Below are 132,522 nucleotides of genomic sequence, written 5' to 3'. Positions count from 1 at the left end.
TCTTTAAGGGATCAATCTGAAAACCTAAAATGTCTTTAAGGGATCATTTTACTAATTAATCAAATTATTATCTATAAATGTGATCATTCAAATTTCAAACGGCACAAGGGACACGAATGTAATCGACCGGTAATGCTGCATTGCTCAAGCCATCGAACAATGCAATGCAATGCAATGCAATGCTCATGGAAAACATGCATGCACTTGGTACGAACAATCTTTGGTTTGTTATTTTTATAAAATAGATTTTTTCTTTCCGTGTTTGCGTAGTCACACATACTAAGTAGAGTTTTTTTTTTTTTTTTTTTTATAAGCCTCGTACTAAGTAGAGTTTGTTCCAACACTTCAGAAGAAATACGCATGCTGGAGAAAATGTAGTCAATTGATTCCCCTCGTATTATATTAATATTTAGAGAAAGTATAAATATTTATTTCTGGAGCCAACGAATTCCTCTCGTAATATATATTTGTGATAAATTAAGAGTGAAAAGATATAAATAAATGTTGAAGTGGCAACCACAATGGATATTTTATTTTTTAAAACATTTTTCTATTAAAAATAAATAAACATAAAAAATTGATCAACATATTCATCATCATTATTATCTTCATCATATTATCTTACACTTGACATCCTACAAACATTCTAACTTATCCTAAAAAAGGAACTCAAACACACAAATCTCATTCCCAAACGAATTGTTTGAGTAGTGAACACTGCATGCCTACAAAGTTTATGGAGATTAGACCAACACATAAAGAAATAAGGTACTCTAAACTATATAGTACCTATGTATATACTTTGAATGTTACAATATATCATAACATTAATTTTGAAAAGGACATGGTGCCCCAAGAGTTACAATCTTCCGTATTATGTAACTTGGTAGTGGAACAACGGTAGGAGATGGAGACATTGAGAAGATAGGAGAGCCGGCATAAAATTTATTTGTCTTCAATTTTGAGTGGGACGCGATAGGCCGCTTGTGAGGAGGACAATACTTTGATCCGGTAGTCTGAATGTGGGGAGGACAATGCTTTGTTGTTGATTTGTTAGTGACCGTACGAACAACAACGCCATTCATCTTGAAGAGCTAGAGCACTTGAATGAAGAAGATAGATACAATATTGAAGGAATGCTTCAAGATTATTTTCAATACTATACTATATATATATATATATATATATATATATACTAGTGTGTGTCTATCCTTGCGATAAATATTTTCAAGATTATAAAAAAGATTCTTTTTCTTCTTTGTATTTAACATATATCTTTATCAACTAACTATTTGCTAGCATATATTATTCAAATCTTTTTCTTAATTAAATAAGAGTTGTTATATGTTTCATATCTTTGAGGTAAAATTATAGAAGATTTGAAATATTATATTAAAATTGACGAGGATAAATCAAGTACTTTAATAACCATCTTTCTATTTATAATCTATATCTTTCCCGACTAACAACTATTTAATAGCACATATATTATTCAAATCATTTTTTTTAAAAAAGAGTTGTTATATGTCATCTTTCATATCTTTATAGAGGTAAAATTATACAAGATTTGAAATATTATATTACAGAGGATAAATTAAGTACTTCAATAATAATTACTTTTAATATAGTGTCATTGTTAGTAGAAATTAGGTACTTTAGTAGTAAAAAGTTGTTATATTACTTTGTGTTCCTACTTTGATGTGTATTTTTCATCGTCATTTTTATTCCTATTTTTTTTTCCTAGTAGTCTAGTGGTTAAAAATTCAACCTTAAAGTTGAATAAGTGAAGTGTCCAGGATTCGAACCCTAACTCCTGCATAATATATGCGATATCCTATTAACTGAGCTAAACTCACGGGGACTATGATCTTATTTTTCAATTCCACATATTATTCCTTTTTTTTTCCCAATTCAACTTATAATTGTTTTTTTTCGTATTAATCTTTTATTGTTGTCATATTATCTTTGATTTTTTTTTTAGTTGTTTTTTTTAACCAAATAACAACTTTGATTAAACAAAAAAAACCAGCAGTACAAGGCGATCGTTAGGATCCAGCCCGAAAAATCAAACACGGACAAAAAAACCAAAACAAAATAAGCCTAGTGCATCATAAGCTGAGCTATAGGTGTGTCCTTAGCTTCCTATTGGTCCAGCCTCTATAAACTATAGTATCAATTATTTTTTCCTCAATATGCTTATTCTGTACAACATTACCAAAACTACAGTCATTCCTATATCTCCAAATTGAAGGAAAATTGATACGATAAAAGCAGCGGAATTTTAAAATTTTCCTTTTGTGATCCTTACGAATGGTCATGAATTGTGTTTAGAGTTTTACCTTTTGGTTCGAAAACTCCCTTTAAATCACGAACGGCTATCGAACACTTCGAATCACGAACAAGGTCACGAACAAGAACCTCGAACCGTCACGAACAAGGTCACCACCAAGTCACCAACGAATTTGATCACAAGCGTTAAAGGTATAACGCCTCTAGCCAGTCCACACGAACAACAACCTTCAATGGAGTGCTAGCTCCAATGGTTTGAAGGGTTAGGAGAAAGGAGGCACAAAATAAGGATTAGGGTTTTTCACAAAAACTCTAGAAAGGTGATTAGGGTTTCTCAAGAGAGGAGAGAACAAAGGCTCATGAGAATGAGTAACAAAAGTGTGTAACTATTTCTCCTTACCACAAGGGTTCTATTTATAGAACCACTTGCCATGGCAAAATTACACTAAAGCCCTTTTAACTAAATGGGCTATAGTGGGCGCCATTCTCATGTAAATATGTCTAGTACATATTTGCACCCCCTTCTTGCTACATCATACCATATGATGTAATGCTCATTTTAATTACCATAATACCCTTATCATATTTCCTTATTTCTCCAAGGTGCACCGTACCTTACGGTGTTCCAATCTCACTAGATTGTTCTTATGTGTGTGACCCTGTAGGTTTCCGTAACATTGACAATTATAATAAATCACTATTTATTATAATAAACAGTGAGCGGTATCTAGCAACACATCACTGCTACTCAAGTTACGAGAAATTAACATGTGATCTAAACATAACCTCTTGTGATAATATCAGTGTGTATAATTACCCCTTTGCCCTTTATGTCTATATTGAACACAAAACATACTTGGTGTCATCTTTGTCCAGTTCAATATTGGGCTCATGACATTTATCCTGTTATGCAGGATTGGCAAATTCCATCTAGGTCACTACTGTCCCTCAGCATGCTTTGTGAAGTACCCATCAACTGCCTTTATGGTTATCCTGTTACGGACAACGTTAGATCAGCAACAAAGTACTTGACTCCACATCTAGGGTACAAAGTGGTTTCAGGTCTAAGGGCGGTTTACACCATTATCACCATGAGAGTAACTTATGACACTTTGCATAACTTTGCATGTAGTACTCTCATAGCGGGTCAATCCAGTATAAATATTACTCCTAATATTTATACCTACGTCAAGACTTGATAACTCCTTATCCCATGATCCATGAGATGTGATCATCAGTCTATCTTCATAATAGTCTTTATGCTTTAAGGTTATCCCCTTTACCTTAAAGCTCGACTACGGATACTTTAAGAATAGTGTCCTTATGTTTAATATTATCTCATGATTAAGTCACACTTAATTATTAAACGGACTTTCTATTCTAGGGACTTCATTATTTTGCAACCTTACAAATATAATAAAGAAATGCCATATTTATATTCAAACTCCTAAAGCAAATACTATGAAAATAGATTGGCTCTTAGGGCTTACTCCAACACAAATATCATAAACACTTTCAAGTAAAAGTCAATTTCAGGATCTTTGCACGACCACCTTTACCATTAGTCTGCTGAAGTATCCACTCCATTTCTTGATGCCAGCCCAAAGGATTGTGATCGACCTGCATCCACTCCAAAACTTTCCTCCAAATACTCTTTGTTTCATTACAGTTAAACATAAGATGTTGTTGCGTTTCATCATCACTACAGAAGCAACATCGAATTGTGTCAATGAACTCATACTTATGTAATCTTTCATATATGTTATCTTTCATATCTTTAGAGGTATAATTATATTTAAGTTAGAAGATTTGAAATATTATTAAAATTGACGAGGACACGTTAGGTACTATAGTAATTACTTTTAATAATGTACAAAAAAAAAGGTAATTACTTTAAATATATTTCTAGTAGATTTTGTCCCTATTTTTATGCTTATTATTCTACTTTGATGTTCTTTTTTTGTAGATTAAATTATTTGATGTTATTAGGGTACCGTTTGGCCTAGCTCTTTTAATGTGTAGAAGTTCTTTTATTCATAAAGCTAGAAATAATAACCTTAAAACTAAAATTAAATTTGTTGTTACCATGATATTGGTACGAAGATTCCACCACCGTTAGCGATGACTAATCTCCGTCAGGGAACCTGTGGGGCACACAAGGTGGATTCTCCCCTCCCAACCGAATTTTCTCCATACGCATGAGCCAGGAATCGAACATTTGACCACATGCTTAAGGGAACCAAGACCCTTACCACTTGGACCAATTCATTGTTGGTAAAAAATAAGAGTAATTTACAAATGGTGTCACCGATAAATCATTTCTTCAAAATACCAAAACGACAATTAAATAGAATGCTAAATCCGAAATCAAAATACACTTAAAAAGGAACAAAAGCAAAGCTTCCTTACAAAAAAAAGGAACAAAGGGAATATTAAAATTAATAAGGGAAAATTTGGTACTTTAGTCAATAGTCTTAATTACTACTTTTTAATATATTGTTAATAGATTAGATTAGTAGATACCCGGTGTTTTCAAAGAAAACAAACAAATATATATTAAAATTGTAGTATTAAAAAACTAGGATCAAATTCTAGTATTCACATAATACCATCAATCGACCAAACATTATTTTTTTATCTTGTTTAGGTTTTTCTTTTTGACAAACTCTCGTTTAAGTTTGAATATATTTTATTTTCATATTAAAAATAAAATTATTAAATATACATGTGGAATGATTAACACCATAGACGAATACTCCCTCCGGTCCTTTTTATAAGAAACAATTTGGGAAAAAAATTTGGTCATTTTTATAAGAAACAATCGTTAAATTTATTGTTACAATTCCATTTATACCCTTATTAAATTGTATCAAATTAATCCATTCCAAAGTTATGCATTAATTAGAGTGACATATTCCCTATATTGTACAGATACAATAGACAAGGATAAATTAATACACCAAGGTTAGTTTTGGAATAGATCGTAAAATTTTAGAATTTTTAATAAGAAAGAGAAGGTTCTTTGGTCCGTGTATTTTTTCCAAATTGTTCTTTATAAAAAGGACCGGAGGGAGTATTTTACAGCATTAAAATATAAGCAAAACCTAATAGAGGAAATATATGTTCATTCTCATAAGAAAAGGGAAAATATATATAAAAAAAATTGACCATTATGAACTTTTAAGAACTAAATTATGATAAAATTCTAAGACCTAAAATATAAAAACAAACACACGCTAATTTATTGATAATCCACGTCAATTAATTCAATTCTAATTTTCCGCAAACACGTACATCAAATTATTATTTATAAATGTGATCATTGAAATTCGAAACGACACAAGGGACACAAATATAATCGACTAGTAATGCCACATTGCTTGAGCCACCGAGCAATGCAATGCTCATGGAAAACATGCATGCACTTAGTACGAACAATCTTTGGTTTTGATTCATTGCAAAATTCCTCTAAACAAATTGCACATTGTTTCGTTGAACAAGTAATATCATCCAATTTAACTTTCTCCAACGAACTTAAAAGACTCGTAATAGACGCGTTTTGGTCATCAATACCATGCCCACCATCATTCGATGTTGTGCTAACGAACACATCCATTTCCAATATTCGATTTCCTTCGGTGTTGACCGTGTTCATATACCTTGCGTAGTCACTCATAAGACGTAGAGTTTGTTCCAACACTTCGGAAGAAATACACACGCAGGAGAAAATTTCACGCAAAAAAGTACTAGTAAAACTATCAGGGTCCATGGATTCAAAATCATGATAATCACATAAGATATTACGAGGAATGAAGCAGAAATAATGTTTTGATGAATTGGAGTGGAAGTGGTGAATTTTAACGTAGAAAGATTCATGTAAACAACTAGTTTGTGAGATGGTATGTTGAGATTCTTCAATATGGATGAAAGAGGATTCATTAGAGGAGGACATGATATTAATGAGATGATGAGTGATTGTTTAGCACGTTAAAGAATTTCAAGAATCAATAGTATCAATAGTGTGTATATATATTTGTCAACAAAGATTTGTTTTTTTTTTTTTATCTTTAAATGATGATTTAGTTTGACATAGATATCTCATCAAATTAATATTTGTTTCTTTTTATCAAAGATATTATTATCTTCTTTTTTTTATAATGTTTTTTTTTTTATTTTTTATTTTATAATGATTATCTTCTTCTTTCTATTTAGCATATATCTCTCTCAACAAAACTATAGATATCACTTTACATTAAATATTTTACTTTATTTTCTGATTAATTAATATATTTTTGCATAATTAATTAAAGTATAATTTAATCTATCATAAAAAATTTAATTTACTTTTTTTTAAACTATTATTATGAATGAAAACGCACTAAGTTTGCTTGTGTAAAAAAAAATTAAAAAATGACTATTATGAACTTTGAAGAACTGATTTTTATTTTTTTGAATGACAAATATATTATATATTAATATAAAAAAAATTAAAGAAGTATAAGAGGAGATTCAGAAAACAAGGAGGTATCAGAAGTACATTCCACTAGAACCCAGTGTACTCTAAGGTAAGACAAGTAAACAAACAGACAAATAAACCTACAAGGAAAACAAGAATGCACACCCCAACAAACTAGATCCCCTCAAATGCACCACCACGAGAAGATATCCCTCAGGATGAGAAAAGCAAGGATCAATCACAGGTAGGACAAAGCAACAAGAAGACCTTCAATCTCCCTGACCCTTCAAGACCCAACACGACACCACGATCTATTGATAAAATATAAATAAAATGAACTAAATTATTATAAATTTCTAAGACTAAATCCACAACAATTCAACTCAAATTTCTGAATTATTGATAGATCCACAACAATTCAACTCAAATTTCTAGAAATACATCAAATTCTTAACTAAAAATGTGATCATTGAATTTGTGAACGACACAAGGGACATGAATATAATTGATTGGTATTGTCACATTTCTTAAACCACTGTGCAATGCAATGCTCATGGAAAACATGCATGCACTTGGTACGAACAATCTCTAGTTTTGATTCCTTGCAAAATTCCTCTAAGCAAATTGCACATTGTTCCGTTGAACTAGTAATATCATCCAATTTGACCTTCTCCAGCAAACTCAAAATGGTCGTCATAGATGCATTTTGATCGACACCATCATTTGACATTGTTCTAACGAACACATCCATCTCCCATATATTATATCTTTCGATGTTGACCGAGTTCAAATACCTAGCGGTATCACTCATAAGAATTAGAGTTTGTTCCAACACTTCAGAAGAAATAGGCACGCCGGAGAAAGTGTTGCGCAAGTAGGTACTAGTAAAACTATTGGGATCCATGAATTCAAAATCGTTGTAAGCACATAAGATGTTACGAGGAATGTAGCAAAAATAATGGTTTGATGAATTGGAGTGAAAATGATGAAGTTTAACGTAGAAAAATTCATGTAAACAAATATTTTGTGGGACGGTGTGTTGGGATTCTTCAACATGGATGGAATAGGATTCACTCATATGGGTGATATGAATGAGATTATGAGTGATTCTTTAGCACAATTAGGTTAAAGGATTTGATGAATTGTGTTTGATTAGTTTGTATATTTTGTTTTCTTATAGTGAAGAATTTCAAGAGAATAGTCAATGAAAACTATCGGATTTTATTTTTCTTTTTTTGACCTAGGAAAATATTGATTTGAGAAATTAGATCCCTTTTTAGATAGGATTTTATTTTGAACTTTAAAGCAAAATTACAATTATAGTTTTTATTTTTTTGATTCAATTACAATTATAGTTAGGATATAGATATGGTGCCGGAGAGTGAAAACATTTTTAACTACACTTTGAATTTTGATGACTTTTATTTTGGGTAGAAAATATTCAACGAAAATTCAATTTCAATTAAATCGGAAAATTCAAGCTGTTCTGTCAACAAAAAAAGAAAAAAATTGAAGCCAAGATTGAGAATTATTTTTTTTTTATAGAGAAAACAATATTTTTTTTATAGAAGTCAAAGATTGAGAACTAAAATATTGGTTAAAATTTAATATTTTGATTCAGTTTGAATAGAAGGTGGTAGGTGTGTTCAAATTTAAGCCCATCTAAATTAAAACAAATGATCGAATTAACCCAAATGTCACATATAATTAAGGCTTAAATGCAGTTTTACCCCCCATGTTTTCAAAAATGCGGAATTTTACTCTCCCTATTTTAAAATGCGGAATTTTACCCCCTATTTTATAATATGTTGGATTTTGCCCCCCACCCCCCACACCAAAATTCTGCACAAAATCTACTTCTGAGTCTCAAGTTCAAAGTTTCACACAGAACTCAATTTGGATCAATAATTCACAAAACTGATACCGAAACGACCGTAATCGAGTTAGCTTTCCACATAATTAAACCTCACTAAATTTGGAGTTACAGAGAGAGATTAATTAATGTTTTAGTGAAGGTCTATCGGACCAGCTCAATAGCCTACATTTTTACACGGTCCGGACTTCATAAAAAGGGGGCCGGACCTTATCGGATCAGGCTTTTTAAGGTCGCCATGGGCCGGCCCACGGGCTTTTGGGTCGGCCCCTTAAAGAATTAAAAAAATTCTATAATATTTTTATTGTTATATTTTAGTCCTATTTTTATGCATAAATTCATATCTAATCTTTTTTATTACTTTTGTCGTTTTATTGTTATTATTTGTGTTTTGTTCCTATTTATAATCTGTTTTATTCCTATTTTTATACATATCATCTTTTTATTGTATTTATCTTATATTCTTTATATTTTTTTTAAATTTTTTTTTTGTGAAATTACAATGAATGATATAAAACTTGGAATATGGTTATTTTAAGCATATCATCTTTTTATTGTATTTATTTTATATTCTTTTTTTGTGAAATTACAATGAAAGATATAAAACTTGGTTTTTTATTTTTTTTCACCACCAGTTTAATCTGGTTCGGAGGTCAGTTCTGACATCAAGTGGTTTCAGCCTCCTCCCGATCGCAGTTACGGTGGATCGAACCGTGGTCCTCCCTACCAAGTTCAATGCCACCACGGAACCAACTAACGATTGGTATAAAACTTAGAATATGGTTAAACCTACTAAGGATAAATTAGTAACTTTGGTAGTAATTAATTTTATTATATTAAAAGTAGATATAAAATACTGAGATACGAGGTGGAAATCTATACCTATATATAAAGAGGGTAAAAAAAATTGGTGTGAACTTTTCATAATAGCAACAATATCTTATTAACAAACTCACCATGATATAAGACATTTTTTAGCTGTAAAAATCTTTTATTAACAAACTCACAATAACATAATAACATAAGACAAAATAGAAAACGCGGATCACACAAACACCTTATTGGATTAGAATGAGAATATTTGTTATAAATTTGTTTGTTTGTTTGATGAGGATAAAGAGGAAGATATTTTTGTTTGGGAGATTATGTGAGAAAATATGGGGATACGAATTACCTTCTTGGAGATTTAGTTGAGAAATATAACATAAATTTAGTATAATTTGTTTTTTTTCAAAAAAAAAAAAATATGAAAATTAGTGGGCCGACCCATCGAACCATGCATGTTTTTGCTTATCGGACCGGCCTAAGTGAGCCGAGTCATGAAGTTAACGGGCCGGGCCGGGCTGGCCCCTTTATATGACCGGGCCCCCGGACCAGGCTAGGGAGGACCGGGCCGGACCCTTTCACAGCTCTACATGTGAGTTAATTGTTGCGTATCATATGAGTGATAAGACTCACTCAATGTTTTAAGGTGTTTTCACTTTATGTATTGCTCTTGGCCCAAAGTGTAGAGGTTTTGGGCAAAAAATGAGAAGGGGAATGTTTGTGAAAATAATTGAGGACAAAATAGTCTTTTTGATATAACAAATCATCAATTTAGTTGAAAATGTTATTTTTTTTCTTCAATTTAATTTTAAACTATGTTTATATCTATATCCTAGTAGTTAGTCTCAGCTGATAGATATTAAGATGTTAAAGACTAAATTAACAAATTTTTACACTATATTTTAAAGACTAAACTGTTGAATTTCATATAATTTAAGAACTATTTAATATATTCTTATATAGTTTTTTTTTTTTTTTTATAAGCATATTCTTATATAGTTAATTAAGAGACTAAATAGATCTATATAAAAAAAAAAAAGACTAAATAGATGAGAGATTATAGTTTACGACAAAATTGAGGTTTTATTATTTTTTTCATGAATATTTGACACCTTGCATGTTGTGAAAAAGTCTATTATGTGAGTCTAAACTTAATGAATTCTTTTTGTGTCTCCTAAGCTTCTCACGCGCCTCAGGAGTTGCCAATTTTACCTTTTTACTGGTTAAGTAATGAGTGTTGAAGGGTGCAAAATCAAGAAAAATACAATTTATATTTTAACAAACGAACTTTATAAAAAAAAAATCATAGGGGTGAAGGAAGAGTGATGGAGACAAAAATATTAGATTTTAGGCTAAATTGCATTTTTGGCCTCCTAAGTTTCACAAACATACAATTTTGACCCTAATTTTGAAAATAGTATTTTTGGCCACCTATGTTTGCCCCTTTTGCAAAAGGTCAATTTTGACCAAGTCAATGCTAATGTGGCAAATCACTTAAGTGATTCAGCTGCCACATCAACTTTTTTTTATGCCACCTAATAAACAACCAAAAAATAAAATTAATGAAAAAGAGTGAAAGAAAGTCATTGCCAAAAGTTTCTCAAAAACTTGATACGGAACAAGAAAACCATAGAACAACAAGAACATCAATAACACTCAAGTTTCTAAAAAGCTTTTGGCAATGACTTCCTTCCTTTCATTCCATTTTATTTTATTTTTGTTGTTTATTAGGTGGCAAAAAAAGCTGACATGCCAAATCACTTAAGTGATTTGTCACATGAGGATTAACTTGGTCAAAATTGACTTTTTGCAAAAGGGGGCAAACATAGGGGCCAAAAATGCTATTTTCAAAATTAGGAAGCCAAAATTACAAATTTGTGAAACTTAGGGAGCCAAAATGCAATTTAGCTTAAACTTTATAAAGTTCGTTACATAAGTAGGAAACTGTATTCTTCAGATTTTGCAACCCTAAGTTTGCTATTTAAGTAAACAACTGTGTTTTTTTCATATTTTCATCCCATTTAACACTTGCTACTTAAGTAGCGAGGAGAGTATTAAAATTTACAGGAATGCGCAAGAAAAGTGGGGGGCGCGAAAAGACTCTAACTTAATAAGGCTTATGATAAAAACGAGCCGATATATTATTGAGTAAAGCCCATAGTTGTAGAAGTCTGAGGAAAACTCCAGACACAAGACAGAGAAATTTGGAACCGAGATTAACAGAGTTATTTTATTGCGTGACAGAGAAACCCAAAGGTTAGTTAATTAACGTTAACGATGTTCTTCTTTTTTGCAGGAGGGTTAGAAAACCAAGTACGACAAGTGGTGAAATCCGGTGTGGGAAGGTGCATCAACTGCAATTCACGCGCTGATCTTGTTGAATACGACAAAGTCTTGAAGCTTTTTTTCGTTCCCGTTTGGCGTTGGCCAGGGAAAGACAATCTCTTGTATTGTCAAGATTGTAAGTTTTTGTTTCCTCAATCTTATTCTCTTCCTCCTCCGCCGTCTAACGGTGGTTCTGTGTTGCCGGAGGCTTTGAGATGTCGGTATTGTGATCGGGATGTGGCGGCTGATTTTGCGTTCTGTCCTTACTGTGGCACACAAATATAAACAGAGAAAGATGGTTTTACTTTGGCTGAGGGTTATGTTATGGAGTTTGGTTAGTGTTTGTTTAATGGGTTTAGGAATTTTAAATGAATAAAATGTATACATTATAAGGGAAGATAATGTGATTAATATAGTGTGTAATGTTATGTTTTGTATTTTATGTTACATTTAGAAACAAATAATCATATGTTGCATGTAGTTAGTTGTTTGCCCTGGATATAGTGAAATAAAATTATGTATGTTTTGAAAGTATTATTATTGAGTATATGTGCATGGCTCCATGTCGGCCGGCCTTAATTTGGCGTTGGTGTAACAACCGGAGCTGGCACCTTTGAGGTCTCGTTGCAGAGCAGACAGACACTCTTGCGTGCACTGTACACGGTTGGCGCGGTTGTGATAACTTAATGGAACTTTTGAGTAGAATTCCGAGGTGTGGAAAAGTGGAGTAATGACTTTGTGATCCCCGATCAGTAAGGGCAAAGTTCGGATTAAGCTTATGGTAACAAGGGTAGTCACAGAAGAGAAGTGAGCTATTGTCAAGCGTGAGCAAACGATTTTCTATTGTTTGTGATTTACGTTTCTTTAGTCTTCTGTTACTAGCCCAACTAAAGCCCTCTAAAAACTAACTCATAATCGGAAGTCTTAATCGTTTGTTACTAGTTGTTGTTCTAACAATTATGCCTTTGATTAAGCCAATTTGGCAGCTTATATTTTCCCTATTGGTACATTATGTCATGAAGATATTGTTATTTAGTTAGATGCTCTTGCGGATGTAATTCTATAACCAATTGTTGCAGATTGTGAACTCCTTATGAGTGATTTTAGGAAGATGTCTGTTAATTATGTGTGTTGAAATTTGAATTTGAATTCGAGTGTTTTAGCTGGTTAATTATGGGTTAGCTTGGTGACTTGTGATTTAAATAGTAATGGCCTATGGAGATTCAGCTTTTCTTCTGAATATGTTAAGACTTAAGTTAAGAGGGCTTTCGGGTAATAGTTCATGTTTGGATTCTCGGGAGATTTCATATGGTGATTTGATTAAGCATATGTTTGGAACAACGTTTACATTCCCTAAAGGTGCGTCTATGATCTTGTAACGTGATTTGGTGGTCAAGTATGATGTTTGGCTTCACAACAAAGATGAATTTATTGTAACCCTATACAAGTGTTTCCGTTCGAAGCTTGAATTCTTAGCTTTTGTGGTGACCAAACTCAATTTTCAATGTTCTTTCTGCTAAAGGATTAGATACTGTCACCGTGAAACCAAACATGCACAATACAGTAATTACACTGATGCATCATGTTGGAATAATTTTAGGTGTATTCATTGTTGGCCCTGTTTCTCTGCTTTGAGCTTGAATGTGGCACTAAAGCTGAGCTCATGAAAGAGTAATACTAGTATGTAACAAGTCTCGACATAAAAGAAAAAACAAATACTCTGATCCAATCAGGAATTCTTAATTAACATTGGACTAAAATATTTTCATACAACAATCCCCATTAATCAAGGGTGTGGTTAAACCACCATCTAAGATGGTGAACCATAAAATGGATTTAACACTGTACACAAATTTAAGAAGGAAAAAAAAAAAAAAAATCGTCAAGACTCAAAAGAGTACTACACAACCTTGTCATTCTACAAAGGAACAGTCTCAGATATCAATACAACATTCCCGGGTAGCCTCACTAGGTTGATGCAAAGCCATGAAGTTTTAATGCAAGGTTGTGCAAGAGTTTTGACTAAAAATAAAAAAGATCCTTATTTGGATCTAAAAAGCATTACTAAGTGAGACAAAAAACATTGTTGGGTTTGTGTATTTAGTTATGTGTGTCGAAGGGTAGTTGCTTATCGCCTTTTTCCAATGCATCCCTCCAAAGTCTATACCTTACTCCAAGCTTGTCATAGGTAACCGGCACATTCCATACATTTGCGCCATTGTTCATTCTCTCTTGTTGCCCTACTACTAGTCGTAGATCCTCATTTAAAACCTTTAGTAAGAAAATATCAACACAACATTAGAAGTTAAATTAAATTTTGAGAATCATTCACATACAAATGCAAACAGAAGCAATGTACCTGTGCTGCAAAATGCCTCCATAGATGTTCCATAAAAGGTATATGCTTAAGAAGGGGAGCGAAATCCAACGACATTCTGTATAGCAATCTTGTTTTATCTTTTGATGAAGGTAAGCAGACATGCAGTTGATGAAGGTGTGTTTCACATTCTTTGGTGCTTTGTCCTTCCAGTTTCCCGGGCTTCGAAATTCCAATGGTTGATAGAACCATACAAGGTGGTCGAAACTCCATGTCAATTGGATAGGGATCCCAGTATCCTTGTAGGCCAGACGCGGGTGTCAAAAAATTCACAAAGCTGCAAGTTCAAATTCATTCAAAGAGATTAAGTGACCAATCTAAGGATGACACTAACGCACTGTTTGGATAAACAAATTAATTAAGCGTTTGCAGCATAAACTCATCATATAAGTACTTATGTGTATAAACTATTTCTATAACAAAAGATAAAATAAACTCATGTTGTTTCATGTACGCTGTAAACTGTTTTCATAAGCTATTCTTAGTGAGCTTGTGGAAACAAGCTGAAAACAACTTATATGTCATTCATAAGTTTTTCCATGTATGCTATGAACTGTTTTCATAAGCCATCTTGGTGAGCTTATGGAAACAAGGTGAAAACAACTTATAGACATGTCATTCATAAGTTGTTTCCATAAGCTCTCCCAAATCATGCCACAAGTACTTATGCCAGTCGATAAGCTCAAATAAGTTAATTTAAACAGTCCCCAAGTTATGATACATGAAATCTGAAAAAACGTAGCAAAACAAAATGGCTATTAACCAAACAATATTGAGTCACTTTTGAAGAACTTAAATTGATTTCACTTTCACATATTGAGTCATCCCACTTTTGAAAGGTATAAACCAAACAAACCTGGGAACACTCCATCCCTTAGCAAAAGTTGAAGTATGAGTAAAAGGTGCATGCGCAAGATCCAAAAGGTTGTCCAAAAGTAAACCATGTTCAACTGGAAGTTCCATGACAATCTGTTATGTGAAAAGTTACCGTGTAAGAAACCACAACTTTTATCTTCTTTTTTCTTTATCAATCATAAAATTGTAATTCGTTGTTCTTGCAAAGCTAATAATAACTATTAGGATAGACTGTATTTATTACATACCTCGGCATGGATTACAAAACCGGAAGGAGGTAGTAACGATGGAATTGTTGCTGCTGGGGGATCATTGCCAGGCCAAATCCAGATCATCCCCTCTTTCTCAAAACATGGAATTGACTTTATCTTTACATTTAGCATTCGAGTAGATGGCATTTTCTCGCATTTTCCGTCCGTCGTATATTCCCAGCCTGATAATATCCAACCATTAAGTAATTTTAGAGTCTGACTCAGAATTAAATCATTACTAGGATATAATAATCATGCTACAAACCAAAATGTCCTGAAGAAAAATATTTTGTTTCGCTGAATACTAACCGTGGTAGGGGCATTGGATACGACCCTCGTTTACAGAACCAAGGTGCAGAGGACATGCTCGGTGTGCACAGGTATTCTGGACACATCCAGGCTTGCCATCTTTACCCCTAAAGATAACCCATGGTTCCTCAAAACATTCCATTGGGACCTGAAATAGAGAACGAGTAACACACTTATGAGAATTCACATTCATATTAGGCTGATTTTATTGGCATGTTAGTCATATATTCATATCGGAATTGGTCCATGTATTAAGTAGAATATTTGATTTTAGTCCCTCAAAGTAAGGACTAAAATGAATATTACATGGACCAATTTCGATATGAACAAATTTTGCAATGACTGATATTGACTTACCATGGTATCATCCTTTAAGTCGTTAGAGAAAGCAACAGGATACCAGAAATTCTTTAAATTAGGATGGTATGACTGAACTGGACCTGATACATTCAAGCTTTTCCTCGGCTTTCTTCGTCGTTCAGTATGTACAGATTTTTCAGAAGTACTTGGAGAAGACAATGGCTCAGCAATTGCAGCCGTGCTTCTGTCTTGTAATAGCTTGTCGTTTACCAATTCTTCCATGTATGCAAGTTTATCTAAAGCGGTGGAAACTCTTGCTTCAGATATATGAACCTGCAGTTATTCATTAACCTATATTACATTAACAAAGAACTCCAAGTTCAAAGCGTTGGTGGCTAGTCTAGTTCTGCTAGTAGTTATTTATTTACCTGTCTGTGTGCTTCTGCTAATTCGTCCTGCAAACCAGCTAGATCCTTTTTCATGGTGCCGATCGACTTGAATTCACGAGCTAGAGGATTAAGAACTTCAACCACCTACACCCATATTTTTTCTGATTTTATTAATAAACATGTGGCGGAGGGTATTGCATATCACATTTAGTGTGTGTTTGGTTCTGCAGTGACAACAATTGATCTTGAATAAATTGATTATGCAAAATTGATTTTCACTAAAAGTGAAATAAATACAAATTGATTTATATTTGTATGAATATGTTAGCGCAAAAGCAAGTTCAATTGTAGAGGCAAAAGCTTCAAAGTTCAAACTGTAGCTTCGAGTTAAAATCAATTCTACTCGAAAACATTCAAACATGTCAGAATTAATTTTAGCCTTGTAGAATCAACTTGAACTCCTCTGAAAGTGGAACCAACATACACTTGTGTGAATAAAACATCATCAACAACAAAACTGAATCCCACTAAATGATAGTCAAACAAAATTTATATAGTACCAGACTCGAATTTGATCCAACAACAAAGTTCATATATGTCCAAATTTACAAAGAATCGTATTCAAATATAAATTATATAACAATAACATAAGTTAGCTGAAACCTTTTCGTGGAGGAGCATGATGGTAAGCACATCTTGCCGAGCTCGCCAATCACAATATTGAATATCCTGTCTAGCCACTTCTAAAGCTTGAAATGCATCCAAAACTTTCCCTTTACTTTGTACCACTCTAGATCTTGGGTCCTCTACATCAAAGATTGCACCCCATGTATTTTTCTTGTCTGCTTCTCCAAACACCGCAAACACTCCAAATTTACCTTTAAAAACCTGAAAAACAACATACAAAAGAAAAGCATAAGCTAAAGATTAAGTGACCATACACTTTCACGTATGGCTGGGACGTAAAATGTAGACCCTGCAAAAGGAGAAGCTTGTTGCTATACTAATAAACGCTCCTAGGTATAACTATAATAAATTTAACCATCTTGCTAACTTGTTCCCTACGGGTCTTGCTAACTTGTTCCCTACGGGTCTTGCTAAGTTGAATTCATGGCTTTTAACAAGAATATTTTTATATTGAGTTCTTTAACATGTGGCCTTAGTAGAGCACAAGTTAGCATTTTCCTAAGTTTAAATTTGGGAGTCATGATGCGGTTTGGTGAAGGAGGAACATAGGGGTTGAAGTGATAAGGAGGTCATAGATTCAACTCTCCCCTTAACAAAAATAACTAACAACTAACATTGACCATTTCTAAAAAAAAAAGGGTTTAAATTTAACAGTTGTATCTTGATCAAAAGGTTCAGATATTAAAATGGTATTTTAATTGTTTCTTTAATATAAAATTTTAAGGTTGAAATTTGAATCGTCTAATGGTTATTCTTAGAATTGAGTATTGGGCCTAACTCAACCCTACCAAACCTGCTTGTAAGGTGAGGGCATCTACTTTATAAACACATATTCGGGCCATTTCGCAACCGATATGAGACTTCTTAACACACCCTCACGCCCAGCACTATCGGGTTTGGGGCGCGGATATAAATGGTGGGCGGCCTGATCAGAAACTTGATAGCAGCAGCCCAGCGGATCGTGGAGGAGGCTCTGATACCATTTTAGAATTGGGAGTTGGGCCTAACTCAACCCTAAGATGGTATTAGTGTCTCCTCCACGATCCACTGGGCCGTCTGCTATTAGGTTTCTGAACCTCCTCAACCCTAAGATGGCTTGCACTTCTTAACGGTTATGAACTCGCAACTCCATGATATCAAATTTTGGAGAGTTGAGTTAGGCTAGAACTCAAATTTTAAAATGATATCAAACTCTATCCTAGATCAACCAAGCCACCTAATGGTTAGACCACTCGAGTCACGCTTCAGATGTGAGCCTAAAGCATGATGTGGCCTTATCCCTTACCTTACAAGTTACAAGTCAGCCCAAATTCAAATTATATTCTATATAACTAAAAAGCTAAGTTTACCTAAAAAGGAAGACTAAAAGCAAAGTTCAACATGCAAAATTTTCATCTTGAGCTCAATCTTTTGCATTAAGGTCATCAACAAATTGAACTAACAAAAAAAAGTATAGAGAGAGCGAGAGAGGTACCCTTTTAGTATCAAGCTTGGAAGTTCTACCAAAGATAGGAAGAGATAGAGCAGAAGCAGTAGCTATGGCATTCATGGCTATGAAAATGAGAAGAAGGAAAGAGAAACGAAAAGAAACATAAACAACTTTGTTTCATTTATTTTCATGGATTTTTCTTTGTTGATAAGAGGTTCTTGTTCCTCGCGATCTCGGTTTTCCTTCTAATGAATGCCACGTGGAAGAGTGTGGAAAATGTTTGTTTACACGTGGCATCTGTTATTTCCACATGATTGTTGTAAATGTGGGACCCATTGTGTTGCCAGCTCGGATTGCGGAGATATATTATCTATCCTCTTTGCGCTGTGTCTCTTGTCGTTTTCTGTGGGATTTTCATTTTGGTTTAGGGTATTAATTGGTTATTGGTTGGTCTGATTTGTGTTTTAGAAATTAAAAGAAGCCTTTGAAAATGAAATTTGTTGATAGCATAATTTGATTTGGAGTTTCAATGGTTGGGTAGAAATTTGACTAAAGATATTTTAGGATAGAATCACCGGTTTGAGTGTCTAATATAAATACTTCATCAAGTCACTATTATAAATAAATAAATAAAAATTAGTGAAATTAATTCAATTAGTAGGGACATCGCATATATTACGCATAAATTGAGTTTCAAACTCTAGATTAATCGTTGGTTGGTTCAGTGGTGATTACTGAACTTGGTATGGAAGACCGTGGTTCGATCCCCGTAACTTCGATCGAGAGGGGGCTGTAACCAGTTAATGTCAGAACTGACCCCACAACTAAATTAAACTAGTGGTAAAAACCAAAAAAAAAAATCTAGTCACCGGGCTGCTAGACCAAAAAAAAATATTATTTTTAAAGTTTATTGAAAAATTGATATATTTGACATGTATTATGAATTAAATACATCAATTTTTCAATAAAACTAAAAAATAATTTTTTGCTTTATAATAGTGAGCGGATAGAGTATTTAAAAAATAATTTAGTGCTGGATCTTAACAATTTTAGTGAAAATAAATCTTATAATATTAAAAAAAAATAGAAAATAAAAATATTTTTTTATCAAACTTTATTAAAACTATTAAAATTCACTTTTGGACTACATCTATATTAGAGTCTAAATTTTTTTTTATAAACAATGTTAATTATTAGTATTACATTGTTATGTTAGTTTTATATTAGACGGTCGATCTTGTGAAATGGATTATGGGCCTTGTGCCATATTTAATTATGAAATGTTTTAGTGGGCTTTGGACCACGTATATGAATAAAATGTTTAAGTTATGGTCCTAGTGATACCAGAGACTACCTGATATAGGAGTTGGATAATCTGGTTGGATTCCCAGAGGGAATTCCACATAACGATAAGACGAGTCAAGGAGTCGTGTCCTAGCCCTCGATAGGGAATTTGACTGACTAGGTAGACCTCCTGAGCCTAACTCACCTCAGGTTGTCTACGTAAAAATGAACCCAGATAATTATTGTGTGATACACTTATTTATATGCTATGTAATGGATGAATGAATATGATGTTACGTATGAAATGATCAACTGTTAGTTTGTTCCTTTTAGTTACTAACTCTATAGGTAAATGGAACCACTGAGACGAAGTGACTGTCTCACCCCCCACATTTTGTTTTAGATAGACAGGTTGATTAAGGTGTCGAGGTCTTGAAGCATGAAGTTCAGATATGTGGAATACACTATTGAGCTGATGTTAAGATTTTCTTATATGTTGTATAAGACTCGGTTAGATTATATATTTAGATGTTAGCTCAAATTTGTATTCACTTATTGGATTTTGTAATCCAATTCATGTGTTTCTAATGTAATTAATGTTTCCCGATTCAGTTGTGTATACTCGTGTCGGTATTCTAGATAAATTTACATGAGGTGTTACAGCTCAATTGGCAGGGACATTGCGAATTATTGCAGGGATTGGGGTTTGAACTATGATATTCTCACTTATTCACATTAAAAAAGGCAAAATTCGAGTCACTAGACTACTTAAAAAAAAATGAAGGAATTATGCATTACAACAAAAAAAAAAATGAAGTAGATGCATTATGTTTTTATTACATATAAACTTATGTATTGAATATAAACGTAAATTTTGTTGACCTTCAATAAATATTTTTGACCCAAAAATAAATAATAATTTTGTTGACCTTAATTGAAAACGTAATGCATTTCTTTGTTGACCAATTAATAAATGATATGTATTTAATTCAAATCAGAGTACAACTATCTCATCAAAACACTACCACCTTCTCCTCTCATACAACTATTTCATCAAAACCCATCAACCTATCAACAAAAAAATGACAACCTGCATCAAAATTCTCATTTTTACCATTGCAATTATTTGTGTTGCTTCGATAACCTTTGCTGATAATTAACAGAATTTTATTGAGTTTATGATAAATGTCTTGCAATTGTAGATTTTTTTTTTTTATAGAAGCAATTATAGAATTTGAGAGTGGTGTTTTATATACTTTATTTTTTGTGTATTTAGAAACCTTTATTTTATGAAATTTTATATAATAAGTTTGAAATGACAATATTTTGTAATTAAATGATATTTCTAATGACATTTAATTAATTGTATCGAAAGCAGATAAGATTGGATTAAATTGCTTTCAAACAAACTATTGCCCGAATAATTCATTTCAATGCAGCAAAGACTGTCAAGCAAAAGGCTATCATTCCGGTGGCGATTGTTTTATGGGCATTCCTTATTGTTGTTGTAACAATAACGTTTAAGAGATTTATGTTTGATAATTGCACTTTTTAAAATGTTCATAGATGTATCTATACAAAATAATCTTTGAGATTTTCAATAAAATAAGTTGAAAAATTCAACATTGTAATTTCAATTAGAAATAATACTTCAATAATTACTTTATATATTTAATGAAATAGTTGTTTTCGGCAACGTTCGAAAACAGTTCCAGTATAATCTTTTACTAGTAAAAGGAAGGTTGAGTTGCTCATAAGCAAGTATTGTGATGATGTGGCACCTCTAAGAAAACTCCACTTATTTGATAAAATAAAAAAAACTCCACTTATAAATATTTAATTTAATTAAATTTTTCATAAGAATGAATTGCACAAAACATGTTTTTATATTATTATTTATAACTTTCCACTATCATAACCGTACCATTAAGTATTTTTCACTATTATACTTCTATAACCTTAGAGCTTCTTGCAAATGTAACCAACATAGAGTAATAAAAGAAATATTGCTTAATTTTCAGTTTCACTCTAACCTTTATTAACCACCATTTATCACTTTTTTTTCCTTCATATTTGTTCTATACATTTGACACTTGCAATGGTACTCATGAGATCATATACATCTTCAAGTTGTACGCTATGTCTACTATTGATAGCAATCTCAGCAAGATATGTAGACATTTTTTCAATATACCTGTGTTCATTTATTTTTTTTATAGTAAACTTAATTATTGTATATTCTTTTGTTCTTTTGTTACTTTTATATTCATTTATTTTTTAATGTCATGAAGGGAAAACATGATTGATTGCTCATGTTCGGAATGTGAGGAAGATTTGAAGGAGAACTTAGGTGAGTTTTGTCAATCCCTTGAATAATTTCATAACTTATCAGCTACACTCAAAACAATGTCAACAAGTAAGTAGATCACCCTTTACCAACTTTTTATCTATTGTATTTTTAAATTTACATATTTGTTGTTTTTATATATGAACACATAGATGAAGACATATGGTTTTATGGAAAACCTCACCATTAACACTAACATTCATTGCAATTTCATGTTTTCAATCGTTACCTGTGTTATGAAGAATGATATGTTGCTGATTGGAAAATGGTGTATGTATTGTTGCAAGTCAAGTATAATTTTTAATTTAGTTTTATATGTATAGTCTCATTCAATTTTTTTTTACATAATTGTTATATATTATTATTGTAATTTTTATTAAATATATGACTGATCTTTACTTTTTTTATTCATTGCTAGCAACATCTCTATTTAATTAAATTTTTCATAAGAATGAATTGCACAAAACATGTTTTTATATTATTATTTATAACTTTCCACTATCATAACCGTACCATTAAGTATTTTTCACTATTATACTTCAATAACCTTAGAGCTTCTTGCAAATGTAACCAACATAGAGTAATAAAAGAAATATTGCTTAATTTTCAGTTTCACTCTAACCTTTATTAACCACCATTTATCACTTTTTTTTTCCTTCATATTTGTTCTATACACTTGACACTTGCAATGGTACTCATGAGATCATATACATCTTCAAGTTGTACGCTATGTCTACTATTGATAGCAATCTCAGCAAGATATGTAGACATTTTTTCAATATATCTGTGTTCATTTATTTTTTTATAGTAAACTTAATTATTGTATATTCTTTTGTTCTTTTGTTACTTTTATATTCATTTATTCTTTAATGTCATGAAGGGAAAACATGATTGATTGCTCATGTTCGGAATGTGAGGAAGATGGACAACCTCACCATTAACACTAACATTCATTGCAATTTCATGTTTTCAATCGTTACCTGTGTTATGAAGAATGATATGTTGCTGATTGGAAAATGGTGTATGTATTGTTGCAAGTCAAGTATAATTTTTAATTTAGTTTTATATGTATAGTCTCATTCAAATTTTTTTTACATAATTGTTATATATTATTACTGTAATTTTTATTAAATATATGACTAATCTTTACTTTTTTTATTCATTGCTAGCAACATCTCTATTTAATTTTAGGTACAAGTAAAATTCAAAACACGGAACTCAAGAGTCGTCCCCAATAATTTTGATTATGTTAAAGCAAGCATAATCAAATTTATCCATCACTCATTCCACAAATTAGTTAATTAACACTCCTTTTTCTATTTAATTTCATTTATAGAATAACAAATTTAGTCCAAAAAAAATTAGTTTTATTTATTTATTTATAAAAATAATAAAAGGTTCAAATTGATGAAAGGTCAATGAAAAGTCGTAAGTTACAAACTATTTTTATTTTATTAAAATATCAATATTTACATTTTTTATTAATAGTATAGGAAAGAAGTAGTTGAAAAATTGCACAAATGAAAAAAAAATGATCAAAAAAAAAAAATTTAGAATAAATTTTAATAATAAATAAAACTCACCTCAACAAATTCAATATATCAGCACAAGGCAAACATGACTACCTCTAACATACAAAAGTAAAAAAACAACGGTAAGAAACAAAAAAAGTAAGAAAGTAAAGCAAGTTGCGACTATACTACCACGATGCATAAAAATAAAATTAAGTTCTCATACTATATTACACTATTAGAATAAAATATAATGCACATATTCAAACTTATGAATATTAACATATATTCACTAAAAATTATATTAATTGTCCTTAATATACACAAATCTACTATGTAGGTTAATATTAAACAAAATCCTTTTTTTTTAAATAACCTTCTTATTTTTAATATAGATTTAAATCGAAAATCCTCTATAAAAAAAGAGTACTGCATTCTAATAAGCACTACTGAATTAAATTGAAAATCCGAATAAAAATTATTAAATAAAAAATTTCAAAGCAAAATGAGCGGAGAAAAACCTCATAGAAAAAAAAAACAAACAATAGACAAAAAAAATCGAGACTAATCAAATCGGGATAAAATTTCACCAAGTGAATAATTGATAAGAAACTTCAAGAGAACGAGAGGGAGGTAAGTAGATAAGTTATTTGACATCTTAAATTGTATAGAAGGGAGTAAGCAGTAACGTTGCTATTTGATAGGTAATTTTCAGAACACGAGATCATGTGATAAAAAATGTCAAAACCACCATACTTCTTAGTTCAACATTACTCATGAGCAATATTTTCACCAAGTATAAGTATGTATGACCTCCAACTCTTATTGAAAATAAATAAACAAGGGATACATTAAAAATAAAAAAGCAAAGTGATTTGTGACTAAAATTGCAACTCATATAATGAAAACTAAGATTTTATACGATGACACAATTAAAATAAAATATGACACATCATTTCAATAAAAATTATTTTAATTGTGAACAACTTTTTTTTGTTTTTACACATATATAATATTGAATATAATCATATTGTAAAAAGTATTTAACAATGTATTTTAATCGAATGTGTGATTATACTTATCACAATTATTATTTTTAATTTATTAAATTATTTTAATTATGTATTTTAATCGAACCCGTGCAACGCACGGGTTTACCCCTAGTTTATATAAGAGAAATGCTAAGCACAAATGCTCAAACACACTCTTTTGGACACCGCCTCACTCATTGATCCACGTTGCAATTTCAAATATTCAATTTGGACAAAAAAAATATGGATGTCTAATTTTTATTGAGTTTATGATAAATGTCTTGCAATTATAGAATTTGAGAGTGGTATTTATATACTTTATTTTTTGTGTTTTAGAAACCTTTATTTTATGAAATTTTATATAATAGGTTTGAAATGACAATATTTTGTAATTAGATGATATTTCTATTGACATTTAATTGATTGTATCGAAAGCAGATAGGATTGGATAAAATTGCTTTCAAGCAAACTATTGTCCAAGTGATTCATTTCAATGCAACAAAGATTGTAAAGCAAAAGGCTTTCATTTCGGTGGCAATTGTTTTTATGACTTGAATTATTGTTGTTGTAATGAAATGTTTAAAATAATAAATTGGAGAATAAAAGAGACAGTAGGTTTGTTAACCCAGTTCAGTGTAAACACACTTACTCTTGGGATACCAATACAGGAAGGAAATCCACTATCAGCAGTATTAATTCAGAGTTAAACTCTCTCGTTTACAACTCCTCACTTAATCACTATCCGTGTTAAACTCTCTCGTTAAATAAGTTGCGGTGGAAGTCACGTTTAGCTTGCTGGATAAGCACGAACATATTTGTAAATCAAATCTTCAAAAGATATAAAAACAGAGTATTAACGCGCGCTGCTTCTGGAGACACATGTTGTACGGACATGCTACGACATCTTGGTCCAACATTTGGATATCGTTGATTTTGCAAAATTGTAGCAAACATTCAAAACCCAACAACATTAACTATTTTGAAGAAAAAAACAATAAAATACACAAAATATTAAAATCAACAAAAAAATAGGAATAATAACCCAAAATAATAATAATAATAATAATAATCTATATCTATACATCTATTCTATACATATAATAAATAGGATACATGACTTTTTCATTATCCCAATTTTACCCTTTAATAATTGTCATTTTTTTATTAAAATAAAAAAGAAAAAGAATGGAAAGTAACTATAATAAGCAGATTTTAAAAGAAATAACTGTAAACTCATGGTAGTTTTCTCGATTTAAAGCCCACATTACAAAAGGCATTAGTTATGCAAAAACTAACAAAAAATGAAACATGAATTTTAGTGGTTTGCCTGCCTATCCAAACAAAAGTGGGGGAGAGGAAAATTGCGTGACTCAAAGAAGTGGCAGTGCATCAGATACAATAAGATTCTTTCATAGTTTCATATGCTGGTTTTTGTGACTTTCACATATCATATTACTTTCATTTGATTTATTATATTTTTTACTTCATTTAGTTTGATAATTCTGTGGTTCGACGTTGAAAAATCACTGCAAAATTTACCTATTCCTATTAGCATAAAAAGGAGAAAAGTTTGTATAGGAAACAAAAAAAAAACTGAGGCAATACACTACAACAATCATGGCTGGCACCAACAATACATTATATTATTCCATATATTTTGTGTAACTCATTTTTATTTCCCTTCCCTATTTCTTCATATGTTTCATTTTTGTTCTTCATTTATGTAAATTCTTTCATGCATTTTGTTTTTTATTGTTCTCGCTTTTAGCCATCTTCCTTTTTTATGGGAGTAATCATAGAAAGGGTGGAGGGAAGAGATCACATTGTTGAGGGTGCCTATGAATAAATTCTTTTCATAATTATTTAATCGCCATCCTGTTAGCCGAGTCCTCAATATTTTTATAATGGAATGATGTATACATCTTTATATTTTTCAGTTTTTCTCTTAACAAAAAACTGATCTCATCGAGAGAAGATAGAAAGTTTAAATAACCGCAATAATCGTAGCGACGCTGTTTTCATCATTATTGTCATTTTCAATAAAAAATATAAGGGTCTTTTCTTTTTCTTCTTATTATTGGCCACTAAATAATTACTTTTTTATGTTTATTTTTCTCAGACTTTACAGGTTCTATATGAAGTGTTTTCAAATGAAATGATATGAATATGATACATATTCATATCGACGGACTTAATTTGTACCTATTCATTTATAAAGATTTTCTTTTGAAAGTATGTGGTTTTTTATTTAAATTACAAGACTAAAATTATTTTTGTTGATGATGTGTAGACATTTGAATTATATATTGCTGCATTCTGACGGAAATTCAAAAAAGGTACACACTTCGTCTGCATTCTACATCCAATACAATAGTGTTGCCCTTAAGATAGAAATGAGGTTTTAATTCTCTCTTTTCTTACATTTTTTTATTCAAAATTCTTTTATTTAATTTCATTTTGCTTAGGTGTCAATCTGTTTGCATTACTAATTCCATAATCTTTTAGTTTGAATTTAGCTAATTGTTTTAGCATATGTTTAACTAAAATAGTTTTTGAACGCATTGATCTTCATTTTTGTATTGAGTTTTTTGTACGCATTTTTACTTAATAGTTTTTTACATTTGATTCAACGTCTCTATGTGACTTTTTTGTTTTGTTTTACGGCATCTCTATGTAACTTAATTTATTTTTATTTCTTTATAAGCTTGACTTTTTTTTTTCCATAAGTCAACTATTCATAAAAAATTTAGAATAATCTTCAACATACATAATAGAAAATATGGATCACACATACAGGCGCGGAACGCGCCCTGTCTGGCCGCTAGAAAATAATTAGGATTGGGTTAATAAACTTTTAAGTAAAAAAAATAAATTTATTAAGGTTAATAAACTTTATTATAAAATTATTTTTTTGTTATTATATAATGATAATTATTTAGTTTATTAACACAATCCTCTTTCACAAATTAGTTTAGATAAAAATCAAACTTATAATAAATTATTGTTTACAATTTATTTACGTTAATAAAATAGAAAACGTGGATCACATAAACAGGCGCGGAACGCGCCTGTTTGGCCGCTAGTAATAATAATAATAATAATAATTACAATTAATATGACACATTAAATGAATGCAAGTGGATGTGGCTAAATGAAAAGTTTTTATTGGTTTGTGGATTAGATTTTAGATAGGCAATAATAACAATGGCGTCAACACACCAGCAACTTAATGTTCACACAAATAATGCTAATAGGATTAACACCGATGTTTTGTAGAAGAAAAATGGTCACTATCAAAACATGACTATGGTGGAAAATACAACACGTGTTCTTACTTTTTCTATGTAAATCAATTTAAAGGTGATCAGTTGATAAAAGCGGTAAGCACAGATATAAGAAAAATAATTCAATAGACTTCTTCAATAATCATAAATCAGTCATATAATGAAAATTGTCATCTAGGTTTACTCATCCCTAACAGTCTTTTTTATAATTATTATTAAAGTTCAACCAATTTTAGTTATTATAATCTCATTATTGCAAAACAAAAAAATAGAACATTTTGTTCAATTAAGTTACAAAAATATATTTGGTTAAAAAAAAAGTTACAAAAATATAATTCAACGGTATAACACATCCTTAAGTTCGACACTCCGTCTTACCGTTTTAATTTTACTACTTGGACCATTAAGTACACTTGCTGAAAATCGCTAACAAGTTTTTGCTATTAATAATAGCTATAGAGGAAACAATATAGAAAATGTGAACAGAATATGATGTACTAAAGTGTGTAAAATATCATTTTTTACATAAGTTAGCATAATAAGAAAAAAATTAGATAAAAAGCGAATGAGAATATTAAAATATTGAGAAAAAACCTTCATTAAAAGTAAACTTGGTATAAATATGAATTAAAAATACTAAGGAATCCTCTCCCGCACCACTTCCACGATTTCGCTGACTGCTGCGTATGGTGAAAGACAAAATGAGAGTAAACACTGCATACTGAGATCAATAATAAATGAATAATAGCCGCTTGAGAAATTTGCTATTAAATCGATAATAAAAAACAAATAATCACAAAACCGTCATTCTCTAACCACTTTGGCTCTCAATTCTCATATCTTTTAAACTTTTCGTTGCCGAATTCTCAGACAAACATGAACAGGTATGAAATGAACCAACCGCTTGATATTTTGCTTCTTATGTCGTTGTAGTTGACTGTATACAATGTTATTCTCTAATTGTCATTAGACTGCGATCGTGGTTATTCTTTAGTTTGTAATTTCCACATTATATTATTGTATTCTTTTATTCTCTCTATGTGTACTTTTTCTAAGAAATTGGTATTTGTGTCGGAGTTTGGGTTGGGGATAATTTTTGAGTTTTAAGTGTGAATGGTTAAATATCACATGAATAAAAAAAAATGTAGGATATCTAAGAGACGTGACACATAAATTTAATATTTTAATTTTTTTATTGAAGACGTGACTTCTTCATCTTTTATAGTCCTAAAACCTTGATATATTTTTGTGGGAGCTCCCAGGAGCGGACCTTAGTGAGGCATGGTGCCAGTCCAACACAAATTTTTTCTTAAAATAATAATAATAATAATTTTATAAATAGTTTTAAGTTATTCTTTATACATATTCATACAAATATATTAATGTAAATATTACTTAGGCTTAAATGCACTTTTGGTCCCCCTATTTTCAAAAAAATGAAGTTTTGGTCCCCCTATTTTAAAAACAAGTTTTTTAGTCCCCCTATTTTCATTTTTTTTGAGTTTTGATCCCCCATCCTATTTTGGGGTTAATTTTGTTGATGTGACCTTGTAAGTAATGATGTGGCAATATTCATGTGGACAAATTTAATATCCATGTCATTATTATATATTTTTAAATTCAATAAAACTTTATTTATAAAATATTTTAATTATTAGAATTATATATTCAACTAAAATAATAATTGTTAAATCTTATAAAATATGAAATTTGAAACCTTAATTATCAAACCTTCAACTACTAGAATTTTATTCACCGTCGGAGAGAATCATTCCTTATGGATTTCACCAATCCTATGGTTTCCGTTCAAAATCAACAATTTCTGAATTTTTAAAAACGAAAAGAAATTAGAGATGATTTTGTGTTTCAATAGAAATTACTCATACTCTTTAAACTATCTATGACTTTGGATGAGTTTGAATAAAAACCCATAAATTGTTTTAAGTTTGAAGATGAATTCTAGATTGATTTTATATAAAGTTGGATGATGATGAAAGTTGGAGGTTCTTGAAACACAAAACATGCTTTCAATATGCAATTGTTTGATTTGAATCAAAGAGGACCATGTCCATGTTGTGATTGTTTGTTTTTTCTTAGGTTTAATAAATTAGAGGTTGTGAATTTTGGGATTTATTATTTTAATGAGTTTACGATGATGATATGATGATGAAACGTGATTATTTTGTTTTTTTGGTTGGTAAGAAGAGTAAGGATAACTAGATAAGTGGATGATGATAATGAGAGTTATGGATTGTTTGGTGTGATTTTTGATGTTTTTGAATTATTTTTTGATTGATTTCTTTTTAAAAAATACTATAATGTTATTAATTAAAATATTTTATAAATAAGTTTTATTGAATTAAAAACAAATAATGACATGGATATTAAATTTGTCACGTGGACGCTGATATGCATTAGTCGCAATGCCACATCAACAAAATTAGCCTTAAAATGGAATGGGGGATCAAAACTCAAAAAAAATTAAAATTGGGGGACTAAAAAGTTGGTTTTTAAAATAGGGGGACCAAAACTTCATTTTTTTGAAAATAGGGGGATCAAAAGTGCATTTAAGCCTATTACTTAAGAGTTTATTATTAAAGATCGTGAGTCTCTCTCAATGCACATTAATTTAAGTATTAGTGTAAATATTAGTTTATAGTTTATTATTGTTGATTTCAAGTCATCGGTTATACATGGTATATTATTTTAAGTTATATATTTTTATGTTTATAATAATCAACTTTGACTTTGTTTGTTAAAAAATTGTGGATAACCGATTGAAGTTGTAGTACCGAGTAAACTTAACGATTGAACTAACATAAAACAATATGTTTAAGTTTTTCAATTGATAGATGATATAGGTAAAATTGGAATAAAAATTAATAAGTTATAAGCTAATTGAATTAGTTTATCAAAATAAACTATAGGCTAGTATAATTTTGGGTTCCATATATTCTCGTCCAAGGTAGAATCTTGTGAAGTATCAAACAATAGTAATATGTATGATTTAACATATATTCAATAAGTTATAGCTTTTTTTTTCGAATAGAAATTTTGTGATTTCATGGATATAGTTTGTTAGTTTATTGATTTCTTTTTTTTTTTTAATAGAAATTTTATGGATTATTGGCGTTCTTTTTTTGGATATACATATTGGATTAGTAGTAATATTATATATTGTTTGTTGTTTAACTGATTATTGGGATGATGGTGATTTTTTTTTAGTAATACTAAAAAAATTTAGCCACACTAATAATTCATAGCTGGGTCCGCCCTAGGAGCTCCTCCCAAACTTTCCAACAATAAGAACTTTCATGTAAAAAAAAGTATTCTTATGTGTAGTCATAAAAATTATTGAGAGTGGCGTGAACTTTAAGATTAGTGAAGGAAATTTTTTTTTTTTTTGAACCAAACAAACTTACTGCATTTCATTAATTATCAAAAGTTCAATACATGAAGGAATAATCTCAAATCTACGGAAACTAGTCCAGGAATTGGCCGCCCTAGCTAAAATGTGAGCAACTGAATTCACTTATCTCCTAATAAACTTAACTTTAAAGTTCACACATGATAACATAACAAGGATAATTTCATTAACGATCGAAAGAAACTCTGAAGGAAAAAAAAACTTTAAGAAGCAAGAAGGTATTAACCCAGGTCGCTGGATTCAAAGTCCAGAGTGCTAACCACTACACCATAGAACCACCATGACCATGTCTCAGAATTAATATAATATAGTTCTAAATCAAGAATAACAAAAACCTTTTACCAATTGTCTAATCATTAAAACTATTTCCTCCGTCCCAAAATATAAGAACTCTTTGACCACTGCACGTATATCAATACATATTTTTTATTACGAATATTTTTAATTTTCTATTAGTAAAAATTATAGAAATTTGATATTTAAAAAAATATACATCGAAACAAATCAAACAGGATCTTATATGATAATATTTACATTTATATACTTTTAGAAAAATACGGTCAAAATAAAATATATGAATAGTGCATTTAGTCAAAAAATGTCTTATAAAATGGGTTATATCTTGGAGTTTAAATGAGTATCAATTTGTAAAATTTATTTATTTTAAAATATAAAATGTAAAATTGAATGATGATAATTTTTTTCAAGTAGTATAATGATTAGAATTTTATTTTTATAAAATGAATAAGTTGAGTGTTTGAAATTCGAACTACAATATTTATATATATATAATGCTCTCTACCAAATGTGTTAAATACTTAAATTCACGAGAACAATTAAATGATGAATTGATAATATTTACCCAACCAAACTTTAAAATACCATTGTGATTACTATACATGCATTTGTATACAAAAAATTAAGGTAAATGTTTAAAATATAGAAAACCTCGTGTTATTAGTATTTAAAAAAGAAAAAGAATTTTAAAAATTGAGATTTTAATAGCCATGCCACCTATACTATCAGCATTTTATCCTCTTCTTTACTACTTTTTTACAACTTTCTAAATTCTCTATTTCTCTTATTTTCACGTTCTCTTTAGCATAATAAAATTATCAAAAGATATATTCAATGAAAAGAATTCAACAACTCCGATCCTTTTGTTCATAATTCTATAGAGATTTACGTTTGTCATTCTATCCATTTTCTCACGTGTCCTACGAATTTATCAAAATATTCTCGTGTTACTTAAAGTAACGGACGAAATTTTTCTAAAAATTCTTATCTCTATAACGTCCACTACTTAAATAGCGGAAGAATAAAACGAGAAACACGTAGGGCGCACAAATAACCAATAGATGGCAAAAAGAAATCTCACTTTTATGTGAGATATGATATGATATTTGTACAAACCCAAAATAGTTGTCAAGTGTACAATCATTTTAATCGGTCAAAATTTTAATCCCACACGTAAATTGAGATGAAGCAAGAAAATAATAAAAATATTAAAATATAGTTGGAGAGTACAAATATAGTTGTTAGATGAATGAAGTGGTGTCAAAATAATTTTTTTTATTCAATATCTGCAATATTAAAACTCTATTCTTTTACTAATCGTTAGTTGGTTTAGTGGTGATTGATGCTGAACTTGGTAGGAAGGACCGCGGTTCGATCCCCCGCAACTGTGATCGGGAGGAGGTTGGAACCACTTAATGCCAAAACTGATCCCCAAACCAGATTAAACTGGTAGTGAAAAAAAAAACTCTATTCTTTGTGGTGGTTTTTTTTTACAACTATTCTTTGTGATGATTAAAAGCCTATAAAGTTAATCTTTGTTTAAACACTCATATATGCAGTGGTCGAGCCCTTTTGTCTGTATGGATATCGATTAGGAGTTGTGTTTTCAGTATTTCTCAGATGACTGTAAACTTTTGAGACTCGTTCTAACACAGCTTGTGCTAGCTCGGACTCTTCGTTGATGTTAATATATTTCATTTTCACTTGTTTAAAAAAAATATATCTGCAATATTATTTTTATAGTTGGCTTGGCTATATAATTTAAAAATGGAGAATGTTAACTTGTGCCCTTAAGGGCACATGTTAAAAAAATAAATATGGAAAAAATTTATTGAACTTGTGGTGTATTTAATTATCTAAACATTAAGTTCTTTGTATCATTAAATGCTATATTTTTATTTTTAGGTAGCTTAACATGTGCCCTTAGTGCACAAGTTAACATGACCCTTTAAAAATAATAGTGCTATGCACAATTATAAGGCAAATGCTAAATAGTGCCCCCGGGGCACTCTTTAAGCCCTTATATAGTAAGTTTTTTTATAGAATTTTTATCGGAATGCGTAAAGTCAACGCATTGGAAATTGTAGTATTTAACTTTTTGAATAAAAAGTTTCTTTAAATGGAATGCTTAAAGAGTGCCCCGGGGGCACTCGTTAGCAAGACCCATATAATAATTGATCACTTTTTTTCTTATCTCTAGCGTATAATCTTATAGTTACGTTGCGACTAATCATCACAAAGGGGTGGTGGCGCAGTTGGCTAGCGCGTAGGTCTCATAGCTTCTGAGTAATCCTGAGGTCGAGAGTTCGAGCCTCTCTCACCCCAAGACACTTTTTTTTTTTCTTCTTTTTCTCAATATTTCTTACCCAGCGTTGACGCCAGACATAAGCAAAAGACAGACACGCTATGCCATGTTACATTTCTTATCCATTATTAATTTATTATGATTAAAAATAAAAAATTTGATTGAATTATGTAGAACATTTTATGAACATTATACAAAGAGGATAACATTTCTTGAACATTTTCAATTATATTTTACCATACAAATAATTTAAATCGAAGGTGTGTCATGTGTCTGACACATTGTGGTGTCTCCAATATTTATGTGGTAACATACAATTACTTCCATTTTCTTGTTGGTATATCACGTTCTTGTGTTGGTGTTTCATAGTTCAAACAGGCACATAGGTGTTATGTGTCTGACACATTATGGTGTCTCCAGGGACGGATCCAGAAATTTTAGTAAGTGGGGTCAAAATTATAACGTAAAAAAATATAAATTGTTATTTATATAATTTTAACATTTTCTTATACAAAATTACTTATTTTGGTTTATTAATCAATACTCTTAAGATACTCATTAGTATTATAAATTAGTCTTATTAATTTTATATTTGTTATAATGTAATAAATTGACTATATAAAAACGATGATACCAGATATATGGGGTCACATACTCACATTGCATAAATAATACTAGTATTAACTAAACATATAATAGGCAAGTGGGGTCGGCTGACCCCACTGCCCCCACACTAAATCCGTCCCTGGGTGTCTCCAATATTTATGTGGTAACATACAATCACTTCCATTTTCTTGTTGGTATATCACGTTCTTGTGTTGGTGTTTCATAGTTCAAACAGACACATTGGTGTTCAATATTTATGTGGTAACATACTATTACTTCCATTTTCTTGTTGGTATCACGTGGCTTTGTGTCGGTGTTTCATAGTTCAAATTTCAAAAGGCATATAATACCCAACACAAGATTTTAAAAAAATAAATTTTATCATAAAAAAAGAAGATAGAATTGATGCAAACTAAGTGAAATTGGGTTTTTTCATTGGATGACAAAATGAACCTGTCTACAACTGGAGTAAAAGAATTACTACTTCCATTTAATCTAAATTTCTAAACGAATACCACTCTTGGTTCGCGAGAAAAATTTTGCGAAACCATTTCGACTCTTCTCAGAACTGGCATGATTCGGCAAGGCTGATGATGAAGTCGAAGAAGACGATGAAAGTGGCGAGCTTTCCTCATTTTGGTTTAGGGATGGACCAGAGCTACCATCAGCCAATCTAGAAGAAGTAGAATCTCTTTTAGGTGAAAATGTGACATTTGAATGCATCTTCCACAACTCTCCACCAGCATGAGCAATGAGTGATGGACTTGGAGGAATTCCAGCAGTGTCAATAAGGAAATCCTCAAGTGTAGCCAGAGACTTTAGCTGATTCCCCAAAGATGCTATTGTTTTCTGGCACTCAGCAAGCTTTCCGGCAGCGAGTGCTAGGTCCTCCTGACATAGAAAAGATCAAATTCATTGCATGAGCTCAATCTTAAATATAAGAAAAATATAACTAATTATACCCTATGTAATGATATCAATCCAAAAATATCTTACATTTCATTTTTCAATAACCTTTTCATTCCTATGAAAATAAATTTCTATGAAGTATGTAGTTTGAGGAATGGAATCATTTTTTGGATTGCATCAAGGCAGTTGAACAAGATTAACCAATTTTCTTATATTATAGACCAGATGGAGTAACTAATTGCAGCACAGACACGGACACCAGACATGACACGTTGACACTGATAATAATTTGAGAAAATGACATGGTTCAACATAATCATAAGTGTCAATGTCATGTTGGTGTTCGACACTGACGCGTGTCCGACAACGGGACACGCCAAATCCGATGAGTGCGTGTGCTTCATCTAATTCTTTTTTTATCAAGTACAACCAGATCAATGATAGACTATATTTAGTATTTTTTGGACCTGCCATGACAAAACTTGATTTTGCAAAATTGACTTGAGTTAAAAAAGTGGGTTAAATGTGAAGTGGTTTATGTTTGGATACATTCACGAAAAGTGAGTTGAACAATAAGTTTGAATATAAAAAACAAGTTTGGTTAATGTGTAGATAGATGTCAATGTGACCAACCTGCTTGATTTTCTTTTCTCCATACAAATTAGTCGTTGGCCTGAGTATCTCTTCCTCCAATTCCCGACACTTCAATGCAATTTCTTCAGACATCACCCTCTCCTTTTCAACCTCGGCTTCTAATAAGACAACCTTTGCAGATTCGCTTTCTAGCTCTTTTTCAAGATCCTTACACTTGGCTGCAATTTCATCTGACACGGCCCTTTCTTTAACAACCTCCGCTTCTAACAAGTTGACCTTAGCAGATTTGCCTTCTAGCTCTTCCTCAAGGTCGTTACACTTGGCTGTAATTTCATGTGACGCAATCCTCTCCTTGACAAGCTCTGCTTCTAACAAGTCAACCTTTGCACATTTTCCTTCTAGCTCTTCCTCAAGGCCCTCGCATTTTATTGCAATTTCATGCAACACGCTCCTCTCCTTATCAACCTCAGCTTCTAATAAGCCAAGCATCGCAGATTTGTTTTCTAACTCTTCTTCAAGGTCCTTACACTTCATTGCAAATTTGTGCGACACAGCCCTTTCCTTATCAACATCTGCTTCTAACGAAACGACCTTGGAAGATAGTGTTTGAGTGTCTGCCTCCATGCTCATTAGGCGATTTTCTAACTTTTGCTTTGATTTGTACGCAATTTCTAGCTCTGTTTGAAGCTCCTCCAGTTTCAGTATTGCCTCACTCAACTGAAGTCGTGACTCCTCGATACACTCTTCGCTTTTCATCAAAGCTATCCCAAGTTCAGCTTTATCTGCTTCCACCTTCTCTAACTTCATTTTTAGTTCATCCATTTGCTGACTCATGATGTCAAACTCGGCTCTAAGTGCGCTTTCTTTGTCAATGCATTGATTGGCAACAACAGACTCCTCAACAACACTTTCATTCTTCGTCTCAGGCAATGCAGCGAGTCGTTCCATTTCAAGAAAGTCGTCCATTAGATCTATTTTAACAGAACCGGATGGATCTTGTCGGCAGCACTTTTCATTCTTGAACTGATCAAGCTCAGCAATCAGTGCAGATGCCCATGAGTCGGAACAACTTGGTTCACACCTGTTTAGCTCTGAACCACTCATCTTATGGATATCACAATCCACCGTAGTAAGCCGGTCTGTACTATCTGATTGACTATCTGTGAGAGATTCAACACAAAATGAGGATGAAGCAATGGATTTATGATCATTAACTAGCGATGCTCTAGAAGCAATGCTCTTTAGTCTCCGACACTCGGCCTCAAGCTTGGCAACTTTCTTGATGCTCTCTAAATGTTGCTTACTAGCTGTCTCAGCAGCTTGAGTGCTTAAATCCCTCTCAATAGTTCTGATTTTCAGCTCTTCTGATTGAACTAGGATCTCATGCCTGAGAGACATTTTCTCTTTCTCCAACCATTCAACCTTTTGACGCATATCACGCTCAATAGAAGATTTGGCATTTGAAGCATCTAATTTGTTCTGGAGCTCAATGAGCTTGCTCTCGAGTTTAATTTTGTCAGATTCCAATTCGTGAGTCTTTTCGGCTACGGCATCTTGAATATTTGCTTCGTGCTCTTCTCTTGTTTGTCTTAACTGCCTAACGCACTCCTTAAGTGCTCCATCTAGATGCGTGACTCTATCTTCAAGAGCTGAATTCCTGAGGGTGACTGTGCCGAGTTGCTTCTTTAAATTTGCTACTTCATTTTCAGCCTTTTCCCAGCCTAAGCAAACAAAACGTCTCAATAAGAATACAAAAAGGGAGAAAGATTATAGGAAAACAAAAAATATATCCAGGAATCAAACAAACAGATAATTGAAGAGTTTAATTTTGATACACCGTTAGTGTAAAAAGTTTTACACTGTCGGCAAATCACAACCAATCATATGTGTGACATTAAAAGTCGCTATGATTAAAGACAAATGTTAGCACTTAGCACCAACACATCCAAAAGGGTTTGAATTCTGAAGCAAGTAGACATAATTCAGAAACAATTTGAATTCTGCTTTAGATACACCCTACCTAAGTCCTAACCTAACCCCCATTTACGAGGAGAAACTTATAGGTAGTTTTCTTATTCAACAATGAGCCGCTGAATAATTCGTAGACACACACACAACATGTCAACACCAACACATATCCAAGAAAGGATACAAAGGTAATCCAGTAATAGAGTATAGTCAGTGTTTCTTTTCGAAAATTACAGAAAACAATAGAGGAATGAACTTTTTTTATTCACAATATGAGTTGTACCTGCTATGGCTTCTTCAGCAACTTTTGCATGCTGCTTAACCAAGTCTTCTTTGGCATTGACATTAACAGGAGCAGCAGATAGCTTCTCAGATATATCCCTCGACCCGTCATTTCGATCACCTTCTTTTCCATTCAATATATTTTCATTTTTATCTACTTCGAGTGAACCTCCATTTACAATGCATGTAGAAAGAGGTGTCAATGCAACTCTATCAGGCAGCTGTTCATTGATAACTGAATTATCGTCTCCATTTTTATCTACCTCTAATGAACCGCCATTTTCTATGCATGTAGAAAGAGGTGTCGATGCAACTCTATCAGGCAGCTGTTCATTGATAACTGAACTATTGTCTCCATTTTTATCTACCTCTAATGAACCACCATTTTCGATGCATGTAGAAAGAGGTGTCGATGCAACTCTATCCGGAAGCAGTTCATTGATAACTGAAATATCGTCTCCATTTTTATCTATCTCTGATGTAATGCCATTTTCGATGCATGTAGAAAGAGGTGTCAGTGCAACTTCATCATGCAGCTGTTCGTTCATAACTGAACTATCGTCTACATCTTCAGCACAGGCTACAGCTTTTGAGGTGACATCAGGTGAATGACTGCTTCCATTAGAAGATTCTTTTGATACTTCCTGCTTTCAAGTTTCGGTGACACAAAAATACTAATCAGGAATGAAAGATAAAAGTTGAAGGCAAAGAAAACTTTGTCGTGTTTGTAAAATATAGCAACATGCCCAATACAAGCTGAAACTACCTGGATCAAAGTTTAATTTCGCCGAAGAAAAATAAACAAAAATACGATATTTATGCTTGACTTAGACTAATGTCTAGCAATGAAGTTGTAAATATGACTTATTCTATTGGGTTTTGACTGCACTCAATAGCCACAACGTATTCATTTTTGGAGCAGCTAATCAATACGAGTTATATAATATGACTACGACCATAATGTCAAGTATATACTACTATCAACTAGGACATCATCAGATTTGAGAAAACAATACTAACTTAGCAGTAAGTGAGTGAATCGGGCATTTGCCATACAAGAAATCAAAATGAAATTCATATCTCGCAACTAGCACTTGTGAAATATCCAAAGAACATAAATACCATTCATACCTGTTCATCAGAATACCTCTCAGAATGAGAGGAAACAGATCCCGAACTCTCAGCTTCGCCCGAACTCTTCTCGGAAGACTTTCGCTTCCATAACCATCTCTTCTTATCCGTCATTGTGTCTACCAAACCAACATTAACATCAACACAGAAGAGCATTCATCTGCACACATTAGCACCCAAAATGTTCACAGAATCAGTCAAAACCCAATGCAAAATCCTAATATTTCAAAATGTCTCAATACTATACAATGAATAGAAAACATGAACAAACCCTAGCCAAGACTTGAGCTTTTTACAGAACAACAAAAACCCAGAAACAAAAAACACTTCCTCTTCAACAATCTCAGTGATTCATACATCAACAAAAAAATTCAAAAATTTCAAAATTTCAAAAAATGTAAAAAAAAAAACTTTACTTAACAATTACAACCAAATATGCTTATAAAAATAAAAGAACAAACTTTAAGAGAAGTTTAAGCTAAAAATCATCAAAAACCCATTTTTCCTTCTCAAAAATTCAAATTTAAAATCCAAAAAGCTAACATAATTTTTTTGCAGCAAATTTACTGACCCATTGCAATAAAACAGTGGATGGTTACTGTCAATTTCTCATTCAACTTAAATGCATTGAACATTCCTAAAAAAATCTAATTTTTACTAAAAAAAAAAAACAGTTCTTTAATAAAGCTTTACTATGAACTGTTAAAGAAAGAAATGAAATCATAAAGAGATGAAAGTAGATGAAAATGAAATACCTTTGACTAGTGATGATGCCAACTCAACTCAACAAAACAATAAATGGCAGCAAAGAAAGGGTGAGAGTACAGATTAGAGATTTAAAGAGTGTGTTAATGTGAAAGAAAAGGAAGCGTATGTATTAAATGATACTCCAATAAATAAATAAATAAATATAGTAGTAGTATTAAAAAATTATAATAAAAAATTAAAATATTTAGTAAGGATAGTTCGTCGATAGAAACGTCGCATTTTGTATTCAGAAGTTGAAGTTTAATCTCAGACACTCCACTTATATACTTAAAAACTAGAATTTTAGTCACTAAATTATTTAACAGACAATATAATTCAAATGTTCGATTTTCACAACTGCAATTAAAGAGATGGAACCACTTGTCATAAGAGTAACAGTGAGTGTTTACATAAGAACTTGTGTATTGTAAAGTGTAAACAACAACAAAGGTAGCAGGTAATAAGATTGGGTTAGGACTTCTTTTTCTTGTTTTATTTACCTGCTGTATATTTTTTAAAAATTTTAATATATTAAAAAAGAGGAGCATGTGATGTTGAATATTTGTGTCAGAGAAGAGTTGTGAAATTGAAGGGTGTGCTTTGTGGTAGTGGGGGGGTGTGACCACAAACACTTTTACAGCTTTTCACGAAAATGTTTTTTTTGTTTATATTTGAACTTCATCACCTGGCTCTTATTCCCGCCCACGGCTAATATACTCTTTCAAGAAATCAAGAAATTTAAATTCTTCACTGAACTATAGTATAAAATTGGTTTTTTTTTTTGCTTATGTGAAAATTTTTCATCCATAGTTATCAAAAACTTTTTTTTTCCCATCCATCATGGAAATGAACTAAAATAATTAGGGTTATTTAGTCACTGAAATATTTTAAAGAAACAATTTTGTCTCTCTAGCTTGTTTTTTATAAATTTGAATTTCTAAAGTAGTCTTTTTTTTCAATATCTCGTAGATTTGAATTTTGTTTCCATGCCTCTCTTCATTTTGAATTTTTTAAATAATGGTTTGACTTGTTGGACATATAAATACTTTTATTTCATTTTTTGTCAATTAGTTTATTGGCTAGACTCAAACATTTTAAGTGTAGAGAAATGACGAATCCCGAATTCGAATACAGTTCTCTATTAATAATGTTTTTGTGGCTATCAACTGAGTTGTACTTATGAGATTTTTTGATTTTATGGTATTGACCGATACATCACTTACTTTCAATCTTTGAATAGTATAGAAATTTTGATCCAAACTATAATTAATCTCGCCCAAATTATGTTCACACACATGTGAGGACCACAACTAACCATCTTTAATTGTTTGCATTGGAAATTGACTCCTTCATAATCCAAACTCAACCTTATGCATGTATTTTAGCTAATTTCAAATATAAGCAAAAAACCACCTTTTTTTTTTGGTAAAAAAACCAAATATAAGAAAAAAAATAACTTTTCAGATTCAATTAATTTGAAAAGTGGGTTTTTTTTTGCTTATATTTGAAACTAAAGAGAGTATCTCTTTTGCATATGGGGCATTTTGTCACCCTCTTACTAAGACCATGTACAATGGTCACAAACTTTCAACACCACTTTTTCACTTCTCAACACTCCACATCATTTTCTCTTTCTTCCACTTAATCATTCAACACACATTCAACTTTTATCCTCTTCAATAGTTTTTTCATTCAACACTCTACCCCACCACTTTCTCTACCCCACCACTTTTTATTTCATATTCTTATTTAAATTTATATTTTTATTTTTATGATTAAATAAAATTACAATTATCGATTAAAATTAAATTATAATAATTAACACTTAACGATTTATATTTTAGTTTTTTTTAATAAAAACAAAATTTATTTAAATAATTCATACGATACAAATCATCTTAACTTAATTTAAAATACAACACACAAGTAACGTAATTAGTACGATACAAATAATTTAAAATGCAATGCAACACACAAGCAATGTAATTAGTACGATACAAATAATTTAAAATGGGGGTGTTTGAGATGAATTTCTCAGCATAGATCCATAATATGGATGAAAGTTTGGAACAAAAGATGATTGGTTGAAATTTGGTGTTAAACCAAAATTAGGTATGTTTTGAGGATGTTGGTTGAAAAATTGATTTGGATTTTGATAATTGTTGGGATGATTAGAAGATTTTTTAGTGTTGTTGAAGTGATTATTGAGATCCATTTCACTAAAAAAGGACTAATACATCAAGATTAACACTAATAGGAAGATAATAATAAGATTATTATAGTGAAAAAATTCGTTTTTTTTCTGTGTCCAAATCAAATGAACCAAGTCTCTATTTATAGACAAAAAAAAATTATGAATTTTGGTGAAAAAATAAAAAAATAAAAAATTAATTTGCTATGAAATAATTAAGTTAAAAGTATTAATGGGATAAAAATTCGGAGAACCAATCAAATGCAGCCATGTGTCACAGTTTTTTTCTCTCTCCACATTTCCTGAACACCACTCCCTCCTTTCTGTGCGTGATATGCACGCGCCCCTCTAGACCAAGAAAAATTCGCCAAGTGTCCCCTCCATCAGTATTCAACAGAGTTGAAAACTTTCAACTCTTCTCTCCTCCATGTCATTTTCAACACCATGTTCAACATCCCATTGGACAATTTTTTGCAGTTGAAACTCATTTCAACACCACCATTGCACTTAGTCTAACATTGAGAATTGATAATAATACTATTAAATACGATGGTTTTTTTTGTCATTTTCTACATTTCTACCATTGAGAATTGACAATATTAACTACAATGGCATATACCATTCATATTCTTTTTCAAGTTCATGTACCTTGAATTCTCTACTCTCTCTCAACCTTTGTATCGTCAATTTGTCTTCTCTCCTGACTTAATACTCAGCTTGGTCACCACTATATTTTGAGATATCCAACTTTTTAAAATCATCCATGTCACAACTTTTTAAATCATTCATATTCTTTTTCAAGTTCATGTACCTTGAATTCTCTACTCTCTCTCAACCTTTGTATCGTCAATTTGTCTTCTCTCCTGACTTAATACTCAGCTTGGTCACCACTATATTTTGAGATATCCAACTTTTTAAATCATCCATGTGGCTCACACACTCCATTTTTGCTATCATATTTTTTAAAATCAACTAGATATATTGGTTTAACTGTTGCTTGTGTTAAGCAGAGCTTAAAACCAACCATATTTCTTATGGATCTTTGATCACAGGAATTTATATGATGATTTTAGTAGAATTCTAAGTTTTTAGTTATTTTAGTAGTCTTTTGATAGTCAAAGCATGAAAAATACCTAAGGAATGGACTTACTTGACCAAGAAGCAAGAGTTGAAGAAATTGCATAAAAAATGGCAAAAAAGAAAGAAATACGCTGAATATACCACATAATAGCAAAAATGCCATAATTGGAGCTATGAGTATCGGATCGAGACCCGTGACCATGCGTTGAAAAGCTAAGACAAAGAGCTACAAGTTTCATGTTTAAGCGAAAATCCAATTCTGACGTCATCATTGTGCCACGATGGATTACATCGTACCACGATGTAACTTGGAGCCCAAGTCCAAAAAAACTATAAATAGAGCTCTCCTCCTTCACAATTATTCATTCAAAAAGTTGAGAGAATTACAAGTCTATAAGGAGCACAGGAGGAGAAGGAAGGAGAGCCAAAAGCTCTCTAGGAAGGCAGTCTCCCATCATCGGGAGTAGTTTTCCTCGCGCTTCAACGAGGTTATTTCGTATGTGTAATTCTTTAACTCTTTTGTTATAATTATGCTTATGAGTAACTAATTTCCTTAGGTTGGGTTTAGTAGATGAACTTCCCTCGAACTAATTGATCATGTAATTGGTTATTGTATTATTGCAATTTTGTCTTTATTAATTATTTAATTATCATCTATGTTTAATTCTTTTCATTAGTATATGTATTAGTGAAATTGATCTAGATATCGATTGTTTTCGGGAGATTCATTTGATATTCGAATTGATGATAATTATGTAACAGAGTTATTGTAGGGATACGTAACTTGCGGGTTATTACAGGGATACATAGTTTTGCGGTTGTGACTTTTGAATTAACGTTCTTTAATGCTTTCATAATTACCCATCTCACCTAAGGGATTATGGAGTTGTTAATAGTGATTAGGGTTATAAGACACAGGAGTGATTATTACTACTTAAGGGTTAATTCGTCATGATGAACGAGACTTAATTTGAATTGTGAAATATAATAACGGATTACCGAGTAGGGAAAGAGAAGGGATTCGAAACAACCTAACTATCCTTCTTATCTTGTAGTGTTTCTTTTATCGTTCTTTTATGCTTTTAATTCCAACAAACTTGAAAAACCCCCCACTTCTATTGTTTTAATCATGGTTTAATAATAATTGAATTGTTGCACACGCAATTCCTGTGGAGACAATCTTATTTACTACTTTATTACTTCGACGATTTTGTACACTTGCAAAAGAGTCATCAATCTTGCAATCTCGTGCGGACATCGTCTAGAATGCAAAGGATGAGGAGTATTGTTTGTCGTTTTGTTTGTGGGTCGAGTTTGAGAGAGTTCCAAAATGGTTTGATTGCACCACAATTTTTTTTAATACTATTAAAGTCTTGCTTTTTGCGTCTAGTAACATAAGTCATTTTTCATGAAAAATATTTTTCCCATTATAAAAATGTTATCCTCATTAATAGGATAAATTAAGAAAATATATGAACAATTAACGAGATATCAGTTGCCAGATTTGCAGAGGCGAACATGAAATTAGGTTAAGAGTTGAATGTCGGCGCTATTAGAATTAGATGTTGGCGTAATTTTGTTGTTTTGCGTAGTCTAGTTACGACTTATGTGGCCATAGTATTCACAAGATGTGCAAATCATGTGATGATCTTTGTATTACACCTTGTACCAATAACAATTGAGTCAGGTTTTACCAAACAGTTAAAAGAGTAAGGTTCACCTCCACACAAACACGGACAAAGTGTCCATGCTCCACCTTTGAAGATTGTTTTCTACTTTTATGGGGTGACTTACACACACGAGGCCATGACAAGTAAGAAATTCTCATCACAGCGAACCAAGTTGAGACTAGGGAATCAAATTGAAACAAATGTATGTTCAATTTTTGCCCCCGACGACGCAAATTTCAACTTCCAATCAGACAACACAAGACAATGGTCAAAACGTATCCACAGATCATCAAAAACAACTTTCATGATCTGCTGCTTGATAAAACTTAGCTATGTTGAATCTATTATCATTATTCATGTTATCAAATCCACCTTGTAGTTGTCAAATTTTTTACAAACAATTCTTCATTGTGTTGTATCCTAGATTTTCTCTCTCAAAAAGTTTAACCATCAGAGCATCATTCCAAAATCTCAAGAGTGCGTATATATATTTAAAACTTTGATGTAAAGAAAAAACTTTTGATAGAAGTCGGTTGTCGTTTTCATGTTCTATTTGAATCAATTTTTGACGATCATGTCTCACTTTTCATGGGAATGAGGGCTTACGTTGGAATCCATAACGCTATCGTATAAAGATGTGATTAATCTTGATAGCTTAGAGATATTCAAAGGTTTCTTAGCATGTTTTATTGATGGTCACATTTAACAGATAAAATGAAGTCAGACTCTAAATTTTTAAAAATTAATTTGACTTTTAAAAACAAAATCTTGCCAACACCTTGAATGCCATAAATTATTATTTTTTGTTTGATATTTTCATCAATTGGCAGGAACATTGTATGATATATGCAAGAAGTCAGAATACGAACATTGGTTATCCCACTTATCCACCTCAATGGCAAAATTTTTAACCACTATGCTATTTTACAAAAATAAAACAAAATATTATAGTATCCGAATGTTTGTATTTCTTAAATGAAAATCATATTTGTTCTCCATCATTTTTTTGAAACATATTCGTTCTCCATCATAGCAAAAGTTGAAATTTCTAACAAAAAATTATATTATTTAGTATTGTAATTTTTATTTTAATTACTATATACTCTAACACACTACCAATTCTTTGTAAACAATGTACATATATAATTTCTTTTGTTTTTTTTTCTTTTTATTAACCTCTAGTTTTTAAGGGAATGAAGCTTAAGTGATTAGAATTCAACGTAAAATAAGTAAAATTTAATTAAGAATTATTTTCACTAAAAATCGAATTCGAATATAATCTTAAAAAAAACTCATTAACTGCTTGATCTTAATGTTTTGATTATTTATTTTTTTCATTTTAATTTGCCTTCGGTCATGGATATAGTCACATACTTTGTACTATTAATACTAATAGACCCTTACCAAAAAAAAAAATGTACCGTTAATAGACACATCCTTCAACTTTAAGGAACTGCACACAGCAGCATTTATTAACGTCTGGTTCTATGTTTTTTTGACAAATGGTTCTATGGTATTATGACGTGAAGGAAACGCATGTTTGTAACAGGATTCCACCCAATAATTGAGTAAATATAAATATAAGTAATTTTTTTGAACAAGGAGTTAATATAAGTAATTAATCAAGATTGATCAGGATTTTCCAATTTAAAATCAACGGTTAAGATTTTAAATTATAAAACATTATACTTCCTCCGGTCCTTATTATAAGAAAACATTTGCTTTTTAGATTCATATAATGTTTGATGTATTTAGACCATATTATGAACTAGATACATCAAACATTCTATGAATCTGAAAAGCAAATTTTTTCTTATAATAAGGACCGGAGGAAGTAGAAATTTATGTTGCAAAGCCGTCAGATTATAAATTTGTAAATCAACAACGGAAATTTAAAATAACAATTATTTTTTTAGGCTTTAATTATAAGCAAATTTTCATTTATTAGATCTATTTAAGGGTAAATAGGGTTTTACTCCTGCAAAATAGCCGAATTTTTCTTTGCCCCCATGCAAAATATTTTTTTGAGATTATCCCCAGTAAAATGAAGATTCCTTGCTTTTGCCCCCTGATTGTAAAACAAACAGATTACAAGGACATAATCTTGACATGACACGCACACGTGGAATTTAGTCATTTATTAGTTATTTTTTTATGCCACATCAGTTTTTTTTTTTTAAAGAAAATTCAGAATTTCAATGATCTATTTATGAATGTCCAATAAAATTATAGAATAATTTGATAGTTTATTAAATAAAAAATGAGACTTGCAGTTGATGCATGATTAATGCAAGGTAAGTGTCTTCTGTCTTGCATAATTATGGAACAAATAAATATTTATTTAAAATAGCCGCAACTATTTTTTTTACACAAAAATAGCCACAACTATACATAATATATTAATAGTAATTTATTTACTAATATAATTGTAGAATAATTTATATTATATTATAATTATGGAACTAAATGTTTTTTTTGATAAAATCGTGTTAAATTTTATTTTTTGTACTGTATGATCTATAAATCAAATTTTATGAATAAAAATAAAGAATTAATTTTTACTCGTGCAAATGCACGAGTTGTACACTAGTTTGTTTAAAAAGGAGACACTCAAGTGTTTTATGGTAATTTAGGCGGCATGTTGTTGTCTTCTTTGGAAAGAAAAAGAATAACAAATATTGAACTTATTTTTGATAAAGTTAAGATTCTTGTTTGATGGTGTGGTTGAAGACTAAGAAAAAAAGCCTTAATATACGCTTTAAATTTATGGTGGTTCGACCCTTTATTTTGTTTAGAGATTAGAACTACTTGATTCATTTAATTTTCTATAAATTTCTTCTCAAAGGAGATGATTGATTATCTTCTTCAAATTTTTGTATATTTATCCGGTTAGCTACATCTTGTACTTGATTGAGATTATTTTAGCTAATACGTAGTACATTACTTGATTTCTTTAAAAAAAATTTATCATTTGAATATTCAAAATCGAATCGAATTAAACCACACTAAATTGGATCGGATCGAATTTTTTAATGGACAAAACTTACATGCATTTCCATACCTGCATTTCTTACTTTTCCTCTCACAAATAACCACCTCTTTGTGAGAGGAAAAGTAAAAAATGCATGTATGAAAATGCATGTAAGTTTTGTCCTTTTTTAATTAATCATAAAAAAATATTACCGTTTTTATTTATTTTTTATATTGGAAGAATTGTTTTTAACACATTTTTTTATATTGGAAGACAGAACCGAAAATTTGTTTATTTATATCTTATAAAAAAAAATTGTTTATTTATATAACCGCACCATTCACATATTGTTTTGACTTTTGACCATGTTTTTTAATATATTTTCTTAAATATACCTTTCTCTCTTTTTTTTTTGGGTCATGCTAACCGGTGCCCCCGGGGCACTGGTTAAGGAAACCAAAAAAGGAAATTTTAAAATTGAAAATAACACTTTTTAGACTTTCGAGGCGTTGACTGCACAAACTTCAATATGATATTACTATATTTGGTTCCTTAAATAGTGCCCCGGGGGCACTGTTTAGCATTTTCCTTTTTTTTTTTTATATTACCTTTCTCTCCCTTCTTAATTCTTCTTATCCCAGCCCACGATTCTGATACCTTTTTTGGTGCGACTCTGAAACTGAAATCCAAACCTTTTTCGCTATAACAAAGTACAGTCACTTGTGAAACGGCGTCGTTTCGATCCTGTTCTTTCTTCGGTCAATACGCGCTTCCGGCTCGTTCGGTACACGCTGTCCTCCCAACAATTCCAATTTCCCATAACACATATACCTCTCTCTCACGCGCTCTTTTCGCTGTCACGGTGGCTCTTCCTCAATCGGCCACTACCGCCACCACCACCACCGCTTCTACGCCATCACCGGAGAATACAACTTAATGGATAATAATTCGGTGTTCAACGGAGATGGCAATTTTAACCGAACATTCTCTTCCGCTTCCCAGAGAGATGTCCGTTACAGGTTTAATTCTCATAATTCTTCATTAAGTTTTATTCAATTATTGATTCTTTGATGTTTTATATATGGTTACGATGTTTTTGAGGTTGTTTTTGAGTTTTTCTGTGTTGTTGATCATGGCAAAGGATGTTTTTTTTGTTGTTGTCCCTTTCAACACACATGACACGATATGACACAATTCATTGTCAATTATAAACACTATGTTATGTTATACGCTGAATCACCTATTTAATTCATGAAATTGTATTGATTTGTGGTTTTGATTTATATGTAATTAAGGGAATTTCAAAATAATCTCTTAATTTGTTCAAAAGAACTATATATGAAGCACAAACACAGATACCAACATGATATGACATTGATGACATCGACACGATTGACACCAACATGATACATCAACATTAGGAATAAATTGAAATAAAATAGAAGTGATTGAATGCATTGGTGTTGTATCGGTGTAGGCAACTGACAAGCCTTCAATCTGACGGTGCTACATTGAGAATTATTATGATTTTCAATTTTAAGGATTTTTTTTTTAAAATTCGGTATTCAACGAACTATTTCGAGATACTGATACTGAATTAGTGATTCACTTTATACGTTACATCAGAAACTACAAATTAGGATGATAGTAAATTGCATTTTTTAAGGGGGTAACTTTAAATTGTTGATTGATTTAAGAAGGAATTTTCATGGTTGGTAATGCAACATTAGATTGGGCACCCAGTCACTTTCATAACTTGGATTTGCTTGTTGGATTAGGGAAACATTTTATGCTATGTGATGCATAAAATAAGGAAATGGGATGTGACTGTCTTTCTGCCTCTTGATTTCCTTAGAAACTTCGTACACTAATAAGAATTGCATTTGATTTGACATTGAATTTATTTGTTTTTCGTTTGCTTGTAGTAGTTGTTACGAGACCCGTAGAACAACATCTAAGTTTTGTCCTATTGGTGTACACAACCTTCCTTTGAGCTGTATGGCGCAATGGTGATGTTTAAAGTGTTGAAAGTTGAATTTTGACGGATAACCAACAATTTATTCAGATTTTTTGTACAGTATAAAGTGAAGGGAAATGCTTTTTATTTCAAAAGATTGTATTGTGAGCCATCACAACGTGGCACACTTAAAAGTAATTATTTTATCCAACACTAACTGCCCATGTTTGTTAGTGAGAGCTTTTTAATATACGCTCCCTGTTCGTGATGATTTCTCTAGATATTGTTTCGTTATATATAATATAGCATTGTTCTAAAGAGAAATCTGGTGCTATAGAGTTTCCGTGGTGAGAGAGTCCAGAGAAGGGTTGGACGCTTGGACCTATTATGGATCATTGGTTGGCAGGCAGCTTTATCTTACATTTACACGAGGTTGACTTGACCTCTCCTAATCATGCATCAGGCCATCAGAGCTACTTAAACCGTTGGCCAAGCTTCCCTTTGGATTTTCATGGATACTATGTTCGTAAAGGAAAAAGTGTTAATTTCAATATGATCCAATTGCCATGAGTAATATGATCATGCTCTGTTTGTTAGGTTCAAGAACTGATCTATGATAAATTTAAACAGAAAAAGGTAGGACTTAGGTACGCTAAGTTCTAAGCTTTTTTAGCAATTTCTTTTGATCATTTCCTGACACTTGGTTGATGGCCTAGAGCTTCATGATTGGATCATGGCACAGCATGGGATGTGCTATAGTTTGAGCCTTTGGAACTTTAAAATAGAACACAGCAAAGGTTATATATAGTTACATTACACCCATTTCCTTTTCAATGTAACGGTATTATCAGATGCACAGCCAAATAATTTTGTTATGATATGTTATGATGATAACCACATAACATTTCAAATGCTTTATGTACTCTGTCATTACTTATTATCACTTTTTATATATCGATATCGATGAATTGAAGACCGAGCTTGTTATTTTGATTATGATTTGTCAAATTGGTGGAACTGTATTCTGTTTTCTTATTGTTGCATTTACAATACCTTATCTTTATATTTTTTTGCAGCTGCGGCGCTTGTGGTTATGAGTTGAACCTATCATCCTCAAACCGGAACACCACATCCATCGGATCTAAATACGGGAAGTCCATAAAGCGAGGTATCATACCATTCTTCAATATTGATGATAGCAGATTTATGCAAGTTGATGAGATAAAGTGTGTCCCACATTTTCATAAACGTTCATGGGGCTTATTCCGCCGAAGAACTAAGCTTCTTTGTCGAAAATGTGGCAACCATATTGGAAATGCATATGATGGTTACACTTCATCCTCCCGTCTTGTGTCAAACGGAGCAGAATCACCCCCTAGCTCCAAAGCGGCCAGTAGTGTAAAATATGACATTCGCCTTCGTTCGTTGCAGCCTTCATCTTCCGACGAATCTAGAATCCCCGTATTAGCTCGAAATGCCTGGTAAAAATTGTACTTTTTTTTTTCCTACATAGTAGTCATAGGTGGTGTGGTGGTTGGAAATTCATTGATATATACATACAGTGATCCGATTTGGCGAGGTTTTTTTTATTGTATTTTCCCTCATCAAAATGTGAATAATAGCTATATGTGAATTGTGAAGGTTGCAATAATTGAGTTAAAAAAAAACATACTAAAGGGGTGGCATTTTGTCAAGTTAATCCTATAAGCTATTTTATTGTAAGTTGTTAAGAGAGTTTATTAAAATTAACTGAAAATAGTTTATGAACATTTTATAAGTTATTTCTTTGAGAACACCCAAACACTTCAAACATTTATTCTATTAGATAAGTCTAAATAGCTTGTTCATAAGCCAATTTAAACATAGTCTTAATAGTTTTTGAGTGTGTGATATTGTCTGAGTAATAAGAAATATATGTGTACAGATTAATTAGGCAGGACTTGAATAAAAAATAGAGATATTAAGGTTGTTCAACAGATTAATTAGGCAAGATATCAAGAGTCAACATATATTGCTTTGCGTGTGAGGCAAGTGATATTAGCAAATTAGTATTCTAATATCACTGCCTAACATGGTGAAAGGAGCAGCCTTCTCAATTTTGTCAAACTAGAATGTCTATTGTGATGTAAAGATCAGATTTGGTTGCTCTTCCACATCCCTGAATTGCTCAAACTAAAAAATAAACACTACCGAAAGATATCTTATGATAAAATTTACACTATCAGAGTATATTTCGTAATAAAATTTGTACTATTGAGAGATATCTTTCGATAGATGAGGAGAAAATGAGAGAATTCTGATCAATTTAAGAGACGAAGAGCATTCATCTAAAGATTATAGTAGTATCATATAGGTTATTTATGAGGTCCTTTGGGCAAATGAAAACAAGGTCCACATCAAAGGCACACGTTGAACTTAAATCAAAACAAACCGCATTATGCAAACTTATAAAATTAACTCATTTAAATAAAAAGAAATTGGCGCGAGTTTTGCTCAAAACTCTAATGGCAATTAACAACACCTTTGAAGAAGAAGAAGCAGAAGCTAACAATTATTCTTGTAGGGTTGAGACGCTAACTTGGTCAGTGTCAATTTCGCAAAAACAATGAGAAATAAACACGAGTTAAATTTGATTCCATGTATTTTGTTTTCCGTCTCAATTATGAGAATAAGAAGAATCATGATTTTTTTTTTTAAGACGACATCAACATCCTTAGAAATTTCAAAAGATAAACAGTTTCTAGTAGAATTTGGTATAAATCAAAAGCTGAAAATTCAAAACCCTAGAGAAATCCATGAACCATGTCTTATCATCATTGTTGAGAATTTAGAATTATCCTATAGTGGTATAGGCTTCACTTAGCAACCGCACATTATTATTATTTTTTTAAAAGTTAAAGATGTAGAAAAATTGTATGACACGTGGTTGGAACAAGTTAAATCATAAGTACAATACATTGGAAAAGTCTACAAATGTTTTTCAAATGTTGTTCATCGACTAAATGTATTGTACCCTAATGGAGTTTGTTCATATTTCAAGTGTATCATTTTTTGTGGTTTTATTATCTATATCTACTGCCACCATAGTGATTGGAAGTAGTAGCAACAGTGAGTGCAATTTCCCTGCAATCTTTAACTTTGGTGACTCAAACTCAGACACTGGTGGCTTGGCTGCTTCACTTCTACCACCAACACCACCATATGGAGACACTTATTTCCACAGACCTGAAGGGAGGTTCTCTAATGGCCGTCTAGTCATTGATTTCATTGGTAATTAGTATTAACTAATATTGTTTTCTACTATATAATATCACTTTGGAGCTATATATATATATATATATATATATATATATATATATATATATATATATATATATTTGATAAAAAAAAAACTTTTTTTTTTAAAATAGTTTAATGTTAGAATTTTACTTTTTATGATTAATAAGTGAAGAATTTTGTATTCGAACTACAACTTCTACATATTACAATATATTCACCAAATAAACTATGCTCACAACTCACGTCGCAAAAAAAAAACTTTTTTTTTTTACCGCACAAAAGTATGCTTCCAAACGACATATGCACTTACGGAAATTTCTATGATTTTTAATAAGGACCGTGCTACCATATCTCTTAATCGAGAGGTCTAGTGATAGGAGAGGTCCAGTAAAATCACGACTATTGACTTACACTAGCAAATAAAGTCGGTATGAAAGGTGGAGATTTAAATTGGAAACTCGCTAATATAAACTTCATTGAAGAGGATCCGTTCACATCTTAATCACACATGTTATAGAATTTAGAAATAAAAATTAATGCATGTTAACACTTCTTTTTTAAAAATGTGGAGTGGAGAAAGTTGCTTTGATTTACATTACATGGTGGGCTTTTTTGTTTTGAAGCTCCACCAAGTTCTTATACTAATCCCCTTAATTCTGAGGTTGGGAAATTTTCATGTCACGTTAGTTGAAATATGATTGAGAAATTTATTCTACTAATCCAAAATTATGAAGATTTTTTTACAAAGTGCAAAATTATGATGTTTTTTTCTAATGTATTTATTTACACTAAAACACACCAGCCATCCTTTTGGGCAGTACAAAGTTAACTCTAAGCCTGCATACCATACTATGCCTCTTGCAACAATTTATTTTAATCAATTCTAAATAAATGGTTTTATATTCAATTTTTCATCCATAATGTAATTTTTTTTTGGTTAACATCCATAATGTAATTTCAGCTCGGAGTTTTGGACTACCATATCTAAACGCATATCTTGATTCTTTGGGAACCAATTTTTCACATGGTGCAAACTTTGCAACATCAGCATCAACAATTAGGCCTCCACCTAGTATTATACCTCAAGGTGGATTTAGTCCTTTCTACCTTGATGTTCAATACACTCAATTCAAAAATTTCAAACCAAGAACACAATTCATCATACAACAAGGTATAAGAAATAATTTCATATATTCAATATTTACATATATTTTTGTGGTTCTAAATATTATTCTAGCTTTTCTTTGTAGGAGGTATATTTGCAAGCTTGATGCCCAAAGAAGAGTATTTTTCTAAGGCTTTGTACACATTTGATATTGGTCAAAATGATCTTGGTGCTGGCTTTTTTGGAAACAAGACTATACAACAAGTAAATACTTCTGTGCCAGAGATAATCAATAGTTTCTCCAAAAATGTTAAGGTAATTTAATAATACCCTTTATAAATATTTTAATTATTTAGCTACTTTTTTAATTTATTATTCTAATTTGATGATTTTTATTTTTTATTTTTATTAAGGACATATACAATTTGGGAGCTAGATCATTTTGGATACACAACACTGGACCCATTGGCTGCCTCCCATATATTTTGATGGGTTTTCCTTTAGCTGAAAAAGATGAAAATGGTTGTGCAAAACAATATAATGAAGTAGCTCAATATTTTAACCAAAAGTTGAAGGAAGAAGTGGTTCAACTTCTTGATGATCTTCCTCTAGCTGCAATTACATATGTAGATATATACTCCGTTAAATACTCTCTTTTCAGCAATCCAGAGAAATATGGTGAGCCAAATTAATAGCCCTTTGTTATAATTATTTATAAAAAAATTAAAAACTGTTTCATTCAAAAACCGTTGAGCAATTTCTATTAAAAATTATTTTCGGTAGATATTTTTTTAATAAAAAATAATTTTAGTTTTTTTTTTTTTGTTACAAGAGAGAAAGACAAAAACAAAAGGGAAACTACTTTCTAACAAAAGCCACATCCCATACATCAGCAGAGAGATGAGGAGACAACTCAGAAGAAGGCTCAACAAACTTCACAAGGGGAGAGATAATGTTAGCTCTCATTTTAGCCTATCAGCGCACGCGTTCCCTTCTCGGAGCATATTTTTAGTTTGGAAAACAAACACAAAATAACTTCTAGTCTTTTATTTTTTTTTTAAAAAATATCTCTAAAATTATTAATTTTCAAAATCACATTTATTTTTATAATTTGTAACAAAATTAACCCTATTCTCACACTCTTGTTCTCAACCTTGCCTACAACTATTGTCATTCATTGCTTGAGTACTATAATTTATGAATGTGCAGGATTTGAGCATCCACTAGTTGCTTGTTGTGGCTATGGAGGACAATATAATTATAGCAATAATGCTGGATGTGGAGGAACCATAGAGGTCAATGGTACTCACATTTTTGTAGGTTCATGTGAAAGAGCATCTACAAGAGTGAATTGGGATGGTGTTCACTATACAGAAGCAGCTAATAAGTTCATTTTTCATCAAATTTCTAATGGAGCTTTCTCTGATCCACACATTCCCTTGAATATGGCATGCCACAGAAATTCCATAAAAATGTATTGAGCTTTAGTTGCTAATTATCAATATGCAACAATTTTTATTACAAACATAAAATTTTAAACCATGTTATATCTTAATATTCCCTCGTACATTGGATTAATGTATGATTTTAATGCCAATTAACCCGCAAATGCCTTAAGTAATTTTTTATTTTACTTAAAATAAACGATATTCATTCATTTAATTTGATAGAGTACATCGATGCGGTACAAATGCAAAGTTGCTATAAGCAAAAAGGATAAATTTGCGAACAAACTCACATCATCAATGTTAATAGCATAAAACGACAATTTACATAAGCCTACAAATTTAAATATGATTATATTGAAGTGTTCGAAATATTCATGCCTCCGAATTTGTAGAGGTGATGACACAAAAGTCGAAATTGATTGAATCTGCACTAGATCAGAACTAATTCTTTAATCTGACACAAATGAACACCGCACAAAAACATGACAACAAAATACATCGTACGAAGACGGAAAATCAAAATAAACAAATATGTGAAAATCAAACTTATTATAACGAGAAAAAACAAACAAGTAAATATTGTAGTAAGAAATGAAGTATTGTATTTCACCATTTCAATATAGCTCTATATATTACAATAAAAATCAAAACGAGTTAAGATAAAAACACGATTCTGAAAAATTTGTATTTACCCTATACCTCTACCTTTACACTTCCACAGTTCCACCTCTAACCATAAAAAATAATTTACAGGGGTGAAAATATAAATGAAGGAGTATAAGGTAAAATATTCCCTACTAGCCCAATCAAGAGCATATTTCCTGCTAGCTAGGGGAATATTTTCTCTCTTGATCCTCCTTAATTCCTAAATATGTGGATGGATTGACACTTGTCTCACTTTTTCCTCACACTCTCTTATGCTAGGTGAACCATCCTTCTATTTTGGATCATAACAATTTCTCGACCAAGTTTATTCATATTAATAATTAAGTAATAATAAGCTATAAATTCAAGTTTATGATCATATGATAATTTAATAGGTTCCTTTGTGTTACATCAAATTCATGGCACTAATTGAATTTCTTAATCACATACCAATTGTGTCTTTGATTGCTCTTATTTTATGTACTACTACTAGTACTGCCCGAATATTTACCACAAAGAATTGTGATTTTCCTGCCATATTTAACTTTGGTGCTTCAAATGCTGATACTGGTGGTTTGGCTGCTGCCTTTAGAGCACCACCATGGCCTTATGGACAGACTTATTTTCATAGATCAACTGGAAGATACTCTGATGGTAGAATTATTCTTGATTTCATAGGTAATTCATATTGTTTTCTCAATTTCATTTTTTAATAACATATCTAATTTCACAACTATAAACACAAATAAGTACACCAGCATATGTGTTACATTTATAGAGGATTCTAATTTTAATTTATATGATTTGTATTTTCAGCACAAAACTTTGGACTTCCCTATCTAAGTCCATATCTTAATTCTCTGGGATCCAACTTCACACATGGTGCGAGCTTTGCAACATTTGGGTCAACTATCAGAATCCCTAATAGTGTTATGCCTTACGGTAGATTCAGTCCATTTTCTCTTTCAATTCAGTTCATTCAATTCAGAGATTTCATATTGAAAACAAAAATTATTAGGGATCAAGGTAAGTGAACAATTTTTTTCTTTGACTTTTTTGTTTGTTTTCATTCTTTGATTCTGAGTTTAATTGAGGATATAAACATGACATTTTTTTCTCTTAATTTCAAAATATTCTTACCAGGAGGTGTATTGGCGACGTTGATCCCCAAAGAAGATTATTTTTCCAAAGCTTTATACACATTTGATATTGGTCAAAATGATCTTACTTCTGGTTTTTTTGGTAATGCGACTATACAAGAAGTCATTGTTACAATACCCGATATAGTAAACAAATTCATAGGGATTATCAAGGTATATAGTTTACACTCTTCATAGATAATAATCATATATACTTTAAAAATTCTCTTGATGCACAAAGTAAGAAGCATGATAGGATAACCGTATCATATCTTTTTTCAATCTAATATTTAATCAAACAATAAAATATGATTAATCAATTATAAAACTTGAGACTAATTTCATTGTCATATCATAAATTTATAAATTGTTGATTTCTAAATTGTTGTTCTAAATTGATGAAACTTGTTGGTGATTTAGAACATATACTATTTAGGGGCCAGATCATTTTGGATACACAACACAGGACCAATTGGCTGCCTTTCTTTAATTTTGGCTAATTTTCCATCCACTATAAAGGATAGTTATGGATGTGCAAAAGAATACAATGAAGTATCTCAGTATTTTAATTCAAAATTGAAGGAAGCTTTAAATCAACTACGCAAGGATCTCCCTCTTGCTACAATCATATATGTAGATATTTACTCTGCTAAATACTCACTTTTTCAAAATCCAAAAAAATACGGTAAGTCAAATCAAAATCCCCTTATTTTCAAGTTTTACTACTATTTGTACGATAATGTATATATACTAGTATATGTACCTGTACAATGCACGGGGCGACTATAGCTGAAATTTTCATTAACATGTAGGATTTGAGTTTCCACATGTGACATGTTGTGGCTATGGAGGAAAGTACAACTATGATGATCATGCTCTATGTGGACAAACCATTAACATAAATGGAACAAAAAAAGTTGTGGGTTCATGTAAAAATCCTTCTACTAGAGTGATTTGGGATGGAACGCATTACACCGAGGCAGCTAACAAAATCATCTTTGATCAAATTTCTAGTGGTGTTCTCACAGATCCTCCCATTTCTCTAAATCTAGTATGTCACAAAAAATTCACTTGAAATTAACAACTCTTGTATGATATACTATTGTGTAAATGGTTCAAAATCTCTCCACTATAGCTAATACAATTGAATTTTTTTTCTTGCATATATAAGGTATTAGTATATTTTATATAAATTATTCATTCTCTTATATTAATAGGAATTTGTTTTTTCTTAATGGTTTTCAGAGAAAAAAGGTATTGATAGTTAGTAGTAGGAGGAAAATAAAACATGATCAATTGTTTCATTCAAGTTGAGATATTCCAAATGATTAGACATTAACCGAAGTTCAATCACTTGATTATTTATTGTAATTTTTTAATTATAACATATTCATTCGATCTCATGTAAATTTAGCCCAGTTGATACGAACATTGTATTATATATGTAGAAACATTGCATTATAAATAAATATTCATTCTCTAGTGCATGTCTTCGGTGTTGTGGAATAACGGAAATAATTGGGTGTAGAATGGCATTAAGGATCTGACCAAGAAGTTAGTGGTTCGTCCCTTGCATTTTATGGGGGAATGATGTGCAATTAATGTGGTTCAACGGCGCCAAACTGAACATGTCACAACTCCTACAATAGTGCAGTCACAGTGACCCAGCTTGGGGTGGTGGAAATGCAATGTAGACACAAGTTTTTATGGTGATTCAGGCCACTTGGGTTGGGGTTGGTGTATCTGAAATTCTCATGGTCATTTTATAACAGTGGGCAGCAACTGGATCTGGAGAAGCTTGCAACCATTGACGGCGAGGGTATGACGTTATTAGTGGAGGTGTTACTAGAGGATGGTCCAATGTTGTATCTGAAAGCGACTCTAAAATCATCGTGGATGCCATATACAATCAAACCAAAGTGGAGTTTCTGAATTTAGTTCTCTCGTTTCTTCTAATAAATTGTTGAATTTACCTTCGAGTTTTGGGATAAAGTTCATTAAGCGGCAAATGAACATGATGGCTCATACATTAGTTAGGGAGGTCATTTCTTGATCTAGTAATACTTTATTTGATTTTATTTCTCATTGTATTGATAACATTGTTATTAATGAAATGAGTTGAATATATTTCCGTAAAAAAAATAGTATTCATCTTTGTGTAACTTTGTGTTATTAAATTCAATAAAGATTTTTTTTTACAAAAAATTCAATAAAGATTTATGTTTTTTTTCTTGGCAAAGTTACATTATGAGTCTAATATGTTTTTTTTTCTTGGCAAAGATTTAAATTATGTAAATAAGTATTCTTCGTAAGAATTTTTTTCTATCATTAAAAAAATTACAATAACTAATTATTAATTTAAAGTTTTATTTTTAACCAAATACATCAAGTTTTTTACAGCCACATGGATTGAACCCACAACCTTGGCTAGGAGCACCATCCCACCAAATTGGCCATCAATTATATTCGTCAAAGTTTTTTTAAATGCCGTTAATCTTTATGTGTCTCAATAGCATATCAAATGATTTTGGATTTGTCTGAAATTTTACACAAATGATCTATATGATGTAAACTTTCAATCCAACGGTGGATTTTATAAAATTTATATCGGTTAAAACGTTATTGAGAGGTGTAACATTTGGTGTCAAACTAGTTGGTGTCAACGGATCCTGACTCATTGAGTCAGGATCCGTTGACACCAACTAGTTTGACACCAAATGTTACACCTCTCAATAACGTTTTAACCGATATAAATTTTATAAAATCCACCGTTGGATTGAAAGTTTACATCATATAGATCATTTGTGTAAAATTTCAAATAAATCCAAAATCATTTGATATGTTATTGAGATACATCAAAATTAACGGTTTTTGTATTTTTTTAAATGCCGTTAATCTTTATGTGTCTCAATAGCATATCAAATGATTTTGGATTTGTCTGAAATTTTACACAAATGATCTATATGATGTAAACTTTCAATCCAACGGTGGATTTTATAAAATTTATATCGGTTAAAACGTTATTGAGAGGTGTAACATTTGGTGTCAAACTAATTGGTGTCAACGGATCCTGACTCTATATATATATATATATATATATATATATATATATATATATATATATGGGCACTATAGTAATTTTCTATTTTCTGGGGTGGGCCATGGCCCAGCCAGACCACCCCTAACTCCGCTACTGCATTTAAGTCTTTTATCTTCCAAAACATGCACAAATTTATCATTTTTCCTTTTTTTTTAAAAAAAAAATTCCTGACTTGTCCATGATTCGGCGGTAATGTCACAATTATTTTTCTACATAATTATTTAAATGAAACTCTGAATTTTTTAAAATAAAAAAACAAAAACCTAACAATTTTCATCTTCTTCCCTCTTCATCTTTAACCCAAACAATTTATGCATATCATTATATCAACCTTGAATCTCCGGTAAAGAGAAGACTCATACAGTCCTAAGGCTAATACCAATGCAAACAAAAGAATGCATTGTGAAAGAATCTCTATCAAATCTATTCCATTTTTGTGAAGAATGCATTGGGAAAGAATAAGGTTGTTGTTGCAGTCTATTTTCCCACAATGTAGTTAGTGTGCGTTTTGTTGTGTTATTTGCCAATTTGATTTGAAGAGGTTGTAGAAACAATATGGTGTTTGTGTTTCCAACCTTAATTTGTCTTTTTTTAATAATGTTTTTCTTTTGGGATTAAGAGAAAGGAGAAGCTGAAAAGGAGATATTGTGTTCCATATATTCTGCGGATTTACCTGCAAAGTTTCCTGAGGTTTCAGATGTGAAAAATATCATATTGATTTTCCTGCGAATTTATCTGCAGAATGTCTAAATTTTGTAAGGATTTATTTGTGGGAATGTGGAATTTTCTGCATCTTTTGTTGCAGGATTACCCGCGAAACAATTTCCTGCGGATTTGAAGATCCTTAGGAAATAATTACCCACAAAATATTACCTGGCACCCAAATCCGTAGGAAAATCCTCATAATATTATTATATGTTATATATATATATATATATATATATATATATATATATATATATATATATATATATATATATATATATATATATATACTTTAAAAGAAGGTGAACAAATTTTAGATAATTAAAAAAATACAACAAAAAAAATTATCAGCGAAAATGAGTGAATTTTCGCTCAAATTATTATTATTATTATTATCAGCAAATAGAGCTGGTGAGCCAGCATTGTGTTTGATTTCTATGTCATTTTTATTTTTAGGTTCCGGCCCTCTCTTTTACCAAAAAAATTATTTTTTAATAAAAAGTGATTTTATCAAGGGAAACAAATTCAAAATACAATTTTTGTTTTTTATATTTTTATAAAATTATTTAACTTAAAAATTATTTATTATTTATTTGTTAAGTAGTCTAATAGTTAAAAATTCACCTATTAAGATGAATAAATATAATATTTCGGTTCGTATTTCAACCCTACATATAAAATATAATATCCCTACGATTAATTTATGACAATTATTTGTTTTTTTTAATTCGCAACAAACATGCTCTAATTATATTGTTAAAAAGGCTCTATTAGATATTTTATACACCAAAATTATAATAATGAAAAATTATAGTAATATAAATGTAAAAGCTAATTTATTTTAAGAAATGAAAAAAATCTCAACTACCATATTATGTTAAACTAGTTCTGTATCAGTTAAACACGAAAAAAAATAATTGTAAAATTTAACTAAATAAAAATTTAATTTGTATAAAATTTAAGGTTATTTGTAAAAAAATAAACATCTCACAATATTGATATTGATTTATCTTTTTTATTATATGAGTTACATAAATTAAATTTAAAACAAAATAATTTTATTTAAATTTAAATTATTAATATTTGAGTTGTTTCATTAAAAATGTAATGTTTTTCTCTCTTGCATTTGTTGCATTAGCCGCCTCTCAGGTTGTCGTCTTATGTAAGGCATCACATTCACACCACATTATTAACATACCACGTTTTTCTGTATTGTGGCTGTGGTTTTGTTGCGTTTTTGGCTCTCTTGTTGAGCTTTTCTTGTTGTTTATGTTGCTAGCCTTGCACATCCTATATGCCACATTTTGTACGCTGACTTTTTTTCACCAAACACTACTTGTATTTAGGTGGAGATTTTATCAATAAATTTATTGCAGTTTCAAAAAAAAAAAAAGGTCTTAAGGACACATGTTAAGATATTCCAATATAAAAACTCAATATTTACCAATCGTTAGTTGGTTCAATGGTGCTTTACGCTGAACTTGGTAGGGAGGATCACGGTTCGATCCTCGCAACTGCGATCAGAAGGGGCTGAAACCATTTGATGCCAGAACTGGCCCCCGAATCAGATTAAACTGGTAGCGAAAAAAAAAAAAAAACTCAACATTTAATGATATAAGAAATTTAATATTTCAAAATTTAAATGCACAAATTAACATTTAATAATTTCTATTTTTAATATGTGCCTTAATTTAATCAAAATAGGGGACCAAAATACATTTATGTCCCACTTTTTCCTATTCACGGCTCATTTTCCTTTTAATTTCCTTCTTTAAGAAAGTAAACCAATTTATCCAGTGGTTGAAAATTTCATCCTTAAAATGAATAAATGAAAAATGATCGGAATTCGAACTCCGATCCCCTACATATATAATGCAATGTCTTGCTAACTTATATCCCATTTTATTTTTTTCTTCTTTAGAAAAATATTTATAGGTTAAGAAACACTAATATATTTTTTTTTAACAAAAATAGTATAAATTGCATTCAATAAAGATTAGAAATACATCACCATCATCATCATTAACTAATGATCAACTAGCAACTAATAATCATTCTCCTTGTTTCCAAAACTAGTAAAAAATAAACCAAACGGAGTAGAATCTTCGTGATTAATAGAATCATTCTCGAGATCCTCCACCATTAAAATTAGTTGTTAAATTTCTTGCGGAGAAGTTTAGCGCGCAATTAAGCAGCGTCAACATCCTTAACATTTTCAGGCTTATAGTAACCGGTAACAGGATCTGGTACCCAAGAAACCTTATAAGTAGAAGAAACAACCTCTTCCCCTGTCTTTGTGGGTTCCATCTTGTTACCAATAGACACCCATCCTCCCCTTGTTGCACTTTCTGTTGCAGCAGCGTAAACACGTCTCAAAGAAGAAAAATAATACAATTTTAAAATTAAAATATTGATACAATCGTACAAGTAAGTCAAGATAGCCCCTATCTCACCAAACAATTAGAAAAAGCACACCTTTTGAATTTTTCTCATATTATGCATGGTGGACAAGTCTCGAATAACATTATAACGAATACGAATATAACATTATAATGAATACGAATTTTACAAAATCGATCTTTGGATTGAAAGATTATATCATATAGATCATCCATAAAAAAATTTAGAAAAATTGAAAATCTTATGATATATTATTGAGACCATCAAAATTAACGGTATTTAATAAAAACTCACAAACCGTTAATTTTGATGAGTCTCAATAACATATAAAATTATTTTCAATTTTTCTAAAAATTTCTATGAATGATCTATTTGATATAATCTTTCAATCCAACGACCGATTTTGTAAATTTCGTATTCGTTATAATGTTATTCGAGACTTGTGCATCATGCACAACCTGAGAAGCTTGTCCATGTCAGATTTGGCCTCTAATAATGATCATAATCTGCTATAAATAGAAGTTTTTGATAAGCATATTATAACCATATATATCTACGTGCTTCATCATGAAATTCATGGCACTAATTGAATTTTTTATTGCTCTTATTTTATGTACTACTTCCACAATATTTGCCACGGAGGATTGCGATTTTCCTGCCATTTTCAGCTTTGGTGCTTCCAACGCTGATACCGGTGGGTTGGCTGCTGCCTTTCAAGCACCGCCGTTGCCATATGGAGAAACTTTTTTCAATAGATCAACCGGAAGATACTCTGATGGCAGAATCATTCTTGATTTCATAGGTAATATAATTTTAAAAGATATTTGCCCCCGCCCCCGTCCCAATTTTGACGAGAAATATCTGATCCGAGTCTGTGTTTTTCTCAATTTTAAAAGATGGAGGTGGGTGGACAATGGGATATTCATCCCGAATTCGTCCCACTTATACAAATTCTAAAATCATATTTATATTTTAAGTTGAATATGAGACAATTTGTTTTCTCTATTTAGAGAACCAAGAAGAAAATATGTTTTTGGGTACATTTCGTTTTTATGGATCTAGTCGCTCAATGCAATTTCATTTTTGGATTTTGTCCCTTTAAATGGATGACCGTGCATCATCTTTGACACACCATCCTCACTTTGCCACGTCACAAGCTGCCACGTCAGTTTCCGTTTGTCGCATATGCATTTTTTTAACAAACTTTGATGTTAGAGATCAAAATCATAAAAATTTGCACATTTAAGAATTTTTTTAAAACAAAAAAAGTTAAGGGACAAAAACCAAAAAACCAAAAACTCGTGAACTTACGTGAACGAATTATTTATTTAAGCCTTTTCCTTTTAAACAAGTCTAATGTGGTTGGCAACCTTTGTAATAAAAGCTTTCAAGTGGTTGGCAACCGTTGTAATATAAGCTTTCAACAGAAAACTATAAATTTTGATGGGGCCAAAATTGATGGCCGCTTCTATTATCCACAAGTTTATCAAGTGGTGCACGGTGCACCACTTATCAATAATCGGATAACGAATACGAATTTTATAAAATTTGTCATTGGATAGAAAACTTATATCGTATAGATCATCCATATCAATTTTAAAAAAAATGGAAAATTATTTGATATGTTATTGAGACTCATCAAAATTAACGGTTTATGAATTTTATTACAAAATATTGAAAATCATTTGATGTGTTATTGAGACCTATCAAAATTAACGGTATGTAATAAAATTCATAAACCGTTAATTTTGATGAGTCTCAATAACATATCAAATGATTTAAGGATATAAATATGGAAATTTTATCTCGTAAATTGTGCATTCAATGCTTTAATATGTAAAAAGTTATTCTCTCTCATCATTAACTTTTTCATTTATTTCTTTTTTTAGTATGCTTAACTAGTGTCCCGGGGGCACTATTTAGCATGACCCTTTAAAAATTTATATGAATAATCTATACGATATAAACTTTCTATCAAACGGTGAATTTTATAAAATTTGTATTTGTTTATACTGGTGCACCGTGCACCACTTTCTTACTCTTTCATTTTAGCCAAAGCCAAAATTGAGAGGCAACACTTAAGAACTATAGCTTTCCCACAAAGAACTCAACACCCAACACGGCAACACTTAAGTCAAGTGTTGCCAAAAGGAAAAGATATAGCGAAAAATGCTTCACGAAAAACATCACGACGCATATTGAGCTGCGTTGCACCCTTTTCACTTTTACTTGAACCCACCCATGTTTTCCTCTAAAGCAGAGATCTACCGGCCACAAATTATTCGCAGTAATTTCGTGATAAAGTTGTTCACTGTAAACAGCATAGCTGGTTGCCAAAATTCTCCATCCTCTCCATTCTTCCGCTGCACCTCCACCCCTGTTTGCATAATACATACGAATTGCAAACGACACTATTAATTAATGAAAAAGAGAGAATATATACATTGACCTATGTGTACGTCTCTCTCATTTTTTCATATTAGAACTCCCAACCTTTTTTTTATTCAATGATCTAGATTTTACTCCTTCTCGCAATGTTAATGGAGAGAATCCATTGACGGATTTTATATTATTGAAGGATTATTGCTACAATTAGAATTCTTGTATATGTATATAAGTATAGATTAAATATATTAATTTTTGTTAACCGTGTTTTATCTTATATTTAGGACCAAATGAGATATTTATGAAAGAATTTTATTCTAATTTAAATTCATAATTTCAGCACAAAACTTTGGACTTCCCTATCTCAGTGCATATCTTAATTCCCTCGGGTCCAACTTCACAAATGGTGCAAACTTTGCAACATTTGGGTCAACAATTAGAATCCCTACTAGTATTATACCTCAAGGTAGACTCAGTCCATTTTCCTTTCGAATTCAATATATTCAATTCAGAGATTTCATACCCAAAACAAAATTCATCAGGGATCAAGGTAAATTAATACATTTTTTTTTTTTTATGTATTTTTTGTTTTCAATAATATATTTTGGTGATTTGGAGTTTAATTAAAGATGCAATTTTGGAATTATTATATTTTTAATTTCATTTTTTTTATAGTAGGAGGTATATTTGCAACATTGGTTCCTAAAGAAGATTATTTTTCTAAAGCCTTATACACATTTGATATTGGTCAAAACGATCTTACGGCTGGCTTCTTTAGTAATGCGACTATACAACAAGTCAATTCTACTATACCCGATATAATAAACAGTTTCATAGATAATATCAAGGTAGGTGGACACCCTTTTTTCATAAATTAGCTACAAATAAATAATCATAAGATTAATTTGATTGTCTTATCATAAATTTCTTAATTGTTGATTTATAATTTCTTTTTCTAAATTGATGGATTTTTTTTTTTGTTGATCTAGAACATATACAATTTAGGGGCTGTATCGTTTTGGATACATAATACAGGACCAATTGGATGTCTTCCATTAATTTTGGCTAATTTTCCATCCTCCATAAAGGATAGTTATGGTTGCGCAACACAATATAATGAAGTATCTCAATATTTTAATTTAAAGTTGAAGGAAGCTTTAACTCAACTTCGTAATGACCTTCCTCTTGCTGCAATCACATATGTAGATATTTACTCTCCTAAATACTCTCTTTTTCAAAATCCAGAAAAATACGGTGAGCCAAATTTAGATATATAAAGTTGTGTATGTTTGTATTAGAGTTGTGGACAATATTATATTATATATGTTATTAATGTGAATGCTTGATTAACATTTAGGGTTTGAGCTTCCACTTGTGGCATGTTGTGGCTATGGAGGAGAGTACAATTATAACATTCGTGTTGGATGTGGAGAAACCATAAATATAAATGGCACACAAAGTGTTGTGAGTTCGTGTAAAAATCCATCTACGAGAGTGATATGGGATGGGATTCATTATACTGAGGCAGCTAACAAGTTTGTCTTTGATCAAATCTCTACTGGATGTTTTACGGATCCTCCCATTTCCTTAAATATGGCATGTAAAAGAAAGTTCACTTGAAGTTAATGAGCTTTGTATTTCAAGAATAAGACCTGTCAGATAACCGATTATCCCAAAAGCTTAAGCTGTTAGGATATGGCCACTTAATGATTTTATATTATTTCTAACACGTCCCCTCACGCAACAGCCCACTTGGGCTTGAAACGTGGATAATGCATAGGTCCACCTACCATATGCTTAAATTCCACTTTTTAATTAGAAAGTGAGGGGAGCGGGGATCGAACTCTAGACCACTTAGTCATAGAGGCTCTGATACCATGTCAGATAACCGATTATCCCAAAACCTTAAGGTGTTAGGATAAAGTCATATCAATGGTTTTATATTATTTCTAACAAGACCAACCCTTATATTAATCAATATAAAAATAAATTAACATATTTAATATATGATAATAATTGAAAATATGGGAAATTACATATGAATGCTAATAATTGAATAATTTTTTATATATAAAAAATATGGTTTTTGCATGGTATCAGAGTTCCCATGGTTATTGCGTCAACACAGTAACGATTATAAACTGTTTGATAGAAAACGAATGGATGAGATGAAAATTGTGATAATTTGTCAAATCAACAATGCATGAATTAGAATCGTTTGATCATAATCAAGAGTTAAGATATCCTACTGCGTGTAACTGCCACCTTTTTGTGCTTAGCACTAGCTAATTGCCTCATTTTAATTACAACCGATCTTCAAAATGATAATCATACTTTCAAAAAGTTAACCATAAAATATTGCATTGGTAAGCGAGAAAAAGTGTTTAAAAAATCTCTCTAAATCTTAAAAAATCTCTCTAACGATATGTTTTCAAGGTGTATATTGGTGGAAAAAAAAATCGAAAATCAATTTAAAGGTGTATATTCAAATGGGTTATGATCATCGTCCGTGCAGTTTCAATTGCAGGAAGTCCAGTGACCATCACAACCATTCAATCCATCTTTTCCTCTCTCTCCTGCTTAAACCAAATGTTGTGATTTATTTGAATATTAACTTTGCAGGAGACAATTTGCTCCCCCATTTAATAATATGTATTTTAATATGTATATATTTGTCTCGCTTGCATAATGCAGATTTTCGTGTCTATTGACCCAATCATCATTTTGGTCGGATTGTTTAGGCCCATACTTACAAAGAGTTATATTATTTAAGGTTCTTCAACATGCTTTGAAAATTTTAGGACTTTAAAGCATATCGAAGGACATAAAGAGAACTCGTCATAACATTTTATTTTATTTTTACTAAAAGCGCTATAGTATAGCATTATACATTTATAATGAACGTTAATATATACCTAATCATTAACAAAAATAATTTTATAAAATTGTAATACTCTTTTATTTATTGTTTTTTTTAATTTGTGTAAAAATTAAATTTATTTTAAAATAGACAAGCATTAGTCACGAATGTACTTCTTACATATACTAATAGTTTGTAAGGAAGAAAGAAAGTAAATGTTTAATGGCAACCTTAATGGTTGAAACTTGAACCTCTAACAACTTTGGGTTGCAATATTAGACAATCCCTTGTATCAAATAATTGTACTCTCCTCCATCTAGATCTCACAAGAACAAAAATACTCCTATGTGAAGTTAGGTATTTATATCATTTGTTAGAGGTAATCAAATTAACCAAAAGGATTATTGTTCCTGTAAATTTCTATATCCTTTAACTATTATTATTATAATTAATTAACTTGCACTTTATTCAACCAACGATTATAACTTGCCCTATTCATTATAATGCATCGCTTGCTTTAAAAGAGCTAGATCCTTACACTTGAAAAAACACCAATCAAGAAAAATTATATGAAGGTAAAGTTGGTGTGATCAATTATTACCTTAATAAATGAGCAAAGAAGAGGTGGTTCAAACAGTTGCATGGCCAACAGATGTAGTAGTAGTACTTTTATTTATTTTTTTGGGTTCAGAGATGTAGTACTATTATATTTTCTTATAAAGTGCTACTTTTATTTGGTAAAAAGAAATAAATCTATAGATATAAAATAGTGGGAAAAAAATGAAACTTGGCATTAGAAAAAAAAATAGTGGAAAAAAATAGAAAAAAAAATATGGGCAACTAATTAACTTTAATATCATATGCAATGTTTTTTAATACCATATGCAATTTTTTTAGTTTAATGGAAAAGCACTTGATATCATTCAATATTAATAACACCTGATTTTTTTTTTAAGGATTAACACATGATTTTATTACAAGCTTAATTTGTAATTGCAATGCCATTTAAATAATGGTCAAAATGTTTAATTCTTATTGAACTTGTAAATTCAAATATATTTTCCCTCTTAATATGTTAACAATTATAGCAATAAATATATGTAAAACTAACACAAATTCAAATTCAAACAAAGTAATTATTATTCTAACAACTATAATTAATATTTATGATTTTTGTTGGAGTTTCTTATTAGTTATTACTATAACAGACCCGATGAAGTACAATCAGCAAAAGATGCAAGATTTTTTTCTATTAGTATATAATAGTACCGTTTAATTTCTATAAATATATTAAAGTGCATGAATCCATGATAGACCCCACCTTGTCCTCGAAGATATAGCTCAGTAGTTAAATGTTGGGACGTTGAAGGAGTTTAAGAAGAGATATAGGGTTCATTATATTAACGAGCAGTTTTAATATACTTTTTAAGTACTTTAAATAATAAATTTTTCTTAAATTTTTATGAAAATGTGAGAAGTCAACGTATTAAGAATTGAAATATTTTACTTTTTGAATAAATAATGTGTTTAAGTGGAATGCTTACTTAAAAGAGTACTCATAATTAGCAAGATAATAGGCCCTAATTTTTCTTTCTTTCTTTGAGTTTCTTCTTCTTCCTTCACGGGTAAGTGATGATTTTAGGTCATCTACATTTTTTTCTTTCTCTCTTTTAATTTAAATAAGTGATTTCACATATATTGTGTTTTTAGTTTCTTTCTTTTGTTGTGGTGTCATCGTTTGATTGCGGCGTTTTGTTGGTCGTCGTCTTTGGTACGACATTGTTTGATTTTTTGTCTTGTTGCGGTGTTCTCTAGTTCATATTGAAATATCAACGTCAATCAATTGCAGATTCAATTAATTATTTATGCGCCAATGTTGCAGATCTGGAAGCATAGACATTCTGACCACTTTGATTTTATCATATTATTTGTAGGCATTTTGCCGTTATATGTTATTAACTTGGATGTTGTAAGTTTGTTCGCAGATTCATCCCTTTTATTTTTAGCGATGTTAAATTTGTATTTGCATCTAATGTACTCTATCAATTATTGGAATGATTGAATATCTTTATTTTCTTGTAATAAAAAAGCAAGATAAAAGCCACTAATTTTGATCTAGTACTGAGAGATTTAAGTAGTATGTTATAGGTCAAAGGTTCAATTCTCACTCATGGTAAACCAAACAAAAATACACCGTACTCGGTCAAACCAAAAAAGGGTAATCATTGAATTCAAATAATCGGCTATAAATTCAGGTTTTTGTTAAGCATATTATGATCATATTCATTCCTATATGCTTCATCATGAAAATTTTCATGTCTCAAACTAGTGTGTTTTCACCCGTGCAATGCACGGTTTTTTTAAAAAAAAAAAAAAAAAAATATTTTTTTTTTTTTTTTTTTAAAAAAAATTTTCCATTAAGCAAGATCCTACGCTTAGCGTGTTTTTGATTTTTTCATTCCGTAACCCTAACTGAAGCAAAAGCTCTTCATTTTTTCTCTCTTCATACGCTGTCATTTTCCCCAACATTTGGCGTAAGATTCTCCTATCTTGACTAACAAAACATCATTTTAACTATTTTTCTTATTGATTAAGACTATTTTTCTTGTTTTGTCAAAAAGAATAACATGTAGACTTATAAAGGGGAGATAATTCAAGTAAAAAACGTGTATTATTATTTTGGTGCGAGATTCACTATGGGGGGTGAAAAGAATAAGTTGATGTAGACATGTAAATAGGACACGGTTCAAGTAATATTCTCCTCAAAGGATGACTTTACGAAGAAATTTGAATTGAGGAAATGAAAAGAAAAAAAATTGTATTATGAGAGACAATGTTGAATTTTTATTTAAAATATGAACTGTACCGATCTAAATGGTCATATTGAATTGAAATAGATTAAATAATACATAACAAAAACAAAATCAACACTATTATTTAAAATAATTACGAATAAATTCAACGATACAATAATATAAATCATAGATTTTGCACGGTTATCTATAAATTATTTGAAAATTTTTAGGACAATACAAATTGAACCGACACAAATTAGGTAACACAAAATCAACATAAAACAATCACATTATTATTTGACTCCCAATAAGATCAACGATACAATAATACAAAGCATATATCATGGGTAGTCATATATAAATTATTTGAAAAACTTTATGATAAACAATATCAACAATATTAGTTTTTGCTAGACCACCATCATCGACTATAAAATTCTTCAAACATGCTATAGTTTTAACTCGAGAAACGACAACATATAACTGGCCATGGATAAAAATTAGTGTCGGAAGATAACCCAACATGACACAACGTTTGTCGTTGACTTTTGTTAACTGCCAATCATTAGCATTAGCAATATGATGATATCAGTTTTATTTATGGGGTATAAACCACATTATTAATATTTGTCCCGATCACGACTTGTGCACCTATGACATTAGTTAAACTTGTATAAATTAAAAAGTTGTTTTGGTTAAACATAAATAAGACTAAATTATATAAAAAAATAATAATATTAAGACATAAAAAAACTATAATGAGGAACCTATAAAAAAGATAAAAGACTAAATAAATTTAATTGTAAAGACCAATTCAAGTTCAACAATGACAATTACAGTAATATTTAAATAATTTAATTAAGTAATTTTTTTTTTATTATTTTCAAAAAAAATTCCAGATATATTCTTTGGTGTACATATTTTCAATAGATTTGATGTTGTTTTTATTATTCACTAAAAAGAAAAAAAAAATTGATTCATTAAATTTAATAAAAATATAACATTAGTCAGTAAAAATTTACATATAAATTGCATGAGTACACTGCACTTTAAAATTATAATTTAAAACAATAAAACAAACATATTTAACAATACAATAATATTTGTCAACAAAAAAAAAATACAATAATAAAAATCTTAGAAATTGGATAGTCATCTATAGATTCTTTGAAAAACTTCATGATAAACAACATTAATGGTACTTGTTTTGGCTAGACCATCGTCACCGAAATTTACTCTGAATTTGCACTAGAAAAATTTCGGTTTCTGCGAACCGAAGTTTTTTCAAGGGCAAAATTGGAAACTCAGGGGGATAAAAGATTCACGGGGGGTGGGGAGAGAAAAGATCTAAACAATATCAAGCAAGTGAGATAAGCATTGTGGGCTTGGACTATCCAATACGGCCTAAAACTGAAAACTCATTAATTTGGCTAGGGTTTCTATTTTGCCAGCCGCCACCTATTTCCTTCCTCTTCCATTTGCTTTTACAAAGTAACAACAATCCACAAAACAACTCTCAATTTCATCTCTAATAGTTTCATTGTTCTCTATGTTTTTCCCATGTATATCGCTTGTCTTCTAGCTCTTTTTCACCCATAAAACATGTCTCTCATCTGATTTTAAATCCATGAACCCATCATGTACTTCTCAAATTGTGAGATGCGGCCACTACATGCAGCTAACTGACCTGATCTCACCCGTGCAATGACGGTTTTTTTTTTTTTAAAAAAAAAAAAAAAAATTTTTAAAAAAAAATAAAAAATTTCCATTCAGCAATCGTTAGCTTAGCGTGTTTTTGAGTTTTTCATTCCATAAATCTAACTGAAACAAAAGCTATTCATTTTTTCTCTCTTCATACGTTGTCGTTTTCATTCCGTAAATTTAACTATTTTTCTTATTGATTAAGACTATTTTACTTGTTATGTCAAAAATAATATCTTGTGGACTTGTAAAGCGGAGACGGTCCAAGTAAAAACGTGTATTAATATTTTGGTGCGAGATTCACATATAAGGGGTGAAAGAATGAGTTGATGTAGACTTGTAAATGAGACATAGTTCAAGTAATATTCTCCTCAAACGATGATTTTACAAAGAAATCTGAATTTAGAAAACAAAAAAAAAAAAATTGTATTATGAGAGACAATGTTGATATGTAAATTAATGTGCAATCTTCGAGAACTATATACAGAAAGGAATTGAATATAAAAATATAACATTAGTCAATAAAATTTTACACATAAATTGGCATGAGTACACTGCGCTTTAAAATTACAATTTAAAACAACACAAACATGTTTAACAATACAATAATATTTGTCAACAAAAAAAAATACAATAAAAAAATCTTAGAAATTGGATGGTCATCTATATATTCTTTGAAAAACTTCAGGATAAACAACATTAATGGTACTTGTTTTGGCTAGACCATCGTCACCGACTATAAGAATCTTCAAACCTGCTCTAGTTTTAACACGAGAAACAGCAACATATAACTGACCATGAGTAAAAACTGGTCTTGGAAGATATAACCCAACGTGAGACAATGTTTGTCCTTGACTCTTGTTAATTGTCATGGCAAAACAAACACAGAAGGGGAATTGGCGCCGTCTGAAACTTATTGAAACATTGGCATCTGATGGTACCAAACTCATTCGGGAGATATAAACAATATCACCAATATTAGTTCCTGTTACGATTTTAGCACCAATGACGATGTTCCCCATGTAGAAAACAATAAGACGTGTGCCGTTACATAGCCCAGACGAAACATCAATATTCCTTAAAAGCATGATCACAGCTCCAACTTTGATAATGAGTTTATGATTTGGCATTCCAGAACACTTAATTTCATTCAAAAACTCAGTTGTAATCCATCTAAGATCCACACCAACATCATCATCACCTTTTGAGATTGAGTCACAACTGAGATACACTTTCGCATCACTGGGCATAAGAGCAAGTACATAATCATTTATTTCTTCGACAACATCCAATGTTGGAGCAAGAATAGCCCTATCTTGAAAGAAATCTGGAACATATATATTTTCAAGCAAATTTGGATAAATTGCCTCAACAATATCACCTATCGGGTTTAGAGAACTCTTAACTAAAATATCTTGAGGAATTTCAACAACTGACTCACCATCTTCAGTAATACCAATCTTACCATCTCCAATATCAAGTATCCAGCTGGCAAACTCTCGTAATTGCTCATTTTCAACTGAATTGGATGAAAATTGCAAGCGCATATTTTTTGTTAATCTCAAAACTTTGCATCTGCGCCAAAGGTAGGATGAATTAATTGTTGCATGAACAATGTCAGCGCGAGATCCTTTAGGAATAACAGGCAAAATTTGCCTAAAGTCTCCACCAAAAACGACAGTTTTCCCCCCGAATGGCAGAGATTTATTCTTAACATCAACTTCACTCATTATATCCCGAAGAGTTCTTTCAAAAGCTTCAAAAGCCCACTTATTAATCATAGGAGCCTCATCCCAAATAATTAAGCTAGTCATGATCAGCAACTGTGCCTTTTTACTACCTTTATCAATTTGGCAACAAGATTCCTTAGTAAGAACTAAAGGAATTCCAAACTGTGAATGTGCAGTTTTACCACCAGGAAGTAGGATAGAAGCTATACCACTAGATGCAACATTTACTACTATTTTTCCCTCCGAACGAAGTCTATAAGAAAGAGTTTTCCACAAGAACGTCTTCCCAGTCCCACCGTATCCATCAACAAAAAACATAGATCCAAGCCCATTATCAACAGCCTTATAAATATCTTCATATGCAAACAATTGCTCTGAATTTAAGTTACCAACATGTTCATTGTGAAGAATCCTCATGTCATCATAGTCATAACTAAATTCATTCTCGAGCAAAATGTTATTGAAAATACCATTATTTTGTTCTTTTAACTTCGGCATGCATTCATAGTCCTCCAGAGATTTTCCATTTGCCCGCAAATAATTGTCAATCTCAATGAGACATGATTCTTTTAAATCCTCGCGGGACATAACAAATTCTGAAGAAAAAAACTATTAAATAAAATATAAATCAAAAGAACATAAATAAACTGTTAAGAGATAGAAGTTCACCTGGCAAATTCAACTCACGACGCTTTTGATACAATATTCCATCGGCCAGAATTTCCCATAACTGTTCCCAAACATTAAAAGGGTCACTCATTGAGTTAGACATCAAAAACCAGGAAAACATCTTTCGAATAGAATACCCAGATTCAATATTTGCAACTTCAACAATAGCATTGATAAAATCTTGATCATCTTCCAATAACCTCAAATCAGCACAAGCTTCCCTAAATGAATCATGGACATGACCATTTACCATACGAAGATCCTCAAAACTGGTGCATCCAACTTGGGCGGTCAACAACAATCTTAAATAAAATAGCTCACGGGAACCGTGTGGAATGTAGGTCAAGCGACCCACCGAACCACCACTTTTCCTCGGTTTCCAGAACCGACCATCAGAATCATAAGTGAATAAGGTTGGAAATTGAGAATATGTTAGGTGACGACCTTGAGGATATTGCCTGTTTGCAACCATCCAAGCCAAAAACATAGTACCCTTTTCATTATTGGACTTTAGAACCTTTTCTAGATTAGAACTATCATTGAAGACCACTCTTTGGTTACCTTGGGTATGGAAAGTTAATCTAGTGACTGGAGGCCACCTAAAATGAATCTTATAAGCAAAGATCCTCCAAATAGATTCTGATGGACACAAAAACCGGCAGTCATAGTACTGCTGTATCTCATCAACACATTCATCATCACTTGTATGTAAAGTAGCAGTCACTCTATCAACTCCTTTGTTAATATACTTAAACAAATATTTAATACAATTTGATTTGTTACAATATTCTATATTAACATGCGCTTGATATTTCATCATGAGTTTCGGATTGTACGGAACAACACTTCGATTATCAAGAATTGCTTCCTTTTTAATCACAGTGTGCCCAGAGTCTCTGCGCCTATAAATAGGATATCCACTTGGATCAAAAGAGGTATGCGACACAAATTTTTTTGGATAAAATTTAGAACAACGATGATGATCTTTCATGCACGGAGATTCGGTAAAACCATTCCCACATGGTCCATGAATCATGAAATTTGTTACAGTTGAATAAAGTTTAGGGAACAAATTTTTATCAGGTAATTCAGCACAAATCACCGAGTCAATTGCAGACGCTGTAGTTAATTTATCTCGAGGATCTAACCACAGTAAAATGTGTGCATGAGGCAATCCTCTCTTTTGAAATTCAATAGTATACATACCTTGTAAAAATTGATCAATAATCAATATTAAGAAGAAGTTTTAACAATAGAACAATAAAAAGACAAAAAAAATACTAAGGCAAAATATAATAAATAATTTCACAATAAAATAGAGCAAATTACTTACTTGCAACAACCCTACCGAAAAATTGACCCTTTCGAAAATCTGACATCATTAGATTTAATTTCATTTGAAATACACGACAGGTAATATCAGGTCTGTATACTGAATAGTTACCAGATTTAGCCATGTGGCGTTGTATTTCCGGCCATTTTGGGTTGCAGGTGAAAGTAAGAAATAAATCAGGATAACCGAATTTTTTGCAAATGGCCATTGCGTCTTGACAATTATTGAACATGTAGCGCCTCCCACCAGTAAAAGAAGACGGCAGAACGATTCGAGACCCAATGGAAGATGCAACAAAATCACCACGACTAATAGCTTCTTCTATTCCCGCAAGAAAATCAGATCGAATTTCACCTTGATTAGACCTTATCCAAGATAACCTTTGAGATTCAATCATCGAATAAAGGTCAACTACAAACTGCTGGAATAATCTTCTACTCCTAAGAATAATAGAATCTTCGTTCATTCTCTCTTGAAGACGGAAAGCTATAAACGCACGCATTGGAACACGAATTCTTTTTTTTTTACTTGTTGACGCTGTCAAACGGTTAAGTGGGATTTTCTCTTGGTACTGATCTTCACCAAAAGGAAACAACAACGGGTATTGCAACGGGATATACTTTGCATGAGTTTCATGAATTCTCTTCAAATATCCATTTTTTTTGCGTACGACAATATCTCTTCCATCCTCATCATCTCCAATATCACCAACAACCAATGCAGCCACTTCATCAAGCCGAGGTACATTATAAACTCGGGGATCTCTTTGTCGATCACGAAATAAACGTAAACTTACAGGGACACTTTGATCAACATCAAGGTAATCCCTAACCATACGAAAACATTTCACCAACAAATTGTGTTCGTCCATGACAGCCAAAATTTCTGCCACCAACAATGGATCAAGTGCTTTCTTAGAATCCAGGGAACTACGAAAGAACACAAATCACATGTTATATGTCACCAAAATTAAATTATCTATTTTACAATTTATCAATACAAACAATAAGATAATTGAAATATATTGAATCGAATTAATAATTACCTGAAATGGGATAATCGATTTGAAACCTCATTTTGAGTATCATATATATATAACTGAGCAAATTTGGGAAATTCACCATGTTTAGGAAGTAAGCTACCAATACGGTGGTAATTTTGCCCAGCAATAACAAAATGAGGAGGACCATGTCCATCATTAGATGCAGTATCAACTCTTCCTAGGAGTGAAGTAAAAGAAAACATGTTATTGTAAGATCTTATATTTCCAAAAAAATGAGAACTTTTTGGGTGAAATCCATTGAAAAGAGATCTTATTAGAGGTGGTGGTTCCTCCAGATATGGAATCAAGATTTTGCCCTTTTTACAACAGAAAGAAACTCTAACCACATTGCTCCCAGGATCCTTTTTAGCTCTCTCGTAATACCAAATCATTGCGCCACAATCCGGACACACAACATCCATATCACCAATATCCATATACTCTGTAAATTGACAATTACATTATAAACAACTAAAATTACAACCATTAATTAAATGCAAAATATACAATAAGAATCTATTAATTAGTTTGTAATCGTACCTACTACTTCACTTGATCGAAATTTCCTAATGTTTGTAAAATCAGACTGTAGAGCATTCTCATCCTCGTATGAACAACCAGCACCAACTGTGTAAAAAATTCAATGAAATTACAAAAAATTCCGAGCATAATCACCGGAAGAACAAATTCCACTGGCAATCAGAACTCAATTAAGAAACCAAACACGAATTACAATCTTCAGGTCCGATTCGAACCAAATATTGGATGAACAACATACAGACTACTCTTACCCCCTTGTAGATTTGAATTAATCAAGCATTAGAACCAACCGATCTCCATAAAGGTATAATGTTATTTTTTTCAGCAAAAACCATAAGGATTTCGCCCCAAAAATTGAAGATTTTCAACACCAACAAATAAGAACAATCTTATGGTTTTTGGTTTTTGTTTTTTTCAACTGGAAGGTGATAGTTACTTTCAGTTTCACTAAAGGGATGAAGTTTTTTTGCATTTTTTTAATTACTAATGGGTTGCCTTTTATTTTAATTTTTTGATATATTTTTAAATGTGTGAGTTGTTTATTTATTTTTTACTTTTAATTAAAACCAACTAAATTTTAGGTAAATAATCATGAATCAATTGTTAAAAAAAAAAACAAACGAAACACTCAATTTTAGGAAGACCCAAGTGTAAATAGTGAAAAGGATTTCCAAAAATTGCTTCAAAACTACAATATTTAGGATTTACAGAGGATTTTTTTTTTTAACAAACAGGAGTTGCTCAAACTTACTTTATGAATAATGGAAATAAATAAATATCATATATTTTACTCCTCTTACAAATTAACTGAAAATAAAAAATCTATAAAAATATATAAAAGGATATGAGCGTTTGGACAAATTTTTTTTTTGTCACAAAAATTAAACGAAAATCAAATATCTATAAGAAACCCACAATAACAAAAGACATATATTCATCTATCTATCTATCTATCTATCTATATATATATATATATATATATATATATATATATATATATATATATATATATATATATATATATATATATATATATATATATATATATATATATATATATATATATATATATATATATATTTGGTTGTGCTCTAAATAATATTAAGAATTATTACATGATGAACAATAATTGCTAGATGAATTTGAAATTTGTTGCTCCAACAAAAGCATTCCAGCCCTTGATCGATACACTGTTAAAAATAATATGAAAATAGTTACACAAAAAGAAAAAACCTTCGTACAATATTAAATAACTACTAAGCAAAGTTAAAACAATCATAGAGAATAAACTTACATCCACGTCTAATACTAATTTTTTTAATAACCCGAGTTCCTTGTAGACGTTTAAGTTTCATTTTTTCTATACGAATGCGTCGCATCAACCTACTTAAATTACAAAACCATGTTGAATCAACCATGATTATCTAAATTATGAACAAACTTGTAAAATAATTGAGGAATACTAAAATGAACTAAAGAGGTTGTATGTTCTCAAATTAGAATGAAATGAGACAAAGACAATTAGTATTTATAAGAAAAAAAGGATAAATTAAACAACATAAAGGATAAATTGGGAATTTAGAGATCCAATAATTGAACCACAAAAAAGACAAAATAAATTATTTAATATTAATATAAATAATAATATATAAAATAGCCTAGCTTAAGCTAAATTTAACTATGGCTGAAGACAAATAGGCTATAAATAAAAACTCAATAGGTACTTAATATAATTTTTTTTTTTTTGCGATTTGTCAAGTTAATTAAAATAAGTTAATACTCCCTCCGGTCCTTATTATTATAAGAAACAATTTGAAAAAGGTAAACATACCAAGAAACCTTATATTTCTTAATAAAAATTCTAAAATTTTAGAGTCTATTCCAAAAATAACCTTGGTGTATTACTTTATCCTTGAGGAATATATCACTATAATTAATGCATACAATTTGATAAGGATAAAAATGGAAATGTAAAAATAAATTTAATAATTGTTTCTTATAAAAATGACCAGAATTTTTTTCCAAATTGTTGCTTATAAAAATGACCGGAGAGAGTATTAGGATACATGTGAATTTTTTGAGAGACGGAATAGTAGCTGATTGCTTAATCAACTGAAACTAATTCAATAATGCATCTTTCCTAGAGCTACTATAGGGTCTCAATCAATAATGCATATTTGCTGTAGCTATGGCATATAGATAACAGAGGGAATAGTAAGCTAGTGAATGACTAAGAAAAACAAAACGTAACATCTTGATATCAAAGGAAAAAAAAAACAAAGTACATTTTAATAGATAAATTTTAATAAGGAGCACTTCATCGAATAGTTTATGATAAAACAGTTATGAATAAAATTATGGTGGATACAAATTAAACAAAATCCACCGTAAATGAGTCTTGATAACTCGTCAGATAATTTTAAAAAAAAATTTAATCAATCATTTATACGATATAAATTTTTAATCAAATAATGTATTCTATAAAATTCTTATTCGATACATTACTCATTTATGGTGGTGAAGACTAAATAATTAGCAATCAAATAATTATTCTTGTTAATCCTCATATAATATACTAATTTAATTTAAAAATTTACTAAATATCCATTAATCGACATAAACCATCTCATAAGATAAATTAATATAAGATTTGTCAAAAAAAAAAAAAGATAAATTAAGATTAATATTTATTTATTTACGATAAACAAGTCATGAATAAAATTATGGCGAATACAAATTAACCAAAATCCAACGTCGATGAGTCTTGATAACCCATCAAATAATTATCCTAGTTAATACTAATATAATATGAAAAAATACAACACATTAAACAATTGTCTATTCATAACCAAAAGATAAACCAGTGAATAATTTTTGCTTCCAATTGTCTATTCATAGTCCAGGAGAAATAAAAACACGAGAAGTTAAAAACTCTGATACAACACAACCACAAGAACCCAAGAAATAAATCAAAACAAAATAACACTAAATTCAATACACCCATAAGAAAATCAACAAATTAACTAACGTGAACGACGACGACGACGCAGGATCTGGACTTCGATAACATTATCACCAGTGGTGGCATTGAAGATAACCTTATCTCTGAACTTCAATTTGTTGTCAGTCACGAATTTCTTCCAACAAGAGTAAACAAATCTGGTTTCTTTATTTTGACCTGAAGTAAAAATCTTTGAATTGTAAACTCTTCCAGATGCAACATCAATAAGATAGATCTTCCTATCAGAGTTCATTAAACAATTTCTGGTGTATTCCCTGGGAAAATTCTACAAGCAAAGATAACAAAACACAATATTAGGATATCAGCGCAAAGCCAGAAAAAATCAATATTAAGTAACAGTTAACAACGAAAATAAATCAATTAAACTATACCAGGACATTTCTACCCCTAGAGATTGAGGAAGTAACGACCAATTCCCACTTGAATGAGGATCGAAATTGCATTCTTATGGAACCGCTGCACATAATTTTGGGATCGATTAAGAAAGAGGAAGGCACAGATTATCTAAACATCAACAAAACAGAAAACTGAAATAAAAAATATAAATATGAAAACACAGAAAAGCAAAGAACCACTATAGATCAAAAAACCTGACGGAAGGAAATTCAAATGGATTTTTCATTGAAAAATTTCTTTTGTGGAATAGAAAATAGATCTAATAATGGAGAGGCAAAAAGTATAGGTGAACCATGACAGATTCTTGCAATACAACTGCTATGAGCAGTGTCTTGCATCTTTAAATGCACAAAGGTGAATAAAAAATACATATAACAAAGGGTAACCTAATAAATAAAATATCCATTGGGCAAAACCCAACTCAGTCAGCTCCATGGGCCAGGCACAAATAATGGATCCACGCCAAAAAAACAAATGGCCCACTATTACAAAAACACCAAACAACCCATGATTGGAAAAACATTTGAATTGAGACTAATACATAAGCTTCATAGATTCATATATCAGTAACATAAGCAAATTTTTCACAAGGGAAACAATCCAAATTTCATAAACACCAGACAAAACATAAACCCCAAAGATTGCCAAGTTCATAATATCAATACACAATTACAACATCATTCCCCAAACATTAAAGAAAAACACTAAACCTGGATATATTACCAATGGAATACTCCATTGTAATATGAAAACCTTCACATTCAATCAAGATATCTAGAACAAAATAAACTACTACTACATTTCCTAACCTGAGAAGCAGAAATGTTCATCATATTTCAAAACAAAAGCCTACAAATTTCGACAAATAGGACAACTAATTACTTAATGATCATACACCACCAACATAGTTAATTAAGCCTAGGACGAACCAATCTAGCTTTCTCAGCAGCAGCAGTAGAACTTTCTGCATCGTCGCATGGTAGATTCCTGCGATAAACCGGTCCTAGATACTCATCAAGCAAACGTTCGGTAGAGGTAACAGGAGAACGATACATCTTTTTTTTCATCAGATTGCAGTCTGGGTCAATCAAATCATTCTAACTACACACATTGAACACAGCTAAATGGTAATTTTTGACACATGTCAATCACACATACAATCTGCACAAATCCTAGCTGGAAGATTTTGAAAAAATTTGCTTCTTTTGGCAATGAATTTGAATTTTCTTTCCCTCCCATTCATCTCATCACTTGCTGGGCCATAAACAAGAGTCCAGTTCATTAAGGCCCAAACAAGCCCGGTCCGGTTTGGTTGAAAACAATAAAAAAATCGAAAAAAGGCAAAATAGGACAGTGGAAGATCATGAGGCGTCGTTTTCATACTTCTGGAAAGCAGAACTCCTCTTCTTCTTTTGGCTAACAAATTTGAAACCATTTTCACAAACAAAAAATTTCAATTACTTATGGATGCAACAAAGACATTCATTGAGCGTCCCTTTCATGTAGAGCAGATTTGCAGGCTAGAATCCAAAAACCTCAGTCTGCATACATGTGGTTGGAATCAATTTCAAAATTCAAATTCTTCCTCTCTTCTCTTCAATATCATAACTCACTTTCTTTATCATGGGTTTCAAATCTTCTCTCATCAGATCTCTCATCCTTCACCACCTTCCCTGCCGTCACTTTCTTTTTTCATTATCGAAGAACATCAAAAGGCATCCTCCGGTGGCTTCTTCAGCGTCTTCAAATGGAAAGGTCCCCAATTTTCTTCAATGTTTCTTCATCAAATTTTAGTTTCAAATCATATAATTTTTCTTGCTTTGGAATGTTTTATTGTTTGTCAGGTTTACAAATTAGGGTTTGACTGGGTAAGTTTTATAAACTTTAATTGATTAAAGAAAAATATAGCAACACTATGCCTCTTGATTGTAAGTACTATTTATGTTCTTACCTTGACAATCATATATATCATGTTTTTTTGTTCTTCAATTGGTTGTGGTTATTAGATGGAAAATTTCGTTACACTAGATAATTAGGATTTTATTTAATTACATATTTATTAGGATTTGTTTCTATGTTTTAGTTAATAATCCCTACCTTTTAGGAGTTGTTAGTGGGATTTAGATGGTTTTCTCCACCACAATATGATTGATTTGGTTTTGTTAAATTTTAGATTTGTATCATTTTTTATTTTTTTTGGATTTGATTTGTTTCAATTTTAATTTGTTTTATTTGTTATTTGTAAACTTTAAATGAGGAGAAAACCAAACTGATATACCAGTAGTTTTCATAAGATTTTTAATTTCTAAATTTTAATTTTTTATTTCAAAATTTTAATGTCATTCAATCTATAAACTTTTTTATAAGTAATAAGTTAGTTTGATTGAATGTATTTCTTCTCCATGAACAATAAAACAAATGAGAGACAGAAGCATGGTTGTAAGTTGTAACGTCATTTTCATCTGTCTCTCTCAAAAGCCAAATGTTGCAGCGCTAATACCTGTTTATTATGATGACATTGTTTTTTATAAATGCAGAGATTTTTGTTGATTTCGAAAGTTGGATGCTTTACTGCTCTAAAAAGTCAGACAGGGGTAAGAGCTTAATTGTTTTGCTAATGATAATTATTTTCATGTTTCTTCATCAAATTTTAGTTTCATATCATATCATTTTTCTTGCTTTGGAATGTTTTATTGTTTGTCAGATTTACAAATTAGGGTTTGACTGGGTAAGTTTTATAAACTTTAATTGATTAAAGAAAAATATAATCAGAATTAATCGGAGAAAATACTATGCCTATAGCTATACAGTTTGAGAAATGGGGTTTAAAGAGTATGAATGAAATCCAATTTGAGAAAATCCTAAAATCCAAGGGTAAAATAGATATTCTGATTATTTTGTTTGCTTTCATTAGTATCATCTTTCTCCCAATTTTCTGCACTTATTTTTTCTTTGTCAATTTGTGTTCATGTTTTATGATCAATTTAACTGATTTCTAATATGGTTTTGTTTATTTAAATCTGCAGCTTAGGTTTCATTAAGAAATAAGTATGCTTTCAATATTTTATGAAATTTTAAACATAGCAAGACTTTTTTTTTTTGCTCATTATATAACTTATTTGAGGTCTTTTATTGAATTTATTTTGTACATACTTCTTGATGAGAATACTCTTTTTTTATGCATTATATTGTTCAATATGATGAATGTATTTTAATATTGAATACATTTATGATATATTGAAAATTATACTTGAAGCACACGAAAGGTGTGAATGTTAATATTCAACCAATGGGAAAGCTATTTTGCTAGCATTATTCTAATCCAATTTCAACTATTTGTTACAAGAATACATGTTTAAATTAATCTCCTTAATTGCGTATTTTATGTTTTCTTAATCTCTTATATTAATCATGATTTAATTTTTATTTTAATATTGGTTTACAGGAGGATATAGCTTTTAACTAGACTACATGTGTTGACTGAAAGGCATGGACTGAAACCAAAAGGTATGGATAATAGGGCTCAAGCCATTTAGGAATTTCAGTGATTTATGCCCATTGTTTTGACCAAGGAGTTGAGGGCTCAAGCCATTCAGGTTAGTCTATGTTACTTGATGATAAAACTTTAAAAAAAGGATTGAACCATTACTTGATTACTCAACCTGAAATGAATTTTCTTCACTATTTCATGAGTATGTGATAGTTGCATTTGGTAAACACATGGCTACATTTACTAAACCTGAAATTGCACCGATATGTGAACTTGATATCTATTAATTCTATTAGCATTTTTGGATACTTGACTTTTTTAAATTGTGATTGCATTTGGACTGAAATTGATTTAAAACTGCATAGTTCTTTCAAATTGCATAATTCTGTTCATGTTATTTTTGTTCAAGTAAAAAATGACTATTATCCTATTTGACTATTTAATTATCTTTCCTTATATGTTCATTTCTTATAACATGAATTTTTATGTTCTTTGATTTGACTATCTAATTATCGGTTCAAATTAGTCATTAGATGTGTTTGAGTTGGCCTTGCATTGATAATTTTTAATGTTTAATTTTAGCTGATTTTACTCTCAACACTTTGAAAATCCTATTAACAGTGTTGTTTGAAAAACCTTTGCATAATTTAGATGCTTATAGTAGTTTGATCCCTAAACTTACTACCTCACAACACAGTACAATAGCAAGTAACAGGGGATTATTGATCTTTATATCAATTTAATGTCAGGAAGTACCTTAACCATTCAATCGAACTATTGTGCATTCTTCTCCATATGCATTCACTTTGAGGTTAATCTAATTGGCTTAAATAAATTTGAGAGTCCCAAATCAGTTCATATGGACTACTTTTACTCAATGGTTTTGAGATTATGATTTTTTTTTTTTACTATTTTGTTACACTCCTAAAAGAGGCTAAACTATTGAAGATTGTTTTTATTTTCTATATGAATTCATGTTTGTTAAATTTCATGGATCTAGGTTATCCATGATTATTATGATGTGTGGTAAGTGTCTGATATGGTTGAGTTTCAAAATAAATATCCTTTAAATCTTTATGTTCTTATTCATACATGACATATTTTTATTGCATTTTTTGTATGATAAACATCAAAGCATTTGGAACTATTCAAAGGAAATGCTTATTATTAAATAAATCTCAATAATTGATGTATATAAGTAGATGGATTGTTTTATTTATCTTCTTATTAATTTGCAGATTTTGATAACATGAATTATGAGATGATATTTGGGCAGGATCCCAGCATCAACAAATATTTGGTCTGATATGAACTTCACATCTATGTATATCTATTTGGTTTTGAAAATTTCAGAAATTGTCTTTTATAGTTGTTTATCTCTTTTCTTTCTCTACAAACTTCTCATTTGATTGTTTTGGATCACCAATGATATAAAAAAAATGCAATTGTTTGGATTTATTGGAGTGTTTGTTATCATCATGGAGGGTTAGAGAAGGTCGACGATGAGTGACAGAGGTTGCAGGATGGAGGTCGCATCGACTGCACACAATTGGTTTCAAGAGAATTTCACCATTTTCTTTCTTCTTTTTCTTGCTGTTTTTTTCTCCTAATTTTGTGTGTATCATTATTTCTGATTTGATCTTCTTTTTTTTTTATAGGGGGGTACGTTTCTTGCAAGACAACAATTGGGGAAGAGAGTAACAATCATGAACTCTTGAATGTTTTAGGCTTTGGACAATTGCTGAATATAGTTTTAATGTTGAAGAATAGATGCAGTTACAATCACTGTTTTTTGTTTTTGTAATATTTTTTATACTGTTAAGAGGTAGAGCAAAAATTGATCCACCAGGCTGTCTGTCCTAGGTAGCATGTGAGAGCTGCTCCTTCTTTCGGCGTGTTAGTTAAGATAACATTGAAGCCGAACCTAACGTGGCTGATGCAGCTGTAGTTTTCCTTAGATTAAAAGCTGCATTACAATGTTGCCACTGCCATTTATCCTATCATTTTAGATTGAATTTTGAAGTTCATAATTTAGTAGGTGTATGTGGGAGTATTGGCTCCAAAATTTGGATGGGATCTATCCCCACATCAGCAGCTGTCATGGTCTACTGTAGTATTAAGGCCATTGGAGAACAAGATATTTATTGGTGAAAAGCACTAAAGCAATAGAAACGACCCCATTGTCTACTAATATTACTGACGGCAATGAATGTTGTATTTGTTGTTTCAAACTCAAATTCAAATTTATTGTAATTATTTTTACCTTAAACGTGTTTAGTCTGACTGTTATCTAAACTCTTCTCTATTGTAATAATTAATGAAGTGCAAACTTATGTCGAATAGTTTCTGGCCAATATATATTGCACTGTTATTAAACTAAATATTGCAAGTTTTTATTAAACCAAATTGAATGTTCCCGTGCATACCCGTACCACAAGTTGGACCGGGTCAGATTGGATTCTTATAATTTTTAATCCAAATCGAATCAAATTGTGAGTAATTTTATTTTTGAATATTTTATGCTTATCTTACATTCCAATATTTTATTATTATTAATTTATTTTAATTTTTTTATCTAATGTATTGTTTTGATGAATTAGTCTTCAATGAAATTTTTTATCTATTCCTTAAGTTTTAGCATCAATAAATTTCAAATTTTATATCTCTAAAAAATGTACGGGGGAGCTGTATGATTTTATGTAGTCTTTGATGAATTAGTCACCTCTATTTTTTCTTAAACCATAGTGTTCTTCAAATGATATTGTTCGTGCGTTCTCAAATTTTGCTTTTCGTTTTTCAAGATGTATAGCTATTTGCATAGACAAATTGAAACTTTAATTCTTTGATTATGAAAATTTATCCTTAGTTCCCAATAATTTTTCACTATCAAGCATTTTCCTACAAGCATAAGTAGGATGTGTTTGGGACCACAACAAGACCAAAATTGTTATGGTTTTAGACAACACAAATATTTCCCCGAATTGTGCCATCAAAACATCTTCAAGAAATAGGAATGAGAGGTCTATATCTGGGGGATGGTTTAAATTTGTTCAGAATGCTAAATACAACCTGGCGCAAGAGTTTGGTTTACTGTCTTAGATCCACCTGATTATTTGAATGTTGATATCATTAATCAACATCAATAATTGTCTTCTTCAAAAACAATTATGTTTGATGTGTTGTAGTTTATTATGATTTTCAGTTCTAACTCTATCTATATTAATTATCTGAATGATACTCTGAAGTTATTGTTTGTTGTATTGTCTAACTGATGTATTTAATTGGATAATTCAATCGTCCTCGCCCGTGCGTTGCACGGGTTCCTAACTAGTTTGGAACAATCTGCAAATTAAACGAAACCAGTAAAGTACAAATTTAAACATCAAATTCATAAATTATCCAAACCATTAAATTGCAGTACAATTTTAAATTGGCATAGACTAACAAACCTTTGAAGGAATCCTGCAAAGACCCATGCTAGCATAAAAATTCATGACCTGAGGATCATCGGACACACAACGAACCTCGTATACTGGATCAAGAAATTTATCAATGTGAATTGTCTTGTGCAGGATCAAAACTATACTTTTGCCCATTACCGCTGAATTGACGCCATTGTCGCTGAGATTGAAGCAGAGAAAGCAGCTGCTGAGGCTGCAAAGAAAGCTGCTCCTAAGGATACATGACTTAAGGTTTCTTTTGTTTTGTATTACACAAGCAACTGAATTTTGAGTGTTGCCGAACCGTGACAAAGCAAATGAATAGTTTCACAAATTAAGGACTCAGTTGATGACAAATTTAAGTTATTATACATATATGATAGTATAACTAATTTTATTAAGATTTGTGCACTATTTTGATTAATTCACACTGAAACGAAACGACCACAATCCATAACGCAACATCCCTTTTTTCGCGTTTAAATGTTGGTCATTGGGATAACTTTATATTAATCTCTAATCACATTTTAAAAAGAAAATATTCAAAATGGTATTTGATTCTATGCTAGATAACATAAATGTTTTTAAAGTAGCATTTCTCAGCATATCCCTTGATGAATTTTAAATAAACAAAGGATAGTACCAGAAGAGGGAGAATGGATTCTTTCCATTGAAATTTCCTCGATTTTTCTCAATTGTTATACATCCACAGTTCAATTCAATCTCCTATTTTATTATTCCATTCGTTTCAATAATTAAGTTTATATTTTGTCTATTATAGTCTCTTTAAATAAAACTAATTAATGTTATATATTTGGAAAACTAAAGATTTCTTTTAATTTTTTTTTTGGTACATGACATATTAAATTTATTGCAAAGAGAAAGTGTGTGAAAAAGAAGAAAAGTAATTTATTGGTGAATTAAAATAAGGGTATAGCAGAAAAATAAGATGCAAAAATACATTTTTTTAATTTCTTGTTTTTTTTTTCTTTCTAAAACTACAAATATTTTGAAACGGACGGAGTATAATATTATTTCTTTTTTCTCTCTCTCTCTCTCATGTTTGATGATGGATGTGTAACAATTGAGGAAAGTGGGAATCCATTCTCGAGAAGAGGTATACAATAATCTCCGGTAAGAGTGATGGTAGGATGACTCATTTTAACCACTTTAGCAAGTTATCTATATCCATATCTAAATCTAGTTATAAAAAACCATATGTATATATATATATAGTTTGTTAACTTAGACCCACCTAAAAATATGAAGGTCTAAGTTAGCAATGTGTACATTTTTTAAGGATCAGATATATCCTTTAAAAGTTTGTATCATATATATCCTTTTAGTTTTTTAAGTATTAGATAGGTCTTTAAATTTTATGTTTGTATCAAATAGGTCATCGCGATACTTAAAAAACTTAAAGGACATCTGATACTTAAAATACTACCTATCTGATACAAACATAAAATTGAAAGGACCTATAGATGCATTTTGTCTATTTGATTTTAATGTCAAGTTATAACAAATGGTTATGAATGAATTATAGACGGATATTTTGGATTATCCAAGATGCTCGACACTACTAAATGATGACACCAATGGAATGACCATCTCTAGCATTATTGAAAGCATGTTGGTTTTCTACCAAAACAAATCGTTGAATCATGTCTTCTTAAATGTAAATAGAGCAAACTGATATCATGCGAGATAAAAGTGATTTCAAAAATGGGAATTGCTATTTAGTATACCTAAAAACCTACGAAAAACAACGAATGCTTGGATGTTCATATTGTATTGGTTGGTCAAAATAATTTTTTTGGGTAAAGGTGTAACCAAAAAAAGAATTGGGTAAGATTGTATCTAAATCTAAAATATGTTATAGACAACCACTTTTTAACTAACTCTAATTTTATTATAAATTAAATTTTGTCAAAAAATAAAAGAGAGTAAATGAGTATGTTAAATTTTCTTTATGTTACTTTTTTGCCACGTAAAATGGATCCCACAAGATGCCACTCAGCAATCTGTTTTTTTTTTTTTGACAGAAAACTCAGCAATCTGTTAAAAATTTAAAGAGGATGATCAATATTACTAATGGAGATAAAATGTAAGGTTTTTAAAAACATTTTTTAAAAGGTAGGTTTTGTAAAAGGCGAGAAAAATATAGGGATTAAAATATATTTAATCCTAAAAAAATACATAAAAAAGAGGAAAGACGCGTACTTGCCTGCCACGTTAGCAACAATAGAATAAAAACATTTATGATCACTTCAAATTTATACATTTAAGTTTTGTATCACAATTATTTAAGTTTGAATTTATCCTCCTTAGGCATTCATGGATGAACTTCTTGTATCCTTTCTGCGCAGGGTTATGTATATGTGTTGGCGGTCAGACCTTCACCTTCCTTTCTGCGCATACCTTTTCTTTTTTGCAATTTGGTTTCGAACCCGTACGCAAGTCCGTTGAATTGTGTGTATGGTCTATTGACTTTTACTTTATTTCTTGACTGTGATTTGTGTTGTGTTTTTCGCATCCTTTAGGGATTGTATTAGTATCTACTCCCTCCGTAATACTATATAAGCAAAAATTACCTTTTTAGGTACATTGTATAATCAATGTATCTAGTCTATATTATAGACCAAATACATTAATTTTACAATGAATCTAGAAAGGTGATTTTTGTTTATATAGTGTTACGGAGGGAGTATTAACAATCTAGGTTGAATTTTTTTTATCTCGATTGGATTAAATTTTATATCTCCCAGACTTTTGTTCTTTTGATTTAATCCATTTAGTGTCACAAATTGTGATTCCGTATATACGACCTCATTTACTTAAATCAAAACCGAAGGTCTTTTTGTATACACTTCTTCTGTCGACAATTGAATGCAATCTATGACACCAATAAAAATCCTAAAACATCTCTACTACTATACTACTGCTTCCGTCCTAAATTATAAGAGAAAAAATATTTTTTTTCCCTTAAATTATAAGCGAAAAAATCATTTTCAAAAATGTTTTTTTTCCTAATTTTCATATTTGCATTTAATTTTTTCTCCTTTTTTCTCAATAAAAAACAACCGATAAAAATTGTTTTTACATATTTTCATGCAATATATTCTAAAGAAAACCCACAAAAACTTATTTTAAATTATCGTGTTTTAATTTTTCTTAATAAATGTGTTTTTTGTTTTTTCCCTTATAATTTGGGACGAAGAGAATACACTATTAATTTTTTTAAAAAAAGTTGTTGAGAATAACACTATTAATCTAATTGACATCGCCAAATGATCAAAATTCAGAACATACTAATTAGACAAAATCAAACGACAAGACTAAATTTCAAATGAGTTAGAATCATCTCTATTTCTTATTCTTTCTATTTTCTTCATTATTATATAGTCTTAAAAATATAAATGTAAAAATGTGTGATTAAGTAGGTCCAAATATCTTTTATACATTTAAAAACATTTAAAAACTTTAATAACAAAAGAAATGGAGAAAATAGGAAAAAGAGAGGATCTTAACTCATTTCAAACATTGCCGCCACCCTTCTCTTCTTCTTCTTCTTCTTCTTCTTCTTCTTCTTCTTCTTCTTCTTCTTCTTCTTCTTCTTCTTCTTCTTCTTCTTCTTCTTCTTCTTCTTGTTTGTTTCTTTTTGTTTATCAATTAGAGAGGGGTGGTTTAGGATCAATTTTGATCCGGAATCACCCCTCTTGATCGTTTTTTATTTCTTTTTATTAAAATAAGTGATACTCACATATTTTTAGGTTTTGTTCGAGTCTTCTTTTTCATGTTTTTTTATTTGGTGTTGTTTAATCTCGTCTTAGTGCGGAGTTTTGATTTTGTCCCGTCTTATTGCGGAGTTTTGGTTTGTCCCGTCTTGGTACGGTGTTGTTTTTGTTCATATTTGCAGGTTTGCTTCGATCCAAATTCAGTGCAGATTCAATGACTTTAGCGCCGTCAACGTTGCAGATCTGGATGCATTGCTATTCCAGACATTTGAATTTTGTCAAATCAATTGTAGGTTTATGCTATTAATTCGGATGCTGCGAGCATATTTGCAGATTTATCCTTATTAGTTTTTAGCGAAATTGATCATGTAATAATTTTGATTGATGTATTCTCTATGAATTTGAATGAATGAAAACTGTTCTTTTTGAGTCAAAAAAAAAAAAAAAAAACTCATTTCAAACATTGTGTAAAAGAAAAAACTCATTTCAAACATACAGATGGTGAACGGTCGAAATCTTAACTATATGTGTGTGATTGTGAGTCTATTAAATGTGTTCCAACAAAAATCATCGAATAATGCGTTTTGTAAAAGAATTGTTTCAATTTTTTTTTTAAATATATTCAATCAAATCTAATTGCAGGAATCAGTAAAAAAGATTTGGGTCGGCTACTAAAAATATTATACTCTCTCATCTAATTTTTTTCATCATTTTACTTTTTTTAGTTTTGTTTTAAATTTTTAGTCATTTTAAGAAATCAATGCACAGTTAGTAATACTTTACTATTTGTACAATTGCTAAAGCTAAAATATTGATTTAATATATTTTATCTTTCTTAATAAAATAAGGATAAAAATGATTTAACTTATCAATCTTTATGTAATCCCTCCGTCCCAAAATATAAGAGCTAAGTTGACTACTGCATGTATGTCAACGCACAATTTTAATCACTAATATCTTTAATTTTTTATTAGTAAAAATTATAAAAACTTGATATTTTGAAAATACTCATAAAACAAATCAAACAAGATCTTATATGTTAATATTTATATTTATATATTATTAAAAGAAAATATGGTCAAAACAAGATAAATGAATAGTACCATCTAATCAAACTAACTCTTATATTTTGAACGGAGGAAGTATTTCTTAATCACCGTGTAAAACTCTAAAAAGACTAATGTTTCGGGATGGAGGGAGTATTAAATAATAGAAAAAATTATATTTCATACAAAAATTGTAGTTTTAAAATGCTCAAATTTGATCATTAGAAAATTAAACAGCATACCTGATAGGCTGATACCTCAAAATAATTTTCTAAGTGTACCAAATTATTTGAAATCATCAATAATTGACTTAAAATTAATACTCGTACAAAATTGATCATTAGAAAATTATAGGTTTTATAATTTTATTAAATTTCATTTATTCTAAAATGAATGATTGTTTTGAATTGAATTTTTTTTTAGAGAAAAAATAAGAATTGTACATTTTTTTATTGATAAAAAATAAATTGTTTGTATTCACAAAAAAAGTTAATGAAAGAGCTAATAGTGATATATAAAAGCTAGAGTAATCAGTCAATTTAGTCCTTAAACTATCACTCTCTCACTAATTTAGTGTCTAAACTATTTAAAACAACTAAAAGGTCCCTAAACTATTTTTCATCCAACAATTTAGTCTCTCAGTTAACTTTTATGTTAATTATTCTATAAAACCCTAAAATACTATTACCCTTTCTTCTTCCACACTTCGACAGAAACTTTCAAATCACTATTATCTCCGGCAATAAAATTCATTCATGCCCAGGAACATTCACGAATAGTCAAGCGGATAGAAAGTGGGTTATTGAGAAGTTGGAATTGAGATTAAGACAACAATCGTCTCTTAGCCATAGTGAGGCTTATTAATTTGGAGAGTTCACTTAAGCAAGCAAAACAAAATCTCGAGGGATCTGAAATTGATCGGTATGTTAAGCTATGGGACTATTGCCAAGAGTTATTATCCAATAATCCAGGTTCCATAGTAAAAATGAGTACTATACCACAACAAGAAGGACCACCCATAGTTGATAATATGTTCAATGGTGATCTTTTAGTTGGAAAATAAATTCATGGATGGAAAAGTTAACCGAGGGACTAAATTGATGGATGAAAAATAGTTTAGGGACCTTTTAGTTGTTTTTAATAGTTTAGGGATTAAGTTGATGAGAGAGTGATGGTTTAGGGACTAAATTGATTGATTATCCTAAAAGCTATTATTTTTTGTTCAACCGGCATGGGTCCGAACCTCATTATGCATATTAAATTCAACTTTTTCTATAGAAAAAATGAAAAATTGTGCATGTTAGAATCGAACGTAAGACAATAAAAACTATAAGTATCAATATGCACTAGACTATCTTGTTCAATTGATACTTAAACTCATATATATATATAGAGAGAGAGAGAGTCTGTCTAACATGTGCAATATTGCACATGTTAAAGTAACTAAAAGTAGTAATTATTTAATGAAAAATAATAATAATTTATTAAAAAATTACACATTTAATATTAAATACACATGTTTCAATACAAACTTACTATATTAAACTTCTTAACATGTGCAAGTTTGCACATGATAGAAAAATTCATATATATATATATATATATATATATGATGCACATATAATTCTTTCTTTTGGGGTGAATCATGGTCCACCTCAGCTCATTTCTAATTCTGACCTTAATTGATGTTACATATATTTTTTCAGTTATTACGATATTGATACAAAATTTTCATTGTTGTTACCAATGACTAATATCTGCCAGAGAATTTATGGAACATACAAAGTGAATTTTCCTTTTCAACCGAATATTCACAATACGCATGAGCCTAAAATATACCCCTGACGACATGCTTAAGGGACCAATTCTTGTTGGACAGGATAATTTGCATGATTTGCAAAAAACAACAAGGAATTGGACACGACAATTCTTGCTGTCGGAGACGAGACTGGACAAATTAGGAGTTAAGAGACTTTTGACAAAAGCTAAAAAAATTATTCATCACTAAATTACAATTTATGAAGCACAGACACTCCTTAGATTAGTCGTGTCTCATGTCGGACATGACACCGACACTTATGATTACATTTAATCATGTAATTTTTTAAAATTATTATCGGTATCGACGTGTTCGGTGTCTGTATCTGTGTGTTTCATAGATTACAATCGTTAAAATTTTATTGTATTATTTTATCGTATATCATGTATTTTATATCATCACTTGCTATGTAAATTGCGAGGAAGTAAAGTTTAAACTTTAAGGGGCACCAAAGAAGCTCAAAGGGCGCGGAAAAAAATACTCATTTTGAATGACCAGATATTTTAGACTTTCAAGTGACGTGAGTAAATTGTATTTTGTTAATACTAAAATGATCCATTTAAAATGGATGGTTGTATGTTTTTACTCAGAATCATTTGTTAAAGGAGTCTAAATCTCTTGTCACTTATAAATTCATTGTTGATACTAATCATCATATTATTTCTTGTGTTTAGTGTTTTTTATATAGAAAAAATGAATATGTTATATAGGAGTATATATATATATATATATCATTGACAACACTAAGCACAAGAATGGATTACTATCGTTTTCTAACTTATATAAATAAAGTTCGTCAAAAAAAAAAACTTATATAAATAATTGTCAAAAAGAATACATTAATGTTGACATAATGACATACTTCAACGATGATATTTGTATCTTACACGTGTTTCCGTCTTTCGCATGATTAATTTGGGATATTCGATTCATGTGAAAGATAATTCAATTGGTAGAGAAATCAAGGATTAAAATTTAAACATGAATTTTCCTTTCATTTAAGGAGTAAATTTTTAGTTATTAGGTCACTTCTTTTTGTTTAAACAAAAGTCATTAGCTTCTAGGTTCGGTCTAGCAGTAAGGAATCTGAGTAGTAAGTTATGTGTTCGACCATCAACTCCATTGTAACAAAAAAAACACTAGGTTACGTAACAAAAAAACTTGAATTTTATTTTTATTTTTATTTTTGTAGATAGATGAAATGACAAGTTATTAAATTACTTATACACAACGAGCAAAAAGACAAAGATTCGAAATGCAATCATGACGTCCATGACCTAATAATTTTAGTATTTCTATCGGTTGAACTAAAATTTGTCGACGAGAAATTCATTTTCCTTTACAAATTTCTTTGAAATAAAAGATCATAAATTTAGTATAAAAGAATCATGAATCAGATTCATCAATATAAGTATTTTTATATTTTATATATACAAACTGCAGATAATATTACCCGTGCATCATAGGGCAATACACTAGTAACAATAACAATACGAATAAAATAGAAAGAATGAAACTGCAAAACTTTGCATCATTTAACATTGGTATCACATTAAATCATAAATATGGATCATTGACTCAGTCCACGAAGAAATCGAGCTGTGATAAGATTAGATGAAGACTTTGCAACATAAATTTCCGCTAGACTTGTAAAATAAAGAAACAAAACCTCTCAGTTGTATTTGTATGCCTTCATCTCGTAGATCTCAGAATCTGAAGTCGGGATCTACATCCATTGCCCAAGCAAATTTTTCCAGCAAAGTTTTGCTGAAAATCTGAGGATCAAAATCAAACATTAGTTATACCACTTTCACCATTTTACAAAGATATATTTAGATGGCTTAAATACGTTTTTATTTAGAAGTGGCCCGTCATATCTTCTTTTTCTTTTTCTTTTTCATCTTAGAGTTTAATGAATATGCTCTTTGTCAGTGTTAAATAATTTTACACTGACATCCAATAAGATGCAACCATTTCTCCACGTCGTATAATTAAAGTAGGGTGCAGCTGGGTGATTTGACAGAATACACAGTATAAAATTAGTTTAATTGTTAGTACATATATATTTTCTCTTCGCCTTATTCCCATCAAAACAAAAAATATTATATGGATCAGTTTGAAACTAAAACAATATTTTAGGGAATATAACAAAAAATTGGCGTTAGATATTAAAGCTAATTAGATTATCTTAGATCTCTCGTACAAAAATATTATGCATGAAAGAGACAGAAACTGACTTGGCAGCTATTTGTGCATAGTAATTATTAATTAGCAGTTAGTTTCTAGTATATTTTCTGCTGTAATAAGAATAAATAGGAAAGGGCCAGACAAAAAAGGGTTATCTGAAAGTCATTGAGTGGTTGGTTGGTGGGAGAGACCCAACTGTTGAACATTTAGGGAGCAGAGAGGCCAGGCTCTCAGAATCTTGGTGTATTTGTGTCTTGTTATTCAGTACTATTTCCTATAATTATTGTAATGTGTCTATGTGTAATATTGTGGTTTAGAATCATTTACCAGAATAATTATTATAATATGTCTATGTGTAATATTGTGCAATCTGTTTCTCTTGGTGCCAGTTTTTATCAGATTACTAATCCAATTCTGGTGGGGAAGCAACATAGCTTCCGGCCGTTAAGCAAAGAGCATACAAACAAGGGAAAGTCCAATAGAAGAATACGATAATCAATTGTAATCATAACAAGTGAAGAAGTCCAGACCTTTTCAATAGGAACCTCGTGCCGCTTGCACCAGGCAACTGATATTCTGGGATCTAGGTAGTTTATCTTGGACGTCCCAAGTGCCACAGTTTTTAGATCTTCTTTTGTATGCATATCACGTTGCATTTTCTCAATTTTTGCGCTGGTTTGAGCTATCTTTTTCTCTATCCTGTAGGTTACATAAATCAAACATTAAACTTGATAATTATAATGTGTAAAGATGCTAAGGATGCTGTATATTACACTCCAGGATTCAAGTTCCTTTTGCTCTACCTGTCCAAACTCTTTAGAGGTGGCTTTTCCTTTCTTGCCCTGTCCAAATCTATTTTCAGCTCCTTCAAATAAGCCTACAATTAAAAAGTAAGTCAGGTCCAAGTATATGTTTTTACATGCCGTAAAATTTCAAACAAAATGAGCCAGTGACGAGACATTTATTCACACCCAGTTTTCTAAATTCTAAATAGTATTATCACCTGAAGTTCATCAATCTTTTCATTCAACTTTGAAATTTGTGCACTGTAAGATTTTGAAACACTACGCTGATGATTACAAATGATTGCAACCTGTTATGGAAAAGACACAATGCAACTTAGAAAACCAGGAAAACACAACAGTCTGTGCATGTTAATGAAGGAACCAGAAAGGAATTTTGTGAAAACTACCTGTTTATTTGCATGCTGATAGACGCCAACCTTTTGTGCAACATCTCCGTCTTTAGTTTCCTTATTCAACTGTTGTCACATAATTCAAGGAAAAATTATATATAAGAATAAAATCAAGAATAAATTTAATTTGATCTTATAAAGACTGACATGTTGCACAAGTCTGTTAGAACTGGTATTTAAATCAATAATATGTCACACTGAATTTACTAGGATATTTTTGAGGAACTACTATTGAAACAATGTCTCGGAGTAAAGATTCCACACTTAACAATACATAGTCTGCTTAGGCCGAACTGCTGCAGGAACTTAAGAGTCTGCCCTCTACCTAACCAAATGTTTCCTAATAAAATAATTCAGCACCTCATTAAATTAATAAACTGCTATTTATAGTTACAAGTTTGCTGTCCCAACAAGGCCATTTGTGTTAATGGGCCTTCTCCTAAGAATAGGTCTTCAAAATAGGAGGTCTATTGCTAACAAAGTCTCCAGTTTACCATTCCAATCAAATTAATTCAAAAATTAAAAGTCTCAATTTATTAGTACTCCACAAATTTTTTTACCAAATTAGTAGTCTCCCAAGGATATAAAACTGCCTCCAACAAAAGATTCATTACAAAGAACTAAAGTGGTGACATGAGAGTGAATTTTGTGACAATTTTTTATCTGAGGTGCTAATAACATGTTGAGTACATATTTGGCATAATAAATATAGAAAATACCATAATAAATATTTCTCTAAATTTGCAGAGTACATGTTTGGCATATACCCATATCACATTACATGGAATATATCAGCATTTTGGGAGTACATTGCAAATTTAATCAAAAATTCATTTTGTATTTTTTGAAAGTAAGTAATCCATATTGTGTGGAAATTTTTTAAGGAGAAATGCTAACAAGTTACTTTTCGGGCATTTTTGGTTTAGGAGTAGGAGATGCTTAATGAAAGAAAATAGTTTATTACCCTAATTAAAAACACATATTTCATACTTGCCTTGTTAAGTAATTAAAAGTGTTCAATAGGATGTACTAAATGCCCATTGACTGTTCCCCTTTTATAGCACTAATTAGCGGACCCAAATTTCAATATGAACATGCACGGAATCAATGGCAATCTAGATTCAAATTGTAGTATGAAAAAAAGAAGTGTAATATAGCTTTTAAAAGAGGCACACTCCTAATATGACTTTGATATGAACATTAACGTCACATAGACACAAATAACAAAGGAATTAATTGGGAGTGTATAGAAACATAGTAGAGATCAGAATGATCTCTTTTTGATGGAAATGAGAATGTGTGGGCATTAATTTCAAAACACTTTTTACCATATCATCCAAAGTGAACGATGCATTGAATGTACGGAAGACTTTTGCTGTCAGCTTGGGCATGAGTTCCTTAAGATGAGCATTTAATATACTTGTATCCAGCTTGTCAAAAAGCTCATCACCCGGGCGTTTATCTGATAATAGAGAAAGCAGATACTTAATAGCCTTGCCTGAGTCTCATACATAATATATCAAAAAGTAGGACCAGTCTCCCACCTTTTTGGAATTTCAAAATGGCATTATAAACAGGAAGCTCCACCTCAACTGTATTTTCATACTTGATTGAATCTTTACCAAGGAAGTCAAACTGCAATAAACAAGCAATGAATCATGACCATTATTACCCTAAGTATTAGTAGTTAACAATAAAACTAGGCAACCAAAACTTAAAGAAAAATCACATGTAAGGTACTGCAATCCATCCTCCTCAACCAAACAAGCACAGACAAAGAAGTGGAAAGATATGTAAGTTAAAATACCTTCAATTTGTTGTGGCCTTCTGCAGTCACATTTTCTACTTTTAACGTGCAACAACCAACTGTATCTGCTTCTTCGTCATCCTGAGGAAATGTAAATGAGAAACAACTATATTTGATTTGCAAAAGTCAAGTTATTTTTCGGACAATAAAGGCAATAAAAATAAAGAGGAAAGGACCATGCTTGGATTCAGCCCTTTCTCAAATTCAAAAGATAATTACTTCAGCAACATCCCTATTAATCCAGTTCAACTGTCCAAACCTACATCAGTGGCAGATTTTTCGCATGGTATAACAATAATCAACAAATAACAAGCCTTTTTCCACCAGGTGAGGCCAGTTTTAAATACAATAAATCAACAATAACTAGCCATTCTAATTGGTTGAGAAAACTGCTGCAGTAAAATAACAATACAGAAAGCAAAACAACCTAACAGAATCAGACTGACCATAACTAGAGATTCATAAAAAACAATCATTCAACTTCCAAACAGCAATTAAACAGCTAGAGCGTAAGAGATACAAGCTACTAATTTATGGCATTGTTTTCCTTGTTTGTGCTTAAAGTCCTTATAGGTTGAAAGTTGGTACAATATAATAAATAAATTTTAGATACAAAAAAAAAGTTGATTGTCTGAATAAGCTACCAACAAAGCTATCCTGTCATGGCATAGGAGAATTAAAATAACTCCCCACTATCTCACCCATTCTAAGGTAAACATGATATGTATTTTTATTGGACTAGCCACACATTTCCAATGCTTTTGGCATGTCATATCATGAACCATAAATAATTGTCACATAACCAAGCTATTACACATTCAAAACGACATAATGGTGACAGATTAGCTCATACTGTTTCCCTTCCTCTTTGGAATATCTTATATACAAATTTTAAAAAACACGTTGTAGGAATAAGATATTGTTATAAGCAATAAATAATTTCCATTTGCTCTAGCTGGAAATAGTACCACATTATTCCACCTTCCAAGTATTGTTGAGTTCATATTAGATATTGATATAAGCAATAAATAATTTCCATTTGCTCTAGCTGGAAATAGTACCACATTATTCCACCTTTCAAGACTTCATGTACATAGTTAGACAGACAGTATGCATGCACTTGAGAAGTAGTGATGTTGTTAAATCTCCTTTCGTAAAAAAAAATGTTTATTTTACAAGATAAAAAAATATTAATAAAACTGTAAATTGTATTTATTGCTAAGAGTGTAGATCAACTGAGTGCAAATCACTCAAGTACATTCAGAAAAAAAGTTGAAAAATATTCTACATTCCTACTTTTGACAGCTCTTTAAACTTAGCATACTTTGACTTACAAATTACATGTGCATTCACAACTTAAATATGCTTTAATTATTAATATGCATCTATCTTATCCTCTTCTAGCACATCTATATGTTTCCTGTGACGGGGTGATTTGTAGTGAACAAATAAGCAATTATATCTGCATATATTAATTTGTACCTTCTCATTGCCAGCCCTCAAAGCTAATTTATCAATGAAATAAGTAGCAACAGCTATTTGCTGCTTAGTAATATCTTTGCTCGTGAAACCTTTGATATATGCAGCCCTGATATTCCCTATATAACTCTGCACACAGTTGTCAAGGTACTCCATGATTAAACAGGTTAATTTATATATTATACAACATATCATATCAAAATGCAGAATTAATAAAATAAACAAAGTAGAACGCACCTTCAACATCCTTGCTTTCTCATACTTTTCCTTGTCGCTCTGCCCTTTCCAGGAACTACTAGCTCCCAGCGACACATATTTGATTAACTTTGATTTGATTGGGTCTCCCCACTTGGCTAACCAGGTACCTGTATCGTCATGTGTTATCTCCTTCCAGCTGCAAAGGGAACACAGCAATGATTTCAGAAGATAACATAGACTTTCAACTTACGGTATTAATTTTCTTTCCAGACCTGTTCGCCAACAAGATTTTGAACAATGATACCTTTCACCAGGAATATGACATTCGGGAACCGGTGCATCCTTTCCAATATTAATTGTGACATCATTTGGACAGATGCGTCTTTTCAATTTGCCCATCTAAAAACATTAAGTATAAGTCGTTAAGTGCCAAAACTTGTCAGATACTCCAAAAAATCTTAACATGCACAGATGAATGAAAACCATTCTATCTGAAGTCACAAGTTTTAGTTTCCAACAACAATTATCATAACAACCTTGGGATGCTCTCCACGTCCACGGAACAATCCTGGAGGTTCAACTCTAAAATTGCCAACCTAAAAGATTTAACGAAAAATAGTGATTAAAAACATCCCACTGAAAAAATTGAAACTGACAGTTTCATACGGACATTTCAAAAGTAAAAGCTTAGATAGAGAAACGTAAACAAGAGAAAAGTTGTAAAGTAAAAAATTCATGACCACATAACCCCGTCAAGTTCCATGATGCACAAGAAACTGATCCAAGTCCAACCAAAATAAAAGATAAAAAAACAGATTCTTTTTTATTCAAGACAAAACATGTTTGAAATAAATTAAGAGTTGTATAAATCTCACTCTCTAGTCCTACCCTAAACGAAACTGTTAATTATTTTGTTTTCCTACCAATTTTTAAGAATAAACTTTTGGTTAGCCTGCACTGTACTATGGGATGCTCGGTGGAGTATTTAAGCGGTTCTTCCACCTTGATAGCTAGCTTTAGAGGGAGGGTTCCCCTAGTGCTTGGATAATTATCAATCGGTATTAGAGCTAGTAAACATTGGCTTAGAAAGGGCTTATGGAGGGGATGACCGGAAAGGTCGAGTAAAGCGTCGTGGCGTGCAGCTTCCGGGACGTCGAGTCTCAAGGGCAGTGGAGTACTTAAAAGGCTTAGTTATTCCCCTTGATAGCTAGCTTTTAAGGGAGGGTTCCCCGTGTGCTTGGATACTTATCCTTGGGCTTGTGGGTCGTGTTTCACCACCCATGTGGCAAAAAACACAAATCCTTGGCCAACTAAACCCCAACCTCTCCTAATTTTTCCTTCCATCACATGCCTGATCTCTTTGCCTCCTTCACCCTCTGTTTGTGCTACCCAAACAACCTATAATGAACTTCTTGTTTGCAACTTTGCATAGCCATCTCCATTCGCACTTCACAGAGATGTGGAACTTTAAGCCAGCTTTGGGTCGGGCCTAACCCAATTTTACCAACAAACTATGACATATATCCAGAAGGAAAAAAAAGTGTTTATAAGTGGGGGGCACCCCTCTCCTTACAAGCCGACTTTGTAGGATTGAGTTAGGATTGAGTTAGGCACGACCCAAATTCTAAGACTCACAATGCCAATAATTAAGAAAATTGTTGAGTGATTTATTGACCGAACAAGAAATCTCATATTTACAACAAAAGTTAAATGAAAAAATAACTATTTTTGTGTTATTAGGGAGTATGATAATTTCAGATGCTCTTGTCTCGATTTACTACTCTGCACATCAAATAACAACAGCAATAAAAGGTAAGCGAACATCCAACTTAGATAATACTGACTCTTTAATTCACGGAACAAGCTAATCCAAGATAAGGTAAAGTATATTCACGAAGGTGGACAAATTCTGAGGAAATAACAGGCAACATTTTTTTTCAAAAGATACAGGGGAGAGAGGGTTTGGTTGGGAAGAGAAAGACGAGAGAAGAATAAACCTTCTCTTTAACACCGTCAACAATAGCCCACATGTATTTCTCTTCTTGTTTTATTTTCTCCTCCCTTAGGGCCTTCTTGTCCTGATAAAAATAAGACAAAAGTGGGTCAACACTTAAGCATAATAAATAAATAAAAGACAAGAAAAAGCCTCACAAAATACATAAAGATGTATATGACTGTATTAAAATCCAAAGCTTCAAAAGGGAGTATGAGATTTATCATAAACTTTATAAACTAAGATTCATAACTTCCTTCCAAAAGACTGGTAAAAACTCAACAAGTTTAAGCAATGCATTTTTCATAAGATCAATAAAATTTGTAGTAAGATGAATGGTATGCTGCACTTTCTTATTTGGACTATAGTTGTCAGAACTGCAAGTCAGACTGCTGAAACACATAATCCTACATGCTGTACATATTTCAAAGATCCCAACTCAGAATTAGTTTTGCTTGGACTGTGCTAGAATCCGTGCATTAGAGATTACGAATAAACACGTGACAAGCTTATAAATTACATAACACTCCTTTTCATTGTTTTTGTAATTTACTTCTAATCACCACCTTGAAACTTCTCAGAGACTTGAAAATGTTACATAATTTAAATTTTATTACCAATTTGTTTAATATTAGGTGTTATAACATATTTTTCCTGTCACATGTTTTACCGGCCTAAATATCCTGTCCAATCAAATGTAGAATCTAAAAGTTCAACAACCGTGATTTGGAGAGTACCGAACGCAGCTAAATGGAATTTAATCTCAAAACAACAAATCTCTGCATGTGATACTGGAAGCACAAGCAATATCTACTTAAAAAACAAATGAAATCGTATGAAACAACTTACCGCTGAACTCATTTGTTTCTTCTTATCCTTTTCAATCTGGCACCAATCATAAATGGGTGTAAAGTCACAATCTTCTAAATTCTGAATCACGTGATTTTGTCCTAGCAACTTCTGCCAGTCACTCCAAAAATTGCACTTGAATATTTCTTTTTGCATGTACTCTGTATCCCGCATGACTGCAAACATTGTGGCAACCTGCACGTACATTCCGAGTTCATAATATTATCAGAAACTCTCCTTTTTAATATGAGAACTCTCACATAGAAATACTGGACTCGCATCAATTTCCCAAAAGTTAAAAAACAAAATAGAAAAATAAAACTCTTGGGATTAGATAGGGGGCCTAACTCAACCACACAAAGCCAACTTATACGGTAAGAAATATCTACCCCTTACGAACTCATTTTCAAGCTATATCACATCCAATGTGAGACTGTCAACACACTTTTCAAGCCCATGATTGAACATATGGAACATGCCTAGTTGGCCAATAACATATTCCAACCAGGATCTATAATAGGCTCTGAAACTACTTAGGATTTCAACAGAGCCTAACTCAACCCCACAAGATAAGCTTGTAAAATGAGGAATATCTCCCACTTATAAACACATTTTCCAAACAACATCACATCCAATGTAAAGCTCTAAACAAATAAAAAATATAAAAGCAAGAGCAAGCAGTCACCCAAAACCATGAAAACATTATTCATAAGCAAAATCCTACCTCCTCTTGCTCTGGGGTCAAAGTTACCGGCTTCCCCTTATAGAGAATCTTTACCCCGTGGGGCTTGTAAGGAGGTGGGAAGATGACACCATTGTGAACCAAAGTAGTCCATTTTTTCTCCCCATCATCAGAGCTCGGTTGAAGTTTAGTAGAATTGAAATGTTCTGATTTATTGCTTGATTTTTTGAACTTTGCCTTTTCCTTAAAAGATGGAGCTGCCCCCTTATTGACTTTAGTGACATTCGCCAACTTCTTCAAGGAAGATGATTTATCGACTAATGCGGCTAACTTGTTCCTTCTTTGGCAAAGAGGAATATCAGCCTCCTCCTCCTCAACCTTCGACTCAGATTTAACCGATATTTGTTTAGCATTAATTGATGAAGTTGGATCTGAGGGTTTTGACTTCTTACGTGAAGAGTGTAATGAGTCACTTTTATCTAGTAGTCTCTTAGCAGACAGTGTAGATGTCCTTTCCTGTTTAATAATAGCATTGGATCCATATTTCTGTCCTTTCTGAACTTTTGAAAGTGGTATATTCTGTGACAACCTTGCTGACAATGGAATATCATCATCATCAGAGTCTTCATAAGACTTCTTGAGAACATTAGGAGTTTCTTTCTTAGCATTGTCGTTGTTCTTCTTCATCATAGCACTCAATGGTATGCTATCATCCTCGGAATCTTCACATCTGTCTTCTTGAGGACGTGCAGAATTATTATCCTCGTCAACATTAATGGGAATTGTCTTTTCTAAAAGAGACTCTTTTTTATTTCCTAATGATGGGAAATTTGAATTTGTCGAAGGGGACCTTGTATAAGTTTTGAGATTTGATGTTGATGCTTTTGTTATACCCACAGAAGATTCCATGGAAGATGCCTCGGCGGATGGGGCAGCCTTACCATTTATTGAGCTAGAACTTTCGCCATTTGAAGAAGGCACATCAGAAGTGTTTTTATATGATTGTCCATCATGAGAATGAGAACTTGACTTTCTAATTTCTGAATGCAATTGAATACTCTTCGACACTGAGATCCTTTTAAAATTTTCTGGCCCATATTCATCATCGAATTTGTGTGACATAGTTAACATACCAGAAGCCTCCGCAGTCATTTATCAACTATGGAGTGTCTTAGCATGTATGTCACAGCGTTTTTCTGGAGGAATAAACAAGAAATTATTGCAAGTTCGACGCAATTACTAGGCTAAATTCACACAGCAAGCTTAAAGACAACAATGAGAAGTTAGCAATTCTACATGACAGAGACGGCGAAAGTATGTACGCGTGCATGGACAAACAGGCATGCATGCCGAGTAGACTAAAATATTAGGGCGGGCCGCAAAAAAAGAATTAGTTTATAAATCAAATATGCAAATCATATTGTATACCGAAAAATTAAGTCCTAATAAACACATAAAAGCTAGCATAATGCAACACTATATCAAGATTTCACAAGGCTTGACTCTACCGACTAAAACAGACATCAAAACACATACATAATAATAATAATAATAATAATAATAATAATAATAATAATAATAATAATAATAATAATAATTAAAAAAAAAAGCAGCAAAAACATATATCAGTGAAGTGTTAATTGATTTATTTAAAACTGGAGTTGTTATAAACTCACCTTGATTAAAAAAAAAAACTAAAAAACCTCACCATTCATTATTGGTTCCATTAGGTGAACAAAAATATGAAATTTAACAACAAACAACAATAGAAACAACATTGCAGTAACAGAATAAAAAGGAAGTTCAACATAAATCTAAAAATTAACAACAATGAAACAACAAGCTCTTTAACAATTTTACAATAATCATTCGAACGACGACATCAACAACAGCAATATTCAACAATCTGAGAAGAAAAGGGTTTTGCGATTGATACCAGAGAATATAATACAGACGGTCTCGGTGGTGCGGTGGGTTGCGACAGTCGACGGTGGAAGGTGGTGATGAGGGTTGCGATTGAACTTGCGGACTTGCCCTTGTCGTTCGCGTTTGCTGCGTGGGAAGGAAGAGAGAGTATACGCGTGCATGTGATTAAGGGTATGACAGTAGTTTCACGGTATTTTATAAGAGAAGAATAAAAAAAAAAACAGAGAATTAGGTCTCTTTGGCAAACCATAAAATAAAGGTTGGTTTCGATTATCTTATTTTTGAACTTATGCAAACAACTTATGCGATATAAATTAGGTTTTATGTTATTTTATAAGTATAAACTAATAAAAATTGTATTTTTATAAGCTATTTTATCATAAACTACCTTGACAAACTTATAATAATACATAAAAATTGCATAAGTTATTTGCATAAGCTTAAAAATAAGTTAATCCAAACGGGAGCCAGTTTGTTATAGCTATTTTTTAAAAAAATCACTTATTTTAAAAAAATAATCACTTTTGAGAATATTACGTCCGTTTGTTATGGCTTATAAAAATAATCTAAAAACTGCTAAAAATGATAAGCTAAAAATAAGTCAAGAGGTAGAGATATTTTTTAGACTAAAATATCCTTACATGAATTTTAATACTCCAAAAGTATCCTTGTGTTGCCTTAGTTCTATATAAGACTTTCCGCAGTTTCTTCGTCTTCACTGAAAATTGTTCCTCCGCTGATTCTTGCATAAAGGTTAGCTTTTTTATTCTTGCATAATTGTTTATTACATTATTCTTGTATATATACGTCGATTTCGATTTGTACTGTAAATTTTGTTATTGTAGTATTCTTGTACATGTTTTAAAGTTTACGGTTCCATTGACCGAAGCCTTCGATTTTGTATGGTCAGGAGGTAATGACAGTTGCTACTTTGGTTTGTTTGTTACTTTGATATTTTATAATTTGTGTTGCTCTTTTTATTTTTATAATGATTTTTTTGTGTCCTTTATGAGAATTTTGTGATAAAAAATCACTTTTATATATAGACTCTGTTTGGTAAAAATAGCGGTTAGCTGATAAGCTTGCTTATAGCTTGTAGCTTATAAGCTAAAAGCTATAAGCTACTTGAAATAGCATTTGAAAATAAGCTATAAGCTAGTAAAATAAGTTATAAGCTCATAGTAAAATGACTGTTATCAAACAGAGTTTTTAGCTTATAAGCTATAAGCTATAAGCTAGTTTTTTGGTCTTCCCAAACAGAGCCATAGTGTATCCAAACAATCTAAAAATTTATTTTTTATAAAAAGTTATTTTCATCTTGGTAAACAAACATAAAATAGCTTCTGATTTTTTGTAAAATCTCTAAATTATAGTGTCAAAATCACTAATTTTTTAATCTATAACAAACAAGCACTAAGTCAATTTGGATTGACTTATTTTTGAGCTTATACAAAACAATTTATGTAAATAAATAAGCTTTTATGCATTATTATAAACTTTTCTAAATAATTTATGAGAAAATAGCTTGTAAAAATATAATTTTTGTTAGTGAAAATTTTTAAATTAACATAAAACTTTATTTATTTACATAAATTGTTTTCATAAGCTCGAAAATAAGTCGAATTCAAACGGACCCTTATAGCTTATAGTAGCTTATATGCTAAAAAACTTACTCCCTATGTACCTAATTATAAGACCTTGTTTGGCCACTGCATGTACGTTAATGCATTATTTTGATCACTAATATCTTTAATTGTCTATTAGTAAAAATTACAAAAACTTAATATTTTAAAAATACTCATCAAAATAAATTGAACAGATCTTATACGCTAATATTTACATTTATATATTATTAAAAAAATACAATCAAAATAAAGTAAATAAATAGTATATTTTTCTCAAACAAAATCTTATAATTATGAACGAATGAATTTGATAACAATCTTTTAAACATTAATTTATAGCTTATTTTTTAGACTTATTTCAAGTAGTTATATGTTTTTAGCTTATTATTTTTTCTTCCATTTTTATCCCTTATTATTTCATCGACTTATAGCTAATAATAATCATGGCGAAAATTCTATGTTCTGTTATGCAAAAGAAAATCTACTGAGTTGAAAATTTTCTTTATGTCGAGCACTTGGTAACATGAGAGAACAAACATGTTATTGGATCAACTACGATAACAACAGTTATCACAGACTTTCAAATTTAAAGTTATCTGAATTTGAATACTACTTCATCCGTTTCAAATTATATGTCACTTTGACATTTTTACACATATTAAGAAATGTAATCGTTGTTGTATGAAAAAAATAAATTATGAGTTGATTTACAAAATTGTCATTTATTTATGGTATTGAAAAAATAAATTGAAGAATTAAAAGAAGAGAGAGTAATAAATAATTAAGGGTATAATAGTAAAAGTTGCATTAAATGTTTCATTGGTAATGTAAAGTGACATATAATTTAGTACAAATTTTTTCTTCAAAGTGACATATAATTTGGAACGGAGGGACTAGGGTTGTTAGATTTAAGATTCATCATGCTCTTTATATGATAATGGCCATGTTGCTAAATTAAAAGTCATGTGACTTTAGATGCAGAATTTTCAATTAAAGGTTATGTTCTATATGAACTCAAAATTAATTATGTTTACTGGACTAGCGCGCGGTGGTTGAATAAATTGAATCGTAGCTCTGTTAAAGAAAGATTTGGCAGGGAGAGAAAGAACATAACGTGGTTAAGAGGATAGATAAGATGATCCATTTTGGTAATGATTAATGATCGTATAATATAATTTAATCAATAGTCAAATAAAGTGGTACATGGTGATGGAGTTATTTGAACCCACCTTAGAAGTCACCCTAAAGAATACATATTATTTTTATATGCGAATAAAACTTGACTCGTGTTAAGTTATTTTTTTTAATTAAAATAAGCTTAAATGTATATCAAGTCTCCATAATTTTTATGAAAGTAAATTTAGATCTCTTAGTCCATAAAATGATATTTTGTAGAGTAAACTGCCAAATTAGTCCCTAACTTTGTAACTCACTCTCAAATAGGTCCCCGACTCTTCAATATCTCAAATTAGTCCCTGTTTTTGTCAAACGTTTCTCAAATTGGTCCCTACGTTAACTAAAAAATGCTATAAGTTACAAAACTAAAAATATAACCAACAAACATAAGTTAACGTATGGACCAATTTGACGGTCCACGTCAGCAGAGTTAACGGAGTCAGCAAACAGAAGTTAACAGAGAGACCAATTTGAGAAACGTTTGACAGAGACAGTGACTAATTTGAGATATTGAAGAGTCAGAGACCTATTTAAGAGTGAGTTACAGAGTTAGGGACCAATTTGACGGTTTACGCTATTTTGTGCTTATTTTTTATTTTTATTTTTGAGTCATTTTTTTGTCCAGTAGTCTGACGGCTAGAAATTTCACCTTTAAGATGGATAAGTGGGATGATCGGGGTTCGAACCCTGGTCCCCTTGCATATATAATAATCTATGAAGCACGTGTCAGCGTCAGACACCGACACATATGATTACACTAAATTATGTCATTTAAAAATTATTATCGGTATCGATGTGTTAGTGTCATGTCCGTGTCTACGTTCGTATTTCATAGTATATAATGCAATATCCAACAAATTGAGTCAAACTCATAAGTCATTATTTAATCATACATAGCACCATATACACACTCATACGTCGACATCAATAATGATTTGAAAAAATAACACCATTAAATGTAATCTTAAGTGTCGGTGTCGTGTCCGACATAAGACGGCTAATTCGAGGAGTGTCTGTGTTTCATAAATTATAATTTAGTGATGAATAAATTTTTTAGCTTTCGTCAAAAGTCTCTTAACTCCTAATTCGTCCAGTCTCGTCTCAGGCAACAAGAATTGTCTTGTCCAATTCCTTGTTGTTTTTTGCAAATCATGCTAATTATCCTGTCCAACAAGAATTGGTCCTCTTAAGCATGTCGTTAGGGGTATGATTTTAGTCTCATGCGTATTGTGAATATTCGGTTGAAGAGGAAAATTCACTTTATATGTTCTATATGAACTCAAAATTAATTATGTTTAGTGGACTAGCGCGCGGTGGTTGAATAAATTGAATCGTAGCTCCGTTAGAGAAAGAACAGAACGTGGTTAAGAGGATAGATAAGATTATCCATTTTGGTAATGATTAATGAGATCGTATAATCTAATTTAATCAATAGTCAAATAAAAATTATTATCGATGTCGACGTGTCAGTGTCATGTCCGGTATCTGTGTCTGCGTTCGTGTTTCATAGTATATTATGCAATGTCCAACAAATTGAATCAAACTCATGAGTCATTATTTAATCATATATAGCACCATTTATTAGACATACTTTTCAAGATAAAAGTACTCCGTGTGACTCATTGAAAAATATTATCTGTGCATGTTATAATTTTTCACTTTTTTTTGTATTCGATAATTATAAAATTTGAAATCTTAAAATATTAAATTTTATAGTCGCGTTTTTATTTATGCTTGACACAAGTCCGGATATAAATTTTGTAAAGTGATGAGATACACTTATATAAAATACAAGAGAAAATAACAAAAAAAAAAACATATAATTTATCTAGAAAGTGGTGTAAGTCTAAATGAAACAACAAGACTAATAAATGGGAAACAATTTGTTTTGAGTGAAATGAGGAAATCAGCTCAGGGAAATAAGTACCGATAAGAAGATAATTCCACGGAAAAGGAATGCATCAAGGGTAAAATAGTCTAAATATTCTCTTTACACCCACCCCTGCTCACCACCACTGGATACTACATAACCAGCAGCTCATCATCAAGCTCAATGTCTTCTATCTGCTGCGACATGTGCTGTATAAACAAAATCATTTTAAAAAAAAAAAATTAGATATCAAGATTTCAAAAAATCAATTCATTTTGAAGCTATTTCAAATAGATTTTCAAAAAAATCATTTTTGAAATACAACATTTTAAAAAATCGTGATTTTGACTATGTTTTGAACTTCAATAATGTACATTTATGTTATATGATGTCAAAATTAGTGTTTAAATATAGAAAAAACGAATACAAAAAACTGTAATATTTTGAAAATTGATTTTACAAAATTTTTTAAAGCTGAAACAAACGGGCCCTATACCTTAATTCCAAAATAAAAAGTAATAAAATAAAATAATTACCGCCAGCTGACGGGAAGTTTTGTGACCAAGTCCAAGGTCATCATCAGCTCTGATCAGAGTCCATCTACGCCCATGGCGATGCATTCCGACCCGGAGATTATTAATCTCCCTGGCCCTCTGAAAAGCAAGCTGGCCCTCTATGGCCTGGTGTTCAGCATCCCCGATATCACCTAATCTTCTCCACTCACGCTGTTTAAAAAGAAAATAAGAAAGATTGTTAAAAATTTTGAAATTTTGCAAATTATATGAAATGAAACTACTATTAACTATATTATTTATCCATCATTCCATAAATACTAATTTGAATGCGCTTAAAATAGACGATTGAAATATTGCTACAAGTAATATTTTTCATTAAATTTGACACAAATTAGAAGTTAATTCCATATATTTTATTTTTTGGTGAAAAAATTTGAACAAACATCGCCGAAAACGATGCATCTTCTAATGCACTTACGATGCGGCCGTACACGTTAATTAAAATCACACCGCAATTTAAAACCAACTAGTTAATTTAGAAATGGGACTGCTAATTTAATCAACATATAATAACACAACATTAATTATATTTCATAATATGTTTAAAAGTGGTAAAGTGACATAAATTGTGGTATGGATGAAGTAACTTGAATGCGCTTAAAATACACGGTTGAAAGATTGTTAGAAGTAAGATTTTTAATTAGATTTGATACAAATTAGGAGTGGATTCACCGGTGAGGGACTAAATTGAGCCCTCACCCTACAATCCAGCCAAATTAGGAGTTGAAATCCATAAATTTTTTTTTTTTTGAGAAAATTTTAACGAATGTTGGCGAAAACGTTCAATGCATCTTCTAATGCACTTACAATACAACCGTACACGTGAAATAAAATCACACCGCAATTTAAAACCAACTGATTAATTTAGAAATGAGACTGCTAATTTAATCAACATATAATAACCAAATGAGTTAAACCAGCATTGTGGGATTAAACTGGGTTAAAATAGAGTTACCGAAAGTTGCTCAGAAGAAAAGTTTTCAAGGTTTAGCTCCGGGTCAACTATGATTCTGATCCATTTGTTACTTTCATTACCATACCGCACCATCCCTTGCTTCAATGCATTAACTTGTTGAGCATCCATTTTTGAGACTGCCAGAAAGAAACAGAGTCAAACAGAGCAAGTAAATTTCAAACATTCCAAAAAACTGTTAAACAATTCTTCTTCTTCTTCTTCCTATTACCATACAGAACAAAAAACGTGTGAAATGTATAGCGTGCAATTTCATTTGTGCACCAAAACTTCAATAACAAACAGCAGCAAGTTACAACAACTGAATCAGCAGCAAGTTACAAAATGAAAACTTCAACACGAGAGACTTACAACAACTGAATCAGATTCCAAAATCAAATGAATATTTCAGTAGTAATGGAAATGAGTTAAAAACCAAACTAGATCTATATTTTTCTTGTGAAATCAAGTTTAACGGAATGCTTTGATTATAAAAAAAATAAAGTTTAACGGAATGCAAAACCATACGGTTATAGTCTTCGTACTAGGAAGCTTGGTGAGGAAGTAGGAAAATGAAAATTTGTTATGGTAGTGGTGCAAAAAGATACGGTTATAGTAGTGATTCAGCCAAGCGGAAATAGAGGATGCTAATCATTATGACTCCCATGTGGCGTTGGTATTTTTTTATAAGGACTAATATGCCCCTCTTCCCATGTTGGGTGGTGAGACTGAGAACCTCATGCAATCACTTTTTTTTTTTGGTTCAATAATATATATACATTAACGCAAGTAAAATTTAATTGGGACACTTGAAAAACTGGACAATACAATATATGATATACGATACAACGATACAAAATAAAATTTTAACAATTGTAATTTATGAAGTACAAATATAAACACGGGCATGAGACACGATATACACACTCATACGTCGACATCAATAATGATTTGAAAAAATAACATCATTAAATGTAATCTTAAGTGTGGGTGTCGTGTCCGACACAAGACGGCTAATCCGAAGAGTGTCTGTGTTTCATAAATTATAATTTAGTGATGAATAAATTTTTTAGCTTTCGTCAAAAGTCTCTTAACTCCTAATTCGTCCAGTCTCGTCTCAGGCAACAAGAATCGTCTTGTCCAATTCCTTGTTGTTTTTTGCAAATCATGCTAATTATCCCGTCCAACAAGAATTGGTCCTCTTAAGAATGTCGTTAGGGGTATGATTTTAGTCTCATGCGTATTGTGAATATTCGGTTGAAGAGGAAAATTCACGTTATATGTTCTATAGATATTGGTCATTGCTAACAACGATGAAAATTTCTTATCAATCATGAAGGTTCCCGAAAAAAAATATATAACAACAATTAGTGGCAGAATTAGAAATGAGCTGAGGTGGACCATGATTCACCCCCCAAAAGAAAATTACTAAAATGCCTTTTGTGGGTTTATAAAATTACTTGTGCATCATATATATATTTGTCATACACCCATCATTTCATCTCTTGCTCTCAAGCACCGTCACGAACAGTAAATGAAGATAACAAGTTTGTTGTTGTTTCTCTTTCTTGTTCTTGTTAATTAATTTACTTAACTTTAAGATCCAACATTATAACCATCTATATCTTTATTAGAATTTTTTTTTCCCCAAATTTCATAATTGTTTGATTTTGGCACCCGTAGTTTCCTAGTTTGAAATGCTTGAATTTAGCCATCTATGTTTACCCCCTTTTGCATTTTATGGTCCATCTTGACTATTTTGACCAAAAATCTGCTGACATGGTATTTTATACACGTGTCTTAATTTTTTTGGACAATATAAAAAGTTTATTATTTATATAAAAAAAATTAAAATTAGGACAGAAGGTCACGTTAAAAAGAAATTAAAATTAGGACAAACTGTTGTACCCCTCTCACTCTGTAAAATGTGGAGGGCCAAAATCAAGCAATTAGAAAACTTGGGGCGCCAAAATTGCATTTTAGCCAAAAAAAAATGGATTAAATATGTTTTTCTTCCTATAGTTTCCCAGAATTTTGCTTTTAGTCTATGAAGATTTTTTTTGCACTTTTTAGACCCTTGAAGTTTTTTGAGTCAAAATTTTTAGTCTCTACATTTTAATCAACTCGTGCACATCATTTGAATTTTTTTTTTCTGCGGTCATGTTTAATACATTATATGAATCTCTCTTACAAAAGTTTAATTTTTTTTTTAACAAGAGATGAATTAAATATGAATTTTGTAGTTTTTTGCACATAAAAATTCATAAATAATTTATCTTATGTTAAAAAATTCTAAATTTTATCGGATATGTTCTTATAATATTATAAACACGAATACAAAGAACCGTTCAAAAATGTGAAAGTATACAAAAGTTTGATTAAAGGTATGGACTAAAAACACTAACTGAAAAAACTTCAGGGACTAAAGAGTGTGAAAAAAATATTCAAAGACTAAAAATATAATTCTGCGAAACTATAGGAAGTAAAAACATATTTAACCTTTAATTTTATTAAATCCCAAGAAGCCGAAGGGGGAATAGGATTTTTTTTTTTGTCAATTTCAAGCTAACAATGATGTGGGGAAAAATGGAAAAGTGAAAAGAAACACTAACAAAATTACATTTCTATCCTCAAATTCTATTTTTTATTGAATTAAAAACAATGATTCATTTGATCCTAAATGCCACCAAATAAGTAGTGTCAAACGCATGTTGAGTTTGCTTTAGTGGCTTAAGCTATTATTTTTTGTCCAATCGGTGTAGGTTCGAACCTCATTATGCATATTAAATTCGACTTTTTTATAGAAAAAATGAAAAATTGTGCATGTTAGAATCGAACATATGACAATAAAAACAATAAGAATGTCAATTGACGGTGTGTATTAGCAACCTAAACCTTTAAATGGTGGCATTTAGGATACACAAATGATAACACCAAAATATAACAGTAGCCATTGATTTATCCTTCAAAATTTTAATGGCAAAGATTCTATATTTCTATATAATAACTTGGAGTAAAAAGTATGGGATTATCTTTCACAAATTAAAATAAGGCAACGGGATTCAATTTTATACCGACAACAGTACAAGACTTAAAATCAATCAATGGTATTATAAAAAATAAAATAAAAAATAATCAATGGCAATTTTATACTAATGTTGGGCATAAATTTGGTATTGGTTTATTTTAATGAAACTGGTTAGTCCAACCAATATATGGATACCAAAGCAAAGAATTAATTGCTTGAATTGATGATTTCCAGGGCTAACGTTCGAGTAAATCGAAGTGTCTTTTATTCAAGTTGTATTTGCAGATTCGAAAAGCCTTGTCGAATGAAAGAAATTCGTAAGTCACAAACTCAGGACGTCGAAAAGGAAGTTCGCAGAAGTGGGCCTTCGAGATTTGACCTAAACTATCAGCCCAAATCTCTCATTTGAAGTGAGCGCGCGAAAGAAGCGAAGCTGAGAACGTGGGCATCATGGGTGCAGCGAGATGGATTTTGGAGCGTCCAAATGATCAATAACAGTTACTTCATCATACAAGTATAAATAACTTTTTTGTTTAGAAAGCAGGGGTCGCAAACATTAAGATACAAATTCTTTCTTAAAAATTCCAAGTACTCAAGCTTAGAACGAACGGAATTCGACAAGAAGAATGTATGTGTGTTATGAACCATCTTTATTGTAATTGTCATTTATATTCAATGCAATTTACCTTTTCTGCAAGTTTATGATTTCTGTCTTTAATTTCTCGCATTAAACTCTGTTATCTCGAGGCGATTCGAATAGCAGTGTATTTACTTTTCTTTACAAAAACAAACCAAAAAACCATAAATGTTTGTTAAACTTTAATGAACATTCAAACGTTTTCTGAAATAATAAGAATAAGATTGTTCTAAGATTTCTAGTCGGTCTTGCGAGTGTAAAATACTCAAACTAGCGGTTGTTTACCACTTTTTTCACGTAAACAACAGACAACAGGTTTTTTTACAACACTTGATTAATATAGTACATGGGTTTGAGTTGTTGTATTTTTTTTAATTGAGTTGTACGTTATATAATTTGATACGAAGATCGAAGAAGCAATACATCTCTTGGTACCGTTTGATCCGGTTTTTTAAATTTTTTAATTAAAAGTTTGGCTAAACACATTTTTAATAAAACTATTAACTGTAAAAAGAAGATTTTTTTCAATATGCAAAATTAGATTAAATGAACTTTTAGGAAAAAATGTTGAAACCTACGTTTGAAAAAAAATCCGATTTTTTTTTGCAATAATCACGCTTCGATTCCTATTGAAGACTATTTTTATTATTGTTTTCATTATTAAGTTTGTTTTCATTTAAATATTATTGATACCCATTAAGATTAGAGGTTTATGGATTTATTATTGATACCCATCTCAGATTATTTTTTGCAATAATCCGGAATTTTTTCAATTTTTTTAAAAATCATTTAATATGTTATTGATACCCATCAATATTAGTGGTTTATGGATTTTTATTGAATACCGTTAATCTTTTTGGGTCTCAATAACACATCAAATGATTTTTTAAAATATTGAAAAAATTCATAGATGATATGTATAATATAAACTTTCAATTCAACGGTCGATTTTTTAAAATTCGTATTAGGTATAGTAGTGCTCATAACTTGTGCACAGTGAAAGACTTAATGAAGTCTTTCACCATAGAATTGACCGTTATTATTATATGATAATAACAATGTTTAATTTCATTTGTGCTATTATTCATTATGAGAGAGAATCTTAAAAGTAAATGATTAAATAGAGGTATTCAAGGAATACATTTAAATTTATAGGATATTAAATAAAAATAACTATTTACAATGTATTTATTTGATCTGTGTGATTTTTTTAAATTGTTCCTTATAAAAACGATCGGAAGGAGTATTAAATTATTTTGAACACTCTGGTACACATATTATGTTGATACGGTACACGACTTAGGTGAATGCACTGGTACACTATAATATTTAGTAGAGAAAAATTAATAAATACTATTTATAAATCAATCAGAATAATTCACCTTAACAAATATACAGGTACATATCCGCATAATATGTGTACAGAAGAATTCATCTTAATATTTGGTAAAATTCAACATTTAAAGAAAATGCACGTTTTTTAAATTATAAAATGCATTTAATTAGAGTATAATTTTCTATACCTTTCTTGTGACAAGATTCAAGAAACATCAATATGACAATATGTTAGGGTCAAAAAAGAAAGTCTTGTACTGTTCTTAACCAGAAAACTATTATCTACTTCTTGCAACAAGTTACCCTTTTAGAATTATTACCATTGAAATTTAAAATTATAAATCAATAGCTGGCGTTACTTTTGGGTATGGTACACAAATATTGTTGTGTGTGTATCCTGAACGTCACCTACTTATTTTCTATTTCTCTACTTTTTTTAAAAAGAAGTAGAGTCAAACACAATTTTGATAGAATTCTTAAAATAAGAAATGTCCTTTTTTTATAATGAAAACACAATATAAGTAACCTAAACAAAAGAATTTATGATTATTATCTTTTTTAAGTTGTTATTATTTTTTTTTTTAAGTTTATTATTAATATAACTAGTGTGTATACTCGTGCAAGTCACGGGGAAAAACCTTTTTTGAATTAAAAATAAAATACTTTATAATTATTTGAGACTGTAATATAAAATATCTTATAAAATTGTTTTCTGACATGATAAATAAGAGAAATGATTTGGAGTCTAAACTCTGAATATAAAGCCAATTGACAATAAGCTATAAATTTGCACAGTGACATGTTTTTAAAATTAAACAAAATACTAAATCTGCTCCTACAAATTGTCATATATATTGACATGGTCCAAGTTTATTTTAGGAGCCCAAGTACTTAGAGCATTTCCATCCTTTCCTTCATTCTCATGTTTTGCCACTGTGATATTAGTTCTAGCACCCTAACATTTATTGTCCATCAAAATTAAAAATACTATGGTCACCACTTGTGGTATATTGGCTCAATAGTGCAAAATCAATGATAATCCTACACAATCAACCACAAATATTAAATTTTAACTTTTTATTGGAGTCAACCTTTGATCCCACATAATTCAATCTGCCATGTAAAATAAACGTGCAAGAGAATTATCAACATTTTCATAGTTAAAGAAAGATAATAAAAAGGCATAGAGCATTTCAATAACTAATCAATTAATCTACTAACAAATTGCTTAGGGGTAATTTTACCATAATATAACTACTGAAAGTTTTAAAAACTACAGTAACAAATAGGATTAGGAATTGCATTGAACTAAATAGCATAAATCAATTAGTCACGTTTTTTAGAAAAGAGCTCAACACAATTTCTTAACCTCCAAAATGTGAAGATAATTGACATACCTATTGAAAACGGATTTGGATCCTCTCCAATTTTTTCTCTCCAATTCACTCTCCAATTATTTTTATGTGTCTTTCTCTCTCATCATTACTTGTTTATTTTTTATTATTAATTTCTCTCTCTTCATATGAGAGAGAAAGACACAAAAATAATTAGAGAGAAAATTTGAGAGAAAAAATTGGAGAGAATCCAAATCCATTGAAAACTAACTTAGAAGATACAAGTTTAAATAAATACGCTTAGGGTAGTGCTACTTTAGACTTCAAAATCAGTTATTCAATCCAAGCTGTCAACAAACAAAAAGAAAAGGTCAATGTTTTTTCTGGAAAGCACAACATCTTGGATTTTGTCACCTTAATTAAGATTTGCGAGTTTAAGTATCAATTGGATAAGATAGTCCAGTGGATGTTGATACTTATTGTTTTTATTGTCTTATTATCGATTCTAACATGCACAAATTTTCATTTTTTCTATAGAAAAAGTTGAATTTAATATGCATAATGAGGTTTGAACCCACGCTGGTTAGACAAAAAATAATAGATTAGGCCACTAAAGCAAACTCATTCTCTTTAGAAAAAAGTAGCTCTTTCATTAACTTTTTTTTGTGAATAAAAACAATTTATTTTTTTATCAGTATAAAAATGCACAATTCTTATTTTTTCAAAAAAAAAAAAAAACATAACTTTTTCAATTCAAAACAATCATTCATTGATTCTAGAACAAATGAAATATAATAAAATTCAACCTAGATGCTTAATAGATTATACAAACCCTAAACCACAAATCACAATCAAGAAATAAAGTAAAATTCAATAGATCAGACACACAAACCAAAATATGAATTTAGTTAAAACTTATATATATATATATATATATATATATATATATATATATATATATATATCCGTTTTTTTATAACCAAATTTGGATATGGATAACTTACTAAAAACCGGTTAAAATGAGTCACCATATTATCATTCTTACAGGAGATTATTGTATACCTCTTATGGAGAATGTATTCCCTCCATTGGAATTTTCTCAATTGTTACACATCCATCATCAAACATGAGAGAGAAAAAGAGAAGTAAATTTAAAGAAAGTCTCTTGAGTTATGATGTGTTCAATGAGAGAAAAAGATATATGGAAATGGAGTTGTAGTAGAGTTAATGAGACATGAACATGATGTTTCCCATAGATTTGAAAATTCGGAGGCTTTAAGCAATGAAGGGGGCGAATAGCAATTGTCTTAAATATTAGTAAAGTATGTCTTAATAAGAAAAGCCCAACGGCCCAACAAGAACTTCTTCTTGTTGGCCAAGCAGGAGTTGAACGCGAAAATAAAAGTTTATTTATAAAATAAAAAAAAAAGAACTTCACATCACTCTGCATAGCTTTGTTTGAATCAGAATCAGAAGGTAGAATAGAAACAAGATCAAAATGGCGAGGTACGATCGTGCAATCACAGTCTTCTCTCCCGACGGTCATCTCTTCCAAGTAGAATACGCTCTCGAAGCTGTTCGTAAAGGTAACGCCGCCGTCGGTGTTCGCGGTACCGATAACGTTGTTCTCGGCGTCGAAAAGAAGTCCACTGCGAAACTCCAAGACTCTAGGTTAGGTTTCACACTATTTCAATTTCAATTCATGCAATCAATAATAATTTGAAATTATTGTCCTTCGATTAGGTTTGAATTAGATGCAGATGCTAGGTTTAGGATTCTAGGGTTTAAAGCGTGATTGTCACTTGAATGACACTGTTTTGTACATTTAATTTAATTCTGAGACCTCTATGCTTTTAAGTGTTGTAGTTCTGTGATTTATGATGTGAATGATAAATAATGATCCGTTGCTTAGGTGCAAGCGATGTTTCATCCAATTACTGCAATCTGATTATGAATGATTTTTTATGTTGATGTGAATTTCGTAAATCTTGTTAGTTCCTTTTTAGAAAGTGAAAAGAAATAGGGATTTGAAATTTCTATTGTGTATTTAGATCTAGTTTGGATTGTGCATTTAGATTTTCATTTTGCAAAAAGCTCTTACTAGCTTGTAGGTATTTATAATCTATTATTATATGAGAGAAATTTTTAAAAATTTGAGATGCTGAAACTAATTTTAGATTATATGAGAAGCTGTTTTGTTTTAGAATTGTTACATTTTTTTGGTAATATTTCTTATTTTATAGAGGTGCTATTGAGGTTTTTTACAGTTGTTTTGCTTTTGTTGTGCAGATCGGTGAGGAAGATTGTTAATCTTGACAATCACATTGCCCTTGCCTGTGCTGGATTAAAAGCTGATGCACGAGTCCTTATAAACCGTGCCCGGGTTGAATGCCAAAGCCACAGGCTGACAGTAGAGGATCCCTGCACCGTTGAGTATATTACTCGATATATTGCAGGTCTTCAGCAGAAGTATACACAGAGTGGCGGTGTCCGGCCCTTTGGCCTTTCCACCTTGATCGTCGGCTTTGATCCTTACACTGGCTCACCCTCTCTCTACCAAACCGACCCTTCTGGTACATTCTCAGCATGGAAAGCCAATGCTACCGGAAGAAACTCTAATTCAATCCGTGAGTTTCTTGAAAAGAACTTCAAAGAAACATCTGGGCAAGAGACTGTTAAATTGGCCATTCGGGCTTTGCTTGAGGTGAGTTAATTTGTTCTTTAGTGTTTGTGAAAAAAGGAATACGCGAGTCTATCACTTAGTTAAGTTATTAGTTGCAACTTGTGCAACATCATTTTTTTTTCCTTGCTAGTAAATATTGGTGCTGTCATTCTCTGCTCATAGCATGTGTATGTCTTTTACTCTTCTAATGCTGTCAATGACCTGGTACTTTAGGTGAACTTTTAAGAGTCTCTTCAGTTGTTTATGTTTTCACTTTGCTAATTAAATGCATTGGGAGAGTCCTTAACATAATCATTTGACTGCAAATTAGGAGGAAGTTTAGGGTAAATTACCCGTGTTAGAAAGATATTCATATTCTTAATCTGAGTTCGACTTTTCCCCTAGTTTAATGAGTTGTGATATTAACTTAATGTGCATATAAAGTAAAGTGCTTCCAACAGTTGACCACAATGTGGTCTTTCCATTCCTTAAATCCTGCTATGGCCGGGCCTTTATAGCATTAAGTTCCCCACAATGTGGTCTCGCCGCTTTCTGATTCTTGATTGACACAGTAATGTTGTGTACAAATGAACATAACAAATAGTTGATATAGTAAACTTGCCATACAATACAAGACATATATAGCATTTTGTTTTGTAAACTATTATCATTGTGTAAGATTAAAGCATAAATCTTATTCACTATTACCCGTGTTTAATCTATGATTCATTATCTGTCGAAAAAAACTATGATTCATTATCTGTCGAAAAAAACTATGATTCATTAATGCCAAAATTTGCCATACAATACAGACACATAGCTTTTTCTTTTGTAGAATATTATCATTGAATAAGACAGAAGCACAAATCTTATGCACCATTTTTGTAATAAGGTTGTTGAAAGTGGAGGAAAGAACATTGAAGTTGCAGTGATGACCAAGGAGGATGGACTTCGTCAATTGGAGGAAGCTGAAATTGACGCTATTGTTGCTGAGATCGAAGCAGAGAAAGCAGCTGCTGAGGCTGCAAAGAAAGCTCCTCCTAAGGATACATGATTCTAGCTTTTTTTCGTTTTGTATTATCCAAAGCATAGGTGTTGGCTCTACTTATTGTAATCTATAATTTGCCATCATATCTGAGATTGAAACACAAAAGAGAGCTGCTGATGCTACACAAGAACTGCTGTTTTTCTATATTTGTTTAGCTCGTGAATTGTTGTTCTTGTTGAGTGTTGGACTAACTTAAAAATGACTTATTTTTATTGTTTTTTGGGCTATGTCATGTAGTCTTTCTCAGTTCAATTGCATGTTAGTATCATTCAAGTTTGCCATTGGAGTTCAATTTTAAAAATTGCATGCCTATGCTTTGTTTATAAATTTGTTATTAAAACATTTAGTTAGATTTTAAATATTCTGATATAAAAAATGATATACTTAACAAATCATGGTACCTCCAGTAAGAAAAATAAACAAATAATTCGAAGGTTTGGAAATGGGATTTGGAGGAGAAAAGGGAAAAGACAACACTTTCACTTGGTATGAAGGGATAAATAATAATAAGATAAAATTAAAGTCATTCCCTCCTTTATTTTTTAATCAACTCAATCTCATTATAAAAAAAAATAAATCAACTCAATCTCATTATTTTAACAATTTCAAACAAGGGAAGGACCAACCATGTGTACCCTTCAAATCAGCCAAATAACACGACTTAAGTTGAGCAAGGACATTGCTCATAATTTCACCGTAGAACTATGATCACAATTCATATTAGCACAACCATTAAGCTTAACATGTAATTTAAATCTTTGGTTAAAAAAGATTGTCCTTTCTATATCTTATTTTAACTAAATATTTGGCTGCCGTAAAGTATTGACTAACTAAACGTTTGACCCGTGCTATCGAATAAGTCTTGTAACATTAAAGATTTTAATATTACGTCTGTGATGAAATCATAAAAATAGTTGTTTTTTTTTAATGTCAAAATCTTCGAAAATTTCATAGATTTTAAGTAAATGAAAATATAATTAAGTATTTTACATTTTAAAATATTTCTTTGTTTAGTAAAAAAAAAAATATACTTTGTGTACAACATTTAAAGTTGCATTGGTATTTTCATTTTTTTATATTTTAATACTAAGGTCCCGTTTGAAATAATTTATTTTTGAGTTTAAGCAAAACAACTTATGCAATAAATAAGTTTATAACTTTCGCAATAATAGGGGTCAAGTCATAGCTGGTATGACACAATGACAGCAAACAGTGATGTCTTCTGTAGAGGGAGAAGCATGTGCTTTACTTTTAGCAATGGAAGAAGCTAGACATAGAGGACTTGATCGAATTCAATTTGAAAGTGACTCGAGGGTGTTGGTAGAGGCTATTCATATGAAGCGTAGAGACAATTCTGAGTTTCTGTCAATTGTTCATGATATTATTAGTTTTATGTCGTCTTTTCTAAACTTTGAGGTTAAGTTTGTTAGGAGGCAAGCAAATTCGGTTGCTCATACTCTTGCTAGGGCGGCCAATTCTTGGTCTAGCTTCCATAGATTTGAGAATATTCCCTTATGTATTGAACATTTAGTAGTTAATGAAATGCAGTAAGTTTGTTTGATTAAAAAAAAAAGTTCCCATTAACGAAACTTGTATTTTTATAAGTTATTTTTTCATAAACTATCTTGACAAATTTATAATAATACATAAAAACTTGTTTATTTGCATAAGCTTAAAAATAAGTTATTTCAAATGCGTCTAAGTGAAAATGAAAACGTTGCATCACATGCACTTGTAAAATAGGGTATCATGCATATATAATGATAATGTAATGTTTTTGTCAACTGAATTAAACTCACGTGACAAGTCTAATATTTATTATTAAAGTCAAATGCTAAATATTTTTAATAATTAGATGCTTACTAATAATAATTTTCAATGTTAAAAAAAAAAGTTCCATTATTTTAAAAAACATTTAAATCCATAATAATAATAATTGACATAAAAAATGGCTTCATATTTGTCCTCCTCCATCACCGTCATCTAAATAAACACATCAGAAGAAGAACGGGAGAGATCGAAACAAACCATTTGGCGGTGGTTGGTTTCTGACTTTCTGACACACACAGTTACCAAATCATGAAAGAAGATCAAGAGGTTTATTACTATTATTATCAAACCCTTCAATTCTCCAATTTCTTCCCCTTTTTCAATTTTCAGCCTTAATCCATTTTTGACTTGTGTATTTATCTTCCTGCATATTCATAAGGTCTAGCGTTGGTTACGTTTCTGATAGTTCAAATCCACTTTGAATATGTGATCTGATTTGGATTAATTATTTAAGGTTTAATGACTTCAAATTCTGTTGTTGATTTATATTTTAATAGGAAGAATCAAGGTTTAATTCTGTTTATTAATAGTGAATTATGAAAGAATTTCAGTTCAATATTTTGCTGAGTTAATTTACATCATGATTATGACAGATTGACAACGTATCATTCAGAATTAATGTTAATTTTTTGCATTGGTACTAAAATCCCATTCAATAGGTCGGTAAGTATAACTCAGTTGGTAGCTGCAGAGATGTTGATATGTGGGGGGAACTGGATTTGAACCCGCGATTCTCCACTTCTCATTATAACCTAAGTGTGTGTGTGAGTGTCTAGCCACTAGGTTATTTGACAGAAAAAATGTTATTGACTAGAAAACCGGAAACAACTTAGAAATTAGAATATCCAATTGAGGACTAGTAATCGTTAATGTGTCTTAAAATGCTTATAAGTTTGATTAAGACGACTAGTAGTTGTTAATCGGTATCTTTTCATGTTAATCAACATGACTTATTCATGTTGCGGAAGTTACACTAAGGTCTCATGGATTCTTTTTCTTGACTATCGTGATACCTTGTGTTTGCGTAAATAGCAAGGAGGCCTTACTTTTGCATTTGTTGCCTTAGGCTCAACTTATGTTGCGCCGGCCTGCTTCTTCTCCCTTAATCTATTTTTTACAGGAAATTTCCTCTCTAGCACTCCTATAGTTTTGACTAATTTTCTCGATTTACAAAGATATATGTAGGCAAGAGTAAATTTTTGTAGCCAATAACTGAGGATATGCAAATACTGTCTCCTACTCTCCTTACAATACTAGCAGTTTAATATTAAGAACATTTCTTGTAATATTTGTTAATGGTCGGACCATCATATATAGGTTTTGTTTGACGCCAAATTTCATACAATATCCCTTGACAAAACAAATGTCAGAAACCTGTGGTTTTGAGAGAACAATTTTTTGTTTCCTTCTTTTATAGGCTTTCAATAAGTTCAGTGTTATTACTTATTGTCTCTGTGGGATTATTTATATTCTCTCTGAGAATCATTTATGTGAAAGTAATGAATTTGGTTTCAGCTAGAAGTGAAAAAGGAAGCTGCTGCCGACACATTGTACAATTATTCAAAATTTGTGATGGCAAGGGTTGGATATAGGACCCGGCCATGTGATTTGAGGTTACATTTGATGAAGGTTTGAGACAAAATTCTCTGTTATTTTCTCATTAGGAACATCAGGCTATATGGAAGATGAAGGGATTATCTTAAAAACTAACGTGTTAATATTCTCATTGATGCATGCTCTCCAACCTGACATAGTTATTATAATCATTTTCAGGAGATTTCGGGTATGTCAACTTCTCTACTTAATAGAGAAGCACAACACACTGCAGCATCTCCTGAGGCAATGGGCGAGTCATCAAGCTCAGGAACAGCAAGACTAGATAAAGCGGACAGTTTTCGAGCACTATAGTTGATATTTGATAGTGGATTGGTGACCTCGTTTTTTGTCTAGGGTTGTGGCATAGTACGCGGTCGCTGCTAGTTTGAAACATGTATGCAATATCTCACAGATTGGTATAAAGTATAATACTGCTGTTATATTCATATGAAGTTTGATGTAGGATATGGTGTTGTTTGATCCAAGTAGTCTACTTCACTTAATAAGGCTTGGTTGTTATTGATGTTTGATGTAGGAATATTGTTGTTCGTCTTTTGTTCATATCAGATTACTGTTAGAATATGGAAACAATATATATCTCATTATTATTATTATTATTAGAATTACATATTATTAGCATGTAAATCATTGTACATTAACATTACCTTAATGACAGCATATCATGACAGCAAATCATAAGCCATATATGTGTCATGTACTGATGTATATATATTCTCCAAACATGAATGGAAAGGACACGCAGCAATATTCACTTACATGGTATCACGAGTCTAGTCCAAACCCTAGCCCCTGTGTTCAATTTTTTTTTTCCATTAACAATGGCCAACAAAACTGATAAACCATTCCACCCTGCTCTTGCTGTCACAAATATAAAAAACTTCATCTCCATCACTCTAGAGATGGAAAAGAGCCATTATCCTTCCTGGGCAGAGCTATTCAAAATCCATTGCCGCGCATATGAAGTCATCGACCACATTATCCCACCGCCGGTGTCGAAGCCAAACGATACCGCTGTCGAAACTTCCAAAACCGCATCCGAGAAAGAAAAAGAAAAAGAACAGCCTGTCGAGAGTGATCCCAAACTCTGGTCACGCTTGGATGCGATTGTCCTTCAATGGATTTACGGTACGATTTCTACCGATCTTTTGCACACCATCTTGAAACCGAATTCAACTGCACAGCAAGCATGGGAGCGATTGGAAACCATTTTTCAGGATAATAAGAATTCTCGGGCTGTGTACCTGGAAAACCAATTCGCCAATCTCAGCATGGATGAGTTTCCCAACATCTCGGCGTATTGCCAAGAACTCAAGATGCTTGCCGACCAACTAGCCAGCGTTGGTTCACCGGTTTCAGAACACAGACAAGTTCTTCAATTAATTGCGGGTCTAAATGAGAACTATGATGGTGTTGCTACACTCATTCAACAGAGTGATCCTTTGCCGCTTTTTTACGAAGCACGGTCCAAGTTAATACTTGAAGAAACCCGCAAAACTAAACAAGCAGCAATCGCCGCAAACGCTGCAGGCACAACCCTTCTCACCACCAACACTGATGCATCCAGTTATGGAAACAATTCCATCTCAGCAAATCGAAACAACAACGGACAGAAACGCAACCAAAACCGCAACAATAACCGAGGAAAGAATGGAGGCAACAGAGGACGAGGTCGTGGAGGCAACAACCACGGTAGAGGACCTCAATATGGTGGACAAAATCGTCTGTGGCAGCAACAACAAAAACCATATCAGTGGGCTCCTTACCCACCGTGGGAGTATTGGGGACAACAACCATGGGCTGCTCCTCCTTGTCCCTACCCCACCTCACCATGGACACGTCCACCTCCCACACGTCAGCCCGGAAATCCTAGCAATCGCTCACCACAGGCGTACAGTGCACAAGCACCAAATTATGCACCTACCGACATTGATACGGCGATGCAGAATCTGTCCCTCAATGTTCCTGATGAAAATTGGTACATGGATACCGGCGCAACCTCACACATGACATCATCTCAAGGTACTCTCTCACCTTATTTTAATATGAGCACTAATAAAAATATTGTTGTTGGCAGTGGACAGGAAATTCCAATTCATGGTTACGGACAAGCTTGCCTTTCCCCACCGCACCCACCTTTAACTCTAAACAATGTCATGCATGCCCCCAAACTCATTAAAAACTTAATCTCTGTGCGTCGTTTCACCATTGATAATAATGTTTCTATTGAATTTGACCCTTTTGGTTTTTCTGTGAAGGATATCCAGACAGGGATGCCACTAATGAGATGTAATAGCACCGGAGACTTATATCCTATCACCAAAACCACCAGACATTCTTCCACCTCTCCATCAACATTTGCAGCTATATCTTCTGTCTTATGGCATAATCGTTTGGGACACCCAGGAGCACATGTCTTAAGTTTTCTTAGAAATAATAAGTTTATTGATTGTAAACAATCTTCATGTCATTCTGTTTGTCAATCTTGCATTTTTGGGAAACATATTAAGTTACCATTTTCGCTTTCCAATTCTCGCACTACTAAACCTTTTGATATAATACATAGTGATTTGTGGACATCACCAAATTTAAGTTCAGCTGGTCATAAGTATTATCTTGTTCTTTTGGATGATTACACTAATTTTTTATGGACATTCCCTATTGGAAGAAAATCCCAAGTTTATTCCATTTTTTTGTCCTTTAGTGCTTTTATTCGAACTCAATTTGAACAAAATATTAAAAGTTTTCAGTGTGATAATGGAAAAGAATTTGATAACAAATCTTTCAAGCAATTTTGTCAACTTAATGGCACAATATTGCGTTTTTCTTGCCCACACACATCTCCCCAAAATGGAAAAGCTGAACGTAAAATAAGAACAATCAATAACTTAATCAGAACTCTTCTTACTCACTCCTCTATGCCCCCATCACTTTGGCATCATGCCCTCCAAACATCAACATACCTCTTAAATATTCTCCCATGCAAACTACTCTCAAATCATTCACCAACTTACTTTCTTTACAAACGAAATCCCTCTTACACACACTTACGAGTTTTTGGGTGTCTTTGTTATCCTCTATTTCCCTCCACCACAATAAATAAACTACAAGCTCGTTCCACCCCATGTGTTTTCCTGGGATACCCTCCACATCATCGAGGCTATAAGTGTTATGACTTGTCTAGTCGGAAAATATTAATATCTCGACATGTCATATTTGATGAGTCACAATTCCCCTTTGCCAAGCTACATACTCCCTCCAACCTAACCTACAAATTTTTAGATGAAGGCATGCATCCCCTATTGCACCACCACCTCCAAAATGAAATCCCTCAACAAGAACCGGACCCCAACATAACACAACCTTCCAACAACACTACTAGCAACACTAACCCCAACTTGGCCTCTACTCTGCCAAGTCACTTTCCTACACCGCAACCAACACCAAATGTACCTACACCAACTCAACAAATAGCCTCCTCACCTATTCCACAACAGAACCAAACCAGTTCAACCCAACCTCGCACCATAGCAACTCGTAGCATGCATGGCATTACTAAGCCTAAACGTCATTTTAATTTAGCATCATCTGTCACACCATCCCCTCTTCCATGCAACCCAAAACTTGCTTTGTCCGACCCGAATTGGAAGGCTGCCATGGCCGATGAATTTGATGCTCTTATTAAAAATAAGACGTGGGAACTAGTTCCTCGTCCTCCTGATGTTAATGTTATTCGTTCAATGTGGATTTTTCGTCATAAAAAGAAATCTGATGGTTCATTTGAGAGGCACAAAGCCCGTCTTGTTGGTGATGGCAGGTCGCAACAAGTTGGTATGGATTGTGATGAAACATTTAGCCCAGTTGTGAAACCAACCACCATTCGGACAGTCCTCACTATCGCTTTGTCAAAAGCATGGACTATCCATCAATTGGATGTGAAAAACACATTTTTACACGGCCACCTTCATGAAACCGTCTACATGCATCAGCCGATGGGTTTTAGAGATGCTGACCATCCAGATTATGTATGTTTATTGAAGAAATCTTTATATGGCCTCAAACAGGCCCCTCGCGCTTGGTATCAACGGTTTGCTGATTTTGTCTCGACTATTGGTTTTTCACATAGTAAATCTGATCACTCTCTCTTTATTTATCAACAAGGAAATGACATGGCATACATTCTTCTTTATGTTGATGACATAATTCTCACCACATCCTCCGAAGGCCTTCTTCAGTCTATTATATCACTTCTTGCATCTGAATTTGCTATGAAGGATTTGGGCCCTTTGAGCTACTTTTTGGGCATTGCAGTTACACGACATACAGGTGGATTATTTCTTTCTCAAAGAAAATATGCCGAGGAAATCATTGAACGAGCCGGCATGACCCATTGCAAGTCCACAAGCACGCCGGTGGATACTAAAGCAAAATTAAGTGTCTCATGTGGATCTCCATACAAAGATCCTACACTTTATCGCAGTTTAGCAGGTGCATTGCAATATCTTACCTTCACGAGACCAGACATATCCTATGCTGTCCAACAAGTTTGTTTACATATGCATGACCCAAAGGATGGCCATATGAATGCTCTCAAACGCATTCTACGATACATTCAGGGCACTCTTGATTATGGTCTGCATCTTTTCAAATCTTCCATCTTTGGTCTCATATCTTACACGGATGCTGATTGGGGAGGATGCCCCGATACTAGACGCTCCACATCTGGATACTGTGTTT

At 31.4% G+C, this 132,522-nt stretch overlaps 12 protein-coding genes and 1 non-coding gene across 17 annotated transcripts; 8 read left to right on the top strand and 5 right to left on the bottom strand.

Moving 5' to 3' along the window:
- The first annotated feature begins 11,632 nt into the window (after positions 1 to 11,632).
- LOC123884526 lies at positions 11,633 to 12,299 on the top strand. The gene has a single exon (XM_045933643.1). It carries the CDS (start codon positions 11,721 to 11,723, stop codon positions 12,051 to 12,053), a length of 333 nt encoding a protein of 110 aa, XP_045789599.1. The 5' UTR covers positions 11,633 to 11,720; the 3' UTR covers positions 12,054 to 12,299.
- Positions 12,300 to 13,489: 1,190 nt separating this feature from the next.
- LOC123909149 (chlorophyllide a oxygenase, chloroplastic) lies at positions 13,490 to 18,604 on the bottom strand. Its single transcript, XM_045959930.1, has 9 exons — positions 18,411 to 18,604; positions 16,913 to 17,137; positions 16,289 to 16,393; positions 15,918 to 16,193; positions 15,561 to 15,708; positions 15,249 to 15,433; positions 15,002 to 15,114; positions 14,128 to 14,422; positions 13,490 to 14,039 (listed from the first exon to the last, which is right to left on the bottom strand). The coding sequence occupies exons 1-9, from the start codon at positions 18,483 to 18,485 to the stop codon at positions 13,869 to 13,871; spliced, it is 1,593 nt and encodes a 530-aa protein (XP_045815886.1). The 5' UTR covers positions 18,486 to 18,604; the 3' UTR covers positions 13,490 to 13,868.
- A 15,182-nt stretch (positions 18,605 to 33,786) lies between these two features.
- On the top strand, positions 33,787 to 33,871 carry TRNAM-CAU. The gene is given in 2 exon segments: positions 33,787 to 33,824; positions 33,836 to 33,871. It is a non-coding gene; the product is annotated as a tRNA-Met (tRNA).
- A 999-nt stretch (positions 33,872 to 34,870) lies between these two features.
- On the bottom strand, positions 34,871 to 40,220 carry LOC123896517 (filament-like plant protein 1). The gene is made up of 5 exons (XM_045946897.1): positions 40,097 to 40,220; positions 39,342 to 39,501; positions 38,212 to 38,854; positions 36,000 to 37,681; positions 34,871 to 35,348 (listed from the first exon to the last, which is right to left on the bottom strand). Exons 2-5 carry the CDS (start codon positions 39,495 to 39,497, stop codon positions 34,953 to 34,955), a joined length of 2,877 nt encoding a protein of 958 aa, XP_045802853.1. The 5' UTR covers positions 39,498 to 39,501; positions 40,097 to 40,220; the 3' UTR covers positions 34,871 to 34,952.
- Positions 40,221 to 48,632: 8,412 nt separating this feature from the next.
- Positions 48,633 to 51,651, top strand: LOC123923818 (uncharacterized protein At4g08330, chloroplastic-like). The gene is made up of 2 exons (XM_045976556.1): positions 48,633 to 49,019; positions 51,034 to 51,651. The coding sequence occupies exons 1-2, from the start codon at positions 48,937 to 48,939 to the stop codon at positions 51,440 to 51,442; spliced, it is 492 nt and encodes a 163-aa protein (XP_045832512.1). The 5' UTR covers positions 48,633 to 48,936; the 3' UTR covers positions 51,443 to 51,651.
- A 1,266-nt stretch (positions 51,652 to 52,917) lies between these two features.
- LOC123893080 lies at positions 52,918 to 67,809 on the top strand. The gene is made up of 15 exons (XM_045943000.1): positions 52,918 to 53,227; positions 54,198 to 54,407; positions 54,487 to 54,656; positions 54,755 to 55,019; positions 55,551 to 55,815; positions 56,928 to 57,112; positions 57,251 to 57,460; positions 57,578 to 57,747; positions 58,093 to 58,258; positions 58,386 to 58,624; positions 64,337 to 64,580; positions 66,504 to 66,713; positions 66,842 to 67,011; positions 67,153 to 67,417; positions 67,521 to 67,809. The coding sequence occupies exons 1-15, from the start codon at positions 52,960 to 52,962 to the stop codon at positions 67,781 to 67,783; spliced, it is 3,300 nt and encodes a 1,099-aa protein (XP_045798956.1). The 5' UTR covers positions 52,918 to 52,959; the 3' UTR covers positions 67,784 to 67,809.
- LOC123923765 (esterase-like) lies at positions 56,854 to 58,648 on the top strand. The gene is made up of 5 exons (XM_045976500.1): positions 56,854 to 57,112; positions 57,251 to 57,460; positions 57,578 to 57,747; positions 57,994 to 58,258; positions 58,386 to 58,648. Exons 1-5 carry the CDS (start codon positions 56,854 to 56,856, stop codon positions 58,646 to 58,648), a joined length of 1,167 nt encoding a protein of 388 aa, XP_045832456.1.
- A 6,369-nt stretch (positions 67,810 to 74,178) lies between the features above and the next one.
- LOC123893069 lies at positions 74,179 to 80,251 on the bottom strand. Its single transcript, XM_045942993.1, has 7 exons — positions 80,128 to 80,251; positions 79,949 to 80,023; positions 78,834 to 78,920; positions 78,297 to 78,741; positions 77,252 to 78,180; positions 75,919 to 77,124; positions 74,179 to 75,845 (listed from the first exon to the last, which is right to left on the bottom strand). Exons 1-7 carry the CDS (start codon positions 80,249 to 80,251, stop codon positions 74,179 to 74,181), a joined length of 4,533 nt encoding a protein of 1,510 aa, XP_045798949.1.
- Positions 80,252 to 81,697: 1,446 nt separating this feature from the next.
- Positions 81,698 to 82,601, bottom strand: LOC123923784. The gene is made up of 3 exons (XM_045976521.1): positions 82,446 to 82,601; positions 82,227 to 82,311; positions 81,698 to 82,120 (listed from the first exon to the last, which is right to left on the bottom strand). Exons 1-3 carry the CDS (start codon positions 82,475 to 82,477, stop codon positions 81,857 to 81,859), a joined length of 381 nt encoding a protein of 126 aa, XP_045832477.1. The 5' UTR covers positions 82,478 to 82,601; the 3' UTR covers positions 81,698 to 81,856.
- Positions 82,602 to 83,543: 942 nt separating this feature from the next.
- On the top strand, positions 83,544 to 88,081 carry LOC123923794. 2 transcript variants are annotated; one of them, XR_006814496.1, is made up of 4 exons: positions 83,544 to 84,006; positions 84,789 to 84,845; positions 85,697 to 85,847; positions 86,980 to 88,081. XR_006814496.1 is itself a non-coding variant. In XM_045976531.1 (3 exons), exons 1-3 carry the CDS (start codon positions 83,715 to 83,717, stop codon positions 85,711 to 85,713), a joined length of 366 nt encoding a protein of 121 aa, XP_045832487.1. In that variant the 5' UTR covers positions 83,561 to 83,714; the 3' UTR covers positions 85,714 to 88,018. The 2 variants fall into 2 exon arrangements, 1 of the variants encoding a protein (XP_045832487.1); XM_045976531.1 differs by having other exon boundaries at positions 83,561 to 84,006; positions 85,697 to 88,018.
- Positions 88,082 to 97,179: 9,098 nt separating this feature from the next.
- Positions 97,180 to 108,321, bottom strand: LOC123923683 (DNA topoisomerase 1 beta-like). 4 transcript variants are annotated; one of them, XM_045976391.1, is made up of 16 exons: positions 108,110 to 108,321; positions 106,216 to 107,369; positions 105,492 to 105,686; positions 104,647 to 104,727; positions 103,186 to 103,245; positions 102,954 to 103,048; positions 102,689 to 102,845; positions 102,455 to 102,580; positions 100,973 to 101,053; positions 100,710 to 100,800; positions 100,494 to 100,627; positions 99,163 to 99,231; positions 98,974 to 99,063; positions 98,774 to 98,847; positions 98,501 to 98,669; positions 97,180 to 97,558 (listed from the first exon to the last, which is right to left on the bottom strand). In XM_045976391.1, exons 2-16 carry the CDS (start codon positions 107,323 to 107,325, stop codon positions 97,490 to 97,492), a joined length of 2,601 nt encoding a protein of 866 aa, XP_045832347.1. In that variant the 5' UTR covers positions 107,326 to 107,369; positions 108,110 to 108,321; the 3' UTR covers positions 97,180 to 97,489. The 4 variants fall into 4 exon arrangements, with proteins under 4 accessions (XP_045832347.1, XP_045832356.1, XP_045832365.1 ...); XM_045976400.1 differs by lacking the exons at positions 104,647 to 104,727; positions 105,492 to 105,686; positions 106,216 to 107,369; positions 108,110 to 108,321 and adding an exon at positions 104,494 to 104,640; XM_045976409.1 differs by lacking the exons at positions 104,647 to 104,727; positions 105,492 to 105,686; positions 106,216 to 107,369; positions 108,110 to 108,321 and adding an exon at positions 103,573 to 104,169.
- Positions 108,322 to 122,030: 13,709 nt separating this feature from the next.
- On the top strand, positions 122,031 to 124,587 carry LOC123923772 (proteasome subunit alpha type-7). The gene is made up of 3 exons (XM_045976510.1): positions 122,031 to 122,302; positions 122,921 to 123,335; positions 124,186 to 124,587. Exons 1-3 carry the CDS (start codon positions 122,130 to 122,132, stop codon positions 124,345 to 124,347), a joined length of 750 nt encoding a protein of 249 aa, XP_045832466.1. The 5' UTR covers positions 122,031 to 122,129; the 3' UTR covers positions 124,348 to 124,587.
- A 1,693-nt stretch (positions 124,588 to 126,280) lies between these two features.
- Positions 126,281 to 128,393, top strand: LOC123923807. Its single transcript, XM_045976544.1, has 3 exons — positions 126,281 to 126,438; positions 127,687 to 127,800; positions 127,945 to 128,393. The coding sequence occupies exons 1-3, from the start codon at positions 126,421 to 126,423 to the stop codon at positions 128,077 to 128,079; spliced, it is 267 nt and encodes an 88-aa protein (XP_045832500.1). The 5' UTR covers positions 126,281 to 126,420; the 3' UTR covers positions 128,080 to 128,393.
- Positions 128,394 to 132,522: the final 4,129 nt, after the last annotated feature.

The sequence above is a fragment of the Trifolium pratense genome, linkage group LG1, assembly GCF_020283565.1.
Source record: "Trifolium pratense cultivar HEN17-A07 linkage group LG1, ARS_RC_1.1, whole genome shotgun sequence".
NCBI classification, from domain to species: domain Eukaryota; kingdom Viridiplantae; phylum Streptophyta; class Magnoliopsida; order Fabales; family Fabaceae; genus Trifolium; species Trifolium pratense.
Note: the sequence above shows the minus strand (reverse complement) of the source record. Positions and strands in the feature narration are given on the sequence as shown.

Coding starts and splice junctions, on each gene's coding strand:
- LOC123923794 (XM_045976531.1), top strand. CDS start 83,715: ATGGATGCAACAAAGACATTCATTGAGCGTCCCTTTCATGTAGAGCAG. Junction 84,007..84,788: donor CAGCGTCTTCAAATGGAAAG/GTCCCCAATTTT, acceptor TTATAAATGCAG/AGATTTTTGTTGATTTCGAA.
- LOC123884526 (XM_045933643.1), top strand. CDS start 11,721: ATGTTCTTCTTTTTTGCAGGAGGGTTAGAAAACCAAGTACGACAAGTG.
- LOC123923765 (XM_045976500.1), top strand. CDS start 56,854: ATGGCACTAATTGAATTTCTTAATCACATACCAATTGTGTCTTTGATT. Junction 57,461..57,577: donor AAAAATTATTAGGGATCAAG/GTAAGTGAACAA, acceptor TATTCTTACCAG/GAGGTGTATTGGCGACGTTG. Junction 57,748..57,993: donor AATTCATAGGGATTATCAAG/GTATATAGTTTA, acceptor TTGGTGATTTAG/AACATATACTATTTAGGGGC.
- LOC123923772 (XM_045976510.1), top strand. CDS start 122,130: ATGGCGAGGTACGATCGTGCAATCACAGTCTTCTCTCCCGACGGTCAT. Junction 122,303..122,920: donor GCGAAACTCCAAGACTCTAG/GTTAGGTTTCAC, acceptor TTTGTTGTGCAG/ATCGGTGAGGAAGATTGTTA. Junction 123,336..124,185: donor CCATTCGGGCTTTGCTTGAG/GTGAGTTAATTT, acceptor TTTTGTAATAAG/GTTGTTGAAAGTGGAGGAAA.
- LOC123893080 (XM_045943000.1), top strand. CDS start 52,960: ATGTATTGTACCCTAATGGAGTTTGTTCATATTTCAAGTGTATCATTT. Junction 54,657..54,754: donor GTTTCTCCAAAAATGTTAAG/GTAATTTAATAA, acceptor ATTTTTATTAAG/GACATATACAATTTGGGAGC. Junction 57,461..57,577: donor AAAAATTATTAGGGATCAAG/GTAAGTGAACAA, acceptor TATTCTTACCAG/GAGGTGTATTGGCGACGTTG.
- LOC123896517 (XM_045946897.1), bottom strand. CDS start 39,497: ATGCTCTTCTGTGTTGATGTTAATGTTGGTTTGGTAGACACAATGACG. Junction 38,855..39,341: donor AGAGGTATTCTGATGAACAG/GTATGAATGGTA, acceptor ACTTGAAAGCAG/GAAGTATCAAAAGAATCTTC. Junction 37,682..38,211: donor TGCTGAAGAAGCCATAGCAG/GTACAACTCATA, acceptor TTGTTTGCTTAG/GCTGGGAAAAGGCTGAAAAT.
- LOC123909149 (XM_045959930.1), bottom strand. CDS start 18,485: ATGAATGCCATAGCTACTGCTTCTGCTCTATCTCTTCCTATCTTTGGT. Junction 17,138..18,410: donor CCAAGCTTGATACTAAAAGG/GTACCTCTCTCG, acceptor GTTGTTTTTCAG/GTTTTTAAAGGTAAATTTGG. Junction 14,423..15,001: donor AAGGGATGGAGTGTTCCCAG/GTTTGTTTGGTT, acceptor TTGAACTTGCAG/CTTTGTGAATTTTTTGACAC.
- LOC123923818 (XM_045976556.1), top strand. CDS start 48,937: ATGGATAATAATTCGGTGTTCAACGGAGATGGCAATTTTAACCGAACA. Junction 49,020..51,033: donor CAGAGAGATGTCCGTTACAG/GTTTAATTCTCA, acceptor ATTTTTTTGCAG/CTGCGGCGCTTGTGGTTATG.
- LOC123923683 (XM_045976391.1), bottom strand. CDS start 107,325: ATGACTGCGGAGGCTTCTGGTATGTTAACTATGTCACACAAATTCGAT. Junction 104,728..105,491: donor AGAAACAAATGAGTTCAGCG/GTAAGTTGTTTC, acceptor TATTTTTATCAG/GACAAGAAGGCCCTAAGGGA. Junction 100,801..100,972: donor AAGGCCACAACAAATTGAAG/GTATTTTAACTT, acceptor TGTTTATTGCAG/TTTGACTTCCTTGGTAAAGA.
- LOC123893069 (XM_045942993.1), bottom strand. CDS start 80,251: ATGGTTGATTCAACATGGTTTTGTAATTTAAGTAGGTTGATGCGACGC. Junction 80,024..80,127: donor AATTAGTATTAGACGTGGAT/GTAAGTTTATTC, acceptor TATTTTTAACAG/TGTATCGATCAAGGGCTGGA. Junction 78,742..78,833: donor TCGATCAAGTGAAGTAGTAG/GTACGATTACAA, acceptor GTAATTGTCAAT/TTACAGAGTATATGGATATT.
- LOC123923807 (XM_045976544.1), top strand. Junction 127,801..127,944: donor TGAGGTTACATTTGATGAAG/GTTTGAGACAAA, acceptor AATCATTTTCAG/GAGATTTCGGGTATGTCAAC.
- LOC123923784 (XM_045976521.1), bottom strand. CDS start 82,477: ATGAAAAATCCATTTGAATTTCCTTCCGTCAG. Junction 82,312..82,445: donor TTTGAATTTCCTTCCGTCAG/GTTTTTTGATCT, acceptor AATTATGTGCAG/CGGTTCCATAAGAATGCAAT. Junction 82,121..82,226: donor CTAGGGGTAGAAATGTCCTG/GTATAGTTTAAT, acceptor CTTTGCTTGTAG/AATTTTCCCAGGGAATACAC.